Raw genomic sequence first — 125,998 nt, 5'->3', positions numbered from 1 at the left:
GTACAGCTTGTCAAGACAATATTGAAAACTTCGTTTTGGTCAGATTCCAATGAATTTTATGTATTTTTAAAATGTATTTCTACAGATGAGTAACTGTGAAAGAGGAGCTAAAAGAAGGCCATTTATTTAAACACCAGATAAAAGGTAAAACACAGTCTTCCAAGGGGTGAGCGTCTAGTGTAATATTTACATGAACTCTGCTCAGATTTACTAATGCCATTTTTGCAGTGGTTCTCTGAAGAATCAAGAATCATAACCAAATGTTATTGGCAGAAATCTTCAAGAAAAGTGGATATCAAGTATTTGCCAAAATAAAATTTTAAAATATACACATGCCAATGTTAGCACTAGAAATGCTTCACACCCAGGTAGGCCCAGCACAGCAAATACTTTTCTGCATGTATGGCAATCAGCCGTTCTTCAGCAAAGCACAGACGCTCCTTTAAGCACACACAACCACTTAAGGAATCAGACCTCTAATCAGAAAAAAGCAAATGTTATAGTAACAGACTAAAACGTGACACAGCTTGCCTGCCACAGTGACACTGCGCAGCTTGAAGTACAAAAACATGCAACTTCCTATACCCCTAAAAGTCATTGAACAGCTATTCAGAGCAATAGCAGGATATCACCCACCTCTAAGCAAAGTGGTAGTAACTTGCTCATTGGGGGTGATACTTTTTCTAACATCCCTATCACGATTTTTCTTCCGAGCATTCACATGCACTTGAAAATTGATGTCTTACTATACTATCTGCTATACCACATCATCCATGGCTAAATAACTCTCATTGTATTAGGTCAGCCACAGCTAAACAGATAATTTCCCCTTAACAAAAGACTAGCTAACAAAACCAGAATTAACTTTTGTTAAATGTACTGCTCTTTCCATAATCTCCCTTTAGCCTCTTCGCATCTTCTCCTTTAAGCTGTTTCTTCCTTTTCTCAGCCTTTGCAGCTTGCTCCTTCCTTTCTTGATTTTCCTGCATTCAGACAGAATGACAAATTAAAAAATAAAAAAAAAGAGTTATAAAAGGAGGAAAAGTTGGTTAAGAAACTCTCATTTTGCAATTAATAGCTATTCTGAATGTGCCCTATGTACACTTAAAACTCTCAGCTGCTGGGGTTTGAGGGTAAATAGCAGAACAGGGCTTCCTGGTCAGTCCCTTTGGCCTTCTCCATATCAGGATGTTACCAGCAAACTATTTCATTAGCTTTAACTGCAACATTTGGCTACAACTGAAATGCATTCTTATTAATTAGTCACTTTGTCCACAAATCAGAACATTAGTTTAACATAATTAACATTCTAGAGATTTATCCCGTGGCAACCTTGATTTTGTATTATTTGTATTCAGGGATTTCTACCAGAAATTTCAGGAACTCTTCAACTGTGTTCAACAGAAATTCAGAGTTTCTCTTCAGGCACCCACTAAATTTGCCAGCTGTATTTCTGCGCTAGTGTTCAGTGGCAGAGTCCAAGCTAGATGTCTGCTGATACCAGTCATACAAGTGCCATGGTGGCGTAAGTCCTGTTGGAATTTGGACAGAGAGGCAGGACTCTGGTTTCCACAGAGCTGCTGGTACCGTGATGATACGATTGATGGAGGAAGAGAAAGAAATTTAAATTACTCCTAGTAGAGGAAGAGCTTTACTCAGCGGAAGATTATTTCTGGGTTTTGATAAGTAGCACTACTATAGGACAGAGTAGTTCTGAACAACTGGGATAACTGTAGCAGAACATCAAGGTGACAAAAGCCATTTTCTTAAAAGCTTATGCAGTCATTGTTCCAGAGCTGCGATCATCACCAGAACATTGCCATCACCACCTGGAAGCGTGCCTGCTTTTGATTGCAACCAGCCAGGAGCTAATCTACGTGTTGTAGGTAGATCAGTAGTTATCAGGCCCACTGTCATAGAGATTTGTGACGTTAAGAGGAGGGTGCTGCCGTGTCATATTACAAAATTTAATAATGTGTAGGAGCATGTTGATGATTTGGTGCAGATAGGATTCTTGATGAGACATGTCTGATCTCCTTTGCAGAGAGTTTGGCAGCAGAAAATACATTTTCCCGTTATAGTGATAGATTTGTTTGATTGCTATGGATCTTCTGCCACTATTTCCGTAAGATGAGCTGAAGCAGTCTCAGGAAACATACACAAGTTTCTTAGAGCCTTTATAGAAAGTAAAAGCCTAGGGTCCTTTGGCCTGAAGAAATTTCCAGGCAAATAAAGAAAACTTGTGAACATTGATAGAGTTAGTCCCTCTGAAATATAGTATTATAGGCACGAGGTTATGGGGGCTTTCACTGAATGCCTAGAAAAGGAGAGGAAAATGTTGTACTCCTGACGAAGAAAGGAAAGGTTATATTTGCCCTGAATGGAGAGTGCTTCTGAAAGAATGAGGCACAGGAGGTGAAGTCTTATGGAGAGGCTAAAAGCCTTTCATCCCTGTATGCCTCCAACGTGCTTGCCCGATAAATTCCTGCTGTGTCTTAGCATAATGTCTTTGAGATATTATGGCTGTTGAGAGACTCGCAGATCTGTGGGCCCTGGGAGAATGTCTCTATGTAACTTGCCACCAGAAACAAAGGAGGTGAATTCAGGGATACATTGTCCTGCTACTTGAGCAGCAGACATGCACTACTGACAACAAACTGAAACACATTAGGGATAAATTTATGGATTAAGTAAGTCTGAGCTGAATTTGTTCACTGACATTAAAAAAAAAAAATATATGTACATAACAATTTGACGCAAACACACTGTTAACAGAGTTTCTTCAACACAAGAAAGCCCAACAAGGCAAAGTGGTAGCAAGGCAGAGAAATGAATATTCACAATCCCTTCTCCATCTCCTGGATTACTGAAGGCAGCTGTATGGATGAGATTAAATGACAGAGGGGTGTCACTTTGGATTTGCACTTTGTGGGACGTTAGATACTTGCTTGATCTTTGAATTAAAAGATGCTCCATGACAACTGTTTATCCCCACACTGTCTAAAGTACATCCTGTTCCAACACCATATGCACCCTACTGAGGAGCAGCTGCTCCAGCTCGGTTATCCTAGGGGAGCACTCAGAGGAAGTACCCCTGCGCAGAGCTGCCTGTATAACCTCTGTCATCAGCTGAGTGCCTCCTAGACCAGATTTTGTTCAACATTTTTTCTCTTTTTCCTGAGATTAGACAGCCTCGTTGTCGGGTGCTCCCTTCTTTGAACAGCTGCAAATGCTAAGGGAAATCAAATGTTTCTCCCAATCCCCTGTAATCACCCAGTGTTTCTTTTCCCTGCATTTTTACAACTCGGTTCTCCATGTATCTCCAATTCTGTTTTTTTATCTTTGAGCTGGGAAGCTATTTTCTCCCCATCTCTTTCCTCCTGCCATCTGCTCCTTTAATTTTGAGAATTGGTAAAACAGTCATCAGCTGTGGGTGACAAACCATCTCCTTTTCACTGTGTCAGTTTTGGGGATCATTTGGGTGTTTCGAAACCTTCCCCACCCCCCGCCACCTCTTCAAGCAGATGGAGGGGAAGAGGGCAGATTCTTATTATAGTAATTTCATTTGTGTAGCTCAGTTTTTGTTACCTGAAGGATAAGAGACCAGAAAGATCTCCCAGGAAACTGATAAAAGATTTTGTTTAAACAAAGAAGTAACAAAACCAAAATCTCTAGGTAAGCTTAGGAGCCATGAAGGATCGCTATTTATCAAAATTATTTCCCTTCTTATTTGATGTGAGAATTAAAAGATAGCACTAGCAATTTCAGTAGTCCTAAGAGACCTACTCTATACAGAAGGCTTATCTTAAAAGTTACACCTTAGCCTTAAAGCTTGCGTCAAATGGCACTGGAAAGAGATGGCGCATGTGGCTGATTCTAGTGTAAAAATCAAAATCACAGAACAAAAAGATGCTTTAAAAATTAAAACCTTCAACTTTTTGGCATATTGCTGTGTCAAGCACAGACAGTATCTTTGCTACAGCGGTAGGGAGAAAGCAAGGCAAGAAGGGAGAGGAGATTACATCAGAGGTCCGCAGTGGAGGTAACAGATGCATACAATGTAGCTAACAGCTGTGGTACCTTTGAGGTGAGGTGCTGCTGAGAAATGGAACCAAAACTAGTATGAAAGGGAGTTTACATGTTGGGTAGATAAAAAGAAGCTTCTTTCTAGTTGCTCCAACCTGTCTGTGAACAAGCAGCACCCAAAAAAGTAATTTAAATCTTCTGCAGCTGTACTAGGACACTACATAACCTTTATTGGTACTGTTTCTTAAAAGAACTGCAGTTGCTGGATTTACCCTTCACCGCAGTTTTCCAGTGTAGCCCTCCACAGATGCTGAGCCAGTATGTTCTTGACTCCCTTAATTCTTTCCTTCCAGCCTAGAGTTTTAGGAACTCTAAGGCTCAAGTGTATTGCCAAAGAATTTGTAGTTTCTAAGGTTTATTTTCCAGACTGTCTGTGGTGCTATTGCATTGTTTTGGAGCCTGCATAGCTATATTGCTTGCAAAATTGAAGCCCAGTGCCTCACAGGAGAAGCAGGGAGTGGGATTGTTACAGTATATATTTTTCTTCTTTCAATTTCCAAGACTTCTGAAGAAGTTCCTTTGTTTTCATCTGAAACTATGATCTGCCCTAAAGTACTGCTTCAGCCTCTCTTGCCTTGACATTGCCCAGCATAGTTGCCTGTATTCTTGTAATGTGGATGATTCCCTCTATAGAAGGCAAATCCAGTCTGGGGCTCTCTTGGAGTCAGCGCAGGAGTGGGTGATTGTTGCTGTTAAAATACATAAATGTGAAGCCACCATCACCTGGCATTAAGAAAACCCTAGAGGAAGTACATTAGTTCAGGTGTGAAGTATGTAGTAGGGGATGCGAAATGAAGGTTTACTGCAGGCTTACTAATTGGAAGGTTCTCTACATAACTTTTCTGGTGAGGTTGCTATTTTCTTACTCCTTATTGCAAGGAGTAAAGTCTTACAAATTAATAAAGTGCCAAATATAATCTCTTAGGAGATTCCTGGTTTTGTAGGGGACACAAAACATACTGTTTTGAACTAACTAGTACAATGAAATACCCATATGTAAACATATCTTCCAATTAGGCTTTGCCTATTGGAAAATTTACCTTTTGCCTATTGGCAAAGCCTATAAAGCACGTCAGGTTGCTCATTCTTTCACATACCACTAAGCTCCTATTGCACTGAGGCCTGATTAATTATTTTACATTAGGAGCAACAACTTGGAGGTTCTTAGTTCACCATAGCAAAAAAAAAAAAAAAAAAAAAATCACGTTTTATATTTGCCCACATGCTTATTTCTTGCTGCAGGTTGCAAGCAAATAGATAGTTACTTTCATTTACTTCTGCAGTCAGGGTTTAGGTAGCCCAGCTTGGAGTAGAAGAAAAAAAAAATCTTTCTTGCTTAAAAAAAATTTCAATCTATTTCTAAACAATCACAAGTGCAAACCACCTGTAAGGCCTTGAGGAAGAGCTCTCTGAAGGTTTTCATTGTGCTAAACACATCTTCCAAAGACATTTTTTTTCGGTCTTCACAAAGATAATCAGCAAGTTCCTCCTTCTTCTTTTCAATGGTGGCAAACTCCTTCTGCAGGTCCTTTGAAGCATCGAGACTGCCCTGAGACAGTTTGCAACACAATTCAGGCATATTAAGAAGTAGCATATTCTGAGCTGCCCAGAAGACTCAAGTCAGTTAACACAGAGCAGTTTTTAAAAAACTGGCAATTGAGTTTGATTCACAATATGTGATATTCTCTTCTTAATTGAACCATCTGCATTCCTCATGGTTTCACTTGGCCCAAAGCAGCTCATTATATGTTGCCCCTTTCATCATACAACTATGTGGAAATTTGGCACAAGCTGGGATGACTGAGGGAGATACAGCACCAGGATTTCTGCCTTTTAGCTTTACTTAAGTGACCCTGTTTTGAGAACATGAAAATCTGGGATGTTTGGAAATATGGGGCGGGGCGGGGGAAGCATATTGCAAATCTGTTCACTTTTCCCCCCTCAAAGAACAGTGAGACAAAACATGTTTCTGTACTACACTGTAGGCATTTATAGTTGCATCCTACACTGCATTTTTAGGGCCTTCCTTTCTTTTGCCAACACACAAAGCTGACTGATCCTCAGCTGTTTCCTTATCATAAGACCACATTACAGAAGTGGAAGAAAACCTGGGATGCTCCTTCCCCAAGGGTGCAGAGGGAATATAGTTATGACTCCTTTCCCATACTGCTCTATGGCCATTTGCAACCTGAATTACAGTGCCTTTGAGAACAGATTTAAAGTATTTAGGAAGAAGGATGGGAAGTGTGTCACACCCACCCACGTTACCTACTTGAACATATTTTGCATGCTGTATTTTTAAATCATCTGTTGACAAAAATAAATGCTTCTCTATTTCCAGCAGTTTCTTCAAATTGGCACCTGCCTCAGCCCGCATAACGTCCAAGTGCATTCTGAAAGGGCCACAACAGGGAGAGTACATTTAAGGGGTCTTTTGTTTTCATTAAGTTAAAAGATTATTATCAACAATACCACCTCTGTAAATTAAAGTAGAATTAACCATCCAACCTGGACCCTGCTTTTGCACGTAGTTGTCCTCTATATAAATCCTTTTCTGTGTGATCAAACCCTCATCTAAGAATCTGTGCTTTTGCCCTCACTCCCTCCCTAGACAGACTGTGGAAGGACCTCACTGTTCTAGTAGTCAAAAAGCTCAAAAATTTCCAGCCTGTTTTTATTCATAGGCAACACACACTCATCTCCCTTGTGCCAATACTGTCCTTAGCTGTTTCCTTTCCCTCCTTGCCTTTTCTCCCTAATCTATTTAGAGTCCAAAACTGTATCCTCTTGGAGTTTGTTTAGCTCATGTGGAGACCCAAATGCGTTACACTGCCAAACCAACATCTTCTATGGTGCTGACCTACTCTTTGTGCCAGACAAAAAATACTGGATCAGCAAAGCCTGACATGGAGTTTCACAGTGCATCCAGATGTGAGCAGCATTAGAAGAGTCCCTTGAGGATTTGCATTGTAAACTGTTCTCCGCAAGTTGATTAGCAAATCAATTTTGTAAGTTTTAGAGTTTGACTAAACTAGAGGGCAACTGCTTTATAAAAAAGAGCACATTTATATGATTGACCAGCAAGGTTTAGTTTCAGGTAACAAAAGTACCTCTATTATGACACAACCCAAAAAGAAATTAATGTTTTGAATCAACATCCAGTGTAAATTCTGCACAGATAACTCACAAAGACCACAATATTTTCTGTTGCATTACTGAATAAAAATACTTTAAAAAATCATTTAGCAGCTACTTAACAAATGTCAGTCCATCTCCAGATTTAAAAGTTACCCCTGCTTCTAGTTAGAAGGAAACATAAAACACTGCAAGGTGCCTATGAATTCATAACAGGATTTTAAAAATGTTAATTCTGGTGCTATAAATGTGGATTCTGATTAGTGTAATTTAACATATCTCCATGTGATTTTTCTGAGCTAAACAGAAAGAGCTGGTGCTAGACTCATGAAGCTTTCAGGCACATGGGGGAAACTCTGCAGAAACAGTTTTTTTCTATCTACCTACATATATTAGAAACTTGTGCTGATACTCAGGGACTCCTGAGGTCCCCCAATGGCCAGTAAATCACCCCAGTCATTCCCTCCATACACCAGCTCTGCACATGTACCTCCTGGTGGGCTTGCACATGAATAATTCAGGGAAGATATGTTTCTATTGTAATACGTGGAAGAACAGCTCAGTCCTTGAAAATGGGGGAGTTCACTATTTACACAGTTTTACTTCTAAGGTAGTACTGGAGCATCCAGATGAAAAATCCTGCTGAGCTCCATGTAAAAATTCTTAACCAGGTTGATTTATAAATCTCAGTGTTAGAAGGGAACCCCTCTCTCCCACGCCAGAGAAATCCTGTGAGCTTATTACACCACCATAAAATGACTCAGCTCCTTGTTGGCTTTAAAAAGGTTGGCAATTCATATGTGACAAAACCAAACAATAATGTCCTACCCTGCTGCCTTGGAAGCAAAGTCAAGATCTCTGGGAAGCTGCAGCAGATCTGTGTAATTTTCTTCAACCTCCTAAAATTGAAGTGAAAAATGGTTACCCTGCAGTGTCAGTCAAAAAGTATGAAAGCTTTTCAGCTGTACAACATCAGGACTGAAAAATTAACACTTCAGTTTTCATTCTTATAAGCGTAGGGGTAAATTTAGTCTTGTTCATTCTTTTTCTCATGTTGGCACCCACAGGGAGTTAAAAAGAAAACAAAAGGCTCTTGTAACTGGGCTTACATCCCACATGCTGCCACAGCGCGCAAGCTGACCTGAGGTTTTGTCTTCATACCACGAAAATGAATTTCATTTGACAGACGCATTTGGGAGACATGTCAACACGAGAAAGCAGTTGGAGAAGAAGAGAAAGAAAGCAGCAAGCAGACACGTTGAGCAAACTTGAGAAAGGAGAGGCAGTATTAACTCTCTAAACATTAGTGCACATGGATTTGATCCTGTCTGCACAGAGAGTGGTGGAAATGTTTTCCATCATATTTCAGGCACAGAGGCTCAACCTCTGGATACCTACGGCAGGGTGCTACGGAGGTCAAAGCCCCTTAGTTTCTGGGGAATTAATATTTGAGAATAATGCATGCAAGAATAATTTCACAGTTTTGTTGTACCTCCAAAATATGGTGAAGCAGAGTAATATGGCTTTGGTTTGCTTTTGTTTCTGTTAGTCTGAGCAAGGCACTAATTTTAAAACCTCCAGCATCTCCAGTGTGATGCCCCTAGAAGATACAGAAAAAAGTTTCTTCCTTCAGTTTCCAAGTCTTGCATTTGTACTTTCTGTTATCTTTAGAAATACAACAATTAAAGAAATCAGTTTACTTACGTAGTTCAGAAAGTTTCCAACTTTAAGAATCAATTGGCAGAAAAGTGGCAGTCGGTGACTGGTAAGAAGTGCTGAAGAATAGAGAGAGACACATTTTTCAATAAATAAAATTAAATTATCTGAAATAGGATTTTCCTTTGGTTTGACAGTGGGGGTAGCAAAATTCTCATCCAAGATTATGTCAAGCCATTGTTAACGTATTTGGAAATATACCGCTAGGAAATAAATCAGATGAATGGAAGTGGAATGAGTAAGCTTCTATTGTGGTCTCTTCTCTACACATAGAAGGAAAACTAGTTTTCCCATCAAGTTTGGAGTATTGACGTGTCATCCCTGCAGCTGCTTATGAGGGAGAACCACATATAAGAAAGTGTATAAACTTGTGAAAGTCTACAGCCCCCATTTCCAGCACGTACTATTCTAGGTTAAGAAAAGCAAAGGGCTTTTTGCCTCATTATCATTGTTAGTGAGAGTGATAACAAGAAGCCGTGCATTTTAGCAGAATTTGGGGTAAGATTAAAGTTTTTGGCAGAACTAGAACGGAAACGCTGACCCACGCAATGGGATGGAGGGGAGACAGGGACGATAGGGTGGGACTGCAAACAGCTGTTGACTGCAACACAGCAAAGACTAACTATAGCAGTGACATCAGATGGCCAGGTAGAGCCAAGTTTTGTGTGCAAACATAAACAAAAGTTTTGCAGTTCAGCTGTTCAACAGGAGGTCAGTGACTCCCTAAAACTATTGAACTGAAGGTAGAATCCAAGAGCAACTTCAAGAAGAACTAAAACCAGGGCTAATTTTGTGTGGAGGGGGTTCCTGAAACACTAGTGAACACCCTCTGGGACACCGACTTTGGAAGCCAAACCAAATTTTTTTTATGTCACTGTGGCCTGTTCCACTGCAGAGCTAAGCTGGACTGTAACCAGTGTGCACTACAGGGAAAACTGGAACCAATTCATTGTTATGCACAAAAATCTCTGCTGCACACAAAGAATTAACCTATACTCAGAGAGGGTCTGGCACTGACATAATGGAAATTTCCTTCTTTACAGCACCACTGATAGGAGAGTGGTTTGTGTTACTCGTGTCGACAGAAGGTCCACTTCAGACCAGGGCACCACAAATTGCAATTCTGCAGAACGAATTCTAGAAGCAGGAATCATTTTGACATTTGCTACATGTTCAGCATTCAAAAGGTTAATTTTGATTAGATTGTAGCATATGCTACCACTGATGCTATTCAAGTAGAAGAGGAGCTTCCTATGCCTGAGCACTGGGCATAGGCACAGCACTGATGTACTTACTTTCACAGGCTGTCCTGATGGCTTGTGCTTTTGGCCACAGACACTCCAGCAGAAGTTTTGTTTCCTCACAAATCAGCATACATTCAATCCGCAACTGGTAGCTAAAAGAGATCAGTGGGGAAAAAAAAAAAAAAATCCAACAAACACCACAAAAACACACAGGCCTGATTAATTGACTTGTGTTCAGTGAGACAATCACCCATTTTAGGCAAAGCACAGTACCAGCATTGTTATGTTCTCTAATGCTCTGACACAAGAGCTGGATTATAAATAAATCAAACACTTAGATATTTCCAAAGATGTCCTAGAAACAATTATCATCTCCTCTTTCAGAAAGCAATGTTGCACTGACATCTGGCAGTGACTTCCTAGCATAATGAGGCTGTAATTTTTAACAATTCCTGGGCAGCATTAGCCAGGATTTTTGTTCTTCCTTTTAACTTCCCAAACAGAAATTCAAAATACTTTTGCAGTGATGTCCTTTAATGATATTTATGTTTCACCATGGATTAATGTTGTGGAAGAGCCACAAAAACATTTTCTAAAGTATTTTTAAAGCTAGCTATATGTCAGAGAAAATGAAAAGCCACATTTTCACCATGACATTTTCAAAAATGTGTCTCTGGCTCTGGCATGGCAACTATCAGATTTACAGAGGACTATTCCTGTGAATTACGATGTATCACCATGTTTTTATGAACAGCATAAAGTTTTCTCTGTGTGTGTCTCATCTGACTTGGTAAAAATGAGGGTGGTGGTGAAAGCACAGACACTGCTGTGAGTCACTTATGGGTTTGTGGGCTCTCTTTGTTAGACGGGAGTCTCTAAACCAGGGGTGGAATGAATCAGCAGCCTGGTGGCAGGATTCAGTCTGCAACTTCATGCCATACAGACAGTAGCTGTAAAGCAGTCAAGTGTTTTCTCATTAACTTATTAATACCGAGGTTAATTCAACTGTGGTTTGCCAAAGGTGTCAGAAGGCCTGTTTGGCCTCTGGGAAGGAAAAGTTTCTCAAACCAGCCCTACAAATAGCAGTCTGATGATTTTTCCTGAAGGCCGAATGTCAGGAAGATCCCTCTAGCACAGGAAACAGAGGCCTTAATTCTTATGGACAAATCTTACAAGAACCACGCTTATGGGTTGAAGACAAAGAAAATTTTGCTTACCTAGGAACTTCCAAGAGATGGATATAAAACTGATCTACACTTGCTAGTTCTGATTTTTCTTCTTTGCAAGATTTCAGGCCATTTATCTAACAGGAAATAAAACAGTAAATTAACTGCATAACTATTTCTGGTGCCCATCGCTTCTTAGAGGCATGAAGCTGTCTTTTCTGAACTTTCTGTGTGCACAGGCAATGGGATGGAGGCAGGTGAACAGTAAGTTGCGTAGATGAACTGGTTTGCAAGGGCAAACACGTAAGTTTTGTCTTGACTGGAAGGTCCTCTGCATTTGTACAGCACCTTGTACAATGAATCCCTGATCCACAGGCATCTAAGCCTAGCAACCCCTTTAAAAAGATGAGTCCTTTCTCCTCATTGAAGCCTGCTCTGAAAGGCTCTTTATTCACCCAAGTCCACAAATGCTAATGTACCTCATCCATCTGATTAAAATAACAGGAATAGATAGCAACACTTGGCCTACACCTGTGCTGAGTCTCCCAACATTCTGTTGCCTAACCTGTGCATGAAGAGGCCAGACTGTTGCCGGGGAAGACTTCCCACCACTCTACCTTGGATGGTTATTGACTGAGACGGTGCAAGAGGGTGTGGGATCTGGTCATAGCTTCTTGCTTTGGCAGTGCAAGTATTTCAAGCTGAGCACAAAGCACACTGAACTCTATCAGAATAACACACTTAACAGATACCTCATGGTCTTCAGGCAGCAGTTTAAGTAGTTGCTTCAGTGTCTCAGCATCCAACTTGGATCTGTCCCCGTCCTGAATCATGGCAGCAATCTCTTCACTGGAGCTGTAGGAAAGAGAGAAGTGCTGTGGAGCAATGGCATAGGGAGGAGTAACACATCAAACAGAAGAGACCCCAATCTCTCAGCTGGCACTGTAGGAATGAATGAAGTAATTCTTACTGTTCTTGCCTCCCATTACATTTTGGATCTTAGTCCTCAGAAGTGCAGTGTAGATATGAAAAAGCAAAGGATGTTTTAAGCCTAAAGCGATATTCCTCATCATTTAGATGTGCTTTCTGGGCTTTGTTCATCTTTACACAACAAACACTGAAGGCTCTCACTTTACTGTGGGTGTCCAGTGTCACTGAGAAGAGATTTACTTTTGAATTTCTCCACTTGCAGCAAAGCCAAGGTTAAAACCAACAGTTCTTTTCCTGCTGAGAGGTATTTATAAAGATCCCAGGAGGTTTTACCCAAAATCCTTGCCTGAAACTTTGGCAGACAACATGTCTTTGAGATTAGTCCAGACTGCTCTGGTTTGGGCTCTGGAGAGCTCAGCTCCCTGCAGCCATCAGCTCTAACAGAGACAGCACCTGGCAGCAAAGCAGCCTCATCCCTCCTGAGTGCAAGCCAGGCTCAACTCTTTGATCCCATGGTCACTACTGCTCTTGGGGGATCTTAAGTGCTGCCCAGGGAGACAAGCAGAGAGCGGAAATAGCAACTAGATTAGACTATGTGCAACTCTTCCCCACTGAGAAGCGGTTTGCAATGGAAAAAGAATAAAATAAAATAAAATAAAATAAAATAAAATAAAATAAAATAATCCCTCTGACTGATTCTGATTTATTCTTAACACAAAGGAACTTCTAGGCTGAGTTTCTTTTTGAAGCCCTTGTAACATGGGCCATCGCACAATGGGTAGGAAAAGAGCAAAAAAATCTGTCTTCATCCAGCAATATCTAATCTAAAAGTGAAGATATTTTGCAAAAACTGGTACATATTCCTTTCTTTTGCTCCCCCCCACCCCGTAAGGACTCTTATTTGGTAAATTTCCATATTTTTTTAATTATATAAACTGTTTCCTATTTATAGAAAAATGGCAAATAAAAACTATATACGACTTTGGATCTGAACCCCTGGAGATGTCTTTTTAAAATCAATTAAGGAACTTGAAACTTCCAACCAACTTGAATCTTCACTAATGGTTGCTGCCAGCAGTTGATATTTATGTCAATAATACTAAAGAAAAAAATATGTTTCCACATGATTTTGCTGTTATTTATGAATACTCTCTCTTCAGGAATTAATGGTCCCTTTTAGGTTTAATACCAGTTTGAGACATGATATTAGTTTTGTGGAAAGAGACTGCCACATCTCATTAATTTTTTTAAAAAAATAAATTTACTCCTTGCTAAAGAAAGACAGTGGCTGTAAAGTATTTATCCTAAATTTATTTTGTTTAATGTCGGATTAAGCGCATAGACACATCAAATAAGTCATTCAGATGGTAGTTTCCAAACCTTACCACTTAAATTGCTTCAGAAATATACTCAGAAGGAGGCTTTTCTTTGGACCTATGAATGTGATCTGTGAAAAGAAAAAAAGCAGTCAGCTAGAAATACATCTACCTTGATTTTGACAGAAATTTTAGAGCTTTTGTTCATTTGTTGGATGAGATTAATTCTTCTCTGGTAGTATCATTATCAACAATCTTCATTGATAAAACAGAGCAATTTACAACAGTACAGGTCATTAGATCTATTTTAGAAAGATAAAGAGGCAAAGACATAGAGAAGGGAATTATTTGTCTAGAGTATTCCAATTTATAAGAATTAATTCTGAAATTCCCATGTCCTCCCTCTCTCAGATGAAGACCTGTGACTCAGCAGAGTTACTTCAACATGTTTAATTCTGAATGTCTCCTATGCTGTTTTTTAGGTAATCTTAGGCAATGGATATAAAAATATTTCAAACTTTAATATTATAAATGATTAACAACAATAAAGAGTGAATAAGATGTTCACTTCCCAGAATTTTGCTAGGCTCTACAAAGAGAAAGCAGTTGAAGTACCTCTTTCGATTTCTTTATTTTTGGCCCTGTTTTCTCTGTAGGTGCTGCTGGTGGGACAGAGAAAAGCAGCTCCAAGCTTGCGTAGTCAGGCTCTACAAGCTCCTTGCTGCTGCTTGGCATCACAGCCCACATGGAGCGGCTTTCTGGAAGAGAACGATGCTTCAAGATGGACCACAGAGGTAGAGGAGCACTTTCAAGGCAGTGTGGTTTGTGGAAGGGAAAAAGCTTTAGAGGATGAATGAAATAAAATGCTCATTAGTCCTGGACAAATGTTAATTATTTAAGAGTGGCAGCTCCCACAGACAGTATCACAAAGGTTTGAAGGCTAATTAAACCTGAAAAACTACCACCACATTTGATTCACTGAACTGAAGGCAACAGATGAACTTAATGGGCTGCTCCAAATTCTTTTTGCTGTTGCTGACGGGCTACATAACACAGAATTTTGGTACCCAAACAGGAGATGTTGCATCCAATTAGGCAAACCTCTCTTTGCAAGAGATAAGGACTCCCAAGCTCAGCATAATTACCAGAATCATCAGGAGCCATCCAAATAGCACATGGCCCTTCAAAACATGAATTTGTCTACAACACTGGAGTTTTTAACAAAGGATCTCACCTCCTTTTTCTTTAGGAGAGATAGCAACAGTGGCACTAAAGACACCGGTGCTGAATTTGAATTTGTATCTCTGCCCAAGAAAGGGGACTATGGCTCCAACAGTTTTTTTACATGCATGTTTATGTATTTTATCATAGCAGCAAGTTCTCACCCTCTGATGTCCCCCTTTCTTAGTGAGAAGCACAATGGAGAACAACTGTGAGATCTGTGTTGTGTGAACTGAGTATTAAAAGCTGCAGCATAAATGGAAACATGTTCACAGCCTCCTTGCTAAAGATTGAACAGGCCTTGCAAACCCTTTTGGCAGATCACGTGTTAACCACAGACCTTAGTTTTATTTTATGTGGGTGAAAAACCCCACGCAAATCACGTGGCTGTGGTCAGTATGAAATGGAGGCCACGTCCTACCCTGAGGGTACATGTTCCCCAGCCCTGTTGACAAGAGTTTTCAGCCTTGGATCTTGGCTGATGTATCTTCTGGCTGTGCAAGGAAAACAAAAACGTAAAAGCTTCAGCTGAGAAGACGCCAGTGATGTGCCACGAGCTCATTAGGAAGAACCACAGGGCATGACTGTTCAACAGATCTTTCCACTCGGCACACTCAGAGCATTTTGCAAATCTTAATTAGTGCAGACTCACAACATCGCTTTAACAAGTAACAAATAGAGGCTGAGAGGTTAAGAGAAGATAATTTTAGCAGCCCCAGAGCCTCAGTTCAGTGCTTTTCACAAACTACGATTTCCTCCGTTTATCGGCAAAGGCCTGGCTTTACATATTTATTTATGATTGATTACTAAATTTTTGTAGGACTTAGAGCGAGCAATGGGATCACCCGTATGACCCGACTTATTGAGTTAAAGCCTAGACCCCCAAAATGAGTATTTTTGTCTGGATGTAAAGTAAACAAACTGATCATCCCAGTGTTACAAACAAGCACGTACGTCTCACCACATCAGAGGGGAGCTTCTGCCAGTGAAACACCTTCATCCTCAATGTTGGTGTCTTCTTAGGCTGGGACTGCCCCCCACATCCACAAGTTAGATGATTGCACTCAGGATTACTGCATGGCTGGGGAGGTGGGAGCGACAGGGCATTTATGCCAGGCACGGGAAGGGGTAAAGGAGGCACCTTATGCCCAGGAGGTAGGGGTGGAGGGGCTGGCAGCAGTGGTAGCAGAGCCGACATGGCAGACTGTCCTTGGGAGGATGAGGAGACGCCTTGCTGGGAAGGTAACATGTTCCCTGGAGATTGCAGTGGCTTCCTGGAAAGGCCAGTTGTTGGAGAAAGGCTCAGGTCTGCACTGGGGTTCTCCTCTTCCAAGTCCATATCAACTTGAATGCATTTGTTTACCTTTTCAACAGATCTTCTGGACACTCTTTTGTGGTGATTTGGGCACTGCATGCTTGATAGCAGGTTCTCCATGGCTTGCACTGGTCCCATTTTCCTGCTCTACAAGACAATGAGGAGGTGCATGGGTTAGGAGATTTCCCCACAACTGCTGGCTACTGCTAACTCCCATAGAGAAACAGAAACATCAGTGACCTTCCCATTAAGATGAATGGCAGAAACATTTCTATCTGCTTTACAAGTGACATTTCACAGTGGTTTCAGCAGTGTGAGTCAGAAACAAAGCAGTACTGCTGGCCATAAGGCTCCTTTCTGACTTGTCTTGCTTCTTATACCTTCTTGTGACAAAGAAAAAGAAGAAAAGTAAATGCTATCAGCATTATAAATCTCTACCTGGTTACTCTCTTCCCCTTGTTGTTCAGCCATTCTATGGTATTTTTCTTTTAGAAGGGGTAAACTAGTGCCTCCTATAGAAGTTTCTATAGGCGCTCTATGCAGGGGATTTCTCAGACAGCAGGGACACAGCCACTTGTTCCTGAGAAACCCTGTTACCACAGCTTAACTTGAGTGCAGAGGGGTGGGGATTTTTAGAGAAACTCTCAAGTGGCCTAATAAATTAAATAAGCTACAGCTGAGGAGGACTCATGTTGAGCTGCTTATGGATCTGTGACCACTGGTAAGCATTAAAGTGAATAAGATGGTCTTCCTTTGTCCTTAACCAAATTTTCATCTAGGATGAATCTTTACATCTGCCCTGAGACTATACAGTTTCTCTCAGAGCCTCTCGCAAAAGACTATGCGGATATCCCTATCTTGTACACATGCCCAATTTTAAACAAGGAAGGGGACCTACCAAAGTCAGCAGAGGTATGTGCTGGCCCAGGACCTGGCTTTGTTTGCTTGACTGAGCGAACCTTTCTTATGCAAACACTTGTATCTCTTGTGGATGAATAGTGTCCTGGGACACTTAATCTCAGTGGCTGTAGCTGCTTTGTGATTTCTCCCCTTAGTTAACTTGCATAACAATGTCTATCAGCACCAGTAGAAACACCACATACTAAATGAGGAGCACTAAGCAAACTATCAGTGCTCCAGAAATGACACAGTAGATGCAGCCTTTTTATGGAATGCATGTAAACAAAAAAAAAAGGCCCCCATCATCCCAGCCCTTACACAAGTCTAACAAAACGTAATTTATTAGGATGAGTAGCTTTAATGGAGTTAACTGGATGGGTACTTTCATTTTTGTTTAGTGCAGGATCAGACTTATTTGGTATATACACTGTGTTTATGTTCCTAAAGGACTAGATTAATACTTATGAATGACCATTTTCCCCCTGAGGCAGCAATTTTAAGTAATGACTTACACAGCCAAAACACTTTAAGGGAGCTGCATTAAAATCTACAATTGATGCCTCTCTAGTCCATAGCACACCTCTAAACAGTGTGTCTGTGAAACGTAGCAGTTCATACTACAACTACCTGAAAGAAGATAGTAGCAAGGCTGATGTCGGTCTCTTTTCCCAAGTAACAAGTGATGCGATGAGAGGAAATGGCTTCAAGTTGCACTGAGGGTGTTTAGATGGGATATTAGGAAAAATTTCTTTACCAAAAGAGTTGTCAAACATTGGAACAGGCTGCCCAGGATGGTGGTTGAGTCACCATGCCTGGAGGTATTTAAAAGACATGTAGATGTAGTGCTTAGGGACATGGTTTAGTGATGGATTTGCACTGCCAGGTTAGTGGTTGGACTTGATGAACTTAAAGGTCTTTTCCAACCTAAATTCTATGATTCTATAGTGTCCAGCTCTTACAACAGCCTCAATAAAATTGTTAACCAGCGGATCCAAGGCAAGATAAAGCAATGAAACTTTTGTTTTTAATCTTAATTTAGTAAGAAATTATTTACATTAAAAATATTAAATGTTAAATTGACCAGAAAATAACACTTGATTTACATACAGAAGGGAAACAGTTAAAATAGCTAAGCCAAAGGCCTATAATAGAAAATGAGTATTAACTGTATTTGCTCTTTACTTTAATTAATATGTTGTTGGTTTCCTTAATATTTTTTTGCACAAATAAGCACCAACACGTTCCCAAAGGTAAAGCATCTTACGATTAATTTATGTAAACAACTTAATGTATCCCTTTTTGGACTTCACAGTCTTTGTGCTAAACTTGCACAGATGTCTGTAATTACCCTAGCAGGACAAGTGAGGGATTCAGTGGGGATTCAGCACTATGAAAAAGGCTAATGAGAAATAAACCACTTTCTGCTAGAAATATTAGGAGCAAAATAAGCTGATTTTAAAAAAATCATATTAGAAATAACGTTAAAATTCTGCTGCTTGTTTTTTTTAATTAAGCCATGGGAGGAATCAGTAAAATACTATTAATTAGGAAGATCTGTTGTGGTTTTTTTTTTTAGTCAGAGCGCTCATCTAACTTGCTACAGGGTTTGTATAAAGGAAAGTCTTGTTTTTAAAAGTCCTGATAAACAAGGAATACTACACAAGAAACAGCTAATACATTTTGAATGATAAATAGGCTTACAATAGCGTACCTTCAAAGATTATACTTTTGAGGCTGTGTAGAGAAATCCCTGCTCTTCGGAAGATTAAAGCTTTAGTATAACTTCAAGGCAGCTGTAACTTATATTGCTGATACTGTTCAAATGAGCTTGTGGGTATGTTTTACAAAAATATCAGTGTGAAATTTCTCCTTAGAAAGTGCAAAAATCCATCTCTGGTGACTAGATACATATATACACACACACATCTCAATGCAACCAGACAAGGACTAGCATACTGCAGAAAGGTCCAAAAGCTCAGTAATGGCCTGGCACCATTTAGGCAGGGCAGGGAACAGGGATTGACTCAATACGCCAGCCCAACTCTGATATCCAGCTGAAATCAATTAATTTGCAATTAATTGAAGCTGTTTTCAGAGCTCTGCTACTCTACCTTGGAAAAAGTGCTGATGTTTGAGGGCTGCCATAATACAGGCTTTTGTTTTTATCTGCTTACTGATATGCTTAAAAATAGGCACTCTTCTCATTACCCTGGAAAGATAAGTTGTGTTTTGATGGCATAGGGTTTAGATTTTAAGTTAGATCCAAAAAACATCTTACCTCTCTGTCTTGGGCCATGTAAGTACTCTCATTTTTTTATTTCTAATGTTGCCAGTGGGCTGATACGGGGCTATGTTATTTTGTAAAACTTGATTTTTCTTTGTAGCTGCAAGTTCATTTATTGGTCATTATTATGCTCGAATCAAGAATTTCAATGAATGCTTCAGAAAACATGGTATTTCTCCTTGTGTGCTATTGCCAAAGGTTGGGAGATTTTAAGGGGGGAGGGAGGAGGGTTGAAGTTGGTTAAAACCTGTGTCCCCAGACACTTTCAAGGTAACAATCAAAAGTGTAAGCACAAGAGTCAATATCTGCAATACTAGGTATGTTTGAGGGTAAGATGTACTGCTTACCAAATGGCTGGAAGGGAGCTCAGGATGTATAACCCAGCCCGGGAGAGGGTTAGTCACTTGGCTATGCAGGCAGGTGGTCCCTGCTAGTACAAAGCTATTGTTTGTTACCTCCCAATGGGTTACACTTGCTATGGTTTCAGTTCAGGGACCTGCTTGCATTAATAGGCTTCCACTGTGATATTCTTCACTGTTGACTTTTTGATAGGTGTAATTTATTCTTGATATTTATGATTCTTACAAGCATAAAAATAAGATGTAGAAGTAGTTAGAGATCTTAATCCTTTCTTGTATAAGGAATCTTGTTGCTATAAGAATTATCCCCTTCCTTTCAGATACGTTCCCAGGTGTTTCCAAGGATTTTCTGCATTCTGGGTTCAGAGAGGGGTGTTAGGGGAAGAGTAGTTCTTTGAAAGTTACCCTTTTCCTTTGGCTTTGACTCTAATATGGCTGCAAACATGTGTTAAGATGTCAGAAAAGAAAACAGGAATATTTTTTTTTCGCTTATTCCTAACAGTATTTCTTTTGTGGTATTTTTCAGCAAGTTTTCAAAGTGTTTTAAAGGATAACATTGCCCCCATTTTACAGATGTGGAAACTGAGGCACAGAGAAATGGCTTGCCCGCAGCTGCTCAGGAAGCCAGCAGCAGAAAATGAGTGGTCCCAGTAGGCCAAGTCCCTGGCATTTAATTTCTGTGCTCTGGCAGTCTTTGCAATCTAGCAAGTAACCCACCTCTCCCTTATTAAGATCTAGCTACTGCTGTGCCTCTGTTTCCTCATATCAAAAAGCTGTAAGCAGTTGGAAACAAAGTGCTTGGTTTTCACTCTGTTACTACCTCTGTTGCTGGCTTGAGCGTGTGCTTAATGCCTGAGGGCTTGATCCTAGTGATGGAGTTAACAAAAAAGCCTTCTTGGGGAACTGGCTGTACTTTTTGGCAGCTGGTGGAAAGGCATGAGCCTTGGGATCTGTTGCAGATGCAGCCTGGACCAGCAGCAGCTGTGGGTGGCAGATGTTCAGGGCAACAGCTGCTAAGGCCCCTTCACTGGCCTTTGTGCCCTGCAGAATTGTGGTGAGGCAGTTCGACCAAGGCACTGTGCGAAGGTGTATGTAGAGTATGGGGATGGGCTGTGAAAGGTAGGAGACTGGGAGAGGGTGCGTTGTAGGACTGACTGAGGGCTTTGTAGAGAGTAGGGATGAACTCTTCAAAATGCAAAGGAATTTCAGCAATTACTTTCATTTGGGCTTGTATAGCTGAAGGTATTAGTGACAGGATAGAATAACTTTAATCTTTGGATGTTTGCTAGGTTTGAGATGGGTCGTGGTTTGGAAGAGATTACCGTGTTGGCTGTCATTTGATCTATATGCAGTTACGCTGTGGTCTGCACCCAGACCTCTGCAGGCAGCTGTATGGGGCACAGAACTTGCCTTGTGGAGGTCAGGGTCTCTCCTCTGTCCTCTAGACCTCTGCAAGTGAAGTACAGCAGTTAAAAAGTACCTGGAGGGAGAAACCCCTTTCATTTAGATTACAAAATCGAGTTGTGGGTTTCGAAGGATCTCAACTGCAGACATCATAGATCTGTTACCCTTTTGCCTGTGCTACCTCTTCGGGCAAACCCTAGACTCTCTGTGGTAGCTCTGACTTCCTCCATCTGACTCATGGATTTAGTAACTACTTGTCACCAATTCATGACTAAACTCACTGCAGGTTTTGTTGTATGAATCTGCTTGAGTACCAAACAAACACATCAGGCTCTGCATGCCCAGAGCAGGGCAAATCAACTGTAATGTAGGTGTCATCAGCAAAGACTGTTGATCCTAGAAAAAGCCTGCTTTGACAGGTCGGGAGTGTATCTAAACTTGATAGGAGCTGACGGTCACAAAGTGATTCTTGCCTTCTGACTTTGAGTAATGTAAGCTGAGTCTGTTTAAAGTCTCCATTAGGGAAGAGCAGAACTCCTGCTAATTCCTACCAGTGCCTAGCTCTGTATGAATTGTCACACTCGGTTCTTGAAAGAACCGAGTTGTTGTTCATAGCACAGCAAAGAGAGAGTTAGAGGGTCCCTAATGTGAATTAAGTGCTAGCACAGCACCGATGAAGGAGTGAGTTACACTTATAGTGCTGAATATGCTGATTGTCTTGCAGTGATTGAATTCTCTGCTGGTATTTAAGGTCTGGTACCTGCTCTACACTAAGCAGATGGAAGCCTTTTTCTTTACTGTGGACTGCGTTGCCATTGCAAATCCTGCAAACAGCACGGCTATTCTGCAAGATTGTCACAGTGTAGTAATTGTAGCAAGGTCCCTTCACTACCACTGCCCCATCTTTAACCCTCCGTAGTCAAGCTTCTTGACCTGGCAAAGCTGTTTTTCATATCCTGCGCACAGCTCGATTGTCAGGTGACCAAACAAGATGTGGGTTGTGATGGAGTTGGTTCATGATTGTATTTGCTTTCAGATGCATTGGGTGAACATAACCCCATGACCAACATGTTCCCCCATATTTCATGGCAATAACTATTACCACATAGAGCAAGCTAGGATTTGTACAGTGGTGACTTTCAGTATTGGTAAGCTTGTATGTTGTACTCAGTTGACCACTGTGTACAGAAAACCAGAAATAGGAAGCTGTGGGTCCAGGCTTTGTTTAGACAGAATGAAAACTGGTTAATTTTGCTGAAATGGGTTCACGCATTTTTCTTTTATTTCAATTTATCCTCTCTCTTTCTAACCAGAAGGTATTTCTGAGCCCCCTCTGCTCTACTGAATGTAGGAGAGGACCAAACAGTACGCTGAAAGTGAAAGGTACTGGCCTAACTTTGGACACCGAGATTTCAGCCCTGCTCCAAGTGCAGTGCAACACTGTGGTGGTGCTTGTGTAATAGATACAGCTCCATTTATACACCTCTGTTTCTTTGAGAGAAAACAATGGATAATTATTACTAAGCAACAATGATATGCTCAGGTGCTTTATAAACTATGTGGAAAATACAGGACTTTGATGGACGTGTTCTGGTGAATCATAAGCCTTCCCCATCCCCACAAGAGAAAGGAAACTTGCCAAGTACTTACTTTATTCTAAACTTTGAAATATTTTCATTATTGAAATAAAAAAAAACCAACAAACCCACAACAACAAAAAAAACCAAAACAAGCCCTGAAAATCCATCCCATTTAACGTATCTGAATTCTGGTGTGAAATACTTGGAAAAGACTTCTGCGGATTTCTTCCATAGCTTCATTTTATCATATAGCCAATGTTTAATTAAGGAATATGCAGTTATGTGGCAGCGAAACACTTGTGGTGTTCACAGGCTGTTTACATACTAGACTCCCTGTGCAGTCACTGTAACATAGGGCGAGGATTCTTTTTTGAAGCCAAACTCACTGTTTGCTTAAATGACCGCAGACCTGTCGAAGTAACTGCAAGTGATGTTCTTTTTACCAGCAGTTAAACTGGCCTTGCAACCCTTGAAAAATCTTCAGGATCATGAGCTTTATTTCAGGGTCACAAACGGAGCAAAACTCCATATCCCAGTTGAACATCTTTCTTTGACCTGCTCTGATTCTGTCCCCCTGTTCTTAAATAATCACTGTAGTGGAAGCAGAGCTGCTCTGGAGTAATAAATTATAAATGCTGTGCTTCAGCCTGCTTACTGGGATGTGATTGTACAGAAAATTTAATATAGTTTTCACAGATGACTATGCAACAAAGAACAGGCAGTGGCTCAAAATAACCCATTTCTCTGTAAACTCTTGAGGGCAGTGGAAAGATAATGCCAAACACCCTTTCTTTGAAGGCCAAGGTAAGAATGCAGAGCAATAAAACCTCTGGCTGTGTGAAAAGAGCTGCTCTCTCTAGGTGGAAATGGGAGTAGCTGAAAGACCCAGAGGGAGAAGTGGACACATGCTGCACAATCTGAAGAGAGCAGCCTGTGGGGCGTCAGCAGGTATGGTTCCCTAGGTAACACCCAGGAAACCTGTTTGTTCCCAAGTCCTGAATCTCAAAATGATGTTGTTCCTATTGATAAAACAGCAGGGTGGGGAGGAGGAGGCTGGCTGCTGGAAACACGGAGGTTGCAAAGCTGCTGGGAAAGTGTGTTTGATACTCAGATTTTTTGTAGCCTGGGATCTAATCTGAGCGTGGAGAAGCTGGATTAATGGGAGTAAAAGAACTGATGCTTTGGTGATGTGCTCTGAAACTGGAAAAGAGGAAGATAAAGGGGAAACCTGTAAACATGATAGAGACAGTTCTGCAAGTCAGGATGGGTTATATGGTTCTGCAGGAAACAGTGGGGCTCTGCCTGCATCTGCCAGCCGGGAATGGGATTTCAGCTGCAACAGGGCTGTGGTTCTTGCTGGGTCTCTTGAACTGAAGCTGCCCGTGCATCTGCTCTCAGCTGATCTTTGCTTTTGTTAACCAGTTCTCAAAATGCTCATAGCAGTGATTTGGTTAAAATGAACCAGTGATTTAATTCTTGGTTTAACTTCTAACTTCTAACTTAGTCCAGCAAAGTTTTCAGTATTACATGGACATTACAAGTCCCATTAAGCAAAGCAAAATAAGCTTTAGCCTGAACATTAGTCTAGCCACAGTGGGTTACCATATAAAGGCACAGTTCTTAAACATACCCAGCTCTTCCATTTGATTCATGTTTCAGCACACTATCACACCACAGATTCAACAAACATAGATCGTTTTAAATGGACAGCTATGTACAAAACTATGATACAACGTTATTACAAATCTTGAGAGATAAAGCTCTGAATTTTGAGAACACAATACTGCACAGTCCCAGTTTTAAAGCAAAAGTAACATGAATCTACACCTTCTGCAGCTTGAACACAAAGGCTTTTGAGTGCAAGAAGCTGAAAATGGCATTCAGACCCAGAGATTTACTAAAGGGTGAGCTGAAAGTGTGTCCAATAGAGCAACCTGGAAAACCTCTTTCTGGTGCCTTAATAACAGGAACTGGGGTCCTGGTTCTCCAAAAGTTGATGGACACACCTGTGCATGTGAGAAGACTACTGATGAGCTTCAACTTAATTGCACATAAGCATCATGTAGGAACCAGACACTGTTTATATGGCCATACGCTCACTAAAAGTGTATATATATATTTTTTTTTTACTTTCCCTGTAACTGATTTCCCTTGCTTTAAATGATTGAAAGTAAAAATACATTTGTCGGATCTGGGTCTTGGACCTGGTCCAATAGAAATCGTCAGTGGCAATGAGAAGAGGGAGTAACATGCTTCCACCTGTGATGGTACAGCCACTGCTTAATTTATACCCTTAATTTAGTTGAGACACTGCTATTTTTAAAATTTCTGAGGCCTAACACTGCGGTCCTTTCTTGGGCCACACTCAGCTGTTTCAAGAGGAGTTTGGCCTAAGAGCAGGTTGAAAGACTTGGCTTTGAGGACAGCGGGCGAGAGGTCTGATCCTTTCACGCCGCCAGGCGCAGCACTGGTCCCTGTCCCCATGGGCCCCCAGCGTAAGGCTTGGGCCGAGGGGCCTGAAGTGTCCGGGGAGGCTCTTTGGGTCTTGGGGAGGGGAGCAAAGGGCTGTGCGAGGGAAGTGGTGCATCCTGGTGGGGCAGAGGTGACCATGGTGGTGTTTTGGCCATGCAGAACGTGGCTTCTGAGAAGCTGGCAGCACTCTGGGGATGTGTGAGCGGTTCACTGGGCCTCTGTTATTTCTTCTGCCTTGCTGTGACACCTGCAGGAGGAGGGGGAAATGCAAATTATTTGCAGCTATATAACAAAAGCGGTATGTTTTTGCATGTGTGTGCATCTAATGGTTGGGGTGCTACTAAGGAAACCAGTTTCAGATAACATAAAAACAGGTGGAGCTAAACCTTTATATACTTAAAAAACTCATGCTTCCAGAACTGATCCTGATGTTCAAGAGTTTGGGCAACTTTGCTTTTGAGCTGGGCACTAGTTCAGTCCAACAACGTGAGCCTTGCGTTTTCCAAGCAGAATATAGGAATACACTTCTAGATATTAAATTGCTGAACTTACTAAATCTAGAGGATTTAGCAGGACCGTCAGAAGGATGGGGTGGCACGCTGTCATTTTTAAGAGCCTGTCTCACTCCATACCCAAAGCAAATACCATTTCTAATGAGAGACCTGAAGGCAAAGGCCATATAGGAAGACAAGCACTAGATTACATTTTTGTAGTCCTTTAGAAAACTGCTCACAGAGTCTGCAGAAGAGGAGGTGAAGCATCTGGTTCTCTAGAATTAAAGGAAAACAAAACAAAAAAAAAAGGGAGGGGGGGAAACCTGGACTCTCAAACCCTGCTGTCTCTTTGCAGGTGGGGGCTGACGCCCCACTGTGTCATGTGCACATCCCAGCTGCTGGCAGGCAGCGCTGTGTCCCCCTCCTGTCCCTTCCCTCCTTTCTCACCAGGCTGTAGTCTTGGAGGACTGGCATATGCTCCCCGTTTGGTTTGTTCTTTTATTTTCTAGGGAATAAATCAAGTAGATTTGTGAGTGGGGGAATTGCCAAAGCCTGGCTGCTTATGGACTTGTACTTTCAAGACTTTTGTCTCCCCTAACCTTTCTAAGGGACATAAAGATGGCAAGAGAGGAAAAAGGGAGTTGCACGAACAGACGTGAACATTTGTCTGTAGTGATTCTCTAGGGTCTAACACAAGGGAACACAAACAGCATCTCCCAAGTCCAGGCATTTGTACTGTCCCTCCTCTGTTTGACTGTCAGCTTCTGTTAAATGGTCCTTCTTCAAGGTCTTTTCAGATTTGGTTGGAAATGACTTCAGATGTTAGCAGCACACATATGAACACAGTGTGACCACCCATGCCTTCATTCCACTGGAAAACAGGCTTTACCGTTTCTTTCAGGAACATGGAGATAATGTGAGATACCACTTTTTGGGTGTAAAAGCTGACATTTAAAGAACGTTAACATAAATACAGAAATTTCTGCATAATAAGATATAGTCAATGTGGGGAAAGAACTCAGTAGCTGATTACAACAGTCTTTTACTGCTCTGAAATATTATTTCATAGAGTCACAGGATGTTCCTGCCCTTACTCTGGTGCTGTTACAAAAGCTCTAAAATCTGATAAGGGGATCAAGTCTTGATCCCTGCAGCCAGATCTGCACAAGAAGGAAGAAGATTCCTGCAGCTTTGCTGAGATCCAACCACTTCCATATCCAGAAAATCCACCAAAGAGAGAAATATCCTGTACCAAAAGAGAACTGGTGCTGTGACCTGAACAGGCCATGTGCACTTGGGATAAATAAAAATAATAAAAAAAACCCAAACAGAAGCTGATCATCCTAGGAAAAAATACTGATGGGGAGCACTAGGCTTGTTGAGTCAGTCATATCAAGAGGGATAGACTTGAGCTGCATTTGGGTGAGGAAGCACTGTGGCTGCACATTAACAGAAGCAAACAAGGTTTTGTTTCTTCTGACCTTTCCAAGTGACGTAAAGACAGGAGCAGAGGAAAAAGGAATACAGGTTTGAAGGTGCAGCTCACCTCTGCCCTCCCGGCACTGAAGCACAGCTGGGCGCTGCCGGTGCGGTGCGGCTGTGCCAGGCGCTGCATTTCAAGGATGTGCTGAAATTCCTGCCTGATTCGGTCACTTCATAAAGGTACAGTTTGTCCATGCATTCCTTGGTATTGCTTTCCTATGCCTTCTAAGGGGAAGTCAAGGCTCTGTGTGTCTGGTTTTTTTAAAATTTGACTTTTTTTAAGCCTGCATGCTGGCATCTCTGTGCTTAAAACATACATAATCTGAGTTACGCTTAACTCACAGTTCCAGCTGCCCTCCCTGTGCAGCATGACCACTGGTCCTGACATGTTTACCTGTGCCTCACTGCTACTGTTTTCTGTTCTTGCTGCAAATCTTCTGCAGGATTTTTAAACTAACAGAGTTACTTCCCTCTTCCACTTGATGTAATCCTGTGGTATGGCACAGAAAGGGCCAAGAGGAGGGCAGGAATAGTCAGGACTGTAACTACCCAATTTATATCTCCTTTTCTCTTACTAGCAATGATGCTTCAGGTGCAGGATCAAAAGCAACCCTGTGTGGAAATCCTGCAGATTCCTCTGCTCTACAGCCCCAGGGGCCGGGGCCGCCTGGCTGCACAGGAGCTGGGCTCCTGGCTGGGTTCCCAGCCCCGGGCACTGGGGATGCTGGAGAATAAATACATTCCTTTCAGGAAATGAGACAGTGAGCGATTTGACATTATTGATTCAGTTCATAAGAGATACTCATCAACATGGAAAGGACAATGCGTAAGTATGCAATTTCAGTACAGTGGGTGTTTCAGTTGTTTCTTTTTCTTGCTTTTCTTTTCCAGTTGCTGTAAAGACAGGCACAGTTTTGCAAACAAAAGTCTCATCCTGACAATTGTTAAGTTTTCTTTTGAGGGACAACTGTATGTTGCCAGCATCAGTGAAGGATACAGGGAACTTGGTAGACAGTTTCACTAGAAATTGGGTTTACCTGTATTATTTTTTGGGGGGACAAAAGCCAAATTACTCTCTCTCCACATCCACATCCCAGACAGCTGCATGAATGCACGTAAGCGTGCACAGTCTGTTTGCTCCAACTGACTACTTTGTGTGCAACTCTGGAAGTGAATTTGGCTTCGAGTTGGAGCTGCTTTCTTGCCCCAACCAGTACTTCTCCCCAGGCCCAGTGTTTTATTCCCTGTTTCAGATACCTATATTTAAATGGTGCTGTAGGAAGTGGCTACCCGCAAGCAAAGCAAACATTGTTCTTTGCAGGAACTAGGTACTGAAATTGCATTTTTACAGTTTCTGAGAAAATAATAGGATCAAAGCAAGGACTTTGTTTATCACACGAAGCTGTATTCACTTGGTTAGAACAATGACTTTTAATTATCTGCAGGGAAAGGAGGTTTGGCTGCTGCTGACACAGAGGACAGACATGTGGGCTGCAACCCTGTGTTGAGGGGAGATCAGCACTGACTCCACTCAACGCAAGATCAACACCCCAGAGAGTAAAAATCAGAGTAACAAATTTATTTTACATGTATTTGTGGTTAGACACCAAGACAAAAAGCTTAGCTGATATGCTCAGTACTGATTAGGTCTGTGAAGTCCCAGTGCTGTGGTTAGTTCACATAGAAACACCTTTGCAAGTTTACATACCTCATTGTATCACACAACCTTTTTTTGTTTTATTATCTCCAATATCACTCTCAACCTCTGCTTTTAAACAAAAGAGAGACACTAAGTATAGCTGATCATGGCAAGGCAAATTTAACAATGGAACTTTTTACGATGAAAGTGTTGTCTAGTAGCAGAGAGGTTCCTAAGATGCCATCCTTGGATGCCCAGTGAGCCCTGTGGCTTTTGGGGAGGGTCAGTTCCTTAGCCAGAAATACTAATTTCAGATGTCAGGAAAGCATCGCCGTGGCTGGGAGCGTGGGGTGCTCCCTTTGCTGCAGCTCCTCTTGGGAAGCAAATTTGGGAACCACTGCTCCAAGAAACCACTTCTGGTTTGTGGCTTGTTTTTTAGCTAGGGGAAGGTGGCATGTTTAGAAACATAAATAACTGCAGCCCCAGGCATTATAAGGGTAAGTTCCTCTGTGGCAGATGCTCAACCCATGCTGTCTTTCTCAGCAGTGGGTATTCAAACCCTCCTTTCATTTCTCCTCCACCTTCCTTGGAAGGAAAAACATTAAACATTGATAAAAAGAGACTTCCACCACGTTCCTGCCCATTTGCTTGACCATAGGATCTTGCAGAAAACAGGCCTTGGACAATACATTGCATCTTTCTAAAGGCTGACAGACCCATGTGTCTTCCCTATGAGGCACCTCTACTCTGGGATTAAAGTACCCACCCAAGGGTGACTTCAGCCTGGTAGAGTCTGAGGGACTTGGATGCACTTCCCAGGTTTGGGACCAGCTGCGGATGTTTGCCGTGAGGCAGGGAATGGCGTTGCTCCACACCTCCGGCAGCCGAGCTCTCTCCTGGCACCAGTGGGGCAGCCCAGTACGAGGGACCATTTGGCCAGCCAAATACAATCCTTCACACAAGCATCAGCGAGATGCTATTTTTTAATTGTTGGTTTCTCCCCTCACCCTGCAGTGAGAACTCAAGGGCCTGATGTTCAGGAGCCACCTGAAGTACCCCTGGGGCAGGTTTTCAAGTTGCTGCATGCAAAGTGCTTTTGCAAGGAGGCTTAGGAGAGGAAAAACCAAACACCCCAGGCAGTGCTGATGTTGCTGGGTTTATGCATTTTTAAGTAGTTGAGAGGAGGGTGATCACTGATTAAATACCCAGTATTAACTGCCCTTAATCACTGCTCTAATGGAGCTCTTGTTTGCACATAACCATGCCTTGTAGCTGTCTTTAGCACACTTGACAGATGTGCTTATTGCCATCTTTACTGCGTATGTGTAATGGGCTTTTTAATTATTGATTCATCATTACCCCTTTATAAACTACTTATAAATGTCAAGAGAATGAGCAATGCTTGTGTTTTTCTTTTTAAATCTCTTCCAGGTTTAAAAAAAATAACAGAGTGGCTCTAGGGGCAGGGGGCATCAGACGTCAAAGTGGGGGAAACAGGTATATATAAATATATGAGGAAGCACTCCCAAATTAACTCAGCCCCTGAGAGCTGTATATGAAATACGCTACCTGAGGAGCTTTTGCTGTGCCTCTTCTTCTTCCTCCGTTTCCCAGATGGCCTCTGCTTTTCTCTCTCAGGGTGTGTTTGCCCTGAGGGGAGTGTTGCTGAACAAGAGGAGTCGGTGGCTGGCTCCTCTGAGAAGGACTTCTCTTGGGAGGTGTCTAACAGTGAGTCTGTACCAGGGTCTTCATTTTCTTTCACCATCTCTTTCAACTCTGCCTGATGAGCCTCATCACAGGGAGTAAACTGAGCACTGCAAGGGTCGACTCTGGTCTCACTTGGCTGGGATTCTGGCTCCTGTGCCAGCCCGTAACTGTCTGAGCCATCAGATGGGCATTCCTTGTCCTGGCCTTCTGAGATGGACCCATTGAGCTGGTCTCTCAGAGCAGTGCCTGAACTGCTGCGCGCAAACCTTATCCCTGTGCCTATGTTAGCAGTAGAGAAGGCGATGGGGCTGCTCTTTGTGTTTGGCTGGAGGCTTGCCCAGCTGTCTGCCTGCTCCATCCCAGTGCCTGGCGTGGGCTGACCAGCCCCATCAGCTTCCACCAAGCTTACTGAGGGGCTTTCTGTCCGGGACTCCAGTGGCAAATCTCCTCCAGCATTGTTTTTAGATAACACCTGGCTTGAAGCTGAGGCATTTTTAACATCTCCTCCCATCTCCATCAGGGCAGTGGTTGAGGGGGGAGTGCTTTCTGAGGGATGACTATCGTTGTTTTGCTTGGCCTTATCATTGATCTGCTTTCCTGCTGCCTGTGGATCCTTAAGGCTCTTTCCTTCAAACAAAAAACATGCAATCAGCCAAAGCTGCAGAGTTGCACCTGGGATCAGCAAAGGTGTTTCTGCCACTGGGAGAGCAGTTGCCTGCAGAGGGTGCACTGACCTTAAAGCAGCTATGCAGAGACAGTACCATGTTATCTTCTCTATACCTCCTCTCCTTATACCCCATGTGGTCACCCCAGTTGGACAGACTCCAAGGCTCCTGCTCAGCAAAGTCCCTGCTCTGTTTTCAGCAGGTGTTTATGTGTCCTTGCTGCCAACACACTGATTTCCATGCAAGTCCCTGGACTTGCAGGGGTGTCTGAAAGCCTACAGCAGGAATTGGAAATCTGCCTGCAAGGTCCTGAACCAGCCGAGTCTGCTGGCTTGGCTGCATGGGGATGTCAAAACTGCCATCAGCCGGCCCAATCCTGCCCTTGCAAAGCAGGTTTAGGAGAGCCACAGTGCATAAGTCAGGCTCTACGGTAGGCCAACGTCCCTCGACTTATCTAACGTGCACTGACACTGAAGTCATAAGACCAAAGAAAAGGTAAACCCATGGGCATCTCCTAACAATCACCTAAAGGTCTTGGGTCCTTCTGCAAGCAGGGGTTTCTGGTCTTTTTTTAAGGGCTGCTTTAGACTCCCAAATGTAGATTGAGACAGGGTGCAGCAGTCTCCAAGGCAGTGACAAGCTGTGCTACTGAGACTTGAAAGCATGGAGGGGACTCAGGTGGGGATGACACCAGCGCCTCATTAGCATGGTACTGTGGCTGACCCGAGGGCCGTGCCTCTTCGAGGGTTTATCAGCATGGGTACAAGGCCATGCTGCTCCAAATTGCTGGTAATTCTGGGGCAGACCTGGCTGGTGTCAGCTCAGGGATCTCTGCTCTTCTTCTCCACAGCATTGGCTGCAGAGCGTCCTTAAATAAAATGCCCCAAATGTGAATACAAAGGCTTCTTGCTTGTGCGCTTGGCTTAGGCTCAGAGGCAGATGGGAATGAATAGCTGCAGGTACAGTCAGGTGTGCGTCCTTACCAGACTGGCTCTCCTCCAGGCTCTCTGCAGGTGAGGTTTTAGGAATTGCATCCGACTCATGTCTGTTCTTTGTCTTTCTCAGCGTGAATCCTTTCCTTATGTCAGCCAGCAGCGCATCGATGATGCACACCTCCTCCTGCTTCACCACTCCCTTCTTAACTAGGATAGAGACAGATGGGTGTTAAATCTTCCCATGAGATGGGGCAGAAGGATACTTTGCAGTGATGCTTGGGGCAGGTAATGCTGTCCTGGTACAAGCAACCACTGGGCAAAAGGAAGGCACTGATGCCAGGCCTGGGAGCAGCCTGTGCTCCGTGCCTCTGGCAGCTGTGTGTCCTGGCTGAAGCCAAAGGGTCTACCCGAAAGCCTGTGTGCTACAGGTTGGACCAGTGGCATTGATTATACTGAGACCTTGAAACACCTCCTGTTTGATATCCGTGTTGGTAGGAGGGCTTTTTTTGGGGGGGCTGGGGGAGTGGAGGGAAGGTGATCTTGATTTTTCTTTCCTCTCTGCTTCTTCCAATTGTACTTTCCAGCTGTGTCTTTCGTTTTCATCCAGAGAAAGGCAGATTTAAGTTATCGGCAAGATTTTTGGGGTATCAGGAGTCTCTGGTAAAGAGAGACTACTCAAGTGTATAAGGGGATTTTGGAGGGGGGGGAGAAGCCAAATGTTTCTTGTTAGACTTGGGATTCAAAAGTTATGTTTAGAAACTGAAAAAGTTAACTGAAATGTTTCAATTTGATTTTTTTTTTTCTGTTCAGTCAGAAAACCTAAAATTAACTTCTCTGCCCAGCTGCAACTGTGAAAAGACAATTTTTAGCTATGGCTATAAGACCTAAAAGCCTTTAGTCAGCCAGCACCTGGAAACCCACAAAATAAATTACTGCTACTGGTCCATTAAAGCAGGACCAGCAAAGAGCTCCGGTCAGCTCTCCCAGCCAATTTGGGATCGCAAGACCATCTCTCTTTTTTAAAGCCTGTTCAGATACTCACTGACTTTTCCATTTTCTCCCTTCTGTCTCTTCCCCTCTTCCTCTTCCAGCTGTTTCTTCCTCTTCTCTGCTTTGGCAGCTTGCTCCTTTCTGTCCTTGTTTTCCTGCAGCGAGGTAACAGGGACATAAGAAGGTTGGCTAAATGTCTGCTGGAAAAGTCAGTGAAAAGAAAGATGACCTGCAGATGGTTGCAAAGGAGGAAAAGAGATTCTGGCCTTATCCTGTGCAGTAAATAAAATGGGCATGGAGAATGGGCTGTCTTGCCGAGCGGGTGAGAGGGACACCACTGGCTTGGCCAGGACTCTGCCACATCCCAGTAGGAGATGGCAGCAGTGATCTGCCTAACACAGCTACCTACCAGTGTGCAGATCTTCTGCCTGACCTTTAGTTGAGGTAAAAGTAGAAGGTACTGAAGCCACAGTTTCTTCTAAATTGGTGGCCTTTTACTATACATCCCCCTTCTGAGCCTGTCTGCTCAGGTTGGAGTAAAGGGGTAAGATTTATAAGCCCATTCCTCTAAAATTTACGCACTTGACTCCAAAGCACCTTTGTGACTCTGCAGCTAAAGCTGCACTGAAATCACAAATCACCAGGGTCTGGGCCGGGGCAGGAGCACCTGCACTGCAAGAGGATGCAGTGGAGCAGAGATCAAACACCCCTTCCCCAGGTGACCTCATGCCAAGCATGGAAAGGAGGGGGCTGTAACCAGCATCTTCCCCCACACCAGATTTGGGTGCCTGTCCCACCTGTCTGTCAGAGCAGAGGCATGCACCAGCACTAGGGATGCTCAGCACCATGCATGCAGATGCCAACCTTCAGGGCTCGGATAAACAGATCTCTGAAGGTCTTCATGGTGCTAAATATGTCCTCTAAGGACAATTTGCTTGGGTCTTCACAGAGATAGCTTGCAAGTTCTTCTCTCTTTCTTTCAATGGTTTCAAATTCTTCTTCCAGCTTTCTGGAGGCATCAATGCTATCCTGAAATGCATTTAATATACACAGTAAAACACTATCCAGAGACCACTGAGTGAAGTGCACTTAAAGAAAAAAGGCTGTCAACATAAGAGCTTTGAGCAGGGCCCTGGTGTATAACTCCAGCAGAGCTCATGGCGTGGGAAGAAACTGAGATTTGCAGGTGATCTTTGCTCCTGGTGTCTGTGCTATTGCCAGTTTACAGGGATGGCTTGAGCAAGACATGGAAAACACAATGCAAAGCTTAATCCCAGGAGAAGGGGTTTACTCTGGTGATCCACACAGAGGCTGTAGATCTTCACTCAAAGTGAGGAGTGACACAACAGAATGGAGAGAGCAGGTGGGGCAGGGGACTCAGGTACCTAGGTTTGGGGTGGAGGTGGCAAATAAACACCAATAGGTTGTGTGGCATCACAGCCCATTTCCAAATCTGAGAGAATGTCTCAGCAATATTCTCCACCCTCTCATGAGCCTCCTCAGCTGCATATGTACCGTGCACTGCCTCTGTGTGTGTAATGGGGGAGGTACAAGGGAGCTCCGTTACTGACCTGGATAGGTTTCTCATACTGTTGTTTCACATCGTCATTTGATGATAAGACCTTTCGCTGAAGCTCCTGCAGATTCTTTAAATTGGTACTGGACTCCGTGCGTATAATATCAAGATTAATTCTGAAATCACATAGAACCCCCCCATTAGTTGACACTCTGGTATCCTGCGCTGACTGAAGAGTGGACAAGTCTGAGCTGGCAGCTTGTTTATCCCTCTGCTTCCCACCACTTCACTGAACTGAAACCTGAGTCTGAACTCTCTATACCGTCCAAACTCTTCATAGAAAATAGCTTCCCTCCACACCACTTAGGAAAAGGCTGCCAGGTCTACCTACAACTTTGTGTATTGAGTAAATGAATTCCAAAAAAAGTCCACCCTTTCAAAGGGCTGTTCTCTACCCTCAGAACTCGCCATTAGCTCACCTTCTGTGGTTGAAGGCGCTTCAGAAATGCTTCTGGGTAGCTGCCCTTCACAAGCTCCTGCTACCACAAAGGCAGCGCAGGTTTGGAAGGGCCTGGGAGGTAACATTAACTAAATGCACTGCAAATTTCAGCCCTAAGTATTGCCAGCTGTAGAAGAACTATTATATATTAAAGGGGTTTCAACATTCATCAACCAAATCTTTTGGTTAAAACTAAATAAGATGTCATCTTGTTAATGTGCTATACCAGCTGTGTGTGTCCTAATTTCTGGTACATTGTTGATGTGTATGGGATTTATTTTTGGTTTTAATTTGAAGGAAGTGACACACAATTTTACCCTGCTGCTTTTGAAACATATTCAAGATCCTTTGGCAGTTCCAGTAGGTCCGTGTGGCTGTTTTCTACTTCCTGAAGTGGAAGAGAGAAAGAAGTGTTATTTGCTGTGTGCCATGAGCTGAGAGAGGAAGCTGGGAGGAAGAGACAAAGGCAGAAATGCTCAGGAAGGACAACTGCACCACGTCCTGCTGCTACCCCTCCTCTGCAGTTTGCTTTGCCTCGCAGAGCTGAGCTGCATTCAAAACAGGACAGCATGTTCAGAGAGGAAGGGCATTGCTCCCTCTTGTATGTATAAAAACATACAAGAGGGTTGAATGTTGAGAAATACTCATAGTTCAAAGCAAAGCTGACCTGCTGCTGAGCTCTTCTTCTACCCTCTTCTGATACACCTACCCTTGACCATGGGAAGAGGCAGGACTGTGGTTTGATACAGTCTGGCACTTCCTGTGGTCCCAGGAGGGTATCAAAAGGGGTTGAATCTTAATTGCACAATTTACTTTCATAGCTCTGCTTGCTGAAGCTACTGCTAGCTAAAGCAGGGCTTGACCATGCATAACTGGAATGGAGAGACCTTGATGAATGAAGGTGGTAGAGCAGAGCATGGAGAAAAAAGGGAAAACCAGCATTGCAGGGAATAAGAAAGCCATGGGGGCTTGGAGAAAAGCACGGAAAGCTCGAGCATAGTCTGGTGAAAAAGGAAAAGGCCATGGAAAGGCAGAAGGGCTAAATAGATACAGACCAGCCAGGACAGCTTTGTTAGCCATGTGCTCTGTGGTTTGCAGCTGATGATGTGCAGATTGCACAAATATGAAAAAGGAAGTTCCAGCCATTGCAGGAAAGATGCTGGAGGAAAACAGAACAAGCCTTAAAATAAGGAGCTTCCTGAGTAGTGCCCACAAGCAGCCTCCTCGAGCCTAAGTGATTCAAATGCTCCCATCTTGTGACACTGTGGCTAGCTAGGGAGGATATGAATACAAGCATGTGGCATTAACTGAAAGTTGAGTAGGAGAAATGGTTCATCCATGATAAAATCCTCCCCCTTCACTATTGTCCAGGACTTGGCAGTGGTACCTCCAGAATATGGTGGAGCAGTGTGATGCGGGTTTGGTTTGCTTTGGTTTCTGTTAGTTTGAGTAAAGTGCTGATCTTAAATCCATCGGCATCGCCCGTGTGACTTCCCTACAAGACAGAAAAAAAGCAGATGTAACTCCTGTGCCCACCCAAATTACAATCCTAAAGGAATCATCCCCCCAGTCATTACAGTATGTGGGTGACAAGACAAAACAAGTCCTTACGTAGTTCAGAAAGTTTCCAACTTTGAGAATCAGTTGACAAAAGAGGGGCAGGCGATGACTGTTCAGAAGATCTGAAAAATATAAAGAGTTTTTAAACAAAAGCCGCTATTATACTAGAATGTTTCCTAAACTGCACTGAAATTGGGATTCTGAATTCCACCAAACCAAATGTGATATTTCAGTTTTGCAGCCCAATGACTCAACCTGCAGAGAAACTGATTCTACACAGATTCAATTCCTCAAGTTGTAAAAGTTTTGTTGACTTAGGTTTCTTTCTTTGCATCTGGTCTCTCATTCCTAATGGAAAATAACCTGGAGTTGGACCCTCCTCACTAACAACCCATCAACTCACTGCCTTCCTTGGAAGTACCCAGAATTACTCTGGTGTGGACAAGGGTAACTGGGCGGTAGTTTTAATCTTGCAGACTCCATTCAGCTGTGCAGTGAAGCCATTTCTGACAGCCCTGTGATTATCTGCCAGCTGCTAAAACCAGACATGCTCACCCTGTTCTTGGTCTCGCATGGTGAAGGAGATTATCAGGGCATGAAGGGTATAGTCCCTGTCCTTAAGACACAGTGCTGCAGTGGCGTGCTTTCTGAAGCACTCAGCTCTGAGGCACAAACAGCTCCAAAAGGGCAACTGGGCTGCTGGGAAGGCACTTTTTGGGGGAAGCTTCAATTTATCCCAGCAGGCAGCTGTAATGCCAGCTGGAGAAACCCCCAGCAGGAGTTGGGGGGAACTGGCTCTGGGACAGGTGGCACTTGACAGTGCCAAGAGGAGCTCTCAGTGGGGTGAGACCTGAGGTTTCTGCCACAGGAAGCCAAAACCTATTGCATAAGCTCTCCATGTACTCACAAAATTGGAGTATCAGGAATTTATAGCCCAAAATAACAAACTTTATCTTCTGGTTCCATTTATGGGCAGGGAAAAACTAAAGCATCACTACTTCCTGGGGGAAGTTTGGGGTGTGCTTTTCTGGCAGCAGAGAAAATTGCTGTGTGAAGGTCTTAATGTAGCAAATAATGCCAGATGAATTAGCTGTAACGGGGCTGGCTCTGTTGTCTAAATTTGGCTTGAAAGGGCTGACAAGCTTCCAACGCTCCACCACTGAACGTACTTCAGAGGACTACATCTGCTGCAGAAAGAGAGCTGAGAGTGAGGGAGAATGATCTCTGGTCCTATTAAGGGTTTGACCATCACTGGAGATACCTAAAGCTGCATCCCGTATTCTGCAGTCGAACCAGTGAATAGACCACAGGGGAGTTTTTTGTGGGGTTGGGTAGTATCACTGCAGAGCTCCAGGGGAGTTTTGGGGGACTTAAAGGTTCCTGTCATAAATAAGCTCCAGAAATAAGGTCAGGTCATTTACCTTCGCAGGCTCTCCGGATGACTTCAGCTTTTGGCTGAATCATGTCCAGCACAACAGTGGTCTCTTCACAGATCAGCATACATTCAATGCGCAGCTGGTAGCTAAGGATGGAGATTGAGTCAAAGCTTAAAGCCACTGTGATCTTGGCCAGCACAGCGGCCCTCTTCCCACATCACCAGTAAGTCTGGCAACCCCACAACATCACTGTCAATCACAACCAAATCAAACCAGTGTCTGTGGCTTGTGGAGGGAGGTGAGGGGCTGCTGCTTGCCTTGGGGACCAGTGGGGGTATAGTTCCTGCTGATGCACTGTGATCAGCAAATTGAAGACTGACCACCGTGTGAGATACGGGTTCCCCTTTCTTAGCATTGCATCTGGGACTGCCTTTCAGTAAGTTATGGGACCCCTTGGGCAGGCCTGACCCTGGGTCTGGGCCAGCTTCTGCTACTTCAGAGGGAGAGGAGGTGCTGGAACAGCAGCAGCCCTTCAAGGGTAACAGGGAAAGGGACAGCTCAAAGATGGAAGGGGGAATCCACCACTATATCCATCAGTGTCTGTCTGTGAGGCTCCTATAAAGAAACTTAAACTTCCCAGAGTCCCAAGAAAAAGATCGGGCTAAAGTTCATGACCAACACCCTTACCTGGGAATCTGAAGGAGGAGGAGATAAAATTGATCTGCGTTTGCTAGTTTTGATTTATCTTCTTTGAAGGCCTTCAGGTTTTCTATCTAATGAGAAATAAAGAATTAAGGCTGTGGGACTGCACTGAGTGTTCAGCTCTGTAAAGGAAGGGTACCATTTTCCCTCCTGACCTCATGCTTTTCAGGCAGCAGCTTCAGCAACTGCTTCAGAACCTCAACGTCAAACTTGGTCCGGTCCCCATTCTGGACCATGGCAGCCACCTCTTCGTTGGAGCTGCAGGGAAGAGGCACAGAGTCAGCTGTCACCCAAAGACCCCTCTTCCACAATCACACGCTACTGAGACATGTATCTGTGCAAGTGCTCCATGCTTTCCCTGGTGAGAGCCACAATAATCCAAAAGGAAAGCTATGTCCCTATGATTAACTTAGAACTGGGACCTGGATCCCTGCTATGCCCCAATTTTTGTTTCTGGCCCTGGTCAAATGACTCAAGGTCAGAGATGAATGCTGCAACTCAGATCTCTCTCTCTGGGTCTTTGATTACCTTAAAAGAAAATTTATTTCTTAACTTCTCCATTGGCCCTGTTTTGAGGAGGAATTTGACCTCCAGAGGTGTCTCACAGCCTAAGCCACCCTAAAAGACTGTGCCACAACTTTATCTGTAACACAGAGATGTAATGCCTTTGTCAACATATGGGGATATTGTACGTAAAAACAATTGAACTCCTAAACTCAGTATTTTAAAGACAGTGTAGGACAAGATGGGAAATGTTCAGATGTTTTAGTAACACAAACCACCAAAGTGCATTGGATAAAACAGATTTCATGAGGACCTTCCAGATACTATGCAAAACCTGCTCAAAGTTCAGTCAATCATCATGAAAACTGGCCATATCTTACCATTTAAATTGCTTCAAAAATATGTTCAAATTGAGACTCTTCTTGGAGTCCAAAAATGTGATCTTCATTAAAGAAAAAAAGAGATATCTTGTATTAGATGAGCTGTCTGCAGTGATCTTTATTTGAAAGAATGAGAGGGACCTCCTCACCTCCTTCGGTTCTGCCTTCACTGGTGCAGCCGTTTTCTCCTTAACGGTTGGTTGTGGAAAGCAAAACAGCTGCTCTATGCTTGTGTAATTGGGCTCTATAGTTTCCTCGCTGCTGCTGCTCACTGAAGCCCACATTGAGTGACTTTCTGAAAAAAGAGAAGGTGTCAGACTGGCTACGGGGACAGCTGAAAGCGCCTGGCTTTTGGGGCAATGTGAACTGCTAGAAGGGACACTTCTCAGAATATGAATGAAATAAGAAAAGACATATTAGTCCTGGACAAATACTAATTATTTAGGAGGGACAAGTCCCACAAGCAGGATCCAAAGGGCCTGAAGAGTAATTAAACCGGGTGCTCTACCCCTAGATGTGCTGGTAAGGAGATACAGCACTGGGCACATCCCTCCCTATACACCTGCATTTCTCCTCCACAGTAGGCAAACTGGATCAGCATGAAAAGGACTTCATCCATTTCTTTCCTAGCCCCATGGCTGATATTATTTTTGCTCCCTTGCATGCTAGCTGAGGGATTGGCCACAACCTGGCCATTCTCTGACTGTGAACTTCCTCCATTTTTCACTTTATAATCAAGCCTCCTTGTATAATGCTGGCTATAGGACTGCTTGAATTAATTCCCACTGCATTTTCTTAAGCATATTTTTAAAAAAATCACCCAAATGTGCCTGCAAAAGTCTCTACTGAAATAATCCCAACAATTAACTGCCTCTGTGATTGAAAATATGTCTTATTTAGACTTCACCTATGCCAACTTCCATGCAGTGGACGCCTTGCTTGTCTAGGACAAAGCTGACGTTGCCTGTCCTGGCTTCTTCTCACATTTCATGCTTCTCTTTGGATCCGCTAGGACAGGGAAATGTAACCCAAAAATCAAGAGAGAAGTCAATGATTCGCACGGGTCTCCAATTCTTTCAATGTCCTTGACGTGATCCTTACCTGCACTCTTACTCATGACTTTAATATACCCAGATGAAAGTATAGATGATCTGCAGAATGAAAGTCTGGGGAACTCAGATCAGAGCCTATTGAGAACTCAAGTCTAAGGCAGGTCATGGTGGATTAGGGAAACATTCCCATCCCTCCCCCTTCTTTTAATTTCAAAGTATTTTAGTTACAAACAAGCTATTCCAAACTACTGATTTAGTTAGAATGGTTATTATATCAGTAGTTTAATACCATATTTATTTATTTAAGCTCTGCAGGTCAGAAGGGGAAGTTCTGTATCTAAATGGAGGCAACCACATTTGGCAAACTCAAAGACAGTGTTTTCTCTTTTGTGTCACCCCTAAAGCAGCAGCGACTTTATGACACCTACCTCGCACCACATTGGAGGGCAGCTTCTGCCAGTTCAGCTTCTTCATTCTCAACGTTGGTGTCTTCACTGTCTTGCGTGGAGGCCTGCCCAGGCCAAGAGGGCAGCTGAATTGGGAGGCCACCACAGTTTCTATATGATCTCCTGACATGCCAGGCAGGAGGGGTGGAGGGGGAGGGATGCCCTCCATGCCTGGCAATGGGGGTGGGGGTGGAGGGATGCCCCCCATGCCAGGCAATGGGGGTGGGGGTGGGGGGATGCCCCCCATGCCAGGCAATGGGGGTGGAGGGGGAGGGATGCCCCCCATGCCAGGCAATGGGGGAGGAGGGGGAGGGATGCCCCCCATGCCAGGCAATGGGGGTGGAGGGGGAGGGATGCCCCCCATGCCAGGCAATGGGGGAGGAGGGGGAGGGATGCCCCCCATGCCAGGCAGTGAGGGTGGAGGGGGAGGGATGCCCCCCATGCCAGGCAATGGGGGAGGAGGGGGAGGGATGCCCCCCATGCCAGGCAATGGGGGAGGAGGGGGAGGGATGGCCCCCATGCCAGGCAATGGGGGTGGGGGTGGAGGGATGCCAGGGAGTAGAGGAGCTGGAGGTGCATTCATCATGGGGGATGTGGGGGTCACGGCTGTGGTGCCAGAAGCCGGGGGTGGAGGTGGTGGGGGTGGAGGTGCTCGGGCAGGAGCACTGTTGGGTGGAGGGTTAGAGGTCTCCAGCAAAGCAGAGCAGGCTGTGAGCTGGGAGGACGAGATCTTTTCATTGGCAGGTGGCCCTGAGGGAGGTGCTTGTGCCTTGGAGGGGTTTGATGATCCCACTGGGCTCTGAGCTGCACTTGCACATGGCTCTGTCTCTGCCTGGATGCCTCCATTTGCAATCCCAGACAGCCGGTTTTCAGCTCGCTTTTGCTTGTTTGGATGTTTCTTGATAGATAACAGCCTCTCGATGACTTCTTCAACTGTGTTACCTTGGACTAGAGAAATGGGTTGGGGTCAGAGAAGGGATGGGGCCCAAAGGTTGCTTCACGCTATTCAACCCTTGCCAAGCAGCAGATCTGGAGCCATAGAGCCCATTCCCTGGAGTCACTTTACACAACTGCACTTTTAGCTTCCAGGCAATTTCCTTCCTGTGGTCCTGACCCATAAACACTGTTTTGAGCATGCCTGCCAGCAAGACTAGCCAGCACCAGTGAGGACAGATTCCCCCTGACTCCCATGACCCAAAGCTCAGGGCCTAACCACCAGAGCAAGACTGTGAATCCCAAGACCACTGCTAAACATGGGCAGCGCTCACTGGCGTCTGCACGTCTGGGGCTTTGCTTCAAGTCTCAACCCTGTGCAGCAGGTGTAGCTTTGTCCCAGCTTCTGTTCAGCTCTTAGCAAGTCCCATAGATTATTTCTTGTACATTTGGGAAGGACTTTTGTGGGCATTGGATGGGATGAGGAAAACAAGAGGGGAGCGCAAGGCTGGATGGATACGTCATTCTTACTGTCATTCGCGAGCAATAGGGCTCTGTTCACTACAGCGTCCAAGGACTCCCACAGAAGGAGGCTGGAGTCATGAGATGGTTCCAAGTGCAGCAGGCTCTGAAGGATGGACAGTAGCTGGATGGAGACTGGAGAGCGGCTCACCTGGAAGGCAGGGCAGTTTTCCGTCACAGCAAAGCTGGTTCCAGGCAAAGTGTGTTAACTTTGCCGTTGCATGACTTTGCGCCCCATGTGAGGGCCTACTTACTTTATTAAAGAGAGATGAAAAGACCTCATGATGATCATTCATGTTTATCCCATCACATATCTTTAATAATTCCTCATCATCTTCTATCTTGAACTCCTCAAATGTATCACACTGGATAAGCAGATCCTCCTCCTCTATGTCTCTGCAATATTACAGCATTCATTTTCACTGGAGAGCCCTCCACTGATTTTCAGATGATTGTTTTTGTGTAAATGGATTCTACCTCTTTGCCTCTCAGGTTCAACCAGTTGTGTTGAAAGTATCCAACTCTACCTTATTTATAAAGGATCAAATGCCATCAGTGCATCTTTTCTTAAACTGACTGTACCTCCTTCTACATTTGACACATACAAATGTATGGGACTTTTCATGGCGTAACCTGACCCAGCATATGCTTTGTATTGACTTCTTGGAGTTGTAAAAACAGAGTGGTATTTCTACCTTTTTGTAACTGGGCCACCTTATTTTTTTTAAGTCAAGACAAATTGAAAATATTCCAGTGATGTTTCTGTTTGAAAAACTTCCTTCTCTGTTACTCAAAATAGGATTTAAAAAATCCCGAACACTCTAAAGACAACTTTCTTAGTACTCTTGAGACCACTCAGTGCAGGAACTCTACCCTTGTTAGTTGTCAGTATAGAAAGATCATGTCTTCTCTAATTTTTATGGTGTTGAATGGAGCAATTCCAGTTACATGGATAACTGCAACTCACATACAATGCATTCTAGAATTTATCACGGGTGTTTCTGACAGAACATAATTTTTAAGTTAAGAAACTGCAGACAGGTATGTCCAGATATGCATTAGTAAAGTGTCTTAGCTGGGTGCTTCTGGGACCAACACCAGCAGTGAAGGGGTTTGGATACAGCAAGCTGCTCAGTGAGCCCACAGCATCACTTCAGGTTCAGTCTGAAACGCAGCCTCAACAAGGACATCGCTGAGCCTTGCTCCACCTGTGCCCAGAGCCTCTGTCAATGCCACCTGCACCAACAACTGTCCCTGTGACACTGTGGCTGGCAAGAGCATCTTAACACTGGCCGAATGCCTCTGGTTCCTGTGTAACGGGTGCACACTAATGTGGTCCACTCCACCCACATACACTTCACTTCATACAACAGAAGGCTGATAAGCATTAAGTTTCCATAGCTATATTACTGTGAATCTCATTTATAAAAGAAAATTTAAACAGTGATCCTTACCTTAGCTTGTCTAAAATATCCAACAGCTGAAGCCCTGGGAGAACAAAAACAGATATATTGGCATTATGACCTACCTGGCACTGATCTATTATGATCTTTATATAATGTTATGCTCATAAACACTTTTTGCAGGGAGAAAAAGTGAAAAAATCTTCAGATGGATCTGTCAAAGCAGGTAGGGTCATCTAGTAAATTAAGAGACCCAAGGTACACGTGTCTGCAGCTGAGTGAACCACTGCAGCATCCCCCTGGAGTTACTGAGGGACACAGGCACTTCTAGGGCATGAGTCACCTCATTCTGAGTTAGACATCTATAAATCAGTCAGATGAATGGTGCGGTCAAATGTCCCTTGCTCTCCACAGAGAGAAACGGAGCCCAGGCTCACCAGCTTGGATGTGTGCATTACATGAGGTGAATCCTAACAAAAGTACCTAGGACCCTGGTATTCAAGCAGTTGGAAAGTTATTTCTGAATCACAGGGCAGCTTCTGTGGCTCAGCTGAGCAGACACAGGGCAAACCTTATCTCTCTTATGGGGAGTTGCAACATATGGAAATCTAGCTACATAAGGTGGTTGGTTATAGAAATGCATTGAAGTGCTGCTGGGATTCTAGAAAAGATCAAAACTATGTGAAAGCAGCAAATTTTAAAAAATGTGGTTACAGAAAAGTTGTTGAAGAGAATAGAGACCAAAGGAAAAAAAAGAGTCTACCTTTAATATTTGCAGTTTTGCTCCCCAGCCCTCTTTAGTCACCTTATGGATACATCTGAAAATAAAACTGTTTGGGAACTGATTTTCTCTGGAGAAAGTTAGATGCAACAAATATCCTTACCTATGAACTCATTTCTGATTTGTGTCCTTGTTCTTAGCTCTTCTTTCCCCAGTATGATGGCATTGATAGCACTCAGCAGTGTCACCATGTACGGCACGTTATCTGTGTTGGAGAGCTCATTCATTATGACGCTGAACCGATACTGCTGGTTCTTCACGCTCTGTTAATAACACAAGTAATATTTCCATTCAGACAGTTCAGAAATGTCTACCACTTTGGTGCAGGCTCTCAGATGGAATTAACATCTTAAAACCTCTCAGTTTATCCCACTGTGCACACGACAGGAAGACACACGTAAAAGCAGCACTCCTCCGCTACAGAGCAGGGTCTGGTTGGCAGAGAAAGTCAGTGAAATTGCTCTTGGATCCCTTTACGCATTCTGAGGACTGATGCTCATACCTGAGCTCGTGGCCAGTGAAACCCAGGGGTGTGGCACCATCTATTTTGTTAATCTAGTAGTGCTTTTCCTGCCAGAAGGAACCTTGTGGTTGGCAGCTGTCTGTCCAGACAAGTCACCGAGCAGCACCACGGACTTATGCTGACCAGGCCAAATTTCCTACCGTCCTGGTTTCAGCTGGGATAGAGTTAAATTTCTTCGTAGTAGCTAGTATGGGCTATGTTTTGGATTTGTGCTGGAAACAGCGGTGATAATGTGGAGATGTTTTAGTTGTTGCTAAGTAGCGCTTACACCGGTCAAGGACATTTTCAGCTCCCCGTGCTCTGCCGGGGGCACAAGAAGCTGGGAGGGGGCACAGCCAGGACAGCTGACCCAAAGTGACCAATGGGATATTCCATACCATGTGACGTCATGCCCAGAATATAAAGCTGGGGGAAGAAGGAGGAAGGGGGAGACATTTGGAGTGATGGCGTTTGTCTTCCCAAGTAACCGTTACACGTGATGGAGCCCTGCTTTCCTGGAGATGGCTGAGCACCCGCCTGCCCATGGGAAGGAGTGAATGAATGCCTTGTTTTGCTTTGCTTGTGTGTGCAGCTTTTTCTTTACCTATTAAACTGTCTTTATCTCAACTTATGAATTGTCTCATTTTTACTCTTCTGATTCTCTCCCCTGTCCCACCAGGGAGGGGTGAGTGAGCAGCTGCGTGGTGCTTGGCTGCTGACTGGGGCTAAACCACGACATACAGTTTTCACCTTATAAATCCCTGCCTCCTTTACCAAAATGATGCAAAATGACCTTCATTCCCAGCTCTTTTCTGTGGTACACAGATCTACCTGCATGGATCAGAGCAGAGCTGTACCTTCTACTGTAGCCTAACACTTGCCTTGTAATGGTCCAGGGCGTCCAAAGCCAAAGTGTGGCCATCTGATGAGTAAATGCACAGTGCAGCCAGGAGCTCAAATACTTGCTTTTTGACCATGACATTTGTTGTGTCAAGTGCTGGAGGAAAAACACAACAAAACAAAACAGAATTTATGATGACATTAATGTTCTGAATCTCAGCATCTTCTGCTACATGGCTTATGACTAGTGGTAGAAAAAAGACTGAAGGAGTGGAGCCACTACATGGAAGATGGGAAGAGAAATATCCCAGTCTATAGATAACCCACCCCAATAGCATTTTGTGATTGTAATGTCTAGTGGGAACAGTAAATGCTCCAGGTACCTACAGGCACTTTGGTGCTGCTTGTAGTTTACCTCTTCCATGTACCAGTGGCATGCTGCAACAGCAGCCAGGATCTCAGCACTCACAATCACACATTTTGTTTGCCATTTTCACGAAATAATGGGTATTTTCTAGAACAGCAGATGAACTATTTTCCTTAATTAATGAGTCTTATTTTTAGTGCAGAAACACCCAATATGCAGATCAAGTAGGCCAATTGTTCTAACCAGTCCTCATGTGTTCCCTGCTTTCCACTACTCTTTCTCTGTGAGCCCTGGGAGCTGGGAGGGAGCGGATTAGAGCATCTTATTTTTCCTTTATTAGTGCACAATGAAGCTCAACTGCTGAAAAGCTCAGAATGCCCCCAGGTTTTCACAGCACAAAAATGCCAGCTCTGTATTTCACACTGATTAAGAACATATAGGGTGGAGAGGAAGGAAAAGGACTTCAAAACTGAAGTGAGGAGCAAGCTAGCTTTCAGACTAAATGCAGTTTAAAGTGCTATTAATAAGGGTTTCTGGGCACAGCTGTGATCTCAGCTCTGTGAAGCAGCACGGAAGTTACCCTCCCAACACCATCATCATTAAGTGCTGTACAGTAAGTTCCAGGAGATGCCCTGGCAAGTTTCATACCTAACGACAAGCCAAGTGAATGTCAGGAGAAAGTAAGTGGTATTACCTACCATCTTCTAGAAGGAACAGACTGAGCAGCACAGAGAATGGGCTCTCTTGAGTCTAAACCATGCCACACTCCCTCCTCTTTACAGGCTACAGGTCTCCAAGCCTTTTAAATTCCTTTCCCTTTGCTGTTGAGACTACAAAGACTAAGGGCCTTTAGGTCTCTTGCCCTCTCCCGCGAAGACTAAATAGCAAAGGTCTGCTGACAACTGAAGGGTTGAGCATTCCTCATGCCTGCATATGGCTAAGGCTGGGTTTATCCCTTGCTTCTCAGTGAACTACAGAGACATTTGTGTGGAAATGAGCCCATCTAAATACCATTGAGTGGCAAAGGCAAAGGCAATATTATTTTAAAGAAGAAAACAATCTCTTTCACTAATCAGTTGTGATCGACAACTTGCAAAAAGCCTGGTGCAGGGCAGGAGGATAAGCAACAGAGAAGTGCCCCCGCCATGCCGCATGTGATGGGTGAAGCAGGAAGATGTCTTCTCACCTTGGAAGAGTTTTCTGATGTAGCCCTCATTGCTCACAATGTATTCAATGCCTTTGTGGGAGTTCATGACTGCTCGCACACAGTTAATGCAGGTGAGCTGAAGCAAGGCATCAGAAATCCTGGCCACTCCTCGCCCCGACAGCCTGTCCAGGGCCTCCAGGAGGAGGTCCAGCCCACACAGCTCCAGGAACTGGACCATCCAGGCATCATCGCTACTCTCCAGCCGCTTCTTCAGCCCAGAGTAGTTCACCACGGATGGCATTTGCAGGAGACGGATGCACAGCTCTGGCTCTGCATTTTCCAGGTTGGCCTCTGACTGGTCGGTCTCCTGGGGTCCAAGTTTCTCCTTCAGAGCAGCCCACTTCTTGTGGGTACCTTCCTTTTTGGTCGACATCATGAACAGTTCATCCTGAAATCATAAAAGAAGACAAAGTGAGAAGTTTGTCTGGACTGGCCAACAACCCTCCAGCAGCCCTGGTTTTACTCCTAGCAATCAGGACATAAAGCTCAACTGCAGCAGGTCCCTGCTCCTAGGCCAGCTCTCCAGCATGAAGGGCACACACTGGAACCAGTCCTCTGTTGAATAAACTCAATATATCCCCTCCTTAACCACACACGTTACATTCAGGCCCTGAAAACTCTGTAGAGAGACTCTTAGCACATCTAATCGAACAAATACAGCTTTAAAAGTAGCCAATTTACACCAGTCAATAGCCACTACCTATTTTCACGCAGTGAAAGGATAAGGTTGGAAGCGGCATTATCAGCTCTGAACTCCTTATGCCCATTAAACCACTTTAAAATCTCACTGTGCTGGAGAGGCTGTGCTGTTTCTAAGAATTTATAATGGGATGGAGAAGTCATTTTGAGCATATCTTGCTCATAAGAGCATCCGATTACCTTGTTATTTTTTGCTTTTGTTTCTTTTGACTGATGTGGAGGTCAGTTTTACAGCACTCACTTAATCTCTTCCTGTCCACTGTAATAGCAAATATGTTTGCAAAATGGGGTACTTGTGCGTGATAACGTGAGATCCCAACAGGCTGCAGGTGGAGGGGTGGCAGCGGGAGGCTATGAAAACAGCAGTGCCTCTTTTCAGAGATGAGAGGCATCTCTTCAAGGCCCACCTCCCTGGAGGACATGGCCCATCTTGGCCATGCTCTTAGCAGCAAGGAGGGTGAGGAGCTGATTCAGCACAGAGAAATAGCACAGCCAGGTCTAATTAACCCTTGGTGCCAAATTTTATGGTTTTAGGCAGGATCCTTATTTTTCAGATCTGCAGTGATTAAGTTATACAAGGCACATCCTTTTCAAATCCGAATGCCACCATTTTAAAGCTGAATTGCTGAATGGAGAGGACAGTTGTCCCGTGGAAGAGGGGCAAACCTGGGGCTGGCTGGTGGACCCAAAGCCAGCTGCTCACACTACCTCCCCTCCCTGCTGTACCACCGGGACCTCTGCTTCCCTGGGCTGGTGAGCTCACACCGAGCTCAGAATGACCTGGGGGCCAGTTGGCCCCCAAAACCCAGAACCTGGGGGACTGGATGGATTACAGAAGAGTCTCACTTTCCCTTACCAGCTACAGCACAAGGGCTTCTAGCCCTGCAGCGTGTGGCAAAAAGGCTTGAAAAATCTAAACTGAAAGTCTCTGAAAGGTTTTATTTGCCAGAAAGCAAAGATAAAGGACAGACCATTTACAACAGTTGGAAATAATCAAATTATTTTAAAGCCTGCCTTGTGATTTTTCCTGGGGACTGCACTGTTGAGAAAGGTCCTGGCTGCTTCGCCGCAGCAGAGCTGCATGGCTTCTGGTTTACCCAAGTGTCTCATTTTGGCAGTCACCCCTCGGCAAATATACAGCCAAAATGTTTGCTCACTGATTTGCAGTAGGGATTTAGGGCATGATGTTATAGGCCTAAACATGCCTCTTCGGAAGATGGAAAGTGCAGAGGGATGGGATATTCGAGAGAGTGCAAACAATTCCTCTGGGACAAGGTGATGGTGGGACTCTGGCAGGGACACTCAGCTCACAGCTCAGAGCATCAAAGGCTATGCTGAGTACGGGCCAGAGGGGTGGTGGAGTTAGGGGGATATTGTCACAGAAGATCCTTTTAGAGACCTCTGGAGAAACCTCTTGCAGAGTTTCCCTTTGCTTCAAAGGCTAAAGAACTGGCCAAGCGCCCAGCTGTTCATTGTTCTGTTATCTGAAAAAATGATGGTCATGATCAAAAAACATGAAGTTGTGAATATACCATCTAAGAACACACTGTGCAGGTGAGAAGTAATAAAAAGGACCATACAAAAAACCCCTAAAACCCAAACAACAAACCCTTCTGCCAAAGTACAGGCTTGAGTTTCTAAGATTTGTCATCACTGCCTGCAGCCCAGAGTCCTTACTCACTCCTGGTAAAATTCTTGTTGGAGTTAGTCACCCCCAGCCACACATCTGCACTCACGCCCAGGAATTTGGGTTAGGCTCAATGCAAAGTTGAAGAGAAATCCTCCCTCCCAGAGAGAGAGAAGCAAAAGTGTCCTGCCCCAGGGTCACAGCCCTGGCAATAGGGCAGTGTCCCACACCTCTCACCGCAGTGAATTTACAGTCATGGGGCTGGAGAGGTGCCTCTAAGGAGTTGCGGTCAAACCCTGCCCCGGGCTGCGCCTCAAGCCCAGCAGTCCTCTTCCAGTGCCTGTGGGTGAAGCCCTGCAGTGCAGGGCAGTGGTGAGGACCATCCGCATAGGGCAGAGCACAGCTCATCCTGCCCTGCCCTGTTCTTTGGTGGCTTCCCCAAACACCCAAGACCACTCAGCCTCCTGCTGACCTGGATACTGGGAATCCACTGTCCTGGATCTTTTATTTCTGTGCAGGGGGTGGGCACAAACCCAAGGGCTGGTAGCAGGCGCCAAGCCCTGGCTCACTGGGTGGGACTCGTCCCTTGTCTTGGCTTTGCTGTAACGCAGGCTCTTTCCTCTCCCCAAAGTGAAAGTGTGCACCAAGCAAAGAATCTGCTTTTGGGCTGTGTGTGCACGGAAAAGCCTTGTAGTCCTGTGGGTGAGAAAGCCTCACCTGGTGGGAGCGGCCTCTGGAGGAGGATGGTCCTCCGGGCTCATGGTGGGCTCTGCCCTGCCCGGAGCTGTGCCAGGAATTGTGCTGTTCAGCCAAAGGGCTGCAGAAGTGGCTGCCAACTGCAAGCTCCCTCTCTCTCAGTGCAACTTCTTTTTATACTCAACCAAATCGCTTTTTAAAATCACATATGACTAAGTGTTTCTTATCGAACCAGATAACAAAACGGGCTGGCTTTTTGCTCCCAGTTGTACAAATGCTTTATTATATACCGTATCAGCTACAGAAAGTCAGAGAGATTGTAATAGCATTATTGACCTTAGGCTTAGCTGATTTTTGAAACTTAAGCTCAACCAGCACAACAGGAGACAGGAAATACCAACACAGCATCCTGTTTACCAGCAGATTTTGTTCTGAGTTATCCTTTCCTGCCCACCTGCTCCACTCAGATGTGAACAGCTGAGAAACAAGCCCAGACAGGTACCTCTCCGAACAGTACCACCTTGTCTTGTTATACACTAAGCTGAACAAATTGGATTGATTGCACTCTTCTTGTGGGGGAGAAAAAAACGGTGGCTAATGTATCTAATAGCAAAAAGAGAATAAAGTAAATAGGAGCTGTACTATATAAATGGAAAGGAATTAAATATGGAGACCGCAGTACGATTCTGCAGATGGTGTGATAAATCTGTTTACAAACACAGCTGTGTGTGATATATTATGAATGCAACATCTTTCTGTATTTTCCGTAGAGCACAGTGTTGCAAAGCTACTCAGATACATCCTTAAAAGGCTGGTAGTTTCACCTTTTATTTCTGACCATAGGAGCTTATTAGCAGGTAAATGATCTCAGCAGAGTGAGACAGATAAGAGATTAAAGCAGAACGCATCCCTCTGTCTGTCTCACAGAGACCATCTAGGCTATGCTGGCTGCAGAATGGAAAGTCCCCTGTCAACAACAGACAAGGCGCTAGAGTTAGAAGGCGGAATGTAGCTTCACTCCTGCCAGCAGAAGGGCACGGTGTGCTTTGGTTTTTTCTGCCCAGGCCATAGAGGAGGATGCGATGGCGGAAGCAATGTATGTCCCCAGGCTCTGTATCTGTGCTTGAAGCACCCATGGTCTGCCCTCCCAGGTACGTGCTCAGCATCGGTGCTGAGTGCTGCTCCCTAGGGCATGTCCTGAAGGTGCATCTGTGCTTCCTGCTGTGGGGACACCCACAGCCCATAACATTCACTGTGACAAATGCAACCCTCTCCTCATCTTGCTCTCAACCTCAGAGGCTGGTTAGGCCTGATGGGGAATGACAACTAAGTAAGCATCAGTGTAAAAACACTCTTAATTTGAACAGATTCCCTTGGGAAACATAAAGACATCATAAAGGTTCATCCTCTTGCACCAAGCCACGGCACCATTGCAGTTCATGGTGCTAACTTTTTGGATCATTGGGTTTAACAAAGCTGTGATGTTCCCTGCATCCATCCAACCCAGTTCGTAAAATATCCTCCTCCTTAGATTTTGAATCAGGTGCTTCCCAGATTCAGTTTTCTGTGCCCCTCTCTCCTTCAAGTCAGCTCCTAGGGAGATGACATCTACGGGAGATATATCAGGGCATGTCAATACTTTCTCCATCCTGTGAAGCTGTGGAGAGCAGAGCTGCACAGCACAGCTTTCAGTCTAAATTATTACATGCCTCCAGGATGACATGGATCACAGCAAGGACCTGGGAGGACATGTAAAAGAGGTTTCTCAGGGCAGCTAAGTATAACTAAGCCAAAACAAAAGGGAGAAAAATTACAGGCCAAAACCATTCTGATTTTCTGGGAGCAGACCTGCTGCCCATCCTGCAGGATGAGGGGCATGAGGGGGACCAGCAGCACCTTGCTGCCCTTTGAAGTAGTCTGATTTTCCAACCTTAATGATTCTATGATTCTGTGATCCCACGTGCTGCCTTTGCAGCCCTCCACTTCCCTCCAGAAGGCTGCTGGGGGACAGCACTGGCCCCTAAGAAAAGCTCTTTTGCTGCTCAGCCTCTCCTCCCTTCCATGCCTGTTCTTGGCACTCCGGAGCCCGTTCTGCCTGGCTGACTGCTAATGATAGGTTTTGCTTCTGGGTAGTTCCAGTTTTCACTCTGTTGCTGGGAATATGCCGAGCCTTTGTATTTTACAACACGTCAGACTACTCAGTCACTAAAAAGAAACAACATCCTGGCTTTGTGCTTTCCAAAACCACTTCAAGAAGCATGATGGGTTTGTTCCTCCTCTCCTTTTGCTTTCATTTGTACTATTGTGTTTTCCCATGCAGCGTCTGAAAAACTCACGTACATCCAGGCAAATGAAATCATCCTCCCATGCACCAAAAGTAGTGTGGGGTAGGGAATGACAAATCTCTATTTTAGAAACCAGCCTGGCCCCTTGGTGTGGGCCCACCAGTGTCAGTAAGAACTGATGCTCCCAGGGGAGCTAATGGTAAGGGTACGGTGGGAAATTGAGATGTGCAAACAAAAGTCACGGTTTGCCCAACAGACCCTGCCTCAGCGCACAAACCAACCGCTGCTCTATCCTTTTTCTGCCATAGCCAGTAGCCTCAGCCACCTTCAGGTCTAGGCATTCTTGATCCCCAGCTGAATCACAGGCAGGAATGAGTGATTTATGCTTAAAAAATTTAAAAGGTCTTGGAATGAGTGCCCAACCTTGCTCTGCATTACTGAAGAAGTTCATGAAGTCTCCAGCACACTATGCTTTGCTTTGGCACAGCCCATGTGTGAGGCAAATAGGAGCTCTCACAAAGCAGCCCAGGTTGGCTGTGTCCTTAGAGGCACGGCATTGTTACAGGGAGTGTTTTGTCCTTAGCAAACAAGGGAGCACGGACACGCAGCCCGCTGCAGCCGGCGGGCAGGAGCTGTGCCATCCACGCACTGGCTGGTGCCGGCATGGGGCTGGCAATGGCTTCTTCTGGCAGCAAACTCCCAGAAAAGGACTTCAGTGCACAGGCAAAAAGGACTGTGGCCATACGGGTATAAATGTATATGTATTTTGCCAGTGTAGCTTATTTTTAAACAAAGAAAGAAAAAAACACATTGTCCTGATTCAGCTCCATCCACCACTATTAGGATGCTGTGTGCCAGCGCAGCTTACCTCTCCTGGGCAAATATACGCTATGATACTGTGTGATGTCTTGCAAAAGTGGTAATGTGTCCATTCAATATATATTGGTAATGGTGGGGTTACACCAGGATTAACGACACTGGTAAAAATAATCACTGGTGCCTTCTGCCTTGCCAGTAAATAAAAAAGTAAATAAATCATCAGGCTGCTACAAGTACCACATACAAATAAAGCTCAAGTGAGATGCTCAAGGACGTTTATATTATGATCTTCAGTGGCATCTAAAGCCTTATTTATATATTTAAAGGTTGCACTAGCTTAGCTTTAGAAGGGTTTAAAAACACTCTTTGTTATAACAGTAACACCATCTGAGACGCTCAATAATGAATTTACCTTAACATGGTAAGCCAGGTTTAAATCAGCTTGGTGGAGCTGTCAGAACTTTGCTTCAGAAAGAGCCACCACCACCGGGGAGACCTGGCGAGAAGCAAGGTGCCAGTCTTCCCTGTTCGACTGCCAAGTCAGCCAAACCAATTTAAAATCTTTCCACGGTGGATACGAGCCCTGCAGCACCCTTGCATGCTACCACAGGCCTTCGGAGGCACTTCGGATTTCAGGCTGGGGACGCCAGGTGGTAGCCAGCACTCACCCCATGCAGAGGGTGCCAGCTCCCTGCTGCGCTGCAGCAAGTGGGGCTGCAAAAGCTTCATCCTGATCTCACTGGGGCTTCCTCCCCACTGTTGTTAACAGACCCACAGGAGCCAGCGAGGCATCCCGACCCCAGCCAGAAAGCAACAGGACTCTGGTCTGGAGTCTGGATCCCATGAAAATCCTGGCAGGATGTAAGGCAGGTCTGGAGGCCCCCCCCCGCTCCCTGCTCCACCCGGCAACAGCATCCATTCCAGCACCATTCGGCATTTTGGGACGCAATTTATTATTATGATTTGGAGGTCAAGTGAGAGGCAGAAACTGTTACCCAGCCACACAGACAGCGCGGTGGTAACTTTCTAACACTCTCGCAGTTCCCACTCAATGGGAAGCTGTTACATAAACAGATATTATGAGAGCCAAAAACCTTTTATTGCTCCGTTGTTTGTTTTTAAACACCTCCACAGGATGCCGCGAGGACATGGAAATGGACAGAGGAAAGAATTCCTACCTCAGAGCTGAAGCCAAATTATTCTCGTCTCTCTCGCACAAAGGATCCTCCTCTATCAGCTTCCCCGCCAGCTCATTCTCTCCTCCTCTGCCAAGCAGCCTTCAGTCAATAAAGTCTAAATCCCTGAATGAGCGTGTCTGCAAATCACACGCTCTAAGAAAATTCAACAGGATGTTGGCGTCTAATAGTATGCAAATACCAGTCTCTGGAAAGGTGCGAGCAAGTGACTTTTCTGTAGCCTCCAGGAAGGCATTTGCATGTCATTTGTCACCCCCCTCATTCACTTGCTGCTGGCCACTAGAAGGGTGACACTTCCCCATGGGCTGGGAAGAGGGGAGGCTTGCACCACACCGCACATCCATCTGCCAGCTGAAGACAGCAGTCCTCGCACGGGGTGACCCAGAGCAGGGAAATGATCTGGCAAAGGAAAGGAGAGAAAAAAGAAAAAAAAGAGGAAGAAGGATGGCCGGGACAAGGGGGATGGAGAGCGTGGGGGTGGCAGGAGGTGGGACAGCCCCTTGCACCTTGCATCAGCCATGTGGGGTTTTCTGGCGTTGTGGCACTGGGGCTTTAAACATTGCAAGATCTCAGATGTCTTTGAAATGCTGGGAGGGCCAGGACAGCTTAAAATAAGGGGGATGTCCAACCTGAGGCTGCTCACCCTGGGACTGAGAGCTAGGAGAGGGGCAGCACAGCAAAGGTCAGAGGCCCAGGCAGCGATACCGTGGGGAAGGTCTTGATAACAGGAATCCTGCTCTCACCAAGGCACCCCTAAGGTCCTGCTGAGCTTTGGTCCAGCCTGGCTTTTATGGGCTGAGCAGGCTCTGAAGACTTTAAATGCTCTTTTTAACAGGAAACATCTCTGTGCCTTTCTGGTCAAGATTTCACATGGAAACTAGTTTGTGAGCCACAGCTGTAAAATACATCCATTCAGCCTCTCGGGAGGTGTTAACTGAAGGCCAGTTATTATTAAATTGTGAATATTTCAACATGGCCCATTTTAGCAGAGACCTCCTGCCTGGCTCAGGGTAGCAGTTAGACTTCAAATACTGTTTTCTTCTTACTCTGTGAGGCCTCTATCCTGAACTGAACCCCCTAGATCAAAAGTTGCAGCCTACGGCAAGAGTTTCCCTGCCTTAGTGGCGGAACCGAACCCTTGTGTACATGAGCACAGCTCCACCAATATTAGAAACACACTGATCCCTCTGGCCTTTGGTCCAAATTCAGCTAGCCTTTAAGAGTCGAACTTGCCCACATGCTTTCTAATTAAGGCAGTTTCACCATAACAATTCAGCGTCCAGGGAAATGACTGCACCACTCCCCATCCTGCTGTAGGAAGCACTCTGAGAGCGTGTTTTTACAATCCAAGACAAACATTAATTCATGATGTTTTTTCCACCAGTGAATGAATTTCACTTTATGTTACATGCACTCCTGATGTGTAAGCCTCAAGTCCTCAAAAGATTAGTCACTAATCTGGTTCTTGGGAGCAGGCTGGGGCTTACAGCATGTTTGGGGTGGGGTGAGGGGGGGAGTTAAAGAGAGAAAAAATCCTGCAAAGAAAGGATTGTTGATGTTGCAAATTCCTGTCCTTGGAACCATGGAAGAAATTTAAAAGGCTATCAGTTCCCATCAGGTTTCATCTGAGGCCTGGACCTGTGAGATATGCCAGAAATGTCTGTGTTCTTAGAAAGGCTGCATCATCTCCCATGTAAAAAAATAAGCAGAAGCAGAGAAATTGGGCTAAAAAGCAGAAAACCCAGCTCTAGGGCTGAACAGGAGCAACAATCAGCAGTAGCTGAGAAAAATAAGGGGGTTTGGATCCCAGCTCCTGCTCCCATCTCATGCATCACTTATGCTGCTTCCAGGTGTTTGCAGCCCTGCCTGGCTGCTGCAGGCAGCTGCCTGCGCCCTCGCCACGCTCCAACGCCAGCCTGCGTGGGAGCAGCTCACAGAGAGGCGGATGCTTCTGCACCCCACCGAGCTCAGCCCCCAGCCGAGAGCTGTCGACCCAACTGTCTGTAACCCGGCCATATAAAAGGCGTTCGCTTTTCACAGCACGACCGGGAAGAATCAACATATGGGGCTGTGTCCCTGAATGCTTTGGGTGCTGCCTGGGAAGCGAGGGTTTCCTCGGCACCCCTGGCCTCCTCTTCCTCTGGAGGAAGCAGCAGCAGCAGCCCCATGCTGTTGTGCCTGGAGAGGGGTGCTCGCGAGGAGTCAGTCCAAAGGCTTATCTCCCAGGAGAGCTGAGTGCTGTCCTGGGGAGCAAAGATTTGCCCCCCCAAACCACAAGGATGTAGGATGTTAAGGGCGTAAATCCTTTTATGGATCCATCCCTTCATGACTGAGCTGCTGTCCCAGAAACTTTGCTTTCAGGTTGCTTAGAGAAGGCTAATGGTTTTCCCCCAGCAAATCTTACTCCGATTTTCTAGCAGATGATTTGGTGGTCCTCTGAACAGTGATCACATCAAAATCAGACAGATTAATTCAAGAACTGGAAGTTTAGTCCCATGTTAGGTAAAGAAGAGCCAAGACCCTCTGCAGCTCCAGCATTGCTCTGCTGCCTCTGGATAGCAGCACAGTGGCTCCCCTGCCCACACGGAGGGTCCATGAAATGCAGGAATCTAATTAAACAGAAATAAATATACCCCATTTGCCCTTAGGAATTAGATTATTCCTAATTACAGCAATTAGTGTCTTCTTGCTGTTCTACGTTTATGTGACAAATCAGCTCCTGTGCCAGTGACTTTTATTGTAAGTTGTGTCAAGGATTTTGGAAAGGAGACACCCACCTCATTTCTGGCTGGGAGGGAGAGATGCCAGCCAGAGGTCAGCTGTGATGGCTCTTTTCAGTTGATACTGCCTAAAACACCTAGTACCATTGGCTACTAAATTACTAAACATCAGCACAGCCAATATTCAAGAATCACAGGTATAATATTCACCTCCACATCTCTGTGACCAGCTTGTTGGGTACTGCGGCTCCTGTGCAGCCAGTGAAGACAACCATGTCTTTATAGGGGAAAATTTAAGGTATCAGGAAGAAACCTGAATAATCCATCAACACTCATTCATTCATCTGAGAAGGGAACTCTGATAAGCAACCAGAAGGACCAGTGTCAAAGAAGGTGTTGAAAGGGCACTGAAAGGGGGTTTGGTCAGATGAAGACATACGAGCTTAGGGGGAGAGCCCAATCCTGTGCCTGCCCACCAGGAAGGGGAGGTATCTGGCCTTTGCAGCATGATCCTGTGCCGCAGGAAATGCCGGAAGAGCTGCTGGGGGGTAGATGGGGTGGGCCAGCGACGACCTTCCCAGGCACTGGGAGAGCACAGTGAAAGCAGCCGGTTTACTCCTTCCTTGGGGAGCAGAGACATCTGAGCATCCTCAGGAAGTCATGGGAGCAAGATGGGAGCTACAAAGCTGACTGCTCGCTCTACTGCTCGCTGCTACTTGGAGACTGACACCCCTCCAGCTGTCACGGACCAGCTCTCTGACTGCTTTTCTGCTGGATACGTTCACTTTAGATGATGCTATAAGGAGGGAAAAAAAAAGCCTTCTCAAGCAGTCTTTTTCTGACAGATACTTCAGATAATGAAAATAAAGAACTCTGCTACTGCCAACACACGCATATTTCCTGGAACTTTGTATTTAATGGGGTCGATCTGCTTTAAGCATCAAAAACATTTGCTCTGCAGCTCTTCTGGTGGGAAGTTTCTGCAACAAAAAACATCCTGTTTTGAGGAGGGTGCTTCCAGCCAGGGATACTACTTCATTAACCATGGGGAACTCGGTGTCTTCTTTGGACAGGTGACAACAAAGTTTTCTGTCAGAAACCCAAACTGCACCAGCAGTTCTACCCAGAGCAATGGGAACAGACCAACGCATGGGTTTCTAAAGGATGTATGCACACTCAAGCACAGGCTGAGTAAAGGGCCTGATATTTATTAAGTTTATTTATCCTGCATACATATATTACACCCATGCTAAGGTTGCAGGGGAACTGCTTAGGAATTGCCAGGATGAAGGCTGCACAGGTGGCTGAACTCTGCTCCCTTACACACACACACTGGTGCTGCAGCAGTGCGAAGATGTAATTACAGAAAAAAGACCTTTTAAGCTCTGCCCCAGAGGGAGAGAGGCAGGCAGGTCCTGTGCTGGCTTTAGCCATACTCTTTACTTGCACAAGGATGACAATCTTTGGGCAGGGAATAGCTCTTCCCTGAAAACTGGTGTGGCACAGGAGGTCCGCAGGGGAAAGGGTTGTAGGCACCACTACGCCAAAGAGCTTTTTATCAGCGTTTACAGATGTCCCTGCTGAAAAGCTACGGAGGGACCAGAACAGTGCACAGGGAAGCAGCTTTTTCCAGTTGTTCCCCAAACAGGCTGCAAACGCGACTCCCTCCTATTGAGATCAGCTTTTCTCGTCGACTGCTGATGAATCATGGTGGTTGGTATCTCACCTGGTGTACAACCCAAGAGCAAACATCCTGAACATTTTTGTTCAGATAAGGCTGAGCATTGCACAGGTAAAGTACATATTGCACATGTTAAGGAGAACAGACCCAGATGCTGCCAGATAACTTCCTGCAAACTTGTCTGAATATAACGTTATTAACAGTAACCAGAGAACATGCTCAGCTGTTAATTCAAAAAGTTAAGCATTTGAGCCGTTTAAAACAAATTCTTGCACTGAGCAGAAGAGTGGCTTAGCATTATTTCAAAACTAATCCACTCCAAAGATGCCTTCAGACTATTTTCTCTGCTGCTGGGTGAAAGAGTTTGAACTCCCTATTTCGCAACACAGGAAACCTAGAACATCAGCTGGCTTAACCCTTCACATTGCTACAGTACTTGGTCTGGCTGTTTCAAGGGGACCTAAAGCTGTCAGTCCTAAAAAAAATCTTTCTAGTTCTAACCCACAGTCTTGGAATTAACGTGAATGGATTTTAATATGGCCCGAACAGCTGGAGGTTTATGATGAGATAGTCTCATGCTAGGGCAAAATGATCTTACTATACACAGGTCTAACTTACATGCAAGGTTTCTTATACCAACACTTTGACATCTTTTAGTTTTTCCTACATAATATTTTCAATAACTTTAGTGAATTAGAAACAAGTGGTTGATATTGGTTTTTTTTCTTTGCAAAGAAATCAGTTGTTCAGACTTATCCTCAGATTTCCATAGTCCAAAGAGCTGCAGTGCTTTACACCAGCTGAGCACGTGGTTGTCATTGATCTTCAAGAAAAAAAATCACTACATTTGCCTGATAAATAAATATACAACTAATATTAGGATATTAGTTTATATGTGATTCATCTCTACGCATATGGCTTGCTCCAACACTTGCTTACAAGTGTTATCAGAACAGGGGTCTGGGAATTGCAGGCTTGTAAATCAATTTAGCTTTGTGATAGTCCTTTCCCTTACCTTTCTTCTAGACAAATAGAAGCCATATTTAGGGCTTGGTAATGGTTGTGTATGTTCAGTGCGCTTCCAGTAATGGAAATAACAAAACCCAGAATTTATCCCTAGGCTTATAAAAGAAGCCTCAGACTGGGTAAATACAAAATAACTCATGAATATTGGACAGCTTGTTCTGAAATGTGGAACTACAGTCCATTAGTGCATAAACAAGCTAGCAGAGCCAAGCAGGCTGGAAAGCAGCCTTCGGAGGAAGAAACGGAGCAGCTCAGCCAGACTTTGGATAGAAGCTACTGGGGGAGCCAGATGCCACATCAGCCTGATGTAAACCAGAAGGGAAACAAGTTATAAAACATATCAGGAAATAAAAATATTTGTTTCCCAGTTCACCTTCATGGCGGGCTCAAATTTGCACCACTTGTCAAATAAGTCAGGACCAAGACATGTTCACAAATACTTCCTACATTGCCCACTGCTGAAGGGCCAGGTAAATACTGCAACCCACAGTTTCATTTTCCATGCAAACTTTTTTGCTCTGGCTCAGGCCACATTTGCTTTACTGCATTGTACACGCAGCTGAAAGTTAAGCTGACCAACTCTAAAGGATTTTTTTTTAAATAGCAGAAGTAATTAATCTGCTTCAGAGAATGAATCAGCCTTTTCTGAGCTAGAAATGCACAAAGGAGGAGATTCTGGCTGTTTCTGAGGCGGGAGGGAAGCTTACTCACACAACCAACAGAGCAGAGGCAGCTGCCCAGGATCCACAGCTGTGGTCAGCAAAGGGGGAAAAACCCCAGAGCCGGACCCCAGAACCCCCCAGTGCTACCTGTGCACCTGAGGGACCCGCTGCACCTGAGGGGCTGAGCTCGGCGCTGGGCAGCAGCGCTGCAGCACGGCTGGAAGAGACAGGCCGGTGCAAAACTAATGGGATGGGATGGGATGTGGTTTTGCCTCTCCTCCCGCAGCCCCCCGTGGTCCTGTAGCCAGCCCCTTCACCCACACACGGGTTGCACCCACTCCTCAGAGTACACTCTTCAGCAGCAGGGACCATCCTTTTATTTAGGTGAAGTACTTCGATGTGGGCCAGGCGGTGGAAAGAGCCGATTTGCCATGGCTTGATTTCTTGGCGGCCTGTGGGAAGAAAACCATCGCTCACAAAAAGCTGCTACCTTGTACTATGGGAACTTCTGCTTCCACTGGGGGCCTCTGTCAGAAAATAACGCTAACGCTTAGCGCTCTGCTTTCAGTGAACACCATGCAATGACTTAACAGAAAACCAAGATGGATGAGAAGTAGACAGTTTCCCAATAGGGGAAACCAGCACAACAGAAGATAGATGCTTTATTAAAAATAATGCAATTTAATTGACAGACTGGAAGGTAACAAAGTTATTCCTTAGCTACACTGACACAAACAGAGCTGCTCACCAAAGTCATAAATAACTATAAATGACACCATCTTCATTCATCCACTCGGGGAGGGGAAAGGGGCTCTGCCGCAGCCCGAGGCTGCTGCCGCTTCCCTCCCTTTGTCCCCTCCACCTGCCGGGGCAGGCTGGAGAGGGGCTGAGTCTCCAGCAAGGGCCAAGCTCACCATGCAGCCCCTGGGACGGGGACAGGGCTGGCATGCCCCCCACATGGCACGGGCCTTGCCGGGGGGTGAGGAGGAGCAGGCGGCCCCAACTCCCTGTGGAGAGGCTTGCTGCAGCGCAGATGGGAGCAGAGCAGACCTATGGGCCTCCAAATTCATCTGACTGCTGCAAGGGCAAAAATCACCAATATTTTCCATTTTAAACTAGAACTAAAATTAGAGGTTTTATGGTTGCAGGGTGCCTCCTTTCCCACACTTTCCTGGAGTGATCTCCATATTCCTCCGCTGTCCTTGCTCATTAAAACGTGACTCAGCTCTCCCAGCTGGAAACGTAGGAACCAAAACAGTCTCGAGGTGGCCTGCTGCCATAAGCAGCGTCCTGCTTCAGCGTTAACCATCAGCTTGGGAGTAGCAGAGGAAACAGAAGGCTTTGCAAGTCAGATTTGGGGAGAAATCAGTGTTACTGAACCTGGGGGTACTCTGTGAGCAGCTATGCCACCTATCAAACGGAGTTTTTCTCACATCCCTTTTGGGAAAGTCCTCCTAGCACCAATGGCTGACTGAGGACATCTGCACAACAGACTCTAATGGAGAAGCAACACAAAGAGCAAATTCCTCCTCTGTCTTAAACATTCTACCAAATTAATACCATATACAGCTCAGCCAAGGCAAAATAGTCCTCATGGTAAGAAAAGTAAATGGCAAGTCAGCACAAAATAGCACCACCTGGTGACACCTACTACAACCATGCCAAGGTGAACGCTGCGCCCTACCAACTACAAAATACCGCAGCTCTTCATTTGCCTTTAGTTTTTTTATTAGACAGTGCTGCAGCAATGTCTCTTCTGAAATGAGCTGTAACTTTTAGGATACTAGAATATTCTGGAATTGGCTGAGAAACTCCAATACTGGGATGAGGACTTCAAGCACCGGCTCTTAGTCTACCTTCTGCCTCCTCTTTTATGAGCTCAGTAGGTTTCCCAGAGCACCTGAAAGTACACCATCAAATGCTGCACAGAGCATTTTGCAAGCACTATTAGTTGCTTAAGATTTTTCACTGATCTGTGGCTTCAGCATTCCCAGCACTTGGAAACATCAGCTCAGGTGTCAAACTAGTAGAAACAGCTGAATCTGGGAACAGTACCTTTTCATTACATCAAACAGAAAGATTATCACGCTACCAGACTCTCTCCTGATGCTTTCCACAGATCTGAAAGGCTAGGTTGACAAAATGGCAACAAACATTCACCTGCCACATCGTACCACCACTTACTTTTAACTGCAGCCACTCTTGCAGATGCCAGGCTATGGCTCAGTGGCTCATGAGCTCCACACACCCTCTTCCCATTTGTTTCTACATTCAGTTCCATAAAAACGGCTCCTCGTCTACCACTAATGACATCTGGCAGCAATCACAAGGCTTGACTGTTGCTTACTAGCTTTTTCCTGTGAAAAAGGAACCAGAAAATACTTGCCCTTGACAAGGAACCCGAGTAGCACTCAGAAGTTGCACAAATGTAGCAAACTCTTTTTTGAAGCATTCTTGTCTTGTGCTTTGTTCCAGTTTTACAGCATGCCTGCAGAACTGGAACAACTGGAATGCTGTGACAACCCGGCACCAGACCTACCAGCATGTTGCAGCCCTCTGTTAGAAGGAGAAAGCCAAGGCTCAATATTTGACATTACTTTTTTTCCTTCTCCCAGTTTGGTCTTAGCATCTCGGTTGACAGCACAGGACCCAAGAGCTCTCTGTGTAATTAAAATACAGATTGTTTCCCCGCTCTGTTGCAGCACCTGGTGCTCTCAGTGTTTTTTTTCTGGCCACTGGGAGATGAAGGCAGCCTCTGCAGCACAACGCTTACAAGCGCTGTATGATAAACTGCTGCACATGCAATGCTGAGAAACAGTGGAATAGACTTGAGTTTGGTGGATAATACCAAAGGGATTATAATATATTAGGCCAGAAGCACATAGTCATTCTCAAGTCTCCCTCCTGCACTGAACACCAAGGGCATCACGCTGCAGGGCTGTACCTAGCTTCTGCAAAATATGTAGCTATTTTTCACCTAGTTAGATAAAAAGCCATGTACAATGTTAACGAATGGAAGAGGGAGAACTTGTGATGTGTTTGCACCTACAGACTGCAGTATTTTGCACCAAGAAGAGCTAGATTTGTTCAGGGCCGCTGGATGATCCTGAGTTGACTTTGTTGATTCAGTGATGGTATTTCCTCTGAATCATTATTGATAGACCTTATTGCAAATATTAAGAGCAAGGATATCAACTGGGAGTTAAATCTGAGCTCAGATATGAGCACTGAGTTTGTCTGAAGTTCCCCCAACGGTTTCAGCTCTGTGAATATTACTCACTGCCTAACCTATGGCACTGTATTGCTACCCACTGCTGAATTACCCCCATCTTCTACTCATGGCCGGTTACGGTGCAATGGTGGGATTAAAAATCTCTCATCAACAGAATAATTAGAGAAAAAATTATAATTGAAGACATGCAAGTAAATGGGGGAGAAAGAGGGATGAAATGCAACCTAGTTTGCTTTGATAAGAACAATTTTCTAAGCAGTTGCTCTGGGAAACCTGTCCAGCATACCTGGCACACAAGAAAGGGTAGAGTTCAGCTTCTGACACATTTAAAGCACAGCCACTTGCTCTGCAACTCACAGTGAAACTGGAAGTTAAGCCACAAAAGGTGAAATCTGTAATAAATAGGGTACAGACCTAAAAAGATCGGATGGCCAGTCCCACAGAAGGGGTCAGTCTGGCGAGTTCTAACATTTTTGGCATTGCACAGCAAAGAGAAAAGCACGCAACTCCAATTTCTACACTGAGAAGAAAGAAAAGCATTGGACTGGGAAAACTAAGCAATCACAGTGCAAATGCAAAGGAGGAGAAAGCCATATATTGGGGAAAAATAATTATAATACCAGTTCAGTAAAGTTCTGAAAGTTTCCCTTCACAGGAGACCGGGAACAAATGAATTACAGTGGTGTGCAATAAGGCGTAGTATCATTCAGTGCTTAGATTTGCTGACCCGCCAGGTCCCTTCCTGTCCTACGTTCAGATTATCTTTTACACAATGGGTCTTGTACACTGCTTGCATTTTTGAAGTAAAATTCTTGGACAACAGCCTAGAATGGGTTTATTAACTTATAACAGGACAAAAAATATCACATATGCTCATAGGTTCCTGCAATCCGCCCCCCCGCCCCGCCTCACAACTTGGCAGCTACTGCTCCTCTGTGTAGCGGAAAAACAAAGTGGATGGAAGGGAAATGAGATAGTTGCCAGACAGCCCAAATTCTGAGCAAGTTCAGTAGGAAGACTGCAACCTTACTGTATCTCTGCTGACTCCAGCTTTTCTTTTTAACCGACTTAGGTCAGAAGTTTCCTCGCAGTCTGCCACAGAGCCTGATCTGTTTTGCAGCCAGCAAGTTTACTCAGAGAAATTGCCCAGTCTTAGGAATCCAAGAAAAACGACATGGAGTTCACAATGCCAATCTGGTAGGGGAGGGGAGGGGAGGACCATGAACATCATTTTGGGGTATTTCTCCTAAGATCATTGTATCTGAGCACTCCTCCCCCACCCCCAAACTCTGGAATTCAGCTCTGGGTGCTGATTTTGCAAGAAGCCACTTCATCATTGCAGAGTTATTGAGCAAAAAGGGAGGATGAGGCACGAGAGAAGTATGTGAGCAAACCTGGGCAGGACTTGGGAGGCCTTGTCTGGAAACCACTGGATAACAGTGTCTTTCAAAATAAAAGCCTACAACCAGCCCAGCCCCGGGAGCAGAGACAGGACACAGCGGCTGTACGCTACATGCCAGCAGATGCGCTGTCGCACCCAGGCACAGCAGGACCTCACCCCACCTGCACACCACACCGCCACACCTGCAGCCTGGACCACTCTGCACCTACACGTCATACCGTTGCAACCGCAGTCAGGACCACGTCACACCGATCCACCGCGTAGTTGCACCTGCGAGCCAAACCACCTCCAGCCCGTACGCGGGATCTTCCCAGCTGCAACCCAGACCAGCTCCCACCTGTCTGCTGCGCCGTCGCACTTGCAACCTGGACCTCGTCCCACCTATACACCGCACTGTTGCATCCGCAGCCCGCGCCGAGTCCCACCTCCCCGACGTGGCGCCAGGCCGGCAGTCGGGACCACGTCCCGGCGACGCTCCGTGCTGTCACACCCGCCGCCCGGGTGCCACCGACGCCCCCCTACCCTCGCACCTGCGATCCCCCCCGCCAGCACCTCTCCGCAGCGCCCAGCACCAGCTCCCAGCAGCCTGCCAAGCTGGCGGGGGGGGGCGGGGGTGTCTTCCCTCCCTTGATGCCAACCCCGTCCCACCGGCTGGGACCGGGGGAAGGACGCCCCGCCGAGCTGCATCCCCGGGAAGGGGCGCGGGGGGATTCAGCCCAACTTCTCCCGGCCGAGAGGTTCCCGCTCCCGCGATCGATCGCCCCGGCGGGGCTCAGCCTTACCGCGGCGGTCTCCTGCGGGCGGGGGGCGGCGAAGCGCGGCGCGGCGCGGCGGACACGGACCCTCCGCCGGCACCCGCAGCCGCCGGGCTCTGCCCGCCCGGTTGCGGGGCGGGGCGGGGCGGGGCGGAGGGGGGGGGTCCGGGCCGGCCCCGCCCCGCCGGGGAAGCGTGTCCCCGCCTGGTGAGGGGTCCTGCCGTGCCGCCCCGGCGCCCTGCCTGGCGGGGGGAGGGGGGATCCCCGAAGGGCCCTCCCCGGAGCCGACGTGCTGCCTCGCCCCCCTCCCCCGCCCGTCCTGACCCCCTCGGGGAGGATCCCCCTTCCTCCGGTCCCCCGCGGGCATCCCGGAGGCACACGCTGCCTCCCGCCCCGGCAGGAGGCGTTTTGCAGCCCGCGCTGCTCTGTCCCGGGAGGGGGCTTGAATCCGCGGCCCGGGGCTGGGAGGCGAGGGGGGCTATCACGAAAGCTGGGGAGAGGCTGCCAAGGGGGTCAGAGACCCGAGGGACCCCGCGCCCGGGGCTCTGCAGCAGAAGCACTTCACTTTATCCAACTGCGAAAGGAGGGGAGAGATGCCTTTAGCACAATGCATCAGCTCTACAGATGGGCAGCGAAACGGTGGAGTTCAGCCTACGTATTATCAGCCAAGCAGGGAAAGTTTGGTGGAAAGTTTGTTTCCCTTCGTGGGTCAGGAGTGTGTCTCCTATCGGCATTAGGGGCCAGAGTCCGTTCTGGTTTCAGGCAGAGCCACGCAGCTTCGCCATCCCGAGAGAGAAAACCCGGCAGGGAAAACCATGGGTGGGGGAGAGAGGGATAGCTGACGTAAAAGTAATGAAAAAATGTCTTGCAAAGGGCTGCTGCAAGCCGGTGAGAGCCGAGCTTAGACTTCTGAGCGTGATTACAGGAGACTGGAGAATAGTTACAGGATAAGAACACAGTGCCGAGCATCTCTGAGACTTCAAATTGGAAAATGAGACCTGAGATTTTACCGTTTGCTTGTAAAACGCTCCTCTGTTTTTAGTGGAAGAGGAGAGAAATGAAAGAAGACTGCATCTCTCAGGGATGGCAGTTAAGCAGTGTGGCTCATCAGTTTCTCTTTCACTCAAAATAAATGTTTCTAATTGGTATCTTATGCAATACTCAGGTGGGTGCATAATTTGTTTTACAAATCTACACAGCAGGAAAATGGATGTGTCCCCTGGAATCTTTCTCTGTGGGAATAAACCTGATTTCAAAAGAGCTATTTGTTATTTAGGAAATAGTCTTTTGCTGCTGCTGCTGTTTTTGCCTTAACCTTTTTTGCTTTTCTGCAAGTTTTTGCTACTCTGGTGTGTGAAGAGGAACATGGAACCCAATTCTTTCCTACTCGAGTGTGTTTTTCTTCTGCTTTGCCTTTGCCTGTTCCCTTTTCATCTGGGGGCAGCCCTGGCACATGAGACCGGCAGGAGACCTTGCTCCTGGCTGTGACGGGACCCGTGGGGCTTCCCCTCACGCTGCCTCATGCGTAAGCCGATTTCAGGCATTTTCAGCATCAGGTTTGTGGCCTCTCTCCTACCAGGTGACTGCTGTGCTGGGCAGCTGGCCAGTGGACCCTCCAGTCCACTTACCAGCTATGACATAGGACTGTGGGGTAGCAGAGAGCGTGCGGGGCTGTGTTACGTGCTGGAGACCTGCAGCTCACCGTGACCTTGTACTAGGGGCAGGTAAAAGACAGTGAGGGAGCTCTTTCCCTTCCTCTGTGGGTCACTGCTTTGCTCATTGTTACCTAATGCATGACACGTCAGTCATGCTTTCTGACCTGGACATGAGGGGGACAGTACACATAACCCTAAAAAATGCTCATGGAGGATAAATTATAACTGCTGGGTCATAAAGGCTCTCACCATCCTGTAGGAGTGAGGAGCAAAGCTCAGCAAAGACAAGGCAAGGAGAGAAAATGAAATTCTGTGTAAATGTCCCTCATTTTCACCAAAGTCCCTTTTGACCAAAGCAGATATGAATGCGGGGGTGAACAGTGAACACACAAATGCTCTTTTGTTGGGATAAAGCTACATTATGCATGTGTGTCCAGAGCTGGGTGCACATGTGATGTGGCTGAGGGGATGCAGGAGCTGATTTGCTTCCCCAGACCTGTATCTGCAGCGTGCTTTGCACCTCGAAACCTTGCATCCTCCAAAAGCAGGCTGGGCCCTTCGCCTGCCTGCCTGGAGCGGGTGTGGTCACTGAAGGTGCTGCTGAATGTCTATCTGAATTGCTGTTTCTGTTGGCTGCTTTCACTGCCGTTTATATCAGAAATGTGTAAATAGAAGTCCACCACATGGAGGAAATTCTCCTTTGGTTACACCGTGAACCACTTTTTCTCTTCTAATCCACAGCTAGCCATTTTTTTGCTTTCGTTCAGGCAAGATTGCTGATGGCGAGATATTTTTGTTCAGCAGCACCCTTGCGCTGGTCCTTGGACCCACAGCAAAACAGGTGGAAAGAAACACCACTGCAGCTGGAAGATGGGACTTTGAAGCTCAGGGGATTGTTGCTCTGGCTGGATTGAGCTGTTAAAAAGCCACATTTTCAGGGGAACAAGCTGCTTCCAAATCACTCTTAGCCTGTATTGCTCTGTGTTCTCACTACCTACACTAATAGAGAAGAGAAGAGAAGAGAAGAGAAGAGAAGAGAAGAGAAGAGAAGAGAAGAGAAGAGAAGAGAAGAGAAGATTTCAGTTGGAAGGGACCTACAATGATCATCTAGTCCAAATGCCAAATATTTGGATCAAAGTTTTTCCTTCTGATCTCTGTGTTCTTGCTGTCCTGGGATCCACGTCAGGTTCCTGATATTTTACCTACGGTTGTGCCCTGCCCCTCAGGGGGACTGAGACATTTATTTGGGACTTATGACATGAGGGCAGGGCTGCAGTAGAGCTCAGGAATACTGAGAGACATGAATGTTTGTGCAGACATTCCTCTTCCTACCAATTAGCTGGATTTTAGATAGAGATCTGCCATGCTGAGAATGTCATTACTGCACAGCTGCGGGAATTGTCCCAAGGTCTGATGACGAGAGGTGGTTTTGTTTGTCCCTGCTCAGATTAAAGCAGGACTTGTTTCCAGCAGTGGTGGAGGTTAAGAGCACGTACTGCACAGGATTCCGGATCCTTTGTTTCTCGCTTCAGCCCTTTGCAACACTTATAGTGACGGTCAGCACACAGAAGAAAAGTGCTTTTTGGTTTTGAGTTGCAAAGCGGTGGCAGTGGTTGAATATTGTTCACTGCCTGAGGGAGTGGGTCCTGGGAGAGTTAAAAGCCTCAAAGATGAAGATATTATCTGTAATATCAAGTGCACAATAATCTTTGTGTTTTAGTGTTCCCTGAACCACAGGAGATTAAGTAAGAACACTGGGGAGCAATCTAGTCTTTGTAAGTCAATAACGGTGCATACACACACGAGGATTTAGGCACACATTTTCTGTTGTTGTAATGGGAGAAAGATAAAAAAAATCATTTAAGAAGCCTAGAGGCACGGAATGGGTGAAATGCCTCAGATTGTGTGATTTAGATAAAGACTCACTGATGTCCTATTATATAATGTAGCTAAGCGCAGTCAATTTTTCTAAGATGTTTTCAGTCACTCTGCCTCATATTTTGTTTTGTTAGAGACGACGCTTGGAGAGGAAGAAAGTCCTTTGTTTCATAAGGGCTCATCTGCTCCTCTTGTCTGCTCCCCACTTGAGAGCGTTTTTTTCTTCATGTGCCATCATGTTTATTGCCCCAGCAACAGCAATTGCATCTCAAACATGATTTCAAAGAGGTTAAAACCTTCCAGAACAAACACCCACTGCAGTGAAAGAAGAGGCTAAAGTCTCCTTCCCCTCACCCCTAGATTTCTACCTAACCGCAATTTGGGATTAATGGCTGTCTTTCCCACGTAATGGATTTTTAAAGCACTGTAGTTCTGGCACTGATTATTCAGGTACACTCAAAGCATAAACTAATGGGATATAATTTTGTACCGATTCAGTGCTCTGACTTTCCTATAAATGTCTTACTCCTCGGTCTGCCTGGTACTCCTCCAGGTACACAGCAAAGCCATGCTTGCTGTCACTGGCCATGGATAAGGGAACCAGTTACAAACTCAGGAGAAAATATTCATCCAGGTGTCCTGTTAACTGGTGGGATACACATCTGTCAGCCAAACTGGGGGTACAGGTGATGTGTGGCTCCCTGCCTCTGTCTTGTATCCAGACTGTGTAAAGATTTCTCAGTCTGCCAGGGCTTGGAAATGTTTCCAGCTCTGGCAGGAAAGCATTCTGCTTTTATGTCCAGCTTGCTTGAGTTCAGGTCCCCACTGCTAATAACTCAGCTAGAAGCATCCTTTGAAATGCTGTGTGTAAGTCTCGATAATTCCCAGAATGGTGAATTTAAAGTGGAACAGATGCTGAGAAGGGGAATGCTGGTGCTGGTTTACAGCATGAGATTAAAAGACTGGCTGATATAGCATAACAAAATGAGGGTTGAGCAGGGCCGTGATTGTCTCTGAGCATTTCGGGAAAGGTGTCAGTGCCACGCAGGAGCAAAATCCCCCCAGCTATTCAAGCGTGTGAACTATACTGGCACAAGAACAAATGGGTGTTAATGAGAAATGAACACATTTACACTGACGATGGGAACAGGTTTTTTAATGGTCAGAAAAGCGATATCTCTGTCAGGAGATGAAAGCCCAAAAATCCTTGTCTGAGTTAAAAGGGAGCTTCATTGCTTTATGAAAAGTGCTTGAGGAGGGGTTTGTCTGCAACAGCAGAAGCCAGTTTCAGTGACCACAAAGGGATTTGGTCCTAAATTCTCCTTTCCTTTTACTTCAAAATCTTTCTGTAGCCTGAAGAAACGAAGAAAGGCTGTGATATGCAGCTTTGCCCTCCCATTTTGGGTAGCGATCGAGGACAGCCACTCTCGCGACGCGGGGTGGGGTGCTTTTGGACAGGTCACCCATCCTTTGGTTCCCTCCTTGTTCCTCAGATACTCATGTCAGTCTCAGCCTACATCTCATGTCTTGGTTGTGCATCACTGGTGGCTTCCTTTCTTCCTTCGCATACTGTATGCCCAGCGTGTTTCATACACTTTGAGACAGAAGATGAATGTTCATGAGCTATGTAGGTTTGACTGTCTCTTGTAACGGAAACTCCCTCCATCAGCCTTTGGATGACCAATCCACAGCCACAATAAGAAAGACCAACCAGCTTAAGATGTGTGTTACAGGGACTAGTTATAGAAAAATTACTATGTTAGTGACACAGTTCCTACCTTTTTGCCCTCCCCAGAATACTGGAGGTGCAGATATGGCAAAAATAATGTTAGGTTTCTGGGAAAGGATTTTTGCAAAGGCTTGGGCCCCACAAGTTATTGGCCATTGTGGTTGGATCCAGCCAAACACAATACAGTTATTTAGTGTCTTTTCCAGCAGAAGAACTAAGAACCTCAGGAAAAAAAGTAGTAGAAGGAAGGTTCAAGGCAAATAAGAGGTGATTCCTCACACAACATGACATTAAGTTGTGAATCCCTTTTGCAGGATGTTGTGGATGTTAAAAATAATTGAAGACCAATTAATGGAAGAAAAATAGATTGAGGGCTATTAAGATAATAATTCTGGCTCTGGAAGTCCCTAAGCTATAAAATGCTGGAGGCTGAGGAGGTGTTACAGGTGGGTATCATTATATGCTGTACTTACGCAGAACTAGCAACCGTGAGGCATCTGGTTTGGCCACTTACAGAGACAAGAAGTGGGGCTACTTGGATGGAGGCTTCAGTATGGTGCAGTACAGCTGGTCTTATGTTTTTGGGCTTTCTTCCAGCCTGCTCCTCATAGATGGGGGTAGGCTTCCACCACCTGCAAAGCCTAGTTCACTACCCATTCTTTGAAACAACATCTGCAAAAGTCTTAGCTAAGTGAATTAGCAAAAGGCTGAGTAAAAAGATGTGATGTCTGCAGAAGGCTGTCTCACTTCTTCACCCGAAGGTCTTTGTTCTACTTTTGAGCAAGGCATGAGATTTTTTTGTTTCCAGAGGCAGCTTGGTGCTAAGCTAGCACTGAATTAGCCAGGTTGCCAGAACTGATAAAAGGATGGAAGTACCACAGCAGGGCAAGGCATGGTTCCTTCTGCTTTAGGATCCTCACTATTCCCACCATCCTAACTTGCCGAGAAGCAGCACGTTCTGCATGTTAAGTATCAACATGGCAACAAATTTCATGCAGTTTTGATAAATAAAATCTGTGTTCTAAGTAAAGGCACCCAGACAGAGAGCCTTTGTGAGACTGATTCTTAGACCTAGTGTGTGTCTTTGGGAGAAATGCAGAATTCATTTAGGGAGGGACACCGATACAAACAGCAGGCCATTTTCCTTTACAAAGGCTCTCTTTCAAAGCCGGTGCTTGCAGCAGGACAAAGGCTGACCCCATAATCTGTACTCAACTGTAGCTTGGAATATTTGATAATTTGGCTATTGTACACGGATACATCATGCTTGGCCGTAAATAAGTAGGGCCATGGTTGGACCCACTGTGAGGATATAGTCAGCCTGTTTCCCATTACCATTCTTGTTTCAAGGAAATGCTTATTTTGTGTCTCTACCTTCTCCTGGATAAACTAAGTCTGTCTTGCCACCATGGCCAAGGGTCTTAATTTCAAAGCCAGTAACAAAGACACAAAAGATTTTGCCACCTTTTAGAGGAAAATTCTTTATTGATGCCAAACTGATTCATCACTTCTCTCTCCTAACCCTGTAACTTCTGTTTCTTCTGAGGACCTTTTCTTGGCTGAATTCCTGGCCAGCAAACAAGCAGCCCAAGAACAACTTGGGTCTTAAAGGTAACTTGAGGTCCATGCTATGGTAAATGTAACTGCATTTCTGTTCCTCATGTGTAAAAAGAGGAAGATACAACTTCTAAAACCTATGCTTAGAAGCCTGAGATACTCCAACAATAGAATTTGCTCAAGCATTTGCTCAAGCACGTAAAGCAGTGGTATTCTGCACATTAGTGACAGTTTTTTTATAAGTTGTCCACAAAGTTCTGTGGGGATGTAACCTATTTGCTTGGTTCATTTTGTGGTTGTGGTCATAACGCGAGGAAAATTTAAGTTGCTTTACCGGAAACTTAGAAAATCACTGTCTTAAGACACCGTGCGTTTGCAATGTAAACGTTTGAGACTTTGTTAATATTATTAGTTATAACTAGAGAACAAAGCAACCAGAGTGAGACTCTTGCAAAATCATCAGTTGTTTTACTGGGTGAAAAAATATTTACTTGGATGTTTTGATCACCTGATCACATTCAGTTCGTTGATTAGCATCGGGCAAGAGTTTTTGCAGTGGCAGTTGTCAGAGCTTGGCCTGAATGACTTGTCTCCTATGTACATCACGTGGCATAACAACACATAAACATTTTCTAGTAATGTCAAAACCTTTGTGTATATTTCAGTATTCAGGCCAAGAACACAGAGATCTGTTCCAGCAGGATTGCTGATGACAAATATGACTCAGTGCATGGCATTGCCTCCAAATACATAAACACTTGACTACCATCAGCATTTACTCTGAGGCTCTCCCTGTGACATTCCTGTAAACTGACTTTTTTTTTTAAAAAAAGTATTTTCATTCCTCAGATATTGTGAAGACACCTGGTGATGAAGTGTCAGATTTTCTGGAGAACTGAAGAGCCAGGTCCCTCAGGATGGGGGTGGGTCTAGGAAAGTATAGGAAAACTATATGGGAAACTTCAGACTGTCCTTGGAAAATTGGTAGAAAAGAATAACAGAGGATTAAATTAGAGTTCAAAAGCGTAAATATAAAAGGAACAATCAATCAACCTATAAAAGGAAGCCACTTCCATGTGTTAATGACTGGTTAAAGCATATGAAGGAAAAAGTTTTCACAGCTGAGAAGGAATCGACTAATAGATTGCTAAAGGGATATATTTTGCATTGCTTTTCTGTGTATTCATAAGTGATCTGGAAAAAGAGTGACTAAGAAAGTGACAGCAGTTCCTGATGGTACAGAATTTACTAAGAATAATAAAAATTAAAACTGACAGTAAAGATTAACAGAGATCTCATAACGGTTATTGGCTGAATGGCTGAAGAGCAGATGCAATTCAGGTACTTAAGGAAAAAAAAAACAATCCTAACCATGCACAGTGGTGAAATCTAAAATTAGCTATTGCCACTCAGAAAGAAGAGCTTAGACTTATCATGTATAACCCTATGAAAATGTCAACTCAATGCTCAGCAGAGAGAAGAAGGCAAATCAGATGTTAGATATTGTTCAAACAGGAAAAAAGCACAAAAGAAAGAACGTAACAAGCTACTCTACAAATGTTTTGCACTCACAGGTGGGGTGCTGCATATCCAGAGCAGTGCATGCAGTTCTTAACTCCCTAGCTGAAAAAATAAAAAAAAATAAGCTGAAGTAGAAAGGATGTGGAGAAAGGCAACAAGAAAGGTAAAAGGAATAGGACTGCTTCTCATGGGAAGACTTTTTACTGACTAGGAAGGGGGATGATTGAAAGGGTCTGTGGTTGAGGCTAAGGTGTCATGAGTGCAACGGAGTATATAACGGAGTATGAATAGAGAAAAAAATTATTAACTTTTTTCTCCCCAAATGAGAACCTGGGATCATAAAATGAACTAATTTTTTCAATAACCCAGTTTTTAAACAAACAAAAGTAAGTACTTCTTTACACAGTCTGACATTAAACTGTAGATCTCACTGTTCTGGTGTAGATGCTGAAGAATAAAGGGCTTAAAAAAATGGTTAGAGAAATTCAAGGGAGGAAAGCCTACTGGGGCTATTAGTCATAAAAATCCAACACAAGCTGTAGATCAGAAAGCCCAAAAACTGCATGTGGTTTAGAAAAATACTGGGATTAACATGCCATGCCCTTAATGGCTAAGTGTCCACTGCTGTCAAAGACAGGATATGGTCCCCGTACCCTACATAGGGCATAGGTGTCCCACAGTAAGGGTTCTCCCCTCCAAGCTGTAAAGAGCTGTAAAACTGTAAATCAGATGCCAAGCTTCTTTTAAAAGCTGACCTTCAGATTGATGCTAGACCTTTGTCATGGTTTAACCCCAGCAGCAGCTAAGCACCACACAGCTGCTCACTCACTGCCCCCTTCCTGGTGGGATGGGGGAGAGAATCGGAAGGGTAGAAGTAAGAAAACTCATTGGTTAAGATAAGGACAGTTTAATTATTGAAATAATAATAATAACAATAATTAAAAATAATAAAATAAAATAATAATAACAATACTACTGCTGCTGCTGCTGCTACTACTACTACTACTACTAATAATAATAATAATAATGATGATGATGAAAATAATAAAAAGAGAAAAAACCCAGGAAAAATAAGTGAAACAACCGCTCACCACCTGCTGACTGCCACCCAGCCAGTCCCTGAGCAGCGATCGCTGCCCCCAGCCAGCTCCCCCCAGTTTATATACTGAGCATGATGTCAGGTGGTATGGAACATCCCTTTGGCCACTTTGGGTCACCTGTCCTGCCTGTGCCCCCTCCCAACTTCTTGTGCACCTCCTCGCTGCCAGGGCATGGGAAGCTGAAAAGTCCTTGACTTTGTATAAGCACTGCTTAGCAACAACTAAAACATCAGTGTGTTATCACTTTATTCTCATGCTAAATCCAAAACACAGCACTATAGCAGCTACTGGGAGGAAAATTAACTCTATCCCAGCCAGAACCAGGCCAACCTTCAAACTCTGATTTTTCCAGGGATACAGAGGAAGATAGCAACAGAGTCTGCAAAAGCACTCAGATCTCCTATGTCTCCACAGGATTACATACCACAGGACGAGGCAAACCAGTCTGCCTCCCCATGTGCAGTTCTGCTTCTGTTCTTTGCAATTAAAGTACTATTTAATCACTTGCTAACATGTTCAAAACATTTATCCCCTGCCACTGACAGGTTTTGAGCTAATTGCCATATAGCTAAGCTGCTTTTTCGGAAACATCTGAAGCCAGCAGTCATAAAGCTGATGTGACAGGGAGTTTCCATAGCTTGCTCTTGCCTCACAAAGGTTTGCTTCTTATTACTCAGCCACTGATGTGACTTGGTTACTCATCAGAAAACTGCTTGAAGAAAAGAGTAATCCTGAGCTGAATTTGATTAAGATCTGACCAGTGAAGCTGGGGCAGAGGTTCAGAGCTGGGGTTAGCGGTAGGATGGGGTAAGGATGACCAAAAGCTTTCCACATCTCACTGGTGCGAGCTTCTGCTTTCATACTAAACCCTTCCCTCCTTCCAGCCACACAAGAGCTGCATGAGCCCCAGGGGTTTCTGTTAACCTCAGAAAGCAGTGTATTTAGCCCTGCAGCCTGCTCGAGGGACCTGCCTGTCTGTGTTCTCGGCCGCATATGGACTGATGTGGTCCTTCCTGCAGCTAGGTGGGAAATATGCCACATGACCACTCCATGTTTATGGGACCAGGCAGCTGAGCCAGCATGGGAAAGTCTGTTATTTAGCATTGTTGTGGACCAGCCGTTAGTGCTTCTTTTGGTTGCAAGCGGAAACCAGAAAGGGAGTGGTGATTTACAGTGAATCTCTGACTCATAAAGCTTGCAAGGGTTATATTAAGGTAGGGCAGGATATACCCTACCCCTTGCTTGATGGCAAGCCTTTAAGTCACTGGCTAGCTCTCTCTTTCCTGCTATTAGGAGCCTGTGCTGCCCTGTGCTTGTTTCATTCCTACTATATTGCCTTGCCCTTCATCTGACTGTTTAGATAAAGAGTGAAAATCATGTTTGGGGACTTGATGTTGTGCAATGAATTGCTTCAGGCTGGACAAAACAGTCCTTTTCCCCTCAAGGCCGGGCTCAGAATGAAGGGTGGGTCACTGCAGGGGGCTTTTGTCAGCAGCTCCAAAGCCAAAGCAGCGCTGGCGCTTGTGTGCCCAGAGAAACTCATCACAGGAGCAATGAAGAGCTGTGGGTCTGGCCCTCCTGATCTCTTCTTCGTAAAATGTTAAGTGCTCCCTGTCTCCTGAGTGTCTGGCAGACAGGGACCAGAGGGGACTTGAAGCTGGCAAAAACAGGAGGGAGAAGTGTGGCTACCGAGTTTGGGGGAGCTTTGCCCCTTGTCTTGCTGGCAGCAGAACCTGGCCCAAGAGGGAAAGCTGGAAAGGCATTCCCAGTGTCACCTTTCTGTGCTTGGATCTTACACAGGTTTCAGAGGAATCACACCTGCTGAAGAACCACGGGTGGGCTGGCAGCACTGGGGCCTGATTTCCCCTACAGGGCTTCTTGGTGTAGCTGGAATAAACACTAAAGATGGCTTATCTCAGGCTGCCAAATCTATGTCATGGTTCCTGGTTGCACAGCGTAGATCCTACAAACCACAGCAGTGCTGGCTGTTCTTCTCTGTAGACCCATAACTCTTCCCCAGAGTAGGAGATCAGACCAGATCCTGCTGATGCTGCTGAAAGCTGCCATGGGATCACTGAATATTCATGTAGCCAAGTATTGCTGTAGTTGTGATGCTCTATGGACGTATGCAGTGTGAGACATGCAGGGAGAGAGCTCTTTTGTTATAATCACTTCAGTTTTCTTTTATTAAGAAATCTGCACAGGGCTTAGGAAAACTGGTCTTTAAATCTGTCGTCAGCTTTCAAAAAGACGAGCCCAAAATCTTCAGCTTGTCATTATCTGACAAATTTGTAAGACAAAAGCTGGGGAGGTGTGTAGGTGCTGAGCTTTATTTTCCAGCTCCATGAATGGAGCTGTAAATGAATGGGGAATGGTTAGCTAACATCTCCTACCTGCATCAACAGCTCTGCCAGACAAGGGCCTGTTTCTCCACTAGGCTCACCCTCCTAGAGATGGTTATGCTGGTGTAAGATGCTACCAAGTCAGAACACCAGATTTGTCTGATCTCACATGCTGGGCTTGGGATTTACTCATTTGACTTCTTTCCATTCCCCCCCTGCAGATGCAGCATGGTCGTGGGCAGTATTGTACCACAGTAGCTCCTCTGTATTGGGATCACATGTGTCTGGTGCATCTTGGTCTGTGAATTCCCCATCAAACATGTAGAGGAGCTGCCAGATGGGAGGTTGGAGGCAGGGTCCTTTATAAAATCCTTGCACTCATCTTTCACTCCAGAAAGTCCAGATGAGTAAACATTAGCCTTGAAGTGATTTCTTATAGAAACAGCATGCTGGTTGCCCTGAAAATGAAGAGCCTTTTCTCATTTCCAGAAGCAGTATGATAAATATTTTCATTTCAATATGTTTTTTTTTGGTGGGAAATCACTTTCATTTAGCTTTATATCACAGTGACTTGGGGACTAAGAATAACTGGAGTCTAGCAGCTCCTAGCTGGCGAGACATGTATTTTGAGAACTGAGTTCAAACTTGCATTACTCATAAGCAAAGCAGCAGAATCTGCCCCTGCACCAAGCACAGTTTCCTGTGGGCCTGAGAGAAAGAAGAGAAAGATCAATTTTCTTTTAACTTATCGAAATTAAAACCATTAGGAACATGCAGCTACTCCAGTCTCTGCGCTAAAGGAACTTGACAACAAGCAGGACAGCGATAGCTGCCTTCAGCCCTCTGGCTGGAAATAGCTGGTATTTCCTGGATAGCCACTGCTGGCGATACCCATGCAAAGCTTATTAGTGAGGTGCTGGCTTTTGTTCTGAAGGTTTGTGGAGATGCTCTGTACGCAAACCTCTATGTCTTCAAGTGCAGAGAAGCCCTTTGCAGCTGGCAGGTTTACAGTTCACTGGTGGCATGGCCTGATCCCCTGCTCAAGTGAGGCAGCTGGAGCCTTGCCTCAGCAAGGGGCTGCCTTGGACCTTTGGAGAGCCACTGTACACCAGTGCCACAGTGTGAAAATGTGCCTGTCTGCACTGGCCAACTTTTATCATCTAGCAGTGATCAAGTGAGCTGTGAAGACACAGCAGGGCACTGTCCACATAGCACAAGCCAAATGAAGTGTGTGATCCAGTGGCTTGGCTGTGGGGTGAGCTCCTTCCTCAGGCAGCTGGATTAAAGCTGGTTCAGGTCCCTGGGTTGATGTCTTACCTCTGTTTTACAAGGCTGATCTCCAAATTCATATCCTTGATTGGTCTTGAAAGGGTTTTGATCTTCTGATGCTCAGAGAAGGGAGAAGGGAGATAAGGCAAATGCTTTTCAGTTAGAGGAGCTCGGCAGGGCTCTGGGCTCTGGTTGCTCTGGGTGCCCAGCACTGGGACAACGAGCTTTTGGCCAGGTGGTGTTACATGTGCTCTGGAGCTCCACAGCTCTGCACTTTGTAAAGCCTGGGCACCAGAGGCAGAGGCTGTGCTTTCTGAGGAGGAAAGGAGAGTCTCGCCTTTCCCCAAGGAGCAGACTAAGACAGCGTGGAAAGGTCTGGGTTGCCTGTACTGTGGGAGGTGAGCAGAAATGCCAGAGGAGTCAGGCAGTTAGAATGGGAGGGGGCAGATAAAGTCTGTGGGACTGCCTGGGGAGAGGGGGAGGCAGCGTGGGAGGCTTCACTGCCACATCAGGGGCAGGGGAATTGTGGAGGGCTCCAGTTTTCAGCTTGGAGGTGGGACTGTGAACCTCAACCCTCCTTGCATTCTTCAGGCCAAAAAAGTTTATTTTTAATTTTTTTTTCTGCTGAAACCCACATTTTAGTGTGAACAAGACATAGAAAAGAGATTCATTTGTGTCAAATGGAAAAAAGGAAGCAGAAGCAAAGATGTATACTGAAGTGTCTGAAACACGGTATGAAATGAGCAGCCAGTTGCTGTTTGGAGTTACAGCTGGGTAAAGGCAGTGCCATTGCACTGAGGTTGATGAGGTTTATTAGATTTCTCTGCCATAGATGAGATTACACCCCCGAGAAGCCAAAAAGGAAGCTGTGAATCTTGGCCACTTTTAGAATCACAAATCAGTGTGAGTGTGGGGAAATCTGGGCTTCAATTAAAAACAGAGAATAACAGAGCCTCTGGGATTGGAGACTCATGCAAAGCAACACTCAGCTACACATCATGCTAGTGACCCGGAGATATGGCTATGGCAGGATGCTCTTGAAGTTGGATCACTGCCAACAAGCTGTGGTGCTCTCCGAGGGGGTGCAGGAAGATGCTGATAGTGATCAAAAGCAGAGAGGTCTAAGAAGGTTTTCAAGGTTTTCACCTTCTGTGGAGGAAGTGCTATCATACTCCCTCCAGTACTAGGTATTAGCGTGGTGCAGCTACTGGGGAAATGACGAGGGCAACCAGAAGAGCCAACATCCGGCCATACTTCTGCACCTGGGTGGTGGTGTGAGTCTGGTTTCAGAACCCATTAGGTGCTTGAAGGCCTTCGGAGATGTGTATCTTTGTCCCAATGCCCTTCCATTAAACAGAGATATCATATTTGCCTGTGTTAAGTGCTTTGAGATCTGCTGGGCTGTTAAGCTCTGGGTTATCCCTGCCAGCTTCTCTGTGGAATGTGAAAGGGGATTGTTCACAGACTGTGTGATCACTCTGCTCAACCCGTCACAGGTCCTGGGAGGGTCTGGGCATCCATCCCTGCCAAAGCCTCATGAGGTACTCATGTAAAAATGAGAGAGGGAGATGTACTTTGGACAAATCAGACAAATGTCTGACTATAACTCCTGGGAAGGTATAAAAGGGGTGCTGGCAGTTAGGAAATAAGCAGCTATGAGTTATGGTATCAGGAAACCTGAGAGGATGCCTGCACAATTTTTTTTTTTCTCACATTTAGTATATACTAGCTAGGGAGATCTCAAGCAATGCCTTCAGGCTCTGCACTGTGCAGGTCAGATATGGGGTTGGCGGAATCAGCGGAGACTCCACTAAATTCCCCTCTGTGGATCGACCTGAAAGCAGCAATAACTCCAGCTGTGCTGGTCGATCACAGTCCAGGTGGGAATTTCTTGCCACAGATGGAAAAGTGAGCTTGGGAAGAGCTGGGCCATCATTTCTGGCTGATATGCAAGCACATGTGCTTATTGCACCTGTAACTGGATGTGAACTCCCTTCCTGAATTCATGCTGATTTACAGAAGAAAAGCCCCTCTTCTAGCTGTCCTCAGTGAACAAGATGAAAACATCCTCTGCTAGCACAGGTAAACCCAGTTCCAGGCTCAGAAACCTCCAGGCAGAAACGTGCAGGTGCTCATTCCCCGCTCTCATACCCATCTGCACAGTGGTGACTGCAGACAGAGTGTGTGCTTTCTACTTCCCATTTTTGCAGCTGTGGTTTGATTTCTCATGCAGGGCTGACCTTGCTGGGGGCTATGGCCACCCTGATGAGCTCCAGCTGCTGTTTAGGAAGGGTACTTGGAGCCAGAGCTGCAGGAGGCAGCCATGGTTATGTTGTTGGCAAGGGGGGGTTTGAGTCCCATCGCTCACTCTTGGGTGAAAGCTCTTTCTCCCCTGAGGACAGAGATGAATGACAAGGTATCTCAGGCCTGAATAGGAATGACTGAACACTTGCCTGTGATGCTGGCAGCATAGCAGCCCCTTCTCCTTGGCCTGAGTAGAACTGTGCATCGGCTTTCTCATCAAAATTACGTTGCATGGGGCAATTAATCTGAATGGAGAGGAAGAGGCTCAGACGTTCAGCTGGGTAAGAGGAGAGCCTGAGCCTTCAGGGTCCTCAATGCTGCTCTGTGCTCTGGGTCAGCACTGTCACCCCAAAGTCATAATGGACAAACCAGCCAGAGACCTATTTCATGTCTCCATTTTCTGAGAAAGGACAAAGTGAGGTCCCTAATCCTGGGGCAACAGCCAAAAAAGCATTCATTTTCTCTGCCTCTGGCCTGCTGGGTCAACTCTCTGCAGGGCAGGCTGGATTCTGGTTTGACCATCTTCCCTAACAGTAGTGATGTGGCTTCAGGCTCTGAGGAGACCGGGGCAGCGCCCAGAGGGACAAGAGCCCCGACCCCACTCACCAGTGAGCTGCCCAAATGCCTGAACTGAGGGAGAAGAAGATGACCCTTGCACCAGTAGTCAAGATAAATACTGGACTAAAGGGGTCATGAAATCACTGGCTAAATTTAGGTTGCGTATAGAGCTCCATGAGGAAGCTGGGCTTCAACATTGTGTGCTGCATGGAGGGACATGGCACTCGGGGTTTCAGGATTGCACTTTCAGCTGATTTTCTGTCAAGAAAGAGACCCACTTCCAAAATATTCATCCGGATTCTGCAAATCATCTAAGTCCTCTTGAGGCCCCTGAGTCAGAAAAGCACATTGGCCTCAGCTTAACTCCAACCTCATCGGTAAGTGACATACCTGTGAGCTGGAGCACTTTGCTGAAAAGTGGTGACTGATTAAGCCTTCTTCTAAAATATGGCACCAATTATGACCTCTGGTAACATTCCTTCCAGGGATTTTACTAAGTAGAATTGTCAAATGAGGACCCACCTATATTAAGTGCACGTCAACTTGTCCAACCCTTCTCTGTGTCAACAAGTGAGTGCCCATATTATTTCCATACTGCCAGTGTCCCTGCCAATGTAGTGCAGCTCTCTCTCTGGGTACCCTGCTGGAGTACATCTTCCTTTCTCTCATTTGCAAAGGAGTTATTTATTGCCCCCAGACTGCAAGATGGTGAAGTGGCTTGGGGCAGCCCTGTAAAATGGCTTACAGCTCATTGATTGCCACAGATGAGAAGACAGCAATTACACTATTTACACCACAGTTGTTTTGTTTTACAGCCTAATTCACGTTTGTTCTCCTGTAACAAACTCGCAAAGGAAAAGCACCCATTCATTTGTGTCACTCATCTGTATAATTAAACACTAAGTGCCTGATCTATCAAATAGAGGCTCATTCAGGTTTTGCTTGCAATATGTTTGCTCAGTGGAAGGGCGGAGCCCCACAGAACTGGCACAGCTCCATTAAAAAAGCAATGAATGGAGATCTAGATATTTACCCAGGCTGCTCTTACAATGGGCAAGAGTGCTGATTTCAGACAGGGCACTTGCTTAGGTTTTTGGGCTGTATCAGCATCCAAAATCTTCCCAGGTTGAGTGCACTGAGCATCCAAACCATTTCAGAAAATAACCAAGAGTGTCCCCCATCTCCAAACCCTTTCCCTTTCCCAGGGTACCGGAGAGCATGTGAGGATGACCTATTCCTTTCTTAAATCAAACCAGACAGTTTCAAAATGAGGATATCTTGTAACAGCTCTTTACCATCTATATCCTTTGCACTTGGATTGTGCATGGGGAATGAACGACACTGATCGCACCAGATGACACTGCTATTTGATTTTCTGGTCTTGTATTTCCTTGTTGCCATGTGCTCTTTGCTCATTACAGGGAAACATCACAGTGGAGCCATGCAAGCACAGCTCTGTCCCAGATCACCCTGTCTGTGAAATCACCCTGTAGCAGACTGCATCGTCCTGCTCTGCCCACATCCTTGTGGCTTCATTTGAATCCCAAAGAGATGCAGCTATGAGGCTCTAACCCATGCTAAACTGGCTCACAGGGGCTGATTTATTAGTGTTGGCCAAGCTTTACCTGCCTAGGTGGTCTGCAAGGCTCAGTGTCTGTATCCCCAAATGAGACTGAAATCCCTTTTAAGCAATGTTTGTAACTCTTATTCTGCCTCTTCTCAGGTCATTTGGGTGCCAATGAATTCACCACAACCATGCAACACCATATAAACTCCTTATAATGACCAGAGCAGTGCTCCTTTACACTACTTTGTCCAACCACTGCTGTCTGTGTCTACCTTTTCTGCACTTCATCCTGTTGCTGGATTTCACCAGACCAAATCCCCTGAAGGGACACAAATCAGGCCACACTGAAAAATGTTTGCACTGACAGAAGACCAAGCTTTCAGTGGAGGATGCTTCGTATGAGCCTTTCAAGGGAGGCTTACGGAACAGGCAATGTCTATCAGATGCGAGGGATGTGCCTTTGCGGACAACCAGAGCAGTAGCAGTGTGTACTGCATTTGTCGTTTTGCATTTATGCAGAAATACTACATGAATATGCACTGAGTATGTGGGCCTTTGGAAAATAAGGTTTCCTTCCTAGAGTGAGGACAGGCATATTTCAGTTTTTCCAAAGAGTCCTCACTTCTTGCAGCTCAAGCTTCAGACTTTTTTACGTTTAGGCATCGACAGTGCAAATGCCCTCAACACAGGTGAAGGAGAAGACTGTAGATCTGTGCAAGGTTCTGCTCTGGGACCTGTGTATGTGTGTCTGATAGCTAACCTTCACTCTGAGTCAGTCTGCTGACAACATACCACCTTCATATTGCATGGTTCTGGTTCCACAGGTTTGGATTTTTTCAAACTTTTTTTTTTTTAATCACATGTCTAGTTCTGTGTTCTTTTATGTTTTTTAGAGAAGTGATACCTTCAGATTGAATGCTTTTCCTGTGCAAGCAACAATGGGGGCAATGGGTAGTGACTTGAAATAGGTATGAATCAGATCTGCTCTGCACTCCTGCGAACTTAGGAAGAGGAAGTAAAGCCATCTGAGACAGCTCAGTCCTCCCTACATTACCCACACACATCCTCCAGACTTCTGGCACCTCAGCATACGCTGCTTACTATGGGTACTGCTGGTGAGTCAGGCAAAGAAATGCGGTGCTCTCCCTCGTTTAGGTGCATATACCCTTAGTGCAGCAAATATATATACTTCAGTAAGGAGGTATTTTATATGTGTATATCCCTTTACATTTCTATCATTTCTACCAGAACTTGACTGGCAGCACCTGGCATATACTCAGCTTGGGAAAACTAAGTTTTCAGTTTCTTGGGGAGATATTTTTCTACTCAGAAATGTGGACTAGTTGGTAAATAAACTATCTTGCTGAAGGGAGAAAAGAAAAAAATCTGGTAGCTCATGCTGTTCTTGCTAATGGCCCCTGGTTTTTTTACATCCTTGCCGCTTTGCTTCTTTGGCACTCCAAACCTCCCAGAGCTGCTTTAGGTGAGGGTGACAGCTCACCATGAGTGCTTGGGCAATAATTCAGATTCTCCCCTCTGCCTGCAGTAATAACATTTCCCCAGCTTTCTGCCATGTCTCCTCTTTGAACAGAAATACCTCCTAAATGTATGGATATTGCAGATGTTTTAGTCTTTAATCTCCTTTCTTTCTTCCAGATGCCTACAGAGCCTCCTGCCAATTTGTGCCTTTTTTTGCCAGGAACTTAGGTTTTATCCAACCATCAGTGTCTGCAGCTTCAGTTAGGGTTAAAAAGCTCTAAAGGTAAGCAAAGAATGGTCCTGGGATAGGACCAGTGACCTTGAGGCTTTTCCCAGGGAAGGAAGAAGCCCATTGAGAGGCAGGGCAAGACTTCACTGGCATGACACTGCAAGGTCAGCCTAGTGCTCCTTTTCTTGCTGATTTCCCCTTAATAACCTAGGCCACTCTGTGGTCAGCTTGTGAGTCTGTGAGCTTAATTTAGGCTGAAATTCCCTTTCCTCCTGCAGTCTTTTTGTCCCTCTTCAAGCAGCAGCAAAGTCAGGAAGTAACTTGTGAACTGGCTAATCTGGCCAGGTTTTCACAGGCCTGGGAAAACTTTTGTTCATGATCCAGAAGTTAGTACACTGCTTAGTTTCACGTCTTGTCCCTAAACCATGTGAAGAAGGAAACATCGGGTTTTGCATGGACAAAGCAATGTTTCCTCCACCTTGGCCTTGTTGTTGGAAAGAGATAAGTTCCTTTCTGCTGTGTTTCTGAAAACCAGACTAACTCCCCAGATATTCAGCCTGAAATGTGTACATAGTGGGTAAAACTTCAGCCCAAACAATAGACATTTGAAAAGTTATGGGGAAGAAAACCAAAGTAAGCATAGAGTAACCTTCCTCAAATCAGTCCTACCAAGCTGATCAGTCCATAGCAAAGTGTTGCTCAATGTTGTCTGGTGTTCTTGCGGGTAGGCACCACACCGCTTACGTGATAAGATAGTCTATATCTGCAGATCCTACTAAGCACACATTGAACCAACAAGTAACTTAAGAGGAGGAGGTTTATCTCAGTTCTCAGGCAATCTCTTTCTTTGGGTTCTTATCCCCTTTGATTTAAGATATGACAGCAGGAAAGTAAGCCACCAGAGCTGTTAAACTGAAATGTAAGTATCCCTTCTCTGCTCTGATTCTTGAGTAGAGGAAACATGAAAATAAAACTAAGGAAGTAGAAATTAGGATCTTCATAAAATAAAAATATACCATGTCTCTGATGATCTCAGTATTTCTATTGTTGCCAAAGTTTACTGAAGTTGACTCAGTTCCCACTGAAATTTCCAAAAAGATTTCTGTTGACCTGGGGTGGATTTGATCCAGGCCCCACACAGAAAATCAAACAAAATAGTCCAAGATTCAGGTTGTCACACATAGTATTTCATGTCTTACCCTCTGAGAGGCGTCTAAGGCTGCACATGCTCTGTTTCATTGCTCCAGGGTCTTGGGCCACTTATCCACACTTGCCCACTCTTGCAGCTTGTTCTGTCCTACCCACTGGCATATTTTTCTTGTGGAAGCACAGCATGTTGGTAAAGGGAGGAAAGGGCTGGCACGCCCATGTCCAGTTCTGATAGCAAACTGGGAAGTGGCTGCAATCTGGGAGCTCCCAGATACTTCAGCTTAAATTTATCATAAAAGTACATATACAAGTCAGTTTAGGGACTGCACTATTGCTCCTGCCCTGAAGTACACCAACACAGCCATGCTGGTTTGTACACCTTCAAAAACAGAGAAAGAAAAAAGAGAAGAACCAGAAACTTGCCTTGCAGTAGCTTTGAAAAGGGGCAGGGTACCACACTTGGTACTGCCAAAACAGAAGACCTTAACTTGGATCTGTGACAGATTCACCATTCCTTGGGCTCCTTAAACCATGGGAAGAACACTTTGGGGAAGACCTGCTACAGCTCAGACAGCAGCGACAGATGTTTTGAGGTGGTGTTATCCATAACAGTCCAGAAGTTTATATGAATAACTAAGTCATCTTCTCTGAAGGAAATTCAGGCCAGTGTGATGTCGTTCAGACTATTCCCAAAGTGCATTCTGCAGGCACACCTGAGAAAAAAGGCCCTTTGATGACCACATCCTTCCCTGTGACCCATTCATGCCTCAACCAAGACCCAAGCCTGGCTATGTGACAGCCTCCAGGAGCCGGCTGTCCCGAGGAGCTAATGCAAAGGGGACAGAGACTGGCAGGGGAACGTAGGAGGGGGCTGCCCTGACAGAAGCAGCAGAGCAGTGTCCTGCTTTTGTGTCATACCTCTTGGCTTCTCCAGCAAAGGAGAAAGCGTTTCAGGGCAGGGAGCTGGACTGGACTAGTGCGATGGCCAGGCCATGCTGGGTGATAAGGAGGTGAGGAGGAGGTTCACTTTACTTCCTTGGCTGCACACTGTGAGTACTAGGCTACTGTAAATACCCAAACCTCCTCCGTAGCCGCTCTCGGGCAGCTGTGCCTGCAGACTGGGAGGACAGGCACTCTGCCTGGTTGGGCGCACAAGCCAATGGCTCTGCTGCTGAGCCTGCTCTGGCACAGCTCAGTGAAATGCTGGGTTGCTCAATCCTGGCAAGCCTGGGCACTGAGGCTGAGCACCGGTGCCTTAGAAGTGCCAAAGAAGAAAGTCTGGGCGTTTCTGTGGTCAGGTAATAGCCAAGTGAAAAGTTTCTTGAGCTGAGACCTTGGCTTTGCACCAAAATTTAGCTTAAGACTTTTGTTGCATCAATTCCTCATTCTTTGTCACAGTTCAGCTCCCTGTCCTCGCTACAGGTTAGTATCTTCACGCTTTTTAGAAGTGCATTGTTTTTTCTTCATTATTTATCTAGTCTGACTAATTGCCTGGGCATTTTTTCTGTTCCTTGTTTGTGACCTCTCCCCTTGTCCTGTCCTGTTATAATGTGATGACAGCATGAATGCTTCTGGTGTGAATGTTTCTGTGCACACAAACTCTTGCCAACTTTTGCAACGCTTCATGCGTGCCAACATCCAGGGAAAGTATAAAGCTGAGGTAGCAAATGCTGCCACACAGTCTTCCTTTGAACAAAATCTCATGAAGAAGGTTGTGGGACAGGTCTGTATCTGCCTCTAGTTTATCCAAACATCTGCTAGGAGAATGGGATTCTCCAAAAGCAGACATGATTATTAATGAAACTCAGGATTTGCATGTGTTAGCTGAATTTCACACCTCCCTCCAAGTAGTGGGGAAAAAATAATTAGGCCTGATAACAAGGGTAGTGAATCCAGCTGGTTTTTAAGAAGACAAATGCATAGCTACAGGTTGTAAATCAATCCCCTTTTTTTAACCAAGGTTGTTAAAGAAAGGTACAAACAATTTCAGTAGTTTAGGACTACTGGTGCTAAGATGCTGTCTGAAATGCCAGTTCATCTGTGCTCCAGCAAGGCTTTTCCTTAAAGAATGCAAGAAGCAGCATTCAATGTTTGTTTTTTCTCTGACCTACTGCTGAGTAATTGAATCATCCCAAGCACCAAGCTAATGTTTTTCCTCCCTGGGAGAACATAATGTTACCAGGAAAAGGAGAGGAGGAAAAAAATAAAAAAGGCAGCTGCAGGTGTTTACTCCAAATGCCAGACAGTGTGTATCTGAGACCAGGAAAGAGCATTTTTGTAGCTGAAGAAAATATTCAAAAAGCATGATGCTGGGTGGTGCTGAGCCCCTGCTGCCAGTGGGGTCTAGGAGGGCACAGCAGACCTGGCTGACAGCATGCAAATGCAGATAGGCAAAGACAAAAATGTAGGTCCTGACTTCTGGTGTATTTTTCAACACTCCCAGGGCAGATACTTGAATTATAAACGCTCAGAGCTGCCAGAACACCAGCTCAACAGACTGGCTATTTCCATACAGCAAACAAGACACTGAGAGAGGACAACCTGGGCTCGTTTTGACTCTTAGTGAGTACTCAAACAAGTATCCATCTTCCAGTGGTGTGGGTGGGCTAACTACTTTGGGCCAGGACCTGCTGTTGGTAAGGTTTTGATTCACTGTCCTGTGGGCAGGCAGAGACTCCCACTCCACTGCTCTGGACAGAGGCTGGTAAACTCATCACAGCTATTGCTGCTGTCACCTTGTAGATGCCAAGGCATCAAAAAGCATTTCTTTGTCATTCTGTGTTTTTGCCTGCCTGCCCTCAGAAGGATATGGGCACTTACTGAAAGGAAATAATTTTTTCCTAGTAGTGTTGTCACATGTGAGGAGTAACTCTGGGGGGGGAGGATGGAGAGAAAGCTACCAGACCATGTTGGGCTGCATTAGCAAGAGCAGAGGCAGCATGGTTCCCTTGTGCGTGAGATCCAGAGATGTTACTGCTACACACAGAGACCTGAGTTGTTCAGAAGACCATAGGGTGCAGAGAGACAACAGTAGCAGACAGGAAGCCTGGCGACTTCCAGTTCACAGATAGGGCATGTCTGTGGCTTTTGGAGTCTATCACAAGCACATTCTCATTTGGAGAATATGGAAGGAAGAAGAAAGAAATGGAATTATTTAAATAAAGCATGTGTTTCCTGCATGTCTGCTGTTTGCTTCTTCCATGGTCAAGGTGCTAGGGCAGCCTGAAAACTTCCAGCAAAGCTTTTTTTAATTATTATTTTTCAAAGGGAAACTGGGTTTTGCACAAAATAGGTGTATTTTGAATGTCTGGTTTCTGTAAAAAATGCAGTTTTGAGTTTTTTGGTTGATGAAATATGTCCATGGGGTTTTAGTAAAGTGCTGCCTTTAGTTTTCTTTTCTTTTTTTTTTTTTAGTTCTACAAAAGCTTCTTTTTCCAGGAGAAAAACAAATTTTATCTGTATTCAACCTGCTCTCCAGAGCACTAAGAGAGGCAGATCAATGGCTGCAGTTCACCTGTCCATTACAACCTGTATCTCTGTTATCAGTGGTCACATCAGCGGTAACTGCAATGTGTCCCTCCTCAAAGCCCCATCCAGGAGGAGCCACGCCAGCGGGTGCTGGCTGGCAGCGTGCCGTGCACTGGATGGTCCCATGTCACTCAGCGCCTCCACCCCGAGCAGTGTTCGGAGGTGATCCACGTGGGCATGTGTTTGCCCTGTTCTGCTGTACCTGCTTCGCAAAGGGAGGATTTCAGCTCTCAGATGTGTCATTTCTGCCTTGTTTGTGAGCACTCAGCTCAGCTAAAAATATTACCTTGTCATCTCAGAAGTTGTATCTCTGTGGCCACCTGTGATTTGAGCTCAGCTGCAGCATCCCAAGGAAGCAGATTTCTCTGGGTTCCTAATCATATTAGAGCACCAGTCTGGAGTGCATATGGTAACTGCGATGGGGGGGCAGATTACTGTCTCCATTATGTGGGTGTGGAGCAAAAGCAACTCAGCTGAGGCTGGTGCAATTATACATGTACAGCTTGGATCAGGATCCAAACCTTGACATTAAACAGCTCTCAGTGATTTTTTTTTTCCCCAAACCCAAGCTGATTTTAGAATAATGAGATCAGCGCTCTAAATAAAGAGTTTCAATGGAAAAACATTTCAAAGGTGCAATTTCCTGCTACCAGTTTTGCAGTGCAGATACAGTTCAGGAGGATCTCTGCTTCACCCAGGGCCCAGCAGTGATTTGTTCACTGCATTGACAACCTGCCAGCATTCCTGGCAGGGACATGGGGACTTCCCAGTTCTTCAGACCTCTTGTGTACTGTGATTTGATGATACAGTAAATCCAGTTTTAGCATTCCTGGTACCAGAACAACAATACCAGAATCCTATGCCACAAAGCGTTGATGTTGCATAAACTCCCTTTGCCCGCCCAAGCATGCGCTGAAGGCACAGCTGGTGTAGCACTGCACAGACAAGCTTTATGCCACATTGGCTGTCACCTGCCTTCCTGCAGCTGGAGAAACACCAGCCCAGACTCTGACTTGTGCTTTCTGACAAGCTGGAAAGATCAGATGCCTCTGCCTGATGCACATCCGCTTTACACTGCTGGGATGCAGCCCGGCTGCCTGGGGAGCTGCATCGGAGCTGCAAACCTGGCCTCAGCTGTGACTTGCCTAAAAACAGGCAGCGCAGCTCCACTCTGTGGGGAAGGAGGGGAAGCAGCCAGGGAGCTGGCACAGGGGATTTCTCCACTCACTGGCACCTCATCCTCTGCTGGGATGCTGAGGGGGATCCACCAACATTTTTTTTCCACTTACAGGCTTGGAAAACAACAGCAGGTGACTTCGGGAGGAAATCGGACATGGGACCAGCAAAGCCCCACAGAGGACTTTGCTTTCCATCTTTGAAGGTGCGTTTCTGCTCACAGGGGATGTCTGCAGCAAAATTCCCCACGCCTCCATGGGGAGCAGCCCTGAGCAGAGGTTAATCTTCACCTGCTTCATCAGCTTCTGCCAAAACCACCTCTTCCAGGTGATGGGCCCAGCCCTTACGAGGGGTGCCTCTGTGCCCACATGGTGCATAGAAATCTCTAGTACCATGCTGCCCAGGTTCCCTCTCCACTGATTAAAACTCCCTATGGTGCTGATAAAGTCCTGAGCATCCCTGGTCCTGAGCATCACTGGCCCTGGCAGAGGGTCAGCTGAGTCGGGTGAATTCTTTTCTTAGGGACTAGCTTCTGGTGGCAAGGCAAGTCCATGGTGCAGCAAGAAAGGCTAGTGATGAAACCAGGCTGCCTCTGCTGGGCTGCCAGCTCTCTGTTATGGGCATGAGGGGGCTGGGTATTGCCAAAAGACCGGTCTGACGCAGCATTCCTGGTGAGCTGGGGAGTGTGGCAAAGGCACGCTTGTTCTGGGATCACGGGCTTGGCTCCAGCAGGGGCAGGTGGCAAGGCTGATCTGAACAAGTCTCTGCTCCATGTACCCACTTGACTAGCAAGTGCTGAGGGTGTTTTGGAGCACCCGGCAATGGTTAGTCAGTGACCTTCAGCAGCTGATTGCTCCTTGAGTAGTCTTGCCCTGCACTGAACTTCTCTCAGGCTGCCCTTGGAAGGTCACCAAGTGAATAGTGCAGCAATGTACAGTTCAGCTTGGTATTATTGAACGGGTCCAGTTGCTTCCCTGTTGTTTTGGCTGACAAAGCCGGTTGTACCCTTTAACTGTTACAGCTTCCAGCAAGCTGTCTGCTCATCTCCACCCCTAAATGTCATCAGCAGTGACATGGATCCCTGAGAGTCTTGTTAGTGTGTCTTGCTGGCGGCATCTCTACTTTTGATCCCAAATGACAGCCTCAGCCATCTGTACTTCTCTCCTGGTGCCCAAAACAAGGCAAGGAAGCTGCTTTCCTTGCCTAGTAGCTCGTGCCACTCGCCATCATTGGTGTCAAACACTGGGGATATCTTTTTTTCCTTTTACCAAGTCAGGTAAGGTTTCTTTGGTGGTGGGCACTTGGATGGAGTTGCGTTCAGTGCACTGGTTAGCTTGCTTGGGTCTGTTCAAATGCACAGCTTGTTTTGCTGCCTTGATAACTGCACCATTGCTGGAGACTCTGCCTTGAGCCGCCATTTGCCATTTGTTGTTGCTCTCATTATATTTTCTCTTAACATGCCATGTAGTCAGGGAGGTACCTGCAGGTTGCTCATGCTCTTTAAGGCTGGAGACTTTTAGCAGAGTCTTTTTAGCAGCTTGGTTGTAAGGAGATTGGGGATGTTTGCTCTCTTTGCTTTTTTTTTATTAATCTGCTCACGTTTTTACCATATGAATATTTCATTCCCGGCTTTGGCCTCTCTTGGACTACAAAATTACACAATTTTATTGAAGCTGTAGCTATTGTATCCAATACCAATAGCAGCCCTATTGCTTCTTCCTCCCCACTCAGGCTTGTCATGCCCCAAACCTGGGACTCAGTCATTCAGCTTGCGCTTGGTGCCATGGGGCAGCGGTCCCTCAGGCAGCTATACAGAATGTTGTGACACCTCTCCAGGCCCCTCTCAGCAATGGCGACATATCCAGTTGTCTCACATGCTGCCAAAGAAAGTACTTGAGGGTCTGAACATCTTGTGTGTAATTTAGAATCTCCTCAGGGGTGTTTGAATCCTGCCAAGCTTTAATTTTGCTTTGTTTAGTTGCAGGTTTGGTTTCTTTTTTGTGGGATGACAAGAAATGCCTGGGAACCCAACCTATTTACTGTCAGTCCCTTTCTCTGTTTACCTTCTGCTTTCTTTTTAATCCTTATCACTTCAAATCAATAATACTTTTTTCCTTTCCTTTCCTGAAGCTTTGACATAATGATTTCTCTTCCAGTAATTACTGTTGATGACCTGGTGTGGCATTTGCTGATATACCCTGCCCTTCACCGTTCAGAAGTAAAGCACTTGCAGCAGATTTTCCTCCTCTGCTTTGTCCTTTGTCCTCCTTTGCATTTCCTTGTAAATAGCTTCTGGTGCTGTTTTTCCCTGTGTTTCTGGGCTTTTCCAGGCCTGCTTAGCGAACCAGCTCCGTGTCTGCTTCACGCAGGCTGCCTTTGGAAGTGTTCTTGATAACTACCTCTGTGCATGTCTCCAGCTCTTGGGAGGCAAACAGAATTTCTTTGAGCATTTCTGAGCACTGCCTGGCACCTCGGTATTGTCTCTGCCTGTCAAGAACAGGATCTTTCCACTCTGCTGTAAGTCCACAGACCCTACATGTTTCTCTGACAGAAGTGCCTGAATTTGTCCTGGCTGTGGATTATGGCCCTGCCTTACCCGAGAGGTGCCAGGGGCGCACGTTTGCACAGTGCTGTTGTGCAGCTGCCAGCTGTGTGTGTGCAGCGGAGGAGCTGCAGTGCATCCCTCTGCACGTAGCCCAGCTGGCAGCTGCTCCCCCTTCTCCTAGATGTGACTGCAAGCAGGGACTTTGGTCACTGGTCTCGGCAGAGAGCAGAGCTGGCTGGAGAGAGGCATAAAGCTCTTCACAGCACCAGGGTGCTGTTGGGATCTGGCATTGCAGTGCTGGAAAGTGGCTGTGAACATGATGGTGGTTGCAGTGCTCCTGGGATGTACAGGTCAGAGCTACAGGTGAGCTAGGCCCAAATGCCACCAGTAACTCTTGGATATGATGGGATGCTCTGGTATCTTGTGGGCAGAACAGTGTAATGGGACTTGGGCTCAGCTCTGCTACCACCTTGCTGACTGCCCTTAGTCTTGTCACTCTGCTCTCCAGACCAGCCTTTCTCCCTGTTACATGGGGATTTTGTGGCTTTGTGGTATATTTTAAGTTCAGCAGAGTGACAGCTGTACAAGAGATAATCCTTATTCTTGTATCAACACATTTCCTTTAGCGGGCTGTCCCTAAGGTAACTTCCAGACGCTCTTGGAATCAATGGTGGGTTTGTGCATCTGTTCATTGCTGATATGGTGTCATGTCCAAATGCTGTGATTTATGATGCTAGTGCTCTCTCAACACCTTTCTAATTTTTAAATAAAGATACTTTTGTGAAGTATTCCTCTACAAGCCCAGGTGTATTAATATGTTTAAGGTATAAACAGAGTAATTGGTGGAGCAACAGCTGTTTAACAGACTGGCATGGCTGACAAAGGAAAACCTGCCTCCTCTGCAGCTACCCCCGGTGGGGGAGTTGGGAAGGCAGAACAGCAGATTAGTAACTGTTCTGCTGATGTCTTCTTACTACATCAACAGTATATTGGCAAGGAAATTGCAGGCTTCTCACTTTGACATACTTATGGTGATAAATTAGGTATACAGAACGGCTAATGATGAAATTAAATGGAGTTATGAATATCTATTAGATCACTTTCCCAAGGTCAACTCTGGATGACACAGCAAAGATATAATAAAAGCATCAGTCAGGGATGGACAGCATGTTGCTGAAGCCTGGACACTAATGTTTGTTAAGGGTGTACAAAGAGAAGAAAGAAGATAGGAGCTTTCAGGTTCGTGGTATCTCCCTCTGCTCTTGGTGGACCCCTGTTTTTAGTAGGCACTTTTGCCTGTGGCCACCCTGATGATTAAAGAACCCCAGCAACCCTCACACTAACGTGCTTCCTTAGGAAGTCACAGAGGTGCAGGACTCGAGAGCCGAGCTCTGGGCACCGGGTGCCGCAGACACATGTCCTGCGGGGATATCCAGTGCCCCAAAGGATGGAGGCAGGCCTTTCGGGTGCTACTCAGAAGTTCAGTAGGCAGTTCAGTGTACCAGGGCCCATCGCAGTCTCTCCTGTATAACTTGGGGAAAATAATTTGGGTCAACATTTCAACAGCGACTGGTGAATTTTTATTCTTTTTTTAAGCACCTTCATGTTTGATTGTTTAGCTTGTGACAACTAAACTGGGTTCAAGCCAAAACTGCCATCCTCACCTCTGCACGTAGGGCTTTCTCAAGCAGTATATCCCAAATATGGGACTCAGAATTGCCAGTTGCTTCTGAAAAGCCTCTCCTTACATCCTCTGTCCCCCAGTTCCCTGCAATGCACGCAGAGATAACAGTGCTTCCTTTGCCTCCAGGAATGCTGAGGGCATGGACACAGTAAAAGCAGAAGGGCACTCTCAGACTCAGGGGGATCAAAAAAGTGTCTTAAATAGTTTTTTTTTTCTTTTTGGTTTGATTCCATTTCCAAAGTCTTTGTAATTACCACCACACAGAAGTCATACAGCTCTCCAGGCTTTGCCCCAGTAGCAGCTGCTGCGTCATTCCAGAGGAGCTGCACACCCTGCAGGGAACCGCTTTGTGAATCAGTTCTTGAGAGACGTCCCTGTGCTTTCTAAGTGATATTCACATTTTGCCAAGTGACCTTGCCCGGAGCTGCTGCTCTGAAGTAAACTCTCTACAACTCCACAAGTTGTGTGTATGCAGCAAATTCTTGTCTCTACTATTTTTCTGGTGAAGTTGTCCTTTTCTAGGTAAGGGTATTAAACTGATCAGTTTTCAGTTCACCTTTGTTTCTGTTTGCAGATTGTAGGATAAATGGAAATGAGCTGGGTTTGCTTTTAGGGGGTGAGCAAGTGTGTCTGCCTTCTACCCTCATAGCAAAGAGAGGGGATGTGTTCTCCCAGGGGAGTGCCTGGGCAGCCCCAGGCTGGACCAGCTCTGCAGGAGCTGGGACCTGCTGCTTCTCAGGAAGGAAACATATTACAAGCCCATGCCATCTTGTGTCAGGAAGCCGAGGTCCAGCCTTGGGGGAGTCAGGGGTGGGGTGTGCTGGCAGTGGTGTAAGACAGGCCTTTGCAGATGAGTTTGGCTGAGTCTGAGCCGGCACAACACGGTGGGCAAGTGTGAGTGGGTCACGCAGCCACCCAGCAAAGCAGGTGGGATGGGGACATGGCAGGTCCGTGTGCCGGACCAGACACTGACCCCTGTTTCGCTCCTTTTCATCCTCTCAAGTGCTTTCTGGCAGCTGGATGCGTTTGGGTGTGCGGTTTTTTTTGTTTGTTTGTTTGTTTTGTTCTGTTCTGATTTTGGTTTTGTTTCTTTTTTTATTCCCCTTAACTTCCAGCCCTTGGAAAGGCGCTTGGAACCCCCTCCCCGGGGGATACGGCTCTCCCCGCCCCCTCCGGTGCCCGAGGCTGCGTGAGCTGAAAACCTCCCGTGCCCTGGCAAAACCGCCCTTGTAGCAGTAGCCGGCTTGTGACAGCAGAGGGAGACGGAAGCCCGGCGACCGGCGGGGCCGGGCTCGGTGCCCCGCGGGCCGGCGTGCGGGAGCCGGTGCGGGACGTGCCGCTGCTGCCCGGGGCAGCCGCTCGGCGCGGGGCAGGGCAGGCGGCGTCTCCCGCTGGGGCCATCCTGGCTCAGCCAGGGTGGTTTTCACCCTTTCCTGGGGTGCCCAGCCCTCCCAACAGCACATGGCAGTTTTGGGACTCGGCTCAGGGAGCGTGAGCCCTTTTCTAGGGGCTGGCCCTGCACGGGCACGGTGCAGACCTGCTCCCTTCCCGACCTCCGCTGGCCACAACGAGGTGGTCCCCGGCACTAACGCAAAGTCTTCGCTTGCTAGGGGAGCACATGTTGCCCTAACAGTAGTTTGTGTCTTTTACCAAGCACAGGTGATGAGCCAGAGAAATAATCTGTTAGGTGAAACCTAACACACAAGATGTACCTAATTTTTCAGGCATGGACTGCCTGCAAGTCGTCTTTAGTGCCAAGCATCATCTATCTGGAAATTTTATCACATAAGAAAATATAATGTTTACAATGTTATATGCAGTATTGAAATTCCTAGCCCAGTGGGAGCCAAGTTCTGAAGCAGAACAGATTTCCAGACCGCTGATTCCAGGAGACAGCACAGCCCCCCCCCAAAAAAAAAAAAAAAAAAAAGAGCAAAAGACAGAAAAGAAAAAAAGAAAAAAAAAGACAAAAAAGAAAAGAAAAAAGGAAAAAGAAAAAAGAGAAAAGAAAAAGTAGGAGCAAGAAGCCAGCAGTTGCTCATTAAGGATCACAGAACAGCCAGCAAAACTGAAGAAGCACAGCCTTGTAGGGCTGGCTTTGGACCCAAGAAGGGAAGAGGTTCCTGGGTGCTCTCTGGACACTCTCCTGTGCCCTAGAAAAAGTTTTGCAGCCCCTCCAAAACTCCAGCTAGGAGGTGCATGCTGCTGCAGGCTGGTGCAATCACATCCCTTGTCTTAGGGGCATGCTGCTCATGTGAGCTGGAGTGAAGCTAGAACCATTGTCAGCACACATGAAATCCTGGATGAATGTAGGCTCTCTGCAGTAATGGGGGATATTATTTTAAATGGCTCAATAACGCTACAGCTTTACTATCTCCTCCTCCATAATATATAAACTCTTTTACACACCTAGATGGAATTTCTTTGACATCTCCTCAAATTGCATTGTTTTAAGGTACTTTTGATTTTTATTGGCAACCCAGTTGTAATAGAGGGAATCCATATAGCATCAATGCTGCTTTCTAGGAGATGCCTGGTAGCTGTGAAATATAAGCCAATAAGGTCTTGGACTATAGCTTAATCTTATCAGCAGACTTCAGGTAGTGTGAGGCAGAAACTGCGCTGCTAACAAGTGTTTCCAGCCATCACTGCCTTGATGAAATGGGATGGAAAAAGTAGAAAATAGAGCTGTGCCTGGACCCACACAGCTCCTGAATACAGCTGCACAGAGGGAGGAGCTGGCTGTGCCAGGCAGCAGTCTCATGTTTAAAATAAACAGTTCTGTGCTCCTCGTATGCTGTAATGCTAACACTACCCTGGCGAGCCTCCCAGGCCAGGAGACATCAATCCTCTTCAACTACAGAGACAAAAGACAAGTGATCACAAGAAAATGTGGATAGTCTGCTGAAATTTTTCGGGACTCCTTTCCTTCTAGGTTAAGAAAGAAGCAAGGGTTGTCAGTGCCTTGGTAATTGCTGTGGGTGTAAGCCAGCATCTCGATTTACTTCACTTCCCTTAGGAGCAGAGATATAGGTAAGGCATCATTTTAGCTGCTGGGGTTTTGATCTCTGCAGGCTTTTTCGATGCTGAGTGTGGGTTTTAATATCCACTTTGGAAGATGTGCAAATTCCACCCTAAAAGCTTGCCAATACCATCTCTTAATGCCCCTCATTTCTCCTGTCTAACGTCCTACCCCGTGGAGCTCTATGATTATTAGGCAGCTTACACAACATAGTTTAAACTAGAAGAATTTCTGTTTCTTAACAATTTATATCCCCAATTATTGGGGTCTTAAGGTTGCCCAAGCCTATGTCCATAAGGTAGCTCTTTGGCGAGCAGCAGGTAACTGCTCAGAATTACTCCTTTTAGCTCAGAAATTTAGCTCAGAGAGAGCAGCAGAGAGATTGTTAAAGGGGCCGGTCCTTGGAGTGGGACAGCTGGAGAAATTTAAAATGTATGTAGCCTCTTTGTTTCCTGCGATCTTAAAGGGGCTGAGATGTGCTCACTCCCTTTCTCTGGCTGCAAAGGTCTGACTTTGGTGCAATTCAGACCCTAAGGTTTCCTTACATCCCAGCTGTGTAAAGCCAGGCTGCAGCGTTCCCCTCATTCGAAATCCAACCAGGAAGGAGGCGATGCATGCACACATGAGAACACCATCCCCAATACAGATGGGGCTCTCTTCCAGCCTTGTAATGCAGAAAGTGGGGTCTCCACAGGCACTACAGACAGCATGCACATAAATGTGAACACTAGGAATGGCCTGATCCCATTCTTATTTGCCAGCAAATCAGCTCAAAGGCCACCAGCAGCTCTTCTGGCCTCTCCAGCATCTGGCCCCAAACCTGTGCTTTTTCAGGTATCTAGCCCCAGACCCCTCATCCAAGTCTTTTTGTGCTGCATCGCTGTTAAGCAGATATCCCTGCTGTCCAGATGTATGTGCCATAGTGCTGTCCCTCTCCTCCTCCACTCCTCATGTGGTCCTGGAGCTGTGAGATGAGCCCAATGCTGTCACTGGGGCACCTGTACATCCCTTGCACCACTAATTAACTGTTTAATTAATCCCTGCAGTAATTAACCATGTGCCATTTGTTGTTCCCTTTCAGTTGCTATTTACCCTGTGTGAATGAGGGGCCCCTGAGAGCTATCACACATCAGAGAGTTACGGGGACCCCAGGGAAGAGGAATCACATGTGACTTGGGCTTTGGCAATGGCCCATGCAAAGCAGGAAGAAACCAGACCCAAGCTCCTACCTTTAAATACTGAGCTAGGGAGACCAGAGCTGATCTGTAATGGTGCTTTTTAGCTGGAGGTCCTCTCTCCAGTGTTCACAGGACCTGTGCATGTACTTCCCCTCAGCCATCCTGGCTGCAGGAAAAGGGAGCCAGGCAAAGTGTATCAAGAATTGTTTGCAAAAATGTGTCTAGCCAGAGATTGTAGGATGATGAAAAGTATGTCCTGGAGCCCCTCAACCAGCAGCAATCCTTCCCTGTGTGCAGTCGCTGAGGCTGGGCTGGACGCACACATGTGGTGCTCGGAGTGGTGTGCGTAACCGGGCCATCTGCGTGGCCACAGCGAGGGTGTGCTCTCACCAGCCTGGATTTCCCAGTGACGGGTTTCTGGGATGAGAAGCCCTGGGACTTTTTGATGGCATGCTAAAAATTAATAGCCAAATAACCCTCCCTAAATGTGCTCCTTTGTAATTTTCATTGCTCACAATTCAGAAGCTTGCTACAGCCTCAGTCCTTGATTTTTCCTCTAACCATACATTGGAGCAGGCAAAGCACCCACTGACCTCGTGGAGTGTTTGGTGGGAGTTTGGATGCAGAGACTCCTTCACTGGCCAAAACCACGATATAAAAGGTGGCCTTCCTGCTCAGGTGCTGTGTATTGCTCTCAACTTGTACCGTTACATACCTAAAGAAATGCCAGTTCTCACAGACTGATGGATTTGAACATGTCAGCATTGCTAAACACTCTGTTTAGAATTTTTAAACATTTAATTTGTAGTGATGGAGACTAAATTGAGAATTAAAACCATGCACATCAGTCCCAAGGGAGTTCCCCCCTTCCCTCCCACTCCATCTGGAATGAAGAGGAGTTGGAATTATACATGAATTAATGAATAAGTAATAGAGAGTCACACAAATAAATTTCAGATGCAAGGATTTTTAAAAAAATCATCCACAAGTTAATATTTATTTATGTAACTTACAGAATTCCAGCCAATGGCTGCATAAATATTAATTACTAATTAAACTTTAATAGCAAAGCAAGCCCCTTGCATTTTCTAAATGTATGTTTTAAAGCTGTCATTATTTATTTGGAGAATTGGGTTTGTTTGGGAGTTTGGTCAAGCAGTGACAAGAATACAATTTTAGAGCAGGAGATACCCTAGCTTAATCATGCTTTTTGCTTTGACTGCAATTGCTCAAAGACAGGATGAATTAATTTCTTTTTTTTCCTCCCATGAGGAGATGATACAAATTTTAAAAGAGCCCTCAGCAAAACCAGGGCATCGCTGGAGTCCCAACTGTACATCCCCGCTACATTTTTGACTGATTTTCAATACAAAGAGCAGAAGGATGGATTCTTGGTTACTTAGCACAGCTCTGCCGGCTGCAGTAGCTGTACTCATTTAGACCAGCTGATTATATGGCCTGGGGTGGTAGTTCAGCATTTGTGCACCTTTTGGAAGCCTGAAGGCTCACCTGCAATTGCCATTTTTGCAGGCTACCATGAGTCCCTTTAATAATAACATCTTGGGTCTGTAAGTCCATAATGTCCCTGTTTATCACTTTTTGGTGTGTGTTGCTAAACCCACCTGGGAAGGAGGTTTAAAGAGCTGAGCTTTCCTCCTCCGCAAGGAGAGCGAGGGTGAAAAGCCAATGAGTCCCCGCAGAGCCATGGCTCAGCTCCGAGTCTTCCCTGCAGCATCTTGCACCGCTTCGCTGGCTGCTCCAGTTGCTGCCGTTATCGTTGTGTGTCATCTCACTGCTCTGGGGCATTTGCAAGGGTTTCCCAATGCTGTGGTTAAACCAGGCATTGTCCCCCTGTGATCCAGGACGGCTGCTGCTCTCCTGGTTCCCAAGCGGGTCTTGCTGGAGCCTTGCCATGACTCGAGGCCCCTGGGCTGTGGCTTCCTTGGGCTCAGGAGAGGGAAGCAGAAGAAACAGCTCTCACCATCAGGGACCTGGGACTAAAGGACACAGCTGGTGGTACAGCTGGAAAAGGGGTAATTTTGCTGAGCTGTGGCTCCAGCAGCACTCGAGCTCGGACAGAGTATCATGAGATGAAATTGCCAAGTGGTGCAGCAAACATCTAAGGGGGAAATAGACCTAAGATGCTCTAAGAACTGAATGCAGCTTTGGGTAGAATGTGGTTTAAAGGTATCTGTGAGTTTTTAAAGGTGAAAAAAAAGACTATAGCTGAAAAGAGAGCTCCGGTATTCTGTGTAATCTCCTGCAAAAAGTTGGTGGTACTGCCTGTGGCGCACCCCTGCTCTGGGGGAGTCAGGGAGGTCCAGTTGCACTGTGGTTTGGTTTTGGATTTCTGCTTTGCAGCTTTCTTCTTTTAAGTCAGTAATTACAGGCTAACACTGGTGAGACCAACCCTGAGTAAAGCCCGTGAGGCCATTTCATCCATGTGGGGAGTCAAGGTCTGCCTTCTGGTATGGTCCCACTCTGATTCCCCGACCCCATCGTCTGTTGTAAGTACGGTCCTGGAAGTCAATGAGGTGAGTCCCAGTGCCCACTAGGACATGCCCGTGTAAGCTTTTGAAGGCCCAGGGCTTTAATAAGGATGGGGAACATATAAAACAGTTATTGCAGCACTCTTATCTTGGGCCTCATTTAATGACAGGGGTACTACTGATTAAAGAATTTAATAAGCAATTCTAATTCTAATAAGCAACAATCTTTGAGATTGTTGGAGCATACAAAGACATGGGCTGATTAAAACCAGCCAGCTTCACCCAAAATTCAGAGATCAGTAATCTGCAAGGTCTGAAAAGACAAGTATGTGATTTAGGCTTCTATGCAATAGCCCCAGGTATCTCCCCATCAAACTCCCCCGGACGATGTGTGCTCTTTGCTTCAATAACAGTGGAAGGCTTTTGTGTGTGACTGTTTTGACTGGAAGGAAGAAACAGAGATGGAAAAAGAATTAAGATGGTTACAAGCACAATAAAACGAAGTGCACAAATTTAAATGTAAAACATTGAAAATGACCAGAAGTAATAAAGAGAAACCAGTGATAGGACTCTGAGTGGAAGTCCTGGCTAATTCTGCACTGCAAAGATATAACAGAAAATCAATATTAGAAGAAATGAGAGCTTTAGCACAGAACCTTGTTAAATGGCGTATGCGACAATTTAAAAGAAATAACTTGGAAGTTAGAAGTGCAGCATAGAAACATCAGAATAATTGACATTTAAAGAATTAACATAAAATTATTCCAAGGTAGTGATGAAAGTAGTCAAGCACTCTTCTAATGTCCATATAAAACCAGGCAGTTTTAACAGGGCACCCTCAACCTTGAATGCATCTACTTAATGATTAGGACTGTGTCCCAGCTCTCTATAGGCAATACAAGCACTCAGTAATGTGTGGACCAGACTATTTAAATCATTTTTTTTGTCCTTGTCCTCACTATTAGGTGATGAAACGGCAGGCCAACATGGGGCTTGCTCTAGCTCTGCTCTTCCTGATAACACGGGCAAAACTCTGGATGGACAGAGAATTAAACTAGCATCCCCTGCCCAAACAATTGGTCCCTTGGAGAAAGGCTTTCTCTGTCTGTGGTTGGCATAAACAAATAGAAAATGCTATGGTATTACCATGCATCCTTCACTGGTCCAAATCTTTATTTCTCCTTTTAATGTGATGTCACAGATCCTAATTAGAGAAATACTCATTATTTAAGCAAAGAAAAATTTGAAGTCTGTCTTTCATTTCTTTTCAGTTAATTCTTTCCTCTGCATCTACAGCAGGCAAAAATCAGGAGACAATGCCAATGCTGGTGTACTAAGTTCAGAAGATTTCTTTGTTTTAATGACTGCAGAGTGATCTTGAGTTGGCTTTTTGACTGCCCAGGCAGTTTTGAACAGGCACAGTCCAACACCAGACTGAGTGACAAGGACCTTTAAATATGCAATAATGTGAACATACTCTTGTGTAATGAAATGCTAATGCCCAAACTGATGCCTGTTCAGCCAGGTTACCCGTGGGCTGGTGTTTGCAGAACCAAGGCCCTCCATCCTTCAGATGGTGAGATTAAGGCTCTCTCTTTACCGTGTGACTCCCAACAAGGCTCAGAGCAATGAGCCACTGCACTGCCAACTTATGCTGTCTCCTTTCCTATGCAAACAAGGAGCAGTTGGCTCTGGCTGATGCAGGCAGTCCAAGAAGCAGAGGATGGGAACATCTTTTAATTTCTTTGATCAGTGCAAAAGAAGTTATGTACCTCACCCAGATGAAGATTCCCAAGTGGCTGAGCATCCGTCAGATCTTCTCTCTCTTTAATAAAATATGCACCATTCACCTAAATCTTGTCCCACAACTGCTGAGCTGGCTTTTTGTTGTGTAGCAGCACATGCAGCATAACATCTGAGTAAGGATGATACTGAAGTGCCCCTTCCTGATGTTTGGGATTCAGGCCACCTGCAAGCTCCAGCATGCCTCAAGGACTCCTTCGCACAGCCTTCACACTCCCAGGGTTGTCTTCAGAACTAGTGGGACGTTACTGACCAGGGGATGGGTTTTTTTATTACAGATCTGTGGAACAAGGCTGGCGGCTGATATGCTTGATACCTGATATGAGCCCAACACCAAGTCTCTCCTAAAACAGAGTCCGTCTCTCACATGACCTATTGGGTTCTCTGTGCGCTCAGACTTCAGCCTTTGCATTTAGGACACATTGCCTCTCTTGCCTTTGCTTGACCTCTTATTTTTCATGACATTCACAGGAACTTGCATATTTTTGGGCTCTTACCACTCCATGAAATGTAGACTTGACCCCTGGGTTTTGAGGGTCCAGGAGAAGATTTACATACACAGTGGCAGGATTGCAGCTTTCTTGTTTCTGTGAGAAACCAGCCTAAAAAGGAAGCCAGGAGCACTGTAATGCCTGGAAGAGTGAGGATCGGTCCCATAGCTTTGCTTATGTGGGGGAGAGAGTTAAAGCCAGGAAAGAGCAGCATGCGTGCCTTGAGCTGGGGTGCGTGCTGCTGCTGTAAGCTTGGGCTGCACTGCAAAGCCCTTACAAAGCCCAGGTACAACCCTGGTGTGATGGATGGAGCTGGGAAATCCTGAACCACGAGCATTGTACTGCATTTTCCATTTCTTAGAAATCAGATAACATATTCAAAGAGGTTTATACCAATATTTTTGTATGCTTCCATTTCCTTTTTTTTGCATATGGAACTACTAGACACATCCAGGGCTATTTTTTACAAGGCATGAGATTGTTCTCCCCTTTTTTCCCTTTTCATAAGCACAGTTTTTCTAATTATCTTTTAAAAAATAAAATGGATTTCTCCAAATCTTGAGTTTTACTCTCTTTTACTTGAAGTTTTGTGAGTGCTGGCTCTCTGTTTCACAGTTAGCTGGCTTGGGGGCTGGGATGTATTAATTATTCAATGATTTAAATGAAATATCAAAGGAGTTTTTATTGATTTGCATATAAAAGTTATGAAACCCAATATATGGCACAACAGACAAATTAGTAGGCCATAAAAACCATGAGTGAATTACTGTTTTATTAAAGCTTTAAGATAACTTGCTGTAGTATCTGAAAATAAAGGTCAAAAGGAAAAAAAAAAGGAAAATTTAAATGTGTGCACATTAATGGACTGGGGAATGTGGCTTTACTAATAACTTCTGTGCATAAAAATTTATATTTTTCAACACAGCAATCATTTCTTTTACCCTGTTGGGTATTTTAAATGTGCTCCTGTGTATATAATATTAATTTAGTCATAAAATAAAAGGCAGTAATTCAGACAGTAGCCCATGTGAGCTATTAAATTCAAAGTACCGTGTGAAGTATTTGTGGTTATGGTTCCTTGCAGTTCTGGATAAGATGCAAACAAACCACTTCTGACGAGATGAAATTGTTCGCTTTCAGAGTACCTGCCCATGCTCAGCTCCGGGTTTCTGCATTTCCTTTTCCAGAGCTGACACTATCTCTGATTAGGTTGTTTGGATATAAGTTATGAGAATGTTCCTTGAAAAAAAGCATGAAATGAGGATTTCTCCAATAGCCAGGCTTTTAAAGGGGGATGGTATGTTCTCTGTGTCTATCTAAACTATCTCGTGTCATAGTTCACTTCTTTTTATGCTACATCAGCGAGCTTTGCTGCCTTAGGAAGTGAAAAGATGTTTTCGCTTGTCCTGTTCATTCGCTAATGCGGGGCAGAGAGTTAACCAACAGCAAATGGGCTTGACTGCAAAGCCAGTCAGCTGTGTAAAACATTTTCATGTTGCCTCTCTGAAAAGCTTGAAGCAAATATTCTGCCTGCTGCAGCAGCAAATTAATGCACAACAATTAATCAAAATTCTTCTCACTTGCTTTCTCTGTGCATGTACTCTTGCATTAAGTCTTGGAGTACCTGGTTGTTCTCCTGTTAAATGTGTCTATGCTAAGGCTCAATACAAGCACTTCTCAGCAAGAAGAAATTAAGCCTGGACTCAGGCTGAATCCTTCAGAGACCTGGCTCAGTGCCTGCAGCTCAGCTAATACCTATCTGTCAGCATCCAGCCCTTAATGGTACCAGTGCAAAGACTAAGAAACTCCTGGTAAAACCTTCTCTATGGATTCTCTCTATATTAGGAAATACCCTCATGTAGCATTTCAGAGCCATGTCTCACCTTTTAATACAAGTGCCTTGGAGAGAGACCTTCCTGAACCACCTCCGCTCCCACCTCTCTGTACAGAAAATCCAGGCTCAAATTTGCTGCTGGGAATAGCCCCTGGTGTGGGGGAAGCTGCAAGGAAGAAAAGATTGCCACGGGTCCCATTCCTGCAGCACACAGAGCTCAGAGGTCACATAGAGTCTCCTTTAAAGCCATGTCTAGACAGAGCACACTCATGCAGGGTACAGGATGTGCATTTCCCATAGCTTAGATACAGCAGTGGTTACTATCACAGCTCCTCAGTTCCATAGTTCCCCAAAATAACTGTGCAGCATGAATCAAAGACAGATGGTAAAGCAGTAAAAATAATTTCCTTTCTCCAAGCTTCCTCTTGCCAGCTAGGGGCAGCTTAAAAGCAGTTGGTGAGTTCAGTGCTGGCTTTGCATGCTTGATCCTTGGTCAAGGCACAGCTGCGACAAGAATTTGATAGTAACTGTTTGCTTGCTGCCACCTCTGTCTGCTGGCTGTCAGTGAGAGGATGAGTGGGTTCCTTCAGGTGTCACAACTGGATGGATAATCATGGTCCTTCTGGCAGACCTCTGAAAAGCCCCAGCTGTGTGTGCACCTTGGTCTTTCACAGCCATACAACAGGGCTGGTGGCTTGGCCCAGGCTCCTTCCAGTGGTGCCAGCCCAGTTCAAGCTCCTCTGCAATGCCCCAGGCTCAGCCTGGGAGCCTCTGCTCCATGCTGCCTAGGGTCCTTGTGGTCAGAGCTGTTTGGGCCAGCCTGAGTCTGCCAACATAGCCACCCTCAGTGTCCCCCACACCTTGTTGTCACCTTCCAGAACACCAAATGATCTTGCAGGATATGAGAAATATCTCCATCCAAATTTGTTCCTACTGTCAACCAGGGAGGAGAAGGATGACACACCAGTACCCCAGGGACTCCTCATCTGGCAGTGTTCCCACATGACTGATCCTGTTTGTCCTGAGATTCCCATTGTGCAGGGAAACATGGGAGAGCCATTGCCAGCATGCTGGACATGGTCTGAGGGCAGGAGTTTTTGGTATTGCTGGTTTCAGTGGGGAAGAGACAACAGATTGGCTGGGGAAATCAGTGCAGGCCACCCCCATACCTAAAATGAAGAGTGAATTCACTGCCAGGAGTGGAGCTGTGCATGGGCAGGCACAGCATCCCCACATCTGTGGTGAGTCAGACACCCCAGAGATTCAGCCGGCAGACGATGAAAGAGAGAAGTAGGTCAGAACAGACAAAGACACTGAGGGATCCATCTGCCAGATCAGAAAAACCAGGAGATGGCAGCGGTGGGGGTATCTGACCTGCACGGTTGATATGCAGAGCAGTCAGGAGAGCATTCATCATCCCACGGCCTGGTAGAGTGGTGATGTTTAATGGCTGGCAGCTGGAAAAGCAGTTAGCAGCCTGAGAGGAAGGTGCAAGATAGGGCTCCACCTGGTCAAATAGCCAGATAAGATTGCAAAGCGGTGGGGAGTCCTTTAATTATGTGCTTGCTGCATCAATTAGTAAAGGCAAAAGCATTGGCCTGTCTAATTTAATTGGCAGAGCTAGTGAGGAGGGCATGACATGGGCACCCTCAGCCTCCTGGGGGCCAAAGCAAGCCCAAATGACTCCGAAGTTGCAGGAGAGGTGCTGAGGCACAGCCTGCTGCCTTCACGCCAATGTGTTACTGCACTTACAAGCAGTTGCTGTGATGGGAGCAGCTGAGCTCCAAGCAAGTCCTTAGCCATGGGGTCTGGAAAGTCTCACTTGAAGCTGGTGAATATGCACAGAGTGAAATATGTGTTTTAGAAATGAAGGCTCCAGAAGGGAAAGGGCAGCCTTCTAAATGAAAGGCATTTCCCTTTCCCTAGCAATGCAAGGTGTAAGTTGTTCTGTCACTGATTTATTTACTTTCTTTGCCTCCTTGGTGGGCTTGGGGTATTCCAGGCCTCAAAAGGAAGCAGGCGCTTCTCTGTGGAGGATGCAGCCTCTGGGGTTTGTCAGTGTTCAGGAGAGTGAAGATGAATCAGGTCTGAAACAGGTGCACAGCATTTCAGGCCAGTTAAATTCCTGTAGGGATGTTCTCAGTCAGACTTCAAGTGACATAGTTTCTTGCCACTTCATTTTTTTCACAGGATTAAAGTCATTCCTGTTGAGGATTTATCGTGATTCTTCTGGCCATCCCCAGAGCCATTGCGTTAAGCTGCAGGAGGAAGGTCTGGTTGCTCTAGGCATGTCTCAGCTTGTACCGTCACCAAGCCCCCAGACAGTATGGGCGTGATGGATAATTATATCCTCCTCTCTTTGGTAAGCAAAAAAACAGCACAGGCAATTGGAGATGGTCCCAAGGGCAGGATGGGTGGGAGCTTGGTGCAGGTATCATGGTGTCTGGAAGATCCAGGGGGAAAGCAGGGTCTGGGTGATGGACTGCCCATCAGGCAGAGCTCGCATGGACATGGCAGTGGGGTCAAGTGGGAAGCCTAGCATCAAGGTGTAAATAAGGGTCAGGACACTATAGCAGAAAAACGACAAGTAGGGGAATATATCTTTCAGGATCCCCTTACTAGATGGAAAGGGAATTAAATCAGTGAGCAAGAAGAAGTTACTAGCCATGCCTTGTGTCCAGTGGGATTGGGGAGATGTGCATGAGCCTGGGAGGTTAGGAAGGAGACTGAGATACTTCCTTCATCTCAGGATCATGAAGTTTAACTGGAAGAAGTCCTTCTGAAATATTTTGCAGAGTTCAAGTCCACTGGTGATTTCTACCTCTGCTGTGAAACTCTCACTCTGCCACTTTGTATAAATTACCATCAAAAGTTTGTGTTAGTGGAAATTTTCAGCCTATGTAGAAATGTTCACTGATGAAAAGCAATGAGAAAACTGCTTGGCTGTATTGATCAGCATGCACCTAAAATTATGCAGATCCCTAAAGGATCTGTCCAGCCATGATCTCATCTGACAGCGGGGTTTTGGCAACAGTAACAGTTTGTCTCAACTCTGGGACTTTATTCTCAGCTGCTTTGCATATGTTACATTTGATAGTACTAGAGCAAAACGAGTGTGAAATGCAGCTTTTGCACTTGAGAAGGGGCTAGTTGCCCACTTCATGTAGATTTAAAATGATGGTGTGCAATGCAGCACAGTGGAAGATGCTCTGAAAACCCGTCACCCCAAGAAGTGGATTTCTTTAAGCAAGAAAGTGAAAATAAAAGTGTATTTTCTAAGAACTGAGATTTCACAGGAGAGCAAATAGTAGAAGCAGTAGATGGAAGCCTGCTTACTTCAGAGGGAGTGGAGCGAGGCTGGTGCTAGCTGCTCTGAAAAATCCTGACCAAAGAAAATTGGAACCTCACCCTACCTCTTGCAGCAGGTGACAGGGTGTCTTCTGTATAGATGCTCCTACAAAACAGATAAAACAATAGGTTTGACGAGGGATGCTTTATTTATAGCTCCAGAAGGAGATGTATATGTGCTTGGGGCTGGCTTGTTACAACCCTCCATTCAGCCTGTCCCCTCTCTATGCCCCAGTGCGGGATGTGCTACCAGCACAGCATCACCCAGCTGGAACTAAGGGAAGCCATGGTGGCTTCCTAACATCTCCATGCACAAAAAAGAGGGTTGCTGTTCTGCAGGGTGCCGCAGAAACCTGGTAGAGGAAATGTCCATGTCTTATCCCTCCCCTAGGTACTGAGTTTGCTGGTTCATGTACGGGTAAAAAAAAAAACCCAGCCAAAATTTGCCAGTGGTTTTATTTGCATAAAATTTCTAGCTCTGCCTGGAGCCAACTCAACCCAACCCATTGTGTTGTGTAGCTTTTCCTGAGGGTGCTGAGCTACTGGGGTGACCAGTGTCCTCTCCGGGGTAGGCTGGAGACAGTGGGGAGGGCAGCTGTAGGCTGGGTGCAGCAGAGGGGCCCATCACACAGCTTGTAGCTCTTAGGTAACCACATCACACAGTCCCCATCTCGCATCTGCATAATCAATCATTTTTAAAGACGTTTCCTTATATCGGTTAATATAAAATGTTGTTCATTGTGTCAGCCAGCAGGAGGTTTCATAGGTCCTTTAGGCAACTTAAACAGTGATTAATCAAAAAAAGCCTCCACCTTCTTCGTGCTGTTAATGCTGTTGTTAGGTTGCAGGCAGCATAATTTATGGCATTTCCTGATCCTGTTAGCTAGGATGTCTGATTAATTTTGGCTCTGGGATTAAGTCAGCAAAAGAAATTTGACTTCCTCAAGCAAGAGATATATATCATCCACCCAAGTTCAGGAGGGACAGAACACTATCTTTCTGCCAACATTTTTATTGTGCCTTCGACTATAGCCAGAAGGTGGCATTATGTACTCATTTTATTACTGCTGCTCACTGGGGACTGAATTGATTTTAGAGCCCAGGACATGGTCAGCTTCTTGGTCTTGACATGGAAGGGAGAGTGCTAGCATATGATGCTGGAGACCCTGACCCTGCTTCCCGACATGGACCACAGTGTGCAATTTGGCACATTTCCCATTCTTTTTCCTCCCAGATAACTCAGAAAATAAAATATCGATGACTTAATTATTAACCAGGATTTTGGTTTTTACACATTTTTCATTCTTGGTGCTTGGGTGGCTTTTTTTTGATGCTGCTGTTTCATTTTGTCCTGCTGCTTATATCTTGTCTGTACTTCCTGGGGCTAGAGAGCAAAGTTGGGGATAATACAGGTTTTTCAGTTCTTCCCTGCCTTTCCTTCTGATAGAGAGCTCTTTAATTTTTCTTTTTTTCTTATTATGGAACCTTTTATCAAACAGGCAAAGGCTCCTTTAATAGCTCAGGGAATTTGTCAGCTGATGAAACAATCTCGTCTAAGTAGCTTTCTATGAGGTAATCTGAGCCACTCTCAAGTACACAGATACAACATGAGTGCCTTCATCTAGTAGCGTAGCATTTGGTCTTGTTACGTGGGTTCCTTACTCTGGGAAGCCTGGCCGTACCCGTGTTGCTCTCCTTGGGTGCAAACAAGACATGGTCATGCAAAACACCACGCTGCTTTCTCTCTCTGTGCCCATCACCTCCATTCCTTCATTTTGGGTAGCAATGTGAGGTTTACACACTGAAAAGCTCTGTTTGCTCCATATCTGCAGGGCGATAGGAAAGAGGGAAAGTCAAGCAGACATCAGGCTGCTTCAACATTCAGCCTTTTGGTGGGAAGTTCAAGAAGAAACCTCTGTCCCATCTTGGCCCTGCAGGCCACAAGGAAAGGTATTTCCACGCCACAGCTGGAGGTGTGACTGCAGCCTGGACAAATGCAGCAGAGATCTGGATCTGAAACTGTCAGGAGGACACTATCAAGAGGTGACTGTAGCCCTAAGATGCTGCAGTTTATATTCTTGCTCCATTAACTCTGACAACAGACTTCTGAGACCAGAGTTTTCTAAACCTGGCTTATAAATCATGCTGGTAAAAATGCACTGGGATTTACTTGTGCATAGCATGGAGCTCTGCAAATAAAATTAACCCTTTGTGCAAGGACTGTGGCAGATGCTGGGTGCTTAGTGTTAGACTGCTCAGATTTTGGGCTGGGTTTGTGGAAGCCTGACAGCTGATACTGCATGCCTTGAGCTTTGGCTATTCAGCTCCTCCCCATCTGGACTCAGGCAACTGAGAGGTCAGAGTTGGTGAGATGAGACCAGCCCAAGTCTGGAAGATCTTATAGGCACATCAGTGCTGGACTATGGCTGAACCACTTTGCTTCCCAACAAGTAATGATGCTCAACAGCTTCCAGCCCCAAGCTGGGCTGACACCTGCCTGCTCAGTGTGGTGGATCTTAGTAGTGTTTGTACCCAAAAGTTTACTCTGCCCTTGAAAAGATCTGTTTTCCAGAAGCTACCAAATACTCTTTAATCCTTTGTGAAAATACGAGCCTTTAAAAATAACTTAGTTGGTCACACAGAAGAAGATCTTCTTGAAATCATGAATTGTTTTTCAAAACCTTGACCTTAACCTCTGAAAGGATACTATCTTCTGCATAACTCAGGCAATGCTACTAGACATACGTAACTTGAAGCCATGCCTGTGCAGGCCTCTGATGCATACAAGTGTTTTGTAGCACCTGCTTGGCAGAGCCACGGCAGCTCTGCAAGAGTGAACAGGGTCATCTCCTGCCTCGTGCATCAGCAGGAAAATAGGGAGCTCAGTTCTGGTGGCAGGACCTTTATCAGTGGTGATGAGTGGCAGTGGGGATTTTAATCTCTTTGATTAATTTTGCAAGGCTGACAGTTAGAAAGATCACATCTTGACTGTTGCACCAGGGGGTTTGTGTAAGGGAGTGCTTGGGAGGCATCGATGGTAACTTTACTTCTGCTATGACCAAACCTTAAGCTCTCACTGCTCCTGCGTGCCTGAGGGTGGGAAGTGGGCATGCAGCTAAACTGGCAGCACTTGTGCTTTCAGGCTGGTAGGAGAAATACTGATGGATCTGAAGTCATTGCCTTTGTACAGGAACTACTGAGGCAAGAGCAGCACATTTTGCTTACAGGAAGAATATCCTTTGCTTCTGTGGGATGTTTGGAAACAGAGAAAGGCAGGATGGATTGACCTCTCTTTTGCTAGTTGTTTAATGATTTGTGCCCCAGAGACTGCTGTGGCTGTGCCATGGCTGAGGAGGAGGGAGGCAGACTGCAGCAGCTGGAGGGTGCCAAGTGTCCTACTGTGGGCATGAACCTGGAATGAAGGGGCGCAATGGCTGGACAAAGCCTCGGGGTGAGGGTTTTAAGCAAACGTATGTGAGCTTTTCTTTTGCTTCTCACTTCCTCCTTGCTGCTGTGGTTCACCCATCTCCCTGACTTTCTCCCAGCACCCATTCCTGAGCACCTCTGTCCTTAGTGGCCCAGATTGCATATATAGGGCATTTTCTTGCTTTTCCTTCTGTCAAAACGAGTTATTCCTCACTCAGCTCATTCCTTTCTCACCCTCATGCTCTCCTTTACAGCCACAATAAGAGGTTGGCTGTCTCCTCTTGAGATATCTACCTGCAGTCTGGGTACAAACATTTTTTATTAGGGCAATGCAAATCTGATGTTGCTCCACTGCTCCAGAGAAGCTAGTTCCTGCCTCCTTTTAGGGCACTGTGATCTTCTTCCTTGTGCTCCAAGGGCATAATATAAGAATAATATGTGATATTTTAGCTGTGACCATGAACTCAACAGATAAAGAAGCCTCCAGTACTTCCACAAGCACAGAATATTTTTTTCCCCTTTATAGCAAAAAAATCTTCTTAAGTAGGTTACAAACAGTGTAGCATGATGAGAAAACGGAAGGAATATGCCAGCTTTATCCCAGTCCCACAGGATGCTGTGGGCTGCCTATGGGACTTCAGGCACTGAGTGATCTCGCACTTCATTTCTTATTAGACTGGGGAGTCCCAGGCACAAATCCTAAAGAGGGCAGCAGAATCAAACCCAGACCTCTTGCCTATGGCCGGCTGAAGTGATGCTGGTGCTGCTAATTGAATGTGCTTTATGTACAAGTGTAGTTCAGTACATGCATCCAGAACGTGCTGCGAATCTTTTGGTGATATACAAACTGGCTGGGACAATTTACAATGGTGATTTTTCCACTGATGGGTAAATTAATGCTCTCTATTATAGGCATTTAATCAATGCCAGCTCCCTAAGTCTCTAAACAGGCCACCAAGATAGAAGATTGATTGGTCTGAATGCATCATATATAAAACAGGAATACTTCATAAGAGCATAAATGACATGTTTGTTTCCCAAAGCCACGAAGACAGCTCTGTGGTAAGGGGGAATGCTGATAGCCTCCTACCGAGACACAGCGAGGGGTCAAGTCTTGGGTTTGTTGTGGGGTTTTTGTCTTGGGTTTTGTTTGTCTTTTTTTAAGGTAAGAAGACTAAAATTACCTAGAGATGGGGAGGAAGATCTTGCTAGCTCTGCACATGGGCATGGTTATTTGTCTGGAGGGGATGCTGGAGATCCCTGCACTGTCTCTGTCGATAATGGAGATGCTGCTCTTGCACTGTGCTTTGCGGCAAAATTAGTGGATCGTCACACAGGTGGCTAAAAGATTCTAATCCCCCACTCCACCTCCTTTATTAATGTTATTTCTCTTTTTATTTAGAACAATATAATGATTTGCTGCTTGGATCAGCCAGGAGGCTAAACCTGATTTCCAAGCTGTGGTTTGGGCATCCAGGAGCTGTTTGTGGAAAGGATTTGCTAGGGCCATGGAAGCCAGGGTCTCCCTGAGTGGGAGTGTGTGCTCCTAATTGGGACAAGCGCAAAGTAAAACATACTAACAGAAGCACCCCTGAAAGAGGTATAAACTGGCTCATTTTATTTCATGTGAGCAATGGGTTAAAGCACACAGGGTGTCAGTTTGCTTTGCTTCCCCACCTTTGCAAAGTCACTAAGCTGAAGTACTGAGCGTTGATTTTATTTTGAAACTGAGACCCGTCTTTCTAAATGAACAGGAGAAAGTATACCTTTTATTATTATGGCTAAACACACATTTAGTTGCATAAATAAAAGGGGAACACATAAAGCCATGGTCACTCTGTCAGGATCCTAGACCCAAACTCTCTCTGAAAGCCAACGAGGCTCAGGCACTTAAACCTTAATCATGCTTAAAATGGGATTTAAGTGTCCATGTGCCTCAGAAGTTTATTTTCTTTGGCTTCTATCAGGTCTGTGGCATTGTGATTAGGAAATCAGGCTAACTTCACAGCTTGAAAGATTGTCACTGTGTTCCTCCCAACTGGATAACCCAGAGCCACCCTTGGTTTCTGCTGATGGAAAGCCACAGAGCTCAATAAATAAGACCTGGTGTCTTGAAACTTCATTACTTTACACCCACAGAGCATCTTGTGTATGCCACTGAAATTACAGAGGAAACATGAGTTTGTGGTAGTGTTTCTGGGGTAGCGGCAAAGTAGTAGCATCCTTTTAATATATTCTGACTTTGTTCTTACACTGCTTCTGAGTTCAGTCCACAGCACAGGTTTTTATCCTTAGTCCTGAAATTCTGTGCTTTGTGAGCTGGTTTATCTTCTCAATAAGGCACACGAGGGTATCATTTACAGCCCAGTAAATTCATACCTCGCACATTTGGTGGCACACGGCCTTCGGGCTCCCAGTTAACAACACACAAGCGTGACTTGCTGCACTGTAACTCACACTCCGTCACAGCTCCTGGCTTAATTACAAAGCACTAAAAATGTGAAATAACAAAAATAATTGCTGTAATAAACTAATAAAATAAAATATGTTTTGCTGAAATTAAAAATAAAGTCTCTGTCCAGGCTGAAAGGTCCAAACATTAACCTGTGTGTAGGGATTAATCACAGTCTGACTGTAATGATGACTTCTGTTGGACTGCTCTGCTTCCAAGGTCAGATCTTCATTGTATGGGGAATATGTCAGTAAGTTTGCTTAACACTTCCAACAGTTTTATTTGTCACTGTGAAAAACTGAAACGTACCCTTCAGTTCCACACTGCTGTGGGATATTTTCCCAGTATACAGAGAGCTAGACCTGGGAAAGAGCAAAGACTAGGTGCAAACTCATTTGCTGCATGAATATCACCACTGCTGTGCCTTCAGGGCTGATTCATCCTCTTCTGTTGTCTTATTGAAACGAGCTGTGTGATGAGATCTTTGGAACTGAGCTCTGCGGTGCTGGTGACCGGGGGCACTGTATGGGACTGATTCCCCAAGTCACTTGTAGCACACGTTGTCACTGTCACTGTAAGGCCATAGGAGCAGGTCAGTGCAGAGAACTGTGTCAGACACCTTGCAGTAAGGACCTTCTCTAGCAGCATCCACATGGAGCTTGTGGGTTGGTCTGTGCTGCCATTGCTATAGTAAGAACATGAATGGAAGATACGCAGGTGTGTTTGGGATGGTGATAATTTCTGTATGTAAATACTGAAGTACATTTCCCACCTATTTTTTAGTTTTCTGCTTTTTGAAGGAGACTCCTACATGCATTGCTTTGTTCCGTACCCCACCCTATGAATGCTGGAGAGCTGGCAGCAAAAGGAGGGAGTGAGGAATGTGCCTGTGCATGCAAAGATAACATGGACACCCAGGTACTTGAAACAGGTAATGTTAATTCACTTGCATTTGTTTGGCTTTGAAATGTGGGGCTTTAAGACATCAGCCACATGCATTTGACTTCTAAAATCAGCATCTAGGCTTCTGAAATGGGCACCTGTTTTTTATATTGGAGCAAACAAATATGAGCTTTGGTGTCTCTTTTGCATCACTTGGATGTACATTAAATGCCATGAGGACAGCATTTTTCGTTGAAAATGCAGCCAGGCAGGGCCAAATTTGCCTTGTTGACAGGAGCTAAGCTATTTGGGGGAAAAAAACAACCAGTTGCCAGGGCACTGGCAGTCTCCATCCAAGAGGTGTGTCATGAACAGGCATAAACTGGATCTGTAATATGCAAATTGTGTCTTTAAATGCGAACTTAGAAGTGACTGAAGCATCAACTTGTTTGCTAAAGTTGCATTCAGAGTGATATCCTCATGACTCTGGTGAATCCAAAACCTAAAGCAGCACGGCAACAGGCAGCACCGCAGAACTGTACCCTTACCTGGCAGAACACCAAGAGTAGAAATATTCCCTTTGTCCACTCGTCTGACGCACCCGCTACAACAGTGCTTGGTAACTTTTGATACTGCCTTTCACAGAGATTAAACCTTTTTCTTTAGGAATTTTGTGCTTTAGATGGTTACACATGATCCCAATTGTCAGAGAGGCCCCAGTTCACCCATCACAGAAGGAACTTCTGCTTCTCCCTCAGTGTTATCTGGCCGTGAAATAGCATTTGGACATAGCAGCTACTCACTAACCTGTGAAACCAAGAATGAGAATTGTATTTAATGGGCCTCTTAAGTAATGCAGGTACTCAGGATTTCACACGTTTCTGGCGTTACCACTGATTGTGGACTGCCATGCAAATAACTGTGATTTGCAAAAATGCACAACTGTTATTAGGATTGACTCTTGCTATTATCTGTGTTTGTGTGTCATTTATTGTGAGAGCAGGTTTTAAAAGGTAATTAGGGGAAAAGCTTCACAGTTTTGGCCTGCTCTCATTCCTAACCATTGAAGTTAAAATAAATTATAGCCACCAAATGTTATACCAGGCCTCACTATAGGGCTGGGCTCATTAGAAAGCAAGTGTTTGACAGCATTACTGCCCTGGTAAACTCCATTGACATATCTCTGCTAAACATAGACTGGGGGCAGCAGGAGTCAGTCTTCTTCACACAGCCCTGTGCCTGGTTTCTGTCCCTGCTCACATGATTCCTCTGAATGCCTGCAACAATGGGTCTTCATTGCAAAATAACCCCAGCTGTAGGTTTGTGCTAAACACGACTGTTCCCTATGGGCCAAGTGGACGTCTGTTCCTTAAGCAGAAACCACAGGAGTGCAGTGGCTCGGTTTCGACCCAGGCTAACTGGGACCCAGTGAAGGGAAAGTTTTTGTACTATTCCACAGCCTTTAGAGATTTCATGGAGTCTCTGCACCGGCCATGAATCCTTCCTGGGTTCACTCTGGCAGAGGTGTTCAACTCTCTAAAGCTGCAAATAGAATTAAACCATGGAGTATGAAAAGCACCCTTTGGGGACCAGAAGTGCCTCCCTGTGTGTCACTTTCTCGGACGCAGCCCCAGTGCAGCTGTGTCCAACTGCGTGTTCTCAGAGGAGGTGCTGAAGGAGATGTCCAGATGTAGTTGGCAGCATTTACTCAAAGCTGTGGATCGTCCTTTAGGGTCATATTAAAGATTGGGACTTGCCTTTGCACAGATAACAAGAAATTTCATGTTTAAGATTATCAGATTTTCCAGCTACTCTGCAGAAACAGCTGTCAGGAAATCTGTGACAGCAGATGTTGGGATGTTACTCAGTGTACTGTGTGCTAATCTGCTGCTCTGCCCTCCCCAATTAGACAGTAATTTTTTGCTATCGCAGGAGAAAGCTTGGACAAATACTGTTATAAGACTGTGCAGCAAAGTAGTCTGGATCCTTCCAGAGTAAGGAGTCTTGGGCAGGTGCTCATTTTTCCAGACAATTGACCTTATTTAAAGAGTCCTGTCAAGATAATAATTTTGTGGTTTGCTTTCCTGCCACTCCGTGGGCATTGGCAGGGTGGGCTGCCTCAAAAGCGCAGGGAAGAAACCTGTGGGAACTGGGACTGTTTGCAGGTGACAGCAAAAAGAGCCAGCACTGTGCCCTTGTGGCTAAGAAGGCCAACGGTATCCTGGGATGCATTTTTAATGCAGCCAGCAGGTTGAGAGGAGTTATCCTCCCCCTCTGCTCTGCTGTAGCGAGACCACATTTGGAGTATTGTGTCCAGTTTTGGGCCCCCCAGTTCCAGAAGGACAGGGAACTGCTTGAGCAAGTCCAGCAGAGAGCTACCAAGATGATCAGGGGACTGGAGTGTCTCCCTTATGAGGAAAGGCTGAGACACTTGGGTTTGTTCAGCCCGGAGAAGGGAAGACTGAGGGGGGATCTTATCAATACTTGCAAATATCTGAAGGGTGGATATCAGGACGATGGGACTGGACTGTTTTAAGTGGTGCCCAACGACAGGCCAAGGGTCAATGGGCACAAGCTGGAACACAGGAAGTTCCACTCAAATATGAGGAAAAACATCTTTCCTGTGCGGGTGCCAGAGCAGTGGCACAGGCTGCCCAGGGAGGCTGTGGGGTCCCTTCCCTGGAGACATTCAAACCCCGCCTGGACGCGATCCTGTGCCCCCTGCTCTGGGTGTCCCTGCTCAAGCAGGGGGGTTGGATGAGATGATCTCCAGAGGCCCCTTCCAACCCCTGCCATTCTGTGAATCTGTGTGAAAAGCAACGCACTGCCAGAGCTGCACTCTGGTAATCTCCAGCTATGTGAAGGGTCTAATCCAGTAACAAGGCAGATTGGTGTAAGTTGTGGCATACCTTGCAAATGCCATCTCCTTTGTATGTGAGCTGTACATTTTGCCTTTGGGTATATGTGAAAGGATCCACAAGCCAATCTACAGGGCTAGCTGCTAATGAAATCCAGACTTGTGCTATCCTTTGGCATCCCAGCTGGAGCTTGGGAGACAGCATTTTCTAATGCTCAGCCGCTAAAACTCAAACTCAGAAGAAGCATCTAATGTAGTCCAGTTTCATATGCCTCTTTCTCATCAGCAGTTCTGGTTTGCACACATCTCCCAACTCAGTCTTTGGGGCTTTAAAGGTCTGAAGTCCCCACCTTGAACAGTGTTGTCCCTCTTTATGATCTGCAAACATGCAGAGCCAGTCTTGCTGAGAGAAACTTCCTGGCTGAACTCTTTCTGGTGATCTTTGGGACTGTGTCATGATGTCCCATTGTTTCTCTGTTAGATGAATGTAACTTGTGAGTAAATTAATACATGGACAAATCCAACACATGATTTCTGCATGTTTACCTGTAACCACATCATTGAGAGTCTGAATTTCAAAGTATCATAGAGTTTTTACAGTCTGGCAAACCTCCCTAGAAATATCAGGTTATTTTTTAGCTCTGCAATTTTTTAATAAAATCCAAAACTCACAAAAAGAAAAATAATTATATATTTTTACCCAAATTAATGTCCTGTATTAAGGGAAACCCAACCATTACAGAAATTAGATTACAAAATTAGAAGCAAAAATGAGGCTAGTTTCCTGAATTTTCTCAGTCCAATAAAGACTTATAGAAAGAGCTGTCTGCTACCTGGCTTGTAACATCTATGCCTCCCTCAGAGCTGGCCATGCAAGACCCCTGCTACAGTGAATGGAAAGAAGATATTTAAGGCCATGGTTCATCTCGTCTATTTTAGAATGAGATGAATGATGCCTTGGAAGTGCTTCTGTGCCTGTAGACAGAGTCAAGGTGACTTGCTTAGATGCAGAAGTCACATTGTTGACTGCTTTTGGTAAGAAAAATCCTGCCTGTGGTGACAGAGTAACTGGGTTTAGAAAAATACTGTAGAAAAATACAAAACAGAGAAAGAAAGGCCGTATTTATATTGCACTGTATTTTGTACTCAGTTATTATTAAAGGCAAATCCACGTTTTTAAAAGCAACCAAGGTCTCTCGGTAGAATCATCTGTGTGAGCTGACAGGAAAGGTCTACAAAGCAATATTTCATAATGTCTGGTGAGGATGCTGTGCAAACTCATCGTTTGCCTTGATCTGGAAAGAACTGCCCCTGGCGGGAAAGAGGGGGAAGCAAGATATAACCACGGTTTCTGAGCAACTTTACAAAGAAATTAAACTCTATCAGAGTAGAAGATGAGCTGCTCCAGGTAAACAACATGCCAATATGTTCATTTTACATGTATGGGAATTTTCATCCTTATATTATTGAACTCCCATGGCTAATGTGATTAGTGTTCTCCTTCCAAACCAAGTTAAAGATTAGCTGCAGTGACTGTGGAAGGGATTGGTAAGAATTCCTATATTATACAAAAAAAAAAAAAAAAGATTCCCATGGAGACATTCTGGATAGAAAGTTTACATCTTTTCAATTTCCATATGAAAATATACCAACATGTCTTTTTTTGTTCCAGTAATGCCTGGGATAAGTCTATACCACAGAGCAAGCCTTTTGCTCTCCCAAAATTAACTCCTTTGCATGGACTTGTTGTGGTAACTACTGCACTTCTGCTGACTCTTGTAGTTTTATCCCACATTCATATCTACGTTGATTCAAAATGCTTTAATCTTGAGTAAAAAAAAACTCTAGTTTCAGCTTCCATCCCCTTCCTTTCTAGGGTTTCATTGTGACCAAACTGGTGATTTCCTGCTTTGTTTCTACACTAGTAGAATTTAGGTTTAGAGAAATAGTTTTGCTGAGACCATAACTAGATGTTGTTCTGATAAAACACGGCTGCTCACCGTATATGTTCCTGACAACCTCCTATTTCAGAGATGGTCATTGAGTTGCAATGCCATCTCTCTGTAACAGAAGCTGTGAGCCTACAACAAATGATGATCACAACTCATAAATGCACAGAGTGCTTGTAAGATCACAGTTGGAATTCATAAATTGGCCATAAGTGGTCCCCAAACTGTAACAATGTGCTGGTTGGTCTGCCTCCATGGATGCACTCCCTAACCCTCTCTCTCTCCCTTGACCAAATGCTGGCCAGGCAATCACTTCTTTCAGGATCCACAGTGCAGTACTACACTGAGATTTGTTTTATTTCATTCTGGTAAGCTCACTTGCTGCTCTCTCTTGCACAGAATACAAGATTACCCTGAAGAATAAAATAAAGGAATTAATTGACATTTTAATTAATTACAACTTTTAATTAATATTCACCAGGGTGACAAGTGTTCTGGAATGCCAAACAGGAGTAATTCCTGAGGAAAAAAAGGAAAGGCCCTGCAGTTTGTGTTCAGGTTAAATGAAGACCTTGTAGCTGAACATATGATTATATCAGGTGTCTGCTGACTCCATTCGATTCCTGAAAATTTTGCTAATTTTGAAACAGCATGGACAGCTCTTTATTAACAATATCAGGGGCTATGAGCAAGGCTCAGGGGCAGGTTACACTGTCTGAGTAGAACGCATGGTCCCTAACCAAAACAATTCAATGTCTAAAAACCTTGGTTGAGCTCAGATACCGTACCACAGAGAGAGAGGTCAAGGAATGGACATGACAGGTGCCATCTCCTTCTCCTGGTGTTTACAGCCTGTTGTGTCTCATGTGCTGAAGAAACCCATGTAGGAACACACAGAGGATTTGCAGCTTGTTGATGGCTCTGCAGGAGCTGAAGGACTCCCCACAGCCACCCACCTCCCATCCTCGCTATGAAATACTGAGCAAGGCTCTCACGAAATTTTGCATGGATGCACTGTATATTTGCATAGTGGGCATCCCCTGCCTGAATTGATATAAAAACTGTCCTGTAATTTTCTCCCAGGCATGAACTATAGCTTTTTGACACGCTTATGAAAGATGGGCTCCTTTTACTCACTGGTGGTAAAGAGGAGGAAGGGGAAATTCTCCCTGCAAATGATTTAGAATTCACTTTATAATGGAGTTTATATATTAGTAATACACCCCTGATTGCAAGGAATAGTTGGTGCTTACAGGCTGTGATCCTGAAGGATGGGACAGGGCTGTACTACAGGTGGAATCAGGTGTTTGACAGAAGAAAGAACCATCGGGTTTTTTCTGAGTTTAAACAACTGTAGCTGTTTGTGGAAAGAAATGAACTAAGAGCGGTGGAGAGTTCCCCATCCTGCCTTTCCAGCATGAATGCCTGTATCTTCTGCAGAGATAACTACTAAACAGAGTAGTGCCAAAAATTATCTTACTGCCAAGTAACAGTTCTTAGCTCATTTGACTTTGCAGTAGATTTGAAAGGATGAAGGTGGAAGAGACTTCGCATCCTCTGGCTGTTCTCTGAAACACAGAAATTTTCCTTCACCAATGGAAGGCAACATGACAACACAGTCAAGCCGACCCAATGATTGATTTTTACTAAAAAAAAAAAGTGCTGTCCCTTCTTGCTCTGTCTTCCTATCCCCCTTGCTCTCACCTTCACTCCAGCAGCAGCCCTGGTCTGCCAGCCACGAGCCAATGCAACCTTTTTGCTGGGTTAGTTTTCTGCCAGTTTAGTGGGTTCAATCTGTTCAGCAAGAACCAGGAAAACCACCCTAGTCACAAAGAGAGAAGCAGAAACACACAGATGGGAGCAGAGGAAAAAGAAAGCAGGGAGGCTGGAGGGGCAAAGACTAATCTCTAATGCAGTGACCATTAGACTGGCTCAACTATGTGATCCAAAGTTTTTGGAGAATGCTTCACTTCTCAGACAACTTTCTGATAGCACAACAGTTGGGATACTCCTTCACCATTTCAGAGGAAGCATTATCATCTTGGGTAGAGTTTTCATCTATTGGGTTGCCACACAAAAATTAGGCTGTGATCCTGTAATCCTTTCTCAGGCAAAACTCTGCAAATGATCTGTTACAACACCAGAGCAGTCCATGGCAGAGGCTGAACCTGCTCCTTTGGAGATCATAATTCAGTTATGCTCTTATATTGATGGTGGTGATAGTTTCCAAGCTCTCCATGACTTGTCCAGCCCTGTGGTGACCTCCAGGTTGTAAGAACCCTTTTTGACAAGAGTTGGGTCTACACTCGTGCTTTGGAAGGGGCTGAAAGGAAACTGGGGACTATTTTTGGGCCTCTCTGCTGATACTGGTTGTGTGATGTTACTACGGTGGAGGAGAAATAGATGGAGTTGGACTTCTCTGTCCCTCTGGCAGGTAAGATGTAGGTTATACACCGCGGCACAGAACACTTGTTGACTTCTACACCAGGAGGAAAAGATGAAGCTGAAATCACTCAGGAGGTGAAAGGGGAAAACAGTCATCAGGCCTGATCTTGTGGCCATTCCAACACTCCAGAGTCAAGAAAACCAACTGACTGCAGGATGAAAATATAGATCCCTCTATGCGTCAGTGATGCAGAATCAGACCTTAAATAGCAAAGGAATTTACTGTAATCCCATATTTGCCAATTAAGTGTCTTCTGCTTCTAAATTGAAGGAAGCTTCAATGTTAATTTTAAAATATTGCAGGCATTTATCACAGTAATTACTTTAGCCATGTAAAACTCCAGATGCCATAAATAGCGTTGATACTATAGATTAAATACTCCCAAGGTACGTATTACTGATGCTACAAAACACATATGCAGGCAAGGATATTCTTCTCCAAGCTCAGCTTTTGTTGGGCTTATGCAAAAGCCTTTAAGCACACAGTTGCCTCATCAGATTCAGAAAATGACTGATGTTCCTTGTCAAAAGCCATCGATCTTTATCAGTGACTATATTTTGGAGGAGCAAAAGAAGCATACCTGGGCAAACATGCTCACAAGCTGTAATATGAAAACATGCTTCATTGCAATTACGTTTTTCAATTAGTAGCTTTTAAAGGTGGGAATATTTCATCTCAGGGACTTTGTATTTCCATGGTCTTCAGTTGCCAAATTCTCAGCCTCTGAAAATAAGATCTCTTTGATCTCTTAAAGATGTTGTGGGTATATAACCCATAAATTAATCATTCCAAATTACTAATCAGATTAGAAAATGTTCATCTTGATCTGCCACTGTGGGCCTCTGCACCCAAAAGGTGACTGCATAGTCAGGAAAAAACCATAGTCTTTATCAGACACCCTTCCCTAGTATGGAATGGCTTGTGCAGACAGGTATGAAAAGGTGCATAGGGCAAGCATTTAGGGACACCAGGAATAAGCTAGAAACTGATAAGATAACAAACTGTGAGGTACTTGAAACCAGAAATTACACTTTGGGCAAGTTTACATGTGTAAAGTGTGACTGTTAATGTAATCAGATGCTATCAATATTATCTATAATACTATTGATTATAAGCACGCCTGACTGGGAAATACATGCTGCACTCTGTGAACATTAGCAAAGGGCATTGTCACCAAAGAAGGTAGAGAGATTTCTCTTTAGATTTGGATCTGGGTGCCCCCTGCAGACAGTCTGCCCCATGACCTGGCTGACGGTGCTGACGAAAGGCTCCCTGGGTTTATGTTTTCTGTAGGTTTGCCTGTTTACTAGAGGAGGCTGTATAAAGCCTGCATCCAGCAGGAGGTGGCTGCACTGTTGGAAGCAGCAATATACATATATAGTGATGTGTATTGCGTAAAATACACATTCATCGCTCCATTGCCCTTTATTAATAGGAGGAAAGATACTAAAAAATAACTCAACCCCAAGACACAGAATGGAGATAAAGCTGTTTTATAGCATCTGAAAACACATGGAAACATTGTTGCATAGCTGGAACTTATTTGGCATTAGGGAAACTATTTGTTGAGCTGCCACTAAAACTGTGCAAGAGGAAATACTTATAAGAATACATCCAAACAAGCACCAAACTTCCTTCCCATGAAAATCAAAGTCAAATAGAGCACTTGAAATCATTAGGAACATCTGAAAAAATGAGCCCATATTGTGACTGGGAATGACTCAGACAGCGTTTGGAAATACATCTTTTTAAGGACCCAATAGCTTCCTACCACCTGGGGAACTCAGAATTTATTTGTTGAGCACACTGACTGGCATAGCTTGGGCAGAGTTCCCAAAATTCAGCTTGTATGGCCTGAAGGGTGAGTTCTCTCGGTAATACCATCTTTCTTGCTCGTGTTTAACCCAAGGGGAGATTTCACAGCTCGTTAGCTTCCATCCAGGAGATGGGGCACAAACTTGGTCAGCTTCTGCAATGCAGCGCTTTGAAAAGCTGTATGGTTTATCTGACTTCTTAAAAAGATACATATTTTGCTGTGGAAAACTGCATCCAATTTGCTTTCATATGGAAGCATTGGCTTAACGTTAATATTTTGTGTCCTGTGGCCACAGTGGCATTGTC

General features: G+C 45.2%; 1 protein-coding gene across 4 annotated transcripts; it reads right to left on the bottom strand.

Moving 5' to 3' along the window:
* Positions 1-22,711: 22,711 nt before the first annotated feature.
* Positions 22,712-66,550, bottom strand: INF2 (inverted formin 2). 4 transcript variants are annotated; one of them, XM_075104059.1, is made up of 23 exons: positions 66,458-66,550; positions 47,610-48,018; positions 46,098-46,213; positions 44,818-44,977; positions 43,985-44,018; positions 42,785-42,926; positions 42,540-42,681; positions 41,058-42,023; positions 39,727-39,872; positions 39,578-39,639; positions 38,849-38,951; positions 38,679-38,764; positions 38,037-38,137; positions 36,667-36,737; positions 36,443-36,550; positions 35,373-35,443; positions 34,612-34,732; positions 33,905-34,069; positions 33,093-33,195; positions 32,099-32,257; positions 30,313-31,077; positions 28,813-28,869; positions 22,712-25,375 (listed from the first exon to the last, which is right to left on the bottom strand). In XM_075104059.1, the coding sequence occupies exons 2-22, from the start codon at positions 48,004-48,006 to the stop codon at positions 28,814-28,816; spliced, it is 4,074 nt and encodes a 1,357-aa protein (XP_074960160.1). In that variant the 5' UTR covers positions 48,007-48,018; positions 66,458-66,550; the 3' UTR covers positions 22,712-25,375; position 28,813. The 4 variants fall into 4 exon arrangements, with proteins under 4 accessions (XP_074960160.1, XP_074960161.1, XP_074960159.1 ...); XM_075104058.1 differs by having other exon boundaries at positions 24,146-25,375; positions 28,813-28,872; XM_075104060.1 differs by lacking the exon at positions 28,813-28,869.
* Between the last annotated feature and the right edge of the window lie 59,448 nt (positions 66,551-125,998).

This window comes from Phalacrocorax aristotelis, chromosome 9, assembly GCF_949628215.1.
Source record: "Phalacrocorax aristotelis chromosome 9, bGulAri2.1, whole genome shotgun sequence".
Classification (NCBI taxonomy): Eukaryota; Metazoa; Chordata; class Aves; order Suliformes; family Phalacrocoracidae; genus Phalacrocorax; species Phalacrocorax aristotelis.
Note: the sequence above shows the minus strand (reverse complement) of the source record. Positions and strands in the feature narration are given on the sequence as shown.

Bases quoted from the DNA above. Each gene is read 5' to 3' on its own strand.
- INF2 (XM_075104058.1), bottom strand. From the start codon at position 48,006: ATGATGTCGACCAAAAAGGAAGGTACCCACAAGAAGTGGGCTGCTCTG. The intron at 38,765-38,848 runs GTCAGGAGGGAA...ATTTCTCATTAG, and splicing joins TGCTGCCTGAAAAGCATGAG to ATAGAAAACCTGAAGGCCTT. The intron at 36,738-38,036 runs GTAAATGACCTG...TATATTTTTCAG, and splicing joins CATCCGGAGAGCCTGCGAAG to ATCTTCTGAACAGTCATCGC.